The sequence below is a fragment of the Dunckerocampus dactyliophorus genome, chromosome 8 (genome assembly GCF_027744805.1).
Source record: "Dunckerocampus dactyliophorus isolate RoL2022-P2 chromosome 8, RoL_Ddac_1.1, whole genome shotgun sequence".
Lineage (NCBI taxonomy): Eukaryota > Metazoa > Chordata > Actinopteri > Syngnathiformes > Syngnathidae > Dunckerocampus > Dunckerocampus dactyliophorus.
Window position 1 is genome coordinate 22,168,934 of NC_072826.1, and position 120,647 is coordinate 22,289,580.

At 40.2% G+C, this 120,647-nt stretch overlaps 5 protein-coding genes across 6 annotated transcripts; 4 read left to right on the top strand and 1 right to left on the bottom strand.

Moving 5' to 3' along the window:
- The first annotated feature begins 16,546 nt into the window (after positions 1–16,546).
- On the top strand, positions 16,547–21,974 carry slc32a1 (solute carrier family 32 member 1). 2 transcript variants are annotated; one of them, XM_054785442.1, is made up of 4 exons: positions 16,547–16,753; positions 16,827–16,895; positions 17,007–17,494; positions 19,690–21,974. In XM_054785442.1, exons 3-4 carry the CDS (start codon positions 17,102–17,104, stop codon positions 20,875–20,877), a joined length of 1,581 nt encoding a protein of 526 aa, XP_054641417.1. In that variant the 5' UTR covers positions 16,547–16,753; positions 16,827–16,895; positions 17,007–17,101; the 3' UTR covers positions 20,878–21,974. The 2 variants fall into 2 exon arrangements, with proteins under 2 accessions (XP_054641417.1, XP_054641416.1); XM_054785441.1 differs by having other exon boundaries at positions 16,547–17,494.
- A 1,221-nt stretch (positions 21,975–23,195) lies between these two features.
- On the bottom strand, positions 23,196–35,864 carry aurka (aurora kinase A). Its single transcript, XM_054785443.1, has 9 exons — positions 35,577–35,864; positions 35,366–35,431; positions 31,499–31,859; positions 31,377–31,419; positions 31,111–31,302; positions 27,083–27,221; positions 26,825–26,973; positions 26,535–26,709; positions 23,196–23,927 (listed from the first exon to the last, which is right to left on the bottom strand). Exons 2-9 carry the CDS (start codon positions 35,426–35,428, stop codon positions 23,754–23,756), a joined length of 1,296 nt encoding a protein of 431 aa, XP_054641418.1. The 5' UTR covers positions 35,429–35,431; positions 35,577–35,864; the 3' UTR covers positions 23,196–23,753.
- Positions 35,865–38,443: 2,579 nt separating this feature from the next.
- Positions 38,444–48,713, top strand: LOC129186909 (WD repeat-containing protein 82). The gene is made up of 9 exons (XM_054785641.1): positions 38,444–38,831; positions 39,124–39,221; positions 41,555–41,621; positions 41,696–41,795; positions 41,860–41,976; positions 42,078–42,233; positions 46,044–46,113; positions 46,477–46,619; positions 48,509–48,713. Exons 1-9 carry the CDS (start codon positions 38,671–38,673, stop codon positions 48,536–48,538), a joined length of 942 nt encoding a protein of 313 aa, XP_054641616.1. The 5' UTR covers positions 38,444–38,670; the 3' UTR covers positions 48,539–48,713.
- Positions 48,714–58,010: 9,297 nt separating this feature from the next.
- cntn2 (contactin 2) lies at positions 58,011–97,183 on the top strand. Its single transcript, XM_054785253.1, has 23 exons — positions 58,011–58,232; positions 62,097–62,210; positions 64,897–65,038; positions 65,881–66,056; positions 66,153–66,248; positions 66,324–66,536; positions 67,508–67,610; positions 68,368–68,549; positions 68,623–68,759; positions 69,365–69,494; positions 69,573–69,723; positions 70,275–70,402; positions 70,675–70,850; positions 73,508–73,628; positions 76,228–76,386; positions 76,487–76,636; positions 77,471–77,541; positions 79,313–79,547; positions 80,371–80,486; positions 80,586–80,772; positions 89,644–89,756; positions 91,903–92,071; positions 93,130–97,183. Exons 2-23 carry the CDS (start codon positions 62,138–62,140, stop codon positions 93,231–93,233), a joined length of 3,132 nt encoding a protein of 1,043 aa, XP_054641228.1. The 5' UTR covers positions 58,011–58,232; positions 62,097–62,137; the 3' UTR covers positions 93,234–97,183.
- A 5,565-nt stretch (positions 97,184–102,748) lies between these two features.
- chia.1 (chitinase, acidic.1) lies at positions 102,749–111,833 on the top strand. Its single transcript, XM_054784470.1, has 12 exons — positions 102,749–102,760; positions 102,975–103,032; positions 104,264–104,293; positions 106,367–106,571; positions 106,643–106,699; positions 106,778–106,943; positions 108,345–108,469; positions 108,589–108,712; positions 109,397–109,579; positions 109,677–109,793; positions 111,221–111,347; positions 111,524–111,833. Exons 2-12 carry the CDS (start codon positions 103,014–103,016, stop codon positions 111,730–111,732), a joined length of 1,362 nt encoding a protein of 453 aa, XP_054640445.1. The 5' UTR covers positions 102,749–102,760; positions 102,975–103,013; the 3' UTR covers positions 111,733–111,833.
- The last annotated feature ends 8,814 nt before the right edge of the window (positions 111,834–120,647 follow it).

Sequence of the window (120,647 nt, forward strand, 5' to 3'; positions counted from 1 at the left end):
ATGGAACATCACTGATGACCTTCCAAACCTTCTCCTCCTTTGGCTTCCTGCACCTCATCATTTTTTCACCTGCCCTCTAGCTTGAAACTGTGTCGGATGCTCCATTGTTTTAGCACATCAGGTCATATATGTGATCAAATAATACATCAATTAAAACTTATAAATACAATGCAAGTCGGTGGAGGTATTCCGATGAGCCTTAAATTCTCGCATCTATATATAAACACGTTTCATAAATAATGTGTTGCTGCTGATCAGAGTGTTGTACAAATGAACAAAGTAGCCAAAGAGTAACAAATAAGTAGCTATTAATATTACTATTGTTAGATTTAGCAAAGAACCTCTTCTTTCTACATTACTGTAAAACCTACATTTAAAAACAAATAACTTTGCCTCCAAAATGTCACATTTTGTTTGTTCTCCTTCACTTTAGTTAGGTTTTCGCTCTCCTTTAGCGATAGAAGCCCGATATCATTCCGTCATGACATCAGGGTAAACATGAGAACACGTGACACAACCAGGAAGTGTGAGGAAGGCTTGATTCACAAGGCTGGTTCGCCGCTTGAGGAGCCTCCTAACGTCTGGCATTCGTCGACCGGGTGGGCTGCAGACCCTTAAATTAGACACAGCTATAGTCTCTCAACTGGCCTGGGAACGCTTAGGAACCACCCTGGAGCAGCTGGACGAAGTAGCCGGGGAGAGGTCTGGGCGTCTCTCTGCCCCTGTGACCCGACTCCGGATAAGTGTAAGAAGATGGATGGATGGATTTTGGTATCAAATGTAAATGTAATTATTGATATTCCTCGAGTCGTAAGTGAGAAATAGCAGTGCATGCATGCTGTGAGGAGATGCGGGGGGTGGATGGATGAAAGGTTTAGATATGGAGGTGTGTTTCATATTGTGGGCTGTTTATCTGCAGCAAACACACGATGTAGATTGTATCTGGGCTACCTTAGCGTGGAAAAAACATTTGACATAAGATACTTTCAACACTGTCAGTGCATACATACTAGTCTTGACTTGCTTTTCATTGGGAATTGACTAAAATAGCAGATTTTCACTTTAAACACTTTAAAATGTGCAAAATGCATTGTCGATTTATTATGAAAAAGTATGTCAATTTAGTTACTATTTTGTTAATAATAATAATAATAATAATAATAATAATAATAATAATAACAGAAGGACATTTTAAATGAGCCTGCCTCTTGCTTACCCGCTGGCCCGGTGTTGTATCCTTGTAGGTTGCTAACATTGGTTCTATCCAATGTATGGCCTGAAATGTGGGTTCCTAATCAAGTGGCCGTTTTCAACTTTGTTTGTCAATTACACCACCGTGGTTACACAGAATGCTACCAAATATAAATAAAGCTCTTCCACCCTTGAGACCTATCCAGTAATATAAGATGTTAGCTTTCTTTGCAGAGTATGGGCTGAAGGAAGGTACCTAATTGAGTGCCCGTTTTCAACTTTGTTGGTCAGTTACTTTGCCATGGTTACACAGAAGGTTACAAACAGCACACTTCCCCTCATCGAGATCTTTCCAGTGATATGGCATGTGTTGGGGTTCTTCACATAGTGTGGCCTGAAAGGAATGTTCCTAATCAAGGGCCTCGTTTTCAACTTTGTCAATTACGTCGTCACGGTTACACAGAATGTTCTATAGTATACATAGCGCCGTACCAACGACCTTTCCGGTGATCTAACATGTATGGCAGCTCTTTGCACAGTTTGTCCAGCATTAGTTGCGGCAGAATAATATATAATAATAAATAATAAGTACTCACAAGACGAGACAATGCACGAGATTGAGTCTACGAGAACTGACAACATGAGATTTTAACATTTGTTTTAAGAAAAGTACAATGAAAAAATATGACTGCACAAACAATCTTTTTAATTTAACCGAGTCACAAAACAATGCAGGTGCGTTTTGAAATGTTTATTGTCCCACAAATTGAGGCTAAACAATATTATTGTCAACATTTTTTGAGACCGAATAAACCACTCTTATGATAATTACAGTATATCATAATAATAATAACTAATAATACAGTACATCATAATAATGCTATAGTCCTTTAATATGCCATCTTTTACTTTGTAAAGTTGTGGAATTGCCGTTTGTTTTCACACAAGTAATTTGTATTCTCTGTCAAACAATTGCATTTGCATTTCTTGAAATGCTGGCTTGCTATGCTGGTGTCAGCATCGTTCCAGCTTGTAGCTGAACAATGCCAGCTCAATGTTTTTGTCTTATCTACTTGTCTTTGTCTATTTACATCAGGGCTGTCTGTCTGTCCTTTGATATTTATCATTTTTAAAAATCAATTTATAATAAAAAAGTATCAAAATGTAAATGTAATTTACATTTACAAAATAAATGTATATATATATATTAGTTATTAGTATCAACATTTTAGCTTTTTCTCGTCACAATATGCCTTTTTGCTCTATTTTTCCACTTTTAATGGGCTTTTGTTTATTTGCAATGAGACATGTGGACACCCATGCGTGTTTCGCCAGCAAGCAAGGTGAAGCCAGGCAATGGGAGGAGTGTGTCCGAGCTATGCCTTCTTGGCTCTGTTGTTGGTTTGCATTGTGGAGGAGGCTATGCAGCTTTCAGGCCAGCATCGCACAACAATACCTTCACTCTTAATGCGCACCCATACTTACTAAAATAGTGACCATGTCGCTAAATTGTCAACACGGATCTCTTCTACGTATGTTGTGTATTATGAAGTGGAATTAGGGTCACCAGAGTACCATTATTAATGAAGCAAGACACCAACTTAACCCTTTATGTTCCAATACATTGTCACAGATACCCCTGACTTTCATTTCTGCTACTACTTTCACCGGTGATTGCCAGTGCTTGTAAAGTTGGCGCTCTGTCAAATGTAATGTGTTTTGATCAAATGTAGCATTACTACAGCTTCTGCTTGCACATTAACACTGTGGCAGCCATTCAACTCTGATGGAAAAAAACAGCCAAAAGTCAGTCACTGAAGCTGGGAACACTGAGGTAGGTTGGATTGCAAAGTTTATAGTGTCCACTAAGAACTTAATATGCGGTTCCAATGATGCCTCACAGAACTGCCACTTTCGTATTACGTGTAATATCTATTTTTCCATAGTAGCGATGCCATAGTTCACAGTCCGATTGGCTTCTAGCTGCCAGCATTAGTGACTTACGAGGAGTAACTGACTTATAACACATATGATGGGTTGCTGCACTTTGCTTGCAGGCCCATAATAATAAAAACAAAGAAAGGAACTGAAAAATGTGAGAACAATTCTTTTTTTAATTATGTATATGCTATTTGTCGTTTCTCTCATGTAAGCGCTGCCCTAGAAAAAATGGGGGAAAAAATCATGGTTCAGATTATCGCGTGTCCCTTTGTGGGGACATTTTGGGCCAAAAAAAAAACTATTACGTTTGTGTGTGTGTGTGTGTGTGTGTGCCTGGCCGCAGGACTTGCATGTGTTCCCGTAAAGTGTATGAGAAAGCAATCAGTGTAGAATGGTGGCCATGTAGTGAAGGCAGCCTGAGGGTTAGTGTTGATCTGAGTGAAACAGCAGAGAATATTGACTGACTTGTGTAGAGGTGGGACAAGCAGCCCCCCTGAGATGCAGCTCAACACCACGATTCTACAATCCTATTGACTGTAGAGGGACAGGTCACCTTTGATCTGTCAATGAACCTTGTCAGGAAGAAGACCTAAACAAAGCGTTGGGGTTAGGGTTTGTGTTGGGGACTGGGTTAGGGTTAGCGTTCATGTTGCAGTGAGAGTTGAAGCCTGTACTCCGAAGCACGTTGAATTTATCAGGATCTCTTCTTCTTAACCAAGCCAAACATTGACATTGATAAGCGGTACTACAAAGCTGCATACTAACTCACAAATACATACTGTACATACTGTATTACTACTTTATTTTAGTGTTTATGTCATGTGTTAAGTCATGTCATACAAGTACAATGCTTCTTGCTAATGAGTGGTTTGCATCTCCTGGTGTAGCCATTGTACTTCTGATTGGTTGTTGCTGATTTCACTAACAGTTGTTTTAGGCTCTTTCTTTACAGCTCTCACCATGTTTCTGTCATCAACGGTTGATGTTTTCCTTGGTCTACCTGTTCCATGTCTGTTACTTAGTAAACCAGTGCTTTCTTTCTTTTTCACGACATTTCCTGACATCTGTGGTTATGGATAGATTTTGGGCTAGGGTTGGTGTTAGGGTTGAGATTAGAGATGGATTTGGTGTTAGGGTTAGTGTTGGGGTTGGGTTTAGTGTTTATGGTTAGGGTTTGAGTTAGGACTATGGTTAGAGTTAGGGTTGGAATTGGGGTTAGGGTTGAAGTTGGTTTTGGGAGATGAGACAAATCTACGCCAGCTTCTTTTCAAAGTTCCACATTAGTTCTTTAAAAAGTTTTTAAAGCTCCTTGTGCTCTTGAAAGCATAGTGGATTAAACAAATGGTTTGTTCTGTGCTGTATTGATCTGCTGCCTACAAATACAAGCTGTCATTGTCGGGCTGTTATAGCTCTCACAAGACAAAAACACCTTTTGTACTCTGGCTTGTGTGTTTGTGCACCGTCTCGCACATCAGCTCACAAATCAATAGCAACATCTGCTGTCCTGTATGTGTGGATTTTTATGTGTGCTGTATGTGTGTGAGTGTGAGTGTACATGCTATTTTTAAGCTCATGATGACTGCTGTCCCCCCTCTCTCTCCACTCTTGATTGGGCTGCTATTAACTGCTATTGTCAGCAGGACAAAGTGGCTGTGGGGGATGGGGGAGGGATGTAGCATTTTCAAAAGAATACATGTTTTTTCTCATGTATTTATTCATCAGCCTGGATGCATTACGGCTTTTGCTAAGATGCGAGCCCTCTCCACCAGCAAGCGTTGCAAATGAAGTCAAAGTGTTTGAAGGCCTGCCCACATCACTGGAAAACGACAAAAAGCTTTCACCAGGTTGTGAAGATTTTCAAGATGTGCATTTCAATGGAAGCAAACGTTCTATTAAAAAGCACAGGGATGCCTGAGGATAAGTGAAGCAAGGATGCATCCTTTCATATTAAAACATGCTTAATAAACAGGACACGCAAACAAATTTGAAAATGTTAACGGTAGTGTAACGGTACAATGTCTGCATTCACATTCAGCACAGTACAGAGGCGTACCGAGTTCCCACACGGAACACATCGCTAAGGAACAGGAAGTGTAACTGCCCTGTGATATAGTCATGTGTCTACTCGGTAAACAAATACAGTGCAGCCCTGCGTTTGGCTAATGATGGTGCCCAGCAGAAGAGCTTGAAAATTCATCTGTCATTAAAGTCTCCTGTCATAAAATCATATATAATGTATATCCAAGTCTGAGTCCATGGTTGTCACCCGGAAGAAGTGTGGCGTGCCATCTCCGGGTCAAGGATGAGATTCTGTCCCAAGTGGAGGAGTTTAATTACCTTGGGTCTTGTTCACAAGTGAGGGAAGGATGGAACGTGAGATCGACAGGTGGATTGGTGCGGCAGTGATGCAGACTCTGTATTGGTCCGTTGTGGTGAAGGGGCAGCTGAACCGAAATGAAAAGCTCTCAATTTACCGGTCAATCTACATTCCTACCCTCACCTATGGTCATCAGCTTTGGGTAGCGACCGAAAAGACAAAGATCGCGGACACAAGCGGCCAAAATGAGTTTCCTCCGTAGGGTGTCTGGACTTATGGGTGAGGAGCACTATCATCCAAGAGAAACTCAGGTGTTGAGGCTTGCCGGACGCCTCATTGCGGAGGGCATGTCCAACCGGTAGGAGGCCTTGGGGAAGACCCAGCATACACTGGAGAGACTACGTCTCTCAACTGGCCTGGGAACACCTCACGATACACCAGGAGGAGCTGGATGAAGCAACCGGGGAGAGGAAAGTTGAAAGACGGGTCCGCACCGTCCAGCTTCCACTCCTGCGTCACCTGCTATAACACCACGTTCGCCCGAGGGCGATCCTCCACCCGCAGCAGCTCCACGTCCAGCTGAGGGAGAGCCTTCAGGCACTGTAGCTCCACGCCTGGCCAAAGGAGAGTCTCCATCTGCTGCAGCTCCACGCTCACCGGAGGGCAAGCCTCCAGCCGCTGCAGCTCCACGCCCGGCCGAGGAAAGGTCTCCAACCACTGCTGCTCCACTTGGGGCCGAAAAGAAGTCTGCACCCACCGCCGCTACATGCACCGCCCAAGGCATGTCTTCACCTGGACCGGCGCTCCAGGATGAGGCCAGGTCTCCTCCTGCTGTGCGGTTCTGGCTGGACGTTCTCCGGCTTCGCGGACCTGACCACTCCGCCGCAAACCTGGCCATGCCGTCTGTCCGCACTTCCAACAGCAGAAGCGGCAAGTCCTCACCTGTCTTTCACGCCGGCTGCAGCGATTCTTAAACTGTCAGCGGTCTTCTTCTCGCCGGCTGCACCGTCACGTGGCCTGGCGTCACCACCAGACGCTGCCTCGCTAGCAGCAAGGACGCCGGCCTGTTTTCTGCGTTTGTCCCGTGCTGGCGGGCGTGTAAGTCCGGCGACCCACCGCCTTTCCTTCCTCCACCCACTCTGGATTTTTCAGAACTGTAGAACGTCTGGCATCCGTTCCGTTGGGGGGGGGATACCGTCAGGAAATATCACCTCCTGTTCTGCGCTCTTATTTTGGACTGCTGCACTTCCTGCTGGGGGGGAAGTTGCATTTGCTTTACCCCAGTGGAATTGTGAACAACTGGTTGCAATTGCAATTAGTGGAGTTTAAAAGCCTAGCGTCGTCGCAAAGGACGGGGCTAGTTCATTAACTCGTTTCTCCTCGCCTGTGCTGTCACCTGAATGGTTTACTTACCTGTTGCTTCTGCCAATTGTTTGTTTTCACAGAGCCTTTTTCTCTGCCACCTTTTGTTGCCTTATTCAACACTACTGTGAGTACCTGTTTTTGTTATTAAAATATTTTTATTTGCATGCTTCTGCCACTGTTTCTGCATACCGGGGGGTCAAGCATTCGACAGCTCCACAGAACCTGACAATTACTAATCCAGTTACTGTAGTTTTATTAGTACATTTACATTTTAATTTTAACTAGACAGATTAAACAGCTGACACTTTAGTGGCAGTTTATGGGACAAGAAACCATATGTGCTACCTTAAGTGACATCACATGCCATCTTTAAATCATATTACTGTATTCCTCTTTATTCACGGATCCTCAGTGTGTTTACTCCTCCAGGTCAAGGTTAAAGGTCAGAAAGTCTTTGTAGTAGTAGTAGTAGTAGTAGTAAGTAGTAGTCGTGTGAATGTATTCCGCTTCAAGCAGTCAGTCCCAGTGAGAGTTTACATGATGTCTCATAGCATTAAACTTTCATGAGAACTAAGCTGAGACAAGTCGCTTAAAGAGCCACTCAGATCTCATCATTTATTGACTTTGACACACACACACACACACTTAAGTGTCCCGTATATCGTGTGTCTCTAAAGCCTGTTTATGAGCACCAGATGTGAGAAAAAGCCATCATCTCCCTCACTTGGTTGCTCCACTTTTGAATTTGGGGAGTGTTGATTTTGAAGCTCTGAGTTCTGAAGCCTAGACATGACACTGTCTCTGACCGCCCCCGGCAAGATGAGCCCGCCCCGTGTATACATCCACCATGCCTGGAGCTCTGCCAACTATCTGTCAACGGTAAATGTGGAAGCTTGTTTTTCTTCAGCGAATAGCATGATGTAATATTAGCACTGTACCTCACATATGTTAATGTTGCTAGCGTTTGTGTCCTCCTTTCCCATTCTTTAATGTTACGTTGCTGGATGCGATATGCAGTCGTCCCTGGCAATATCGCGGTTCGATGACCGCTCCATCGTTATATTGCGTTTTTTCAGAGATTCATTAATTATGTAGTATTGATATGTATTGATATGTAGTATGCTGGTCACTAGGCGACAGTAATGCCACAAAACATTGAGACATTACCTTACATTACATTACCTTAACACTGCATGAAGTCATCCAGGGCATGTCCGACATGATAAAGTGACAAAAAGCTTTCCCATTCGATGTGGAAATGGTATGTTTTTGGTTTCTTAAGTTTACAAGGACAATTGGTTAGCTTGCTAGCTTGTTAGCTCGCAAGCTAGCGGCCGTCTCGAGTCCCTGCAGCAATAATAGGTGCAAAGGTGACTATAGGCATGTGATTTCATGTCTACAGGGCTCTAATAAGGTTAAAAACCGTATTTAGAAAGTCATGAACAGGTTTTCTATGCTCTAACTACAAAAAATATTCAATTTATTAACACTGAATATACTATACTGCAGATGTTAATTTATCGCGGTAGGGTCTGGAATCAAATAACAGCTATAAACGGGAGACTACTGTATGGCATCTATTATGTTTGACAAGTGCAGCGTTACAGTGTACTGTGGATCGTCATTTAGCGCACGTCCCAGTTAGTCTGTTTAGGTAATGACAAAAAGTTAGACCAATTTTGCCTCAGCTTGCGTACATTTTAGCGTACAATACGGAGCGCGTCCTATCGTGTTCACTGCATGAGCCCAACTCTGTTCTTAATGTATTTTTATCATATCACATAAATACACAATTGTGGTACCTCTGAATACTATAATATATACAATAATACCTCGCGCTTGAAATTTTGCGGCTTCACTCTATCACAGTTTTTCAGAAATATATTCATTAATAAATCATGTTGTTTCATTGTTGAATACGGCCTATTACTTATACAAAAATCTGCATATTTCAAGCATAGAAATGGCTAAATGAATAAAATATGAATAAAAGGCATTCAGAAGGCGCATTCAAAGACGTTGTGATGATATGTACTATTCTACACTGGTAGTCAGTGATGTTACTGTAAATGTTGGGTGAAACAAGCACCAGACTTCATCGCCAGAACTACAGGTTTTATTGCAGGTTTGAATGATCTCACAACAGGACCCCCAACATCACATCCTGTCCGCCCCCCATTCAGCTCCCTTAGCACCAGAGCACATTTAAAGCAACACACACGAGCACAAGTTATATTTATGTCTTATATGTCGCATTTTCTCTTATTATGTCTACTATATTGGGTGACTATGGAGTGTAAAGGTGACTAAAGGGGTGTCATTTCACATCGAGAGGGCTCTAATAATGTTTAAAACATATTTAGAAGGTTGTAAACAGGTTTTCTAAACTGCAGACAAGCTTGTGTGTTTGGTGTTTGGAGACTTTATCAGTAATGAAAGACTACAACATGAGGTACCACTACAACAATTATGGCAGGATACTACTTCTAAAGATAAATAGTTTTTAGTCAGGTGCAACAGTAACTGAACAGTTTGATTAATTATTATTATTTTTTTTAGGAATTTAAAGTTCCTTAGTGAAGTGTTGAATTAATAGTTCCAGCTTGTTGTCCCGTTTCCCATCTCTGCTGAGCAATGCTGGAATGCGGCTTTCATCTTATCCACTTTGTCCCGTTACAGGAAGGCCGAGTGTTCTCAAACAGAACATTTTCAAAAAGACAGAAGAGAGTTTTCCAGCTCTGGCTTCTCCTTGGCACGATCGCTAGCCATGACTCCCACTCCCCACTCGTAAAAGGCTGGACTGCACAGTATCTGTTCACCAAGTAGCACATGCTGCGAGGAACACTTCCTGTCCCTCATGCATACTGTGTGGGACATCGTTGCAAAAAATCAGATTCCGAATGTAGCGTTACAGCACTACAAATTAATTGGAGTAACTTTTGCCAAATTTTAAATCATTATCACTTTATATTAGAATATTTTATAATATTTAAATGGGGCTTTGTCATTAGTATTACTAACTTTTTTTGCTTATTGACTGAAAGACATGACACTGTTCCTTTATGTGACAACTTAAATGACTAAATATGGTTCGCAAGTAATTCATACACCCATAAAAATGTCTATTTTTAACCCCATGGCTTTAACCCCACTCCAAACCCTCCTGCCTTCTTGGTGTTGACGCTCTCCTCCCATTTCAGATCAACATTTGTCACAAAAGTGACTGCTGTAATTTTTTGATTCAGCTCTCTTTCTCTCTTTAATTACCATTGTTCACTCGTGACACAATCCAGGTTGAAGCCCTAAATATGCCTCACACGTGTATTAAACACATTTAAAGTATAAAACTTACCACTAATGAATGATAATGTAAGACGATCCATGAACACATGATATCGGAGTCATGGTGTAGAAGTTACGGAATATATAAGTTTCATTTTCGCGTCTCACGGCAACCATGGTGTTTTCAACGACCGCTGAGCAAAGTCCGCAATCTCAATGTTTGACAAAAAAAACATGAGATGTGTTTTCTGAGTAAAACACTTACTATTTGCAGACAAAAAATATGTTTGGACCAAAAAAATCTGCCAATTTTGGTGGCCATAAACACTGAATCGCGAATGTACGGGGATCCGCTGTATTCAGGGGAAAAAAACAGCCTCACGAGCGTTCAGTACGTGCCCTCCACACCTCCCTCGTACAAGAAAACATTGTGTTGATAGCTTGCAGTGTGTGTGAAAAATAGACAGCGTAGCCTTCCTGCCCCCGCCGCGGGCCCTCTCGCGGGTCCCAGTGGAGCGGCTGAGTTTATTGTGCTCAAAAAAAGGCAATTACAATGTTAATGTGTCGCAGCAGGAGAGCAAAGAAGGCGCACGTCAAACACTTGATGGAGAGAGCGCTCCGAGTCAACGTGGGTTAACAGCCAAACGCCGTCTGGGGAGCGTTTGGCATTGCAAACGACAACACGCTGAGGAATAAGCGCACGTATGGATGACGCTCTTTTATTTAGTGCAGTCAAGATACCATAAGATAAATAAGATAACATGGTATAGTAAATAAAAAATGTATAATTAATAATAATAATAATAAGAACAGATATGTTACCATTGGTTAATATAAGCTCATCCTTAATTAAGATAAGATATGGTAAGATAGGGGTGTCCAAACTTTTTCCACCTAGGGCCGCAGATTGAAAAAAAACAAAAACAAAAGATCCAGGGGGGGCACTTAGATATTTTTATGTACAGCATATGAACGCGCATTGTGTTCCGCGTCCTTGTGTTGTATTAGAGTGATCTATCTGTGCTCTGCTGCATGTTGTCTGTTATTGTATTTACTCCTGCTACCAGCAGAGGGTGTTGTATACTCATGTGAGAGTTGAAGACTGTCCAGGCTGTCCAGTTAGTCTCAGTAAATATAGAGCCACAACAGTCCTGATTATCTAAGGGAGAACCCGCCCATTGTGTTCTGCATTCTGATTGGCTGTAGACCATTGCCAATCAATCTCCTTCGGACTCCCTGTTTCCTGTTGTATGACCGCTAGCTGCTAGCGATCATATACTTGCTGGATGAAGACAGACGTTACAGTCGCCCAGAATACTGTAAATGAATCTTTTGTTCATGGCGGACAAGGAGGAGGAATATGTCTTAACAAGGATACAAAAACGCTACAGCCTAACGGCGCCACGGTGAGTCGCTTAATTTCTTGTGTCCAATCTCATAAGTTGATCATTAAAATTCAAACAAAATTTTTACTTTGAGAGTGTTTTAAAACAAGAGAGAAATGTGATAAAATGTTAATCCGTGTCTGAGAAAAGTGTATGATGAGGGGTTTTACAGCCTTAAAACATATAATAATTGTACAAAAATATAGTTGGCTACTTCACGGATTTCACTTATTGCGGGCTATTTTGGCAACCAATCCCCCGCGATAAACGAGGGAGCACTGTTTTTTAATTTTGTAAAAAGGCTAACAAAAAAATGTATATATATTTAAAGACAAAGCTTTGTGTTATTGTTAATTACGATCAACATTCTTCTCTTTACAGTTTGTCTTTGTGCTCTATTTTTCCCAGTTTTGCTACTTTTTTTGTTTCATCTTATTACTACAATATGCCGTGGACCACAAAAAAACAAGCTATGGGCCGCAAATGGACCCCGGGCCACAATTTGGTCACCTCTGTGGTAAGATATGCAAGTGCAAGGAAAGCTAAGCTAACAAAATTTGGAAGTTTGTATGTTTATGCGATAAAATAACAAGGTATTTCACAATAATATATGATAACATCAGCAAACACATACATAAATAAATAGTCTGTAAGATAAGATTTTTTAAAAATTGTACAATAATATTAAATAAGATCAGTTCAACTCAGCCAAGCTAAGGCTAGGCTAAGCTATGCTAAAGTCGAGCTACGACAGCTAAAACAAGGCTAAACTAACAAGAGTAGCATGAGATCTTTGGGACATTTTGTGCCATTCATATTTTTAATTTTCAAGCCATTTGGCCTGTGTCTTTTAATTCTTTTAATATTTTATGAAAACATTTGGAACATATGTTCCTTAAATTAGCCTGAGATAGCAACGCAAAAACTGACATTTGTTGTTCCTCGTGCCCAAAAATGCCCAATTGAAGATGGAGTTTTTCTAACCCCACATTTATCTTAACATAAACAAATGAAATCCTTACTTTAATATGTCAATCATGACTACCGGCCTTCAATGTTTTATTTTCATATTTACCATAATATTTGTATCCTAATATATTATTACTTATATTATTTACATATTTCTCATAATAACTTATTCCGGTTCAAAGCATGCAGCAAAATTTCTCAAACTTTAATTCTTTTCTGCAATGTTGCCGTAACAGCTTCTGAAATGATGTGTGTGTCTCTATTGATGTATGACAATGGTGTGTATGGAAAAAAAAATATGTATCTACTCCATCTAGCTGTCAAGATAAGCTAAGCTAAGATACTGCAGCACGTGGACAAAGCCCTCAGAGAGTCGGTCCCTTGGGAAGCCATAATAAGCCATTAAACCGGCACATTAGGAGTAATGAAAAGGCTCTTAGTGCTTTTCCTGGATTTGTCTCTCTCTCTTTACATGCTAATAAACAATGTCTGTGTTGCTTATTTTGGAATACTAGAAAGAGCTACCCACCGCAATCATTAACAAACTGCTCCATTCATGCATTCTGTTAGTGTATATAGAAAGTCAACACATACAAATACACACATTTAGAAGCTCGAGCTGCAAATCCATGTTGTTGAAAGAGTGCACGCTGACGTTACACACCACACAGCACAGCGCAACACAACACAGTGTGTTATACACTACCTGCTGCCATTGTCATGCAAATGTGAATAATGGACTGGATAGTGAGCCCATGTGATTAGCTTGATGTGGTCCCATTTCCCTCCTCCTGCACACTCCCCAGAGAGACACGAGTGCCTTTTCTGTCCTCCATCCATCCATAACAACTTTCTGCCGTTTATGCACTGATTTATAGACAAAATGCTGGATATCTTCACCTCAAAGCGGGTATTTCATAGAAAATGCTTGATTAGGGTGCTACAAAACTCCCCTCTTTCATCTCCTCATAATCTCTCGCTCTCTCTCTCACACACACACACACACACACACACACACACAGTGTAAGGGAAACTCATGGTTGCATATTTGCTATACAGTAATCCCTCATTTATCACGGTTAACTGGTTCCAGACCCATCTGTGATAAGTGAATTTCCGCCAAGTAGGATTCCTGATTTATAAATGCAATATTTTCGTATTTACAGTATAAAAAACTTGTTCACAACCTCCTAAATACAGTTTTTAACATTAGAGCCCTCTAGACATGAAAGAACACTCCTATAGTCAACTTTGCACTCGTATATAGTAGACAAAAGAAATTAGGGCATTTATCACATAAATCAGACTTGTGTGTTACTGTAAATGTGTTTCGATGCAAGGGGAGCCCAGTGGGGGGCCAAACAGGAAGTGACGTCGGGGGTTGAGAGTTGAGTTTTAGCTTGGCGTGGGTTACGACCGCAATAGTAGCCCATATTAGGGATTATTGTGCCTTCAAAGCTGCAATAAAAGCCTGTTGTCCCAGCAATCAAGTCTGGTGCTTGTGTGTCTCACCCAGCATAACAGTAACATTACGGACACCTAGTGACCAGTGTAGAACACTACATACAGTATCATCAAAATATCTTTCAATGTGTCATTGTGCCATTTTTTATGCTTGAAAATGCTTCATTTAGGCAAAGAAAAATGGTAATATTTGCTTAAATATGCAGATTTTTTTGACTAATAGTAGCCCGTATAATAGCCCGTACCAGGAAACAGCATGATTTATTGATGAATGTATTTTTGAAAAATCGTGATCTCGTGAAGCTACAAAAGTGCGATGTGGCGAGGGATTACTGTAGACAAAAGGTTCCCACAATAAAGATGTCAAAACTACCAGACACACGCGTACAAGTATCATACTTTGTAAGGAAAGCTCCAAACACACACACACACACACACACACACAGGCAGACACACTCCCTCTAATGTGGGGTGTAAGGACAGCCCATCATTGCATTTTTGTTATGTCAAAATTGTGCCAAAGATGGAAAGACAAGAGTACCAACGTACACTCACACACACAGAATATTGTAAAGAAACCTCGTGGTGTGATCTATGTGTGATATAGACCAGATCAGATATCTCAACAAAGACAAGATGGCTAATAGAATGAATATGTAACTAGGGCGACACGAAGACAGAAAGACAAACACACACACACACACACACACACACACACAAGCAGACCATTTTGTACAAAATGAACGACGCAAAAGATCCACGAACAACGGTTGCCACAATAAAAAGGTATAAAAACACACACAAACAAATTACGTAGTTGCTATAGGAACACATTATCTCGACAACACAATTTTTGGTACTGACTTTTTAGGATTCGGGGGGAAAAGACGGAGGGGGTTACACTTTAGTGTGTGTGTGTGTGTGTGATGATGAAGATGATGATGAGGGGTGGAATATATGGGGTGTAGCATCCAGCCAGCTCAGCCATGTGTGTAATGTGAAAACGGAGGGCTTTGGGGAGGGGTGAGGTGGGGGTGGGAGTGGGGTTTGGGGGGGGGCTCCTAAAAAAATGCCTCGAGTATGCACGTGAAAAGACCCAATTGAAAGAGGGTGCTTCCGTCTTCTTGCCTAAATTGGCCCTGAAGCGGATAAAGAGCTTTGATTGGTCGGATGTACATCGACTGCGACGTGAATCCCCAAGGGACTTGGCCCCGCCCCCTCCACTCACCCACACACCCTCATCATCATCATCGTCGTCGTCACGATCGTGACTGTGTGTGAAAAAAATCACTTTCTGCTCACACTGATAAGACAGCAGCTAACGTGCAGAGTGAAATGCATTTAACGCAATAAAGAATTCAAAAACAATCACTCCATTGATGATGATGACATGATGGCGGTCAGCGTGTGCCGTGAACCTCCATCCTGCAGCCTGCACGCGGCTGATAAGAGCCTCGGTCTTTAATTCCTTCATGCAGCCTTTGACCTTCCCTGCACGGCTATCAAAAAAAAAAAGTGCGGTCGTGTGCGTATGTGCAAAAAGATTAGAGAAAGATAGATTGATTTAACTGCTGCATTGAAAGGGCTTTGCATTGGGGTAAACATGTTTGAAGGTGGTGCAAAAAGGAAAAAAAAGTAAATATTTCATATTTCAGTGCTTGAACATTAACGTGTATTTTTAAACTGTTGGTAATAATAGTGTATATTTATGCACTGAGTTTAAAAAAGCAATTACAATCAAATGTCGATTCTGTGCCAACCATGCACAAAAAATGGCCGTTCTCCTTTATATAGGCAAATTCATTGCGGTAATTATATATCTATATTTCTGCAAGTACAAGGTCAAAAAAGCAAAACCAAACGGATTTATACGTACATTAAAAAGAGAGCCTTTAGTAGAGCCAGCAAGGCCGCTCTGCTGCAGCCTGTAAGAGGCATACACAGAATTTGTAACAGTTATATTCAATCATTGTATAAATCATAGGCAATTGAATCTGTAAAATAAGCCATGCAATGAAAAGCAAAAAAATAAAAACAAAACAATTCTGTAAAAAAAAAAATACAAACAGTCTCGCGTTTGTTCAATTGAAAAACAACCTTTTTCATTAACAAAATATCCTTGAAAGAGCAGTCTTTTTTTCAACGGGACACTCTCCCTGCATGCATAAATGAATGAATGAAAGACATTTCATCCTTAAAAAAAACACGCCGCCGTATTGAAACCAAAGCAAAATAAATAAATAAAAAGACCCAAAGTTACCAAAAAAATATGCATCCAAAATGTATTTTTAACGCAGCTGCGTGTGCAGTGGCAATACATCCCGGATAGAACAGTTACTAGAGAGCTACTCCATACACGTCCTGTAAAAAAATAGAAGAAAATATGCATTCTTTCTTTAAAATTGTAAACAATAAAAAGATCCAAAGAGCTTGGCTTTGTGACAAACCTCGCAGCCTCCTTTTATATGAAGTTAGGCAAGGTTTGAGGCCGCCGGAATGCCATTGGATGTCGGGCTGAAGTATTATAGATTATGAGTCTGGGAGGGGGTGGCGGGGGTACGCAAGCACCTCCCCTAGAAATGCAGCAAATCTCTCCCGTGTTCTCGTGCTGGGGTTCTACTAAAAGGAGCGAGCGAGGGTGGGTCGGAGCTAGGGTGGGTTTACTTTGCAGGCTGGAGTAGGACACGTGGCTTGTGCCATACACCCACTCAACCCCCACCCCCTTCCCCCTCGGGCTCCACGGTACCGCATTGGCATCAGTGAAGGCACCTGAGCACCACCTTCCATCTTGCATGAAAAGGATATCATAAGGCCCACACGACGGTGCTTCTTTATCCAGGTGCGTAAAAACGCTTTTACGCACAGAATCTGGAGCCAAAAGAAGTGAAGTGGGCTTTTTTTCTCTCTCGTAGAGCATCAGAGCTCAAGGAGGAGGAGGAGAAAGGGAGCAAGATGCAGAAGCGGAGCAGCGACGTCTGAAGGTGAAATGAACCTGAGGAGACGCACACTGAGAAAAAAGTGGAGATAGCAACTAAAAAGCCGTCAGTGTCTTCATTGTAATATTTTGCTTTTTTCTCATCTCTTACTTCAAGCGTGGATGCAAAGCTCACACCCAAAGTAGCCTCTCTTTTTTGGTCACCGGCGGGAGGGGAGAAGCAGAAATTAAGTTGCAACACCGCGCGCAAACATGGCGACCTTAATTAGGAGCAAGCTGTCGAATAAACTGTCGAACGCGGCGACGACCGTCACCAACAAATCGCAGGCGAAAGTCAGCGGCATGTTCGCCAGGATGGGCTTCCAGGCCGCGACCGACGAGGAGGCGCTGGGCTTCGCCGCCTGCGACGACCTGGACTACGACCACCGGCAGGGCATGCAGATGGACATCCTGGCGACCGACGACAAGCCCGGGGAGGGCGTCGGGGATGGTGACGGGCTGGAGGGGGACAGCCACTACCAGAGGGATGGCACCGGGCCGTCGCGGTCAGCATCAAAGGACGGAGGTTCGACCAACGAACTGGCGGAGGTCAGACCCAAGATCACAGCTTGGGAGGCGGGATGGAACGTCACCAACGCCATCCAGGTATGCGCCTCGAATTGGGACGCACACACCTCGCATTGATAAATACACACACTCATTGATTCTACCTATTTAGTATGCATTTTTATTTAAATCATATTACTAATAAGGATAGGAAACAAATATGTTATAGTGAAGTAAATAATGATTACAAGGGGATACCCCATGTACCCTCCCACACAAATACACGCATCTTTTGTCTGATTCATTGAAGACATTTTGGCACTATAAAAATCAATGTAATGATTTTTGCAGTCATAATACATACAACATTTAAGCGTCAAATGTGACTAAATGAAAACACTGGCAATTGCGTATGAAGCTCACAAAAAAGCATTCCGTGCGCAATTACGCACAACCATTGCGCACCCGAGCGAGATGGAAAAAGTGGGCGTGAACATTCAAATCACTCGAGCGACCACAAGGAAGTTCCAACAGTCACAATGCGGCTCAGCTCTGCGACAAAAATCTTGGTCGCAGAGCCCCTTTATTAAGGCTGCGACGATCGCCGTGACGTCACAGCCTGCTAGTGACGTTGGAAGAGGGAGCGCGGGCGGACGCGCTCAAAGCGAAGTGGAAAACCCACACACGACGTAGAAAACGGGGGAGGGGAGGGGAAAGCGGAGCACCGACAACGTCACGTTCCTAAGACAGGACGAGTCATGACAGCCACAAATGAATGAATGAGCGAAGAGCATCTCTTTATGAGACCTTTTATATGCATCAGTGTGGAATCTGGATTGAACCCAAATTTAATCTTGGTTTGATATCACATTTTTGGCAGGTTTTGATCCAATCGACTAAGATTTGACAGATATGACTGTTTAAATGTGCAATTAAATGAACCCCCCCCCCCCCCCCCCCCCAAAAAAAAACAACCAAAAAAACCCCACCGCAAACTTCCATGACAACTTTGCAATTTGGATCAGATCCAGATATGAAACACAGTTTGACAAGATAGCTTCTGACCCTGCATAGAAATAGTAAATTGTGTCAGAGATATAAGCAATATAACACGTTTAAAGTACATGATTTTTTCCATCTTAAATAGATTTCAAATGCTCAATCTGGATCAGATATGGATCAAACCAGGTTTGATGTCACACCTTGCACTGCAAGTGAATTTTATCTTCAGTGTGACAGGAATTTAACGTTAAAATCACGAGATTGTTCAAGTCGTCACATGCTCATTCTGGATTGGATCTAGATCAAACCTGGGTTTACATGACAGCTTTTGATCCTGCTTGGTGATTTTTGTTCAAATCAGAGCAGCAGAGATTATGCGCAGCAAAACATACCAAATGAAATTTCCACGATAACTTTAAATGTGTATCAGATCTGGTTTAACATCACACCCATTTAAACATGCAGTTGAATGGAGTTTCCCCAAGTAGAAAAAAACAACACATACCTCCATGTCACCTTTACAATCTGGATCAGATCCGGATGAAACTCGGTTTGACCAGACAGCTTCGGACCCTGCATAGAAATAGTACTTTGTGTCGCAATCATAGACACACAGAATATGAAAGTGATTTAAAATGTATTTAAAATGCTCAATCTGGATCAGACATGGATCAAACCAGGTTTGATGTCACAACTTGCAATCCAGGTGAATTTGGGCTACAGGAATTTAAATGTCTGAACATGTTAAAATCTTGAGACTTTGCCAAATTGCCGCATGCTCATTCTGGATTGGATCTAGATCCAAACTGGTTTTACATGATAGCTTTTGACCCTGCTTGGTGATTTTTGTTCAAATCAGCAGGTTTGATGAGTAGCAAAACATATCAAATGTGATTTTCCTAACTTTAAATATGGATGAGATCTGGATTGAATCTGGTTTGAATCACACCTTCTGACACTGCATATTCACAGTGAACTTCAAACTGGCCCTTAACATTAAACATAAACAACAAAACATTTTCTTTAATTTGCCGGCCAAAACTCTTGATTGGGATCAAATCCGGCTTGACTGTGCATAAAGCAAATGTTAAATTGTGATATTTGACATGTTTACCCCTTATTTGAAAAAGATAAGACTGTTTTGCTTTTGATGTGTGGCCTTTCACCTAAGATCACAAAAGAATGTACTGTAATTAACCAAAAAGGGGCAAATAAAAATGACTAAGATGTTTGTGGAGGTACTAAAGTATGATTGCCGTTGACGACAGTATTCATGTGGTTCTTTTTTTTAGGGGATGTTCGTGCTCGGGCTGCCCTACGCCATCCTCCATGGGGGCTACCTCGGACTCTTTCTCATCATTTTCGCCGCCGTGGTGTGCTGCTACACGGGCAAAATCCTCATCGCCTGTCTGTACGAGGAGGACGAGGACGGACGCCTGGTCCGCGTCCGGGACTCCTACGTGGACATTGCCAACGCCTGTTGCGCACCCCGGTTCCCCACGCTGGGGGGCCACGTCGTGAATGTAGCCCAGATCATCGAGTTGGTGATGACGTGCATCCTGTACGTGGTGGTGAGCGGCAACCTGATGTACAACAGCTTCCCCAACATGCCCATCTCGCAAAAGTCCTGGGCCATCATCGCCACCGCGGCCCTGCTGCCCTGCGCCTTCCTCAAGAACCTCAAGGCCGTGTCCAAGTTCAGCCTGCTGTGCACCCTGGCCCACTTCGTCATCAACATCCTGGTGATCGCCTACTGCCTGTCCAGGGCGCGGGTGTGGGCCTGGGACAAGGTCAAGTTCTACATCGACGTCAAGAAATTCCCCATCTCCATCGGCATCATCGTCTTCAGCTACACGTCGCAGATCTTCCTGCCGTCGCTGGAGGGCAACATGCAGAAGCCCAGCGAGTTCCACTGCATGATGAACTGGACGCACATCGCCGCCTGCATCCTCAAGGGCCTCTTCGCCCTGGTGGCCTACCTGACGTGGGCCGACGCCACCAAGGAAGTCATCACGGACAACCTGCCGCCGGGCATCCGCGCCGTGGTCAACATCTTCCTGGTGGCCAAAGCCTTGCTCTCCTACCCGCTGCCCTTCTTCGCCGCCGTCGAGGTCCTGGAGAAGAGCTTCTTCCAGGAAGGGGGCCGCGCCTTCTTCCCGGACTGCTACGGCGGCGATGGACGGTTGAAGTCGTGGGGGCTGACGCTGCGCTGCAGTCTGGTGGTTTTCACGCTGCTCATGGCCATCTATGTGCCGCACTTCGCTCTGCTCATGGGTCTGACAGGCAGCTTGACAGGGGCGGGTCTGTGTTTCTTGCTGCCCAGCCTCTTTCACCTAAAGCTGCTGTGGAGGAAGCTGCAGTGGCACCAGGTCTTCTTTGACGTGTCCATCTTCGTCATAGGCGGTATATGCAGCATATCCGGCTTCATCCACTCCACGGAGGGGCTCATAGAGGCTTTCAGATACAACATAGAGGAATAGAAGCGATCCGCGCGCGCGCACACACACCCACCCAAAGCCAAACATCTGCTGGCCCTCTTCTGGCTTCTTTAGTTCATGCGTAAAAATGCGCGCATGCTCGCAACCATACACGTGCAGCTTTAGGGAAACCACGCACACCTGCGAGGTCAAGATGAGGTACAACTATTATGGTAGGGATTTAAAGTGTGTGTGTGCGTGAGTGAGAGAGAAAAGGAGAGCGCGAGAGAGAGCGAGGCCTTGCATTAACATGTCAAAATATTCAAACACAGGATTATAATACTCACAAAGGTGATTGGACGTTAAGTGCAAAAAATATATGTCACTTTACCTTAATCTGTTTGAATTTCATTATTTAAAATAATTTATTGAGGGAAACATGCAATAAATTCACAAACGGTCAGCGACAATGTAAAAAAAAAAAACAGCAGTAGAAATACTCGTGGGTGCATTTTAATTATGAATAATAAATTAAAATAAATGAAAGATATTTCCGTAGGAAATTGGACCTAAGCATCTTTTCAAACTATGCATTGAATGTATGATATTTCTCGCACACACAAACAAAACAAAACACTTGGTAGTGAATATTTAAAAACTATATATATCGATTATTCTTAGTGGTAGATTGGATTCATTTTTTAGCATTTCTTAATCTTCGATTGGCAGATAAAATTAAACTCCGACTGCAACATTTCGTCATCACATTCCAAACACATGGCCTGTTCTCAACATGAATTTGATATACAACTTCTGTCTTGAAATTCGGTGTATGGGGGGAAAAAAATAAGAGAGGGGGGGATGTGCATACAGACATTTTTCATTCTGTGCAATCAAAATGGGTCCTGTGGAAATGTTATTTTAAAAAAAAAACAATACGTGTAGTGTGTTTATTGTGGTTTCAAAACAGATGGAATGTATATCTCAAAGTCGTTATCATATATCGTGGAAAATTAATAAAGAATAAAGATTAAGTGAAATTATATTGTCAAAATAAAATGTGTGTGGTCTTATGTAACACTAAAACGGTCAGAACATGTATTTTTTCTCTCCACCTCCTCGGTAATAAAGGACGGAAAATGATGTAGATGCACTCATGTATTTATTTTTAGGTGGATTGTTATATTGTGGTGCACGTTTAAATGGTGGAAAAGTCAAATACAAAAATAACAGGTGCAGTGCATGCGGAAATTCAATGCGTGCGCTCAAATTAAGAAGCAGATTTTGTCCTCCAAGCATGCACAAGCTTCCTTCTGCTGTTACCTGTTCATCCGCACTGTTGTTTCCGAAGCAACATCTGGAAAGACTGCACGCTTCTTTCTGCAGGGCGCACAAACATACATTTAACTTCAAATGGCTGCAAAAAATGAACATCAAAAAGCTGGTGAAAGTTTTCTTTTCTTCTCTTTCTGTTCAAGTCAATACTTTCACTGTAGGATAAATGACCTGCAATGCACATAAAGAAAATAGGCTAAAAATATTTACAGACATGGAAAAAAATTACAGAGGTACACAAAAACACGTACACGCTCATAGATTTAAATGTTATTGTAAAAAAACTCAGGTGTGCATGATGTCACACCTGTGCGCTTATGGAGTGAGAGAGGGGACGACGAATCACATGTTAGCAAAAAAAAGGGGCAGAGCCAATCGATGAGCTTGTAGGCGGTCTCAAGGGAAACATACTTTAGTTTGAGCGGCCGTTTTCTGCTTGGTTTGAGGACTTGACTCGTCTCCCTTTAATATAGCATATAATTGTTTTTAGACGCTAAAAAATGCAGGGAAACAAAGCTGCCTTTTGAAACAGTACAGGAGACAAATCTCCCCTGAACCCCCTCAAAATTACTTCCGTGTTTGCGGACCAAAACTCCCAAAGGATATATCAAGTACAGGCCTACATTTTACACCGGCTTGTTCACCGTTTTTGTCGTTCTACCGCCACCTAGTGGACAAGGCATAGAAGGGACTTGATGCGGTGAGCACAAATTTGACTCCGACGTGACGTCAGGTCACATTCCGTATTGCATTTTAATTCTATATATTTTCACATAGAAAACAACGCTGTTATTTCTGCTGAAAGTTTACCGGTCCGTGGGCGGGGCTGGCGCCCCCTTGCTGTCCAAACACTAAACTACGCTGGAGGACACAAAAACACCATAAAATAAATGCAACGGGTAAATGCTGCCAATAAAAAAAAAAAAAATGCAAATGCCAAAAAAAACGCACAAATTTCAAAAGCAACTGCATGAGAGAAATGCTGCAAGGTGACGGAAGAAAACAGACCTGAGGCATGTTGGTCTTTAAAGACATGAGCGAGATGCCCAGAAAAAAGTTGTCCGACTTTTGAGGCAGAATGAAAAGGCAGATTTAGTGAAATGCTTACATAGTTCTGGGTGCCCTGGCTAACTTCCGTTTTCATTTCTCATGTGCCGTATATTGTTTTTTGACATTTGCAGTATTGGTCTTTTGGTTTTGATCTTGTAGCGATGCGATTGCTGCTTTTGTTATTTGAATTTGCCAGACGCATTTCTTTTATGGGGTTTACGGTTTGGAACATCTCTTTTCGGAGCGTTTGGATGTTTCTGCGCATATGCCTATATCGGCCACTGTACTCAATCTAACACTCACTGAGCGTCACATTCAACATACAGCTTCTCTCATGAATAATTAAATTTTTATTCAACTCATGGTATTTCAGTAAAATTTGTACAACAAATGCGCCAAAAAAAAAAAAAGAACAGTCAAATATTTACAGCAAGAGTGAAGGGGTGACGGGGGTGTGTGTGCAATTGCTCAAGTTGCAGGACAAAAACACCAGCATGAAATGATTTGTTAGTGGTTGTTGCATCTACACAGCAAAAAACAGAAAACTCAAAAGATCATTGGTCTTTGTTGAGATCCGTGGTCTTCTTGGTGGAGTTTTGGCGCACCCAAGGGTGAGTGAGAACTCCATGGATGGGCATTCTGTGTGCAGGGTTGTGCTTCAGCAGCCGAGAGATGAAATCTTTGGCTGCAGCACTGATGTTGGCTTGGGCGGGGTATGTGTACTCCACCTGGCGAGCAGAGACAGGAGGAACATGCAAGAAGGTAAACAAGAGCTAAAAGGAGGCTTGTAGTTTGAAGCCCTGAGAAATGGAAAAATTCTAAATCCAGTTTCATTTTGCGCTCAATTTAAGCGTGCTAAAATGTGTTCCAGAGCATCGACTCAACTAAATGCAGGGATAAACTACAGAAGAAAGCATGAACACAAACATGTTGGAAGGGGAGGTATGTGGTCACTTAGCATTTATTTCAGGGTGGGAAAGCAATTGTTAAATCACAATAAAAGACAGGACACTTTTCCTGCAGTAAAGAGGCTAGGATAAATGTTAACTTTCATAGTTTTACATTCATTAAACTGTAAATGATGAATGAAAGGGATAAATGAACATTTAAGGTTACTTTTACATTCACTGAATAATAACAACAGATTAGTATAGATTTTATGCAGACAATGAAAATGAACCCATTCTTCATTCACACACTGGTGGTGGTAATACTGTATCTTGCTCTGCAGATTTAGCTAGCTGACTATTTGATTAAAAGGAGGGAAGTTTACCTCTTGACATCTCAATGACCTGGGTAGGCTGCTGCATTATCCAATAGTAATCAAGTTTTGGTGTCTGACCCAGAAAATATAGGAAGGACAGCTGTCATTGGCTCTGGCCATCCGCATTGCAGTAGAAAATGGACGGATTAAAAAGCAGTTTTATATTTTGAATGTTATTTTTAAGGATTTCTGTAATGTTTTACTTTAAAATGTCAGCGGGAAAAAAATGTAAATAAATTTGATCGCGTTAAAAAATGTCTGCGAGCCAGATGCAGTCAACAAATGAGCCATAGGTTCCCTACCACTGTCCTAAAGGGATTATAAATCGGTGTAATAAAACAATACAAATACCAGGGGTGTCACGATACAAGACGATACACAAGATTGGGCCTATGAGAACGAGACAAGATTAACATTTTTAAGAAAAGAACAATGGAAAAAATATAAGAAACAAAAGACAATATAGGCCACAGAGTGGCCAAGTGGTTAGCAGTCAGAAGATCTGGGTTCAAATCTCTGTTTGGGCATCTGTGTGTGGAGTTCGCATGTTCTCTCTGTGCAAGCGTGGGTTTTCCCGGGGTACTCTGGTTTCTTCCCACATTCCAAAAACAAGCATGTTGGGTTAATTGGTGACAGGTATGAATGTGAGTGTAAAAGGTTGCCTGTCTACATGTGTCCGGCGATTGGCTGGCATACCCTGCCTCTCGCCTAAAGTCATTTGAGATAGGCTGCGGCATACCCCTGTGACACTAATGAGAATTAAGCAGCATAGAAAATTAAGTAAGTATTGCAATCTACTAATTTAATTTCTATTATTCTGCAGAGTGTGTGAACCCTCTTCCTGCCTGTTTGGAGATGAGGGAAACAGACACATGCACATTGCTATTTATTGAGCCTGGCAAAAATGATCAAGTTCATATTAATTTATTGTGTGATTAATTAATTAATTACTGTCCCAAGCCTAGTGCCCATGACAGAGAAATCTGGTCATCTTTTAATCTTGCGAGATCCTGTAACACCCCTAATACATACATACAGTACATTTACTCAACTGGAGAGAGTAGTCGGCATCTATTAGACTAGGTCAATGTCATGTTGTATCTTGTTTTTAAATAAACTATTAACTATGATAAGAAATAATATAAATCATAAAATGTACAATACTTCAGCTGTGTAGATGCTTGTCCAATGTAAAGGTGGTATTAGTCATAGTAAAAGGTAATTGCGGGACCATGGGGAAGATATCCAGCCATTAATGTGAGCACGGCATGGAGGCCACCATGGTATTCAGTTAAGTCCAACGATTACAGGTAAGACAATCCTTTCAGACCTTGACATTGTTTTTTTAACTGTCAGGGGGGCATGAGAGGCAGGGAGGACTTTCAATAGTAGTGCAGACCTGCCAGCATTTATGAATTTGTCGTACTCGGCATGTAATTTAACTCTTAAATACACTTGCATGCTTCACTGCTCTCCATTTTGTTGCACTTCTCTGGTTTCAGTTTCTAGTTCAATTGTAGAGTACAGATAAAAATAGATACGTTTCTCAATCATACTTCAAATCTGGGGGGGAAGGGAGGGAGGGAACAGAAAATAATTGAGAACTACTGCTGTAGATCAAGCTGAACATAACAGTAGGGGGCGATAAAAATCCTGATAGCCAACGTGTCTTAAATGAACATTGACGTTTGATTAGTTTGAATTGGTTGAGGAGGGAATGTGGGAGGAGTTGGCTTACAAAAAAAAAAACCCAAAAAAAAAACGATTAAATGGCTGAAAAATGGCGTAGAATTGAGTGAATGCTTCTCAGCAAGTGGATTAACTAACCTTCACAGACATATATGGAGTTCAGGTAAAGAATCTATGATCTAACTCGTAGGTGTTTTGGTTTGGTTTAATTTAGTTTATTTGAACATGAAGGTTACAATGGAATACATCTCATGAATCATTTTTTTCCCCACAGTTCCACATGTCCAAAAGGAGTAGGAAGAAGAGGTGTGGTTTCAAAATAATTGAGTGCATTGTCATTGCATTGACAAATTGTCATTTGTCACTGCTATTCATGCCTTACCTTGGATATCCTGCGATAAGTGTCCTCGTGGGATTTGGTCTCAAATGGGGGTTTTCCAACCAGGAACTCGTAGCAAAGCACACCGAGACTCCACAGGTCAACCTTCTCGTCATGAGTTCTTCCTTCAATCATTTCCGGGGGCAAATAATCCAGTGTTCCACATAAAGTCGACCTCCTGCACAAAGGCAGACAGTATGTTTCCGTAACAGTATATAATAATAATAATAATAATAATAATAATAATAATAATAATAATAAAAATATATATATATATACACACAAGTAAATACCTGGAGGAGGGCGCGTGAACAGACCAGCCAAAGTCAGCAATCTTCAGCTCTCCGGTGGCCCCCAGGAGAAGGTTCTCAGGTTTGATGTCCCTGTGGATCACCTTTCTGGAGTGGCAGTAGTTGAGGGCGTCCGCCAGCTCCATGATGTACTAGTTAGTGCAACACAGGGATCACAGCAAGGGTGCCTTTCTTTATCGTTTATTCACACAAACCCACCACAACTGTTCAAAGTGTGAAACGAGGCAAAACTAGACTTACTGTTGCACTTTGCGCTTCGGGAAAATGTCCGCAGCGCTGCAGCTCACTGAAGAGTTCGCCTTTGGGTGCATACTCCAGGATGAGATACACACGGCATTCGTCGTGGAAGTAGCCATACAGGCGCAGGATGTTGGGGTGCCTGTAGTGGAGCATTCAGGAAAAGCATAGAATAATCTTGTGATAGTACACATAGCGAAAATTACATTTTCATGCAGAAAGCGACGCCCTTGGTGGACCACCTTCATGTTTTGTCCTTAAAAGGTCTTCTGCTTTAAAGACATGCTAACAAAAATGTAACATAAGATATCCTCAAAGTTGAATAATCATTAGACAAAGGCACAATGTCCTCACATTATTAAAAAAAAGATGAACCCTCAGATGCAAAACAAAAGACCAATTATAAAACTATCTTGACAAGTGTTTGGAAAAAATAGTGATCGACCAGTTGAAAAATATTTGAGACAAAAATCACTTTGACATTTGAGTATGGTTTTAGGAAATTTTAAAACAATTTTAGTCAATCATTGGATATAAAAAAAATATATATCTAGTGTTGCTCTTTTTATGGATTTTTATGATTGGAAATACCGATGATATCAATGAGGTAGGTGATAAGTTTAATAACTACTTTGTAAATACTGGACCAAAACTGGAAGAAGAGATTCCAAAATTCTGGACAGCTGAGAAAAGGAATGAAACTAAACAGGAATCCTAATTCCATTTTAATCACTGATGTAACAAAAAAGAAAATCTCTGATATTGTCAATAATTGTAAACCAAAAACAACTGATTGTTATGGATACGATAAAAAGGGTCATTAACAAGATCGTAGAACTTTCCAAACAAATTTCCAAACAAAATGAAAACAGCTTAAGTAGTTCCCAATCTGGCTGCCGAGTGGTTAGCATGTTGGCCACACAGTCGGGAGATCGGGAAAATCTGGGTTTGAATCTCCATTGGGCATCTCTGAGTCGAGTTTGCATGCTATCTTTGTGCGTGCGTGGGTTTTCTCCAGGTACTCTGGTTTCCTCCCACATTCCAAAAACATGCATGTTAGGTTAATTGGCGACTCTAAATTGTCCATACGTATGAACGTGAGTGTGAATGATTGTCTATATGTGCCCCGTGACTGGCTGGCGACTAGTCCAGGGTGTACCCTGCCTCTCGCCCGAAGTCAGCTGGGATAGGTTCCAGCATACCCGCAACCCTAATGACGATAAGCAGCATAGAAAATAGATGGAATGACAAATATAAAAATTAGCTGATTTAGTAAATTTTCAAACAGCTAAAAATTATGCATAAAAGCAAACAACCAAGGAGAAATATGATCTGAGGGGAAAAAGTCAACTTGAAACACTAGAACAGCGCTAAAAACCCCACAGCATTTCAGTATGTGGAATCAAATTATGGAACGGATTGAGTAAGGAACTCAATGCACTGAGATGAGCCATTTTAAGAATGATGTTTGCAAAATACAAGGAAGAGAAGTCTTGAACTTGTGTTATGTCTATTTGTATTTATTTATTATTATTTATTAGGATTGTGAGAAAACCCTGATAACGCTGATACGTTACTTATCACTTTTGTATGTATTAAAAAGATCACATGAAATACAGGAAGTGAATAAATGTGTGGGGGGTAGGATTAAATAAACTTTGCTTCTTCCGACATGTGGAACTGCGAATTGTACTGTATTTTTTCCATTGTACTTTTCTTAAAACTGTTAAAATCTTGTCTTGTCCCCAGGAACCCAAACTCGTGCATCGTCTCGTGACACCCCTACTTTAGTTTTTATATGACAATGACAGTTGTTCACATTCACTTAAGCCTTTGAATTCTTAGCATGCCTTTTGATCTTGTACAATCTCGTCTGCAGAAACAGCTGGTTAACGCAGAGAAAAAACAAAGCAGTACAGATGGGAGTTTTGTCGTTTCATGGTCCTGTATGCAATTCCCATAAATTTATTTAATTTTGGTTGGTAACCACGAGACTCGCTCCAGAATTATCTATCAGCAGTGTACGGTCGCGACCATAATTACGAATAAAGAGGATATTTTAATATCTATCCAGATGTTAACGAGCTGGTTGATCAACATTTTATTGAAAGAACAACCTACCGTCAGCAAACAACTGTCCTCTTCTTTCCCTCAGAGCTCGGAAACGTCTTGTAACAGAAAACTTTATAACGTTGCTTGACGTCCTGCCCATGACTACCATCAACAAAATGTCTCCAGTCATTAAATACTCTTTACCATTGTGCTTTGAAGGTTGTTACTGGCTGTGCTCGCCTTTATGCACCACTGAACTGTACACCAAAGCTGACTGGCCGTCATTGAACACTCATTTGATGACTCTGATCTACAAGGGTCTCTTTGGCCTGCTTCCATAAAAGCTCTGTCCTGTGACACGTCTGTTCCTTGGGTTCGGACTGAATTGGGGGGGGCATTCAAGTTGCTGGCCCATCTGCATGGAATACTCTCCAGTCTGAACTGAAACTTCTGGATCGTGTTTCGTTCTTAGACGTTAAACAGGAATAAATGGGTCAGGACCTGGGTTTTTTGTCATTTTTCCTGTGATATCAACTACAGTGATCCCTCGTTTGCCGCGGTTAACTGGCTCCCGACGCAACTGTGATAAGGGAATTTCCGCGAAGTACGATTCCTTCTTAAAAATGGAATACGTTCATAGCTATGGCATACAAAACCTTCAACAGTTTAACATTAGAGCCCTCTAGACATAAAACAACAATCCTATTGTCACATTTACGTTCGTATTACCCAATATAGTAGTCAGCGAATATAAGCCATTTAAGGCATAAGATTCATGCTCATGTGTTACAATAAATGTCTCCCGACCATATGGACCGGAAGTGACATCAAGGGTTCAGAGCGTTCAAAGAGAGTTGGATTTGGGGCACAACAGTAGCCCGTATTATGATAATTGCCTCTTGTGAAGATAACTGAAACCTGCAACAAAACTCTGTTCCAGCAATCAAGTCCGGTGCTTGTCTCACCGAACAATTACTCACACCTAGTGACCAATGTAGACTACTACATTCACAATTTTAATGTGGCTTCTTAATTCCTTGTATAGTATAGGTATTTGTTCATTTAGCCATTTTTATGCTTGACAATGCTTAATTTGGGCAAAAAAAAGGTAATATTTGCATCAATATGCATAATTTTTGGATTTGGCTAAAACACCCTACAGCAGCGATTATGGTGGGTAGTGACCCAACAGTGGGTCGCACAGTAGTTTTCACTTTTTAAAAAAACAAAAAAACCCTGTAAAGACTAGCGGTGTCACAAGAGCGCCTTTCTTGTTCCGAATAAAATTTATTGCATTGGTTTCAGCATCTTGGCACTAGGTCGCCTTTATACCTGCTGGAGAAGAGTACATTATATCGAGATGATTGTCTCACTGCTCCAACTCACGTGTGTGTGGGGGGAATTACGCATGAACTGTTCGATTTAATAATGCCCAGTTTAAATCTGTTTGAACTAGGCAGAGGGGTCGGGTCATCTACAGAAGAAATGGACCTCGTATTATTAAACTTACCAGAAAAAAAAAAAAAGAAAAAAGTAAAATTTGTATATATTTTTTTAATTGGACTAGCTTGATGATCTTAAAAAAAGATGTTTCCCCTCTTATCCAGGTCCAAGGTGCTATCGTTCAAGGAAGAAGGCGGGATGTAATGCTTGCAACAAATTATAAACAAAGTGCCTTCAGGTAACATAACTGTTGCAAAAAGGCCCTTTAAATAAGATATTTAAGAAGGTTTAGTTTAAAAATTTTGTGTCAGACCTATAATAGCGTAGTTTAATAGCGGCACCACTAGTTGATTTTAAGATGAAAGCCGGGACATAACCTGGTCCCGACCAGGCTATGAGATTAGCCTAAGTTACCATGGCGATAAAGCTGCTTTAAAAGAGAGCTACCTTTGCTGAACACACAAATCCGGCTTTCAACTCAACACAGCTCGCTAACCCACTAAACTCGCTTCACAGAATACCTCCTTTGTCCTTACCTGAGGTGAGACTGAATCTCCACCTCTCTCCTCAGCTGGTGCTCCACACCCGCCTTCTCCAGCTGCTTCTTGAAGAGCACCTTCAGGGCCAGGATGAACTTGGTCTCTCGCTCTCTGGCCAGGTAAACGTTGCCAAATTTACCCTTGCCTAGCGGGCGACCAATTTCAAAGTTGTCCAGGCTCCACTGCTTCCTACATGATGGCAGGCAAACAAGTGTCAACAACAGCATAGGTAGATGGGACGTGCAGGAATTGTAAAGACGTACTTTGATGAAGTCTTGTCAGCAGAATCTTTCTTGGCTGGTTTGTCTTATTAAATACAAAAGCACATATTTTAGCAATAACATCCCACAAGCACACACCAATGACACATTTAAAGCGACCATACTGTGTTGCATCTGAGGTTTGGTCGGTCCCATTGCTGGTTTAGCAGATCCCACAGCAGGTTTTGTCACTGCTGGGTTCACCTTGGGCTCATTGATCTTCTGTTGGCTGCGCTGGAAACTAGGTTTGGGCTGGGCCGCGGGATTTGTGGTCGCAGGCTTGACATTCTCATCAGCAGAAGTGTGCTTGGCGGCAACGGAGACTTGAGGGACGGACTTGTGGCGGGTCATCGGCTGCACAATGCGCTGAGGTCCATTTGACACACCCAAAACCTGTGGTGGTTGTTGGGATGGTGGTACTAAAACCTTCGGAGCTGTCTGTGACCGGTGGGACACAGGGATTCGCATAGGGCCAGCATCTCCTAGCTGTAATTACAGGAAAATACAGTGAATACGCTGAATGATCAAACAAATACATTACATAGAAATACATTAGATACATTTCTCCTGTTCTTCCTCTGCTGAAAGCTGGGCGGTCAGCACAATCAGGTCCACCTGTGGCCTCCTGCCGTGGCCACCACACAGACTGCTTCTTATCTTAGTTTGTTCTACAACACCTTTGTACTCACACAGACTTACATACAGTCAAACCTGTCTTAGCGGCCACTGACAAATCCCCCGCAGAAAATTTACGTGTTGTAGACCCTGTGTATAGCGGTCACCTGTCTAACGCGGCCAGCGGCCACCCATTTTGTATCCCATATAGCGGCCAAAATGCCGACTCAAGCAGAAGCTTCATGCACGAAAAAGTTTCATTTTTTTAAAGCAATGAAGCAGTCGTGTGTACACTTTAATTACTGAGTCCTAGCTCAGTCACAATCATTCACAAGATCCACACAAACTGCCAGTTGTTCGACATAAAAAAAGACGTCTTATTTGGAGCTTGTTGCAGACAGTGACACCGTTTATTTCCTGGTGTGAGACAATGTGCACTGGTCAATACTGTAATGCCCCTTGTTGTGGGGAAGGAGAGACTCACGTCGCAGATGCACTTTATTAACAGCGATTTATTAACCTAGTAGTGCTTTACAACTTTTATCCGCAGTCTCACAGTGCCCTTTACTGGTCAACATGTAACAGTATAATTATATGTATCTGCAAAGACAACAATCTTCTAATCACAGACATGTTAATATGTGCGCGCACAAATTCAAAATGGCCTCCAACCTGTCTATAACGGCCACCTGTCTATAGCGGACACTTTTGCCGTTTCCCTTTAGTGGCCGCTATAGACAGGTTTGACTGTATTCACATTGCAGTATACACATTACTTTTATTTGATAAACATTCTTTTTTTCCATTTTTGTGTGGACCCCCATTTTTCTTGGTAGTTATTGAGCCATTGGTAAAAAACAGTCTTGGTCGCTTTTGAAGTTAGGATATACAGTAATTCTTCACCACTTAGCACTTTGAATTTCTCAGCTTCACGATCACGTTTTTTTAAACAAATACATTAATTACTAAATCATCGTGGTTTCATAGTTGAATATGGCCTAATAGTAGCCAAAAATATGCATATTTAAGCAAATTGTCTTTTTTTTGCCTAAATGAAGCATTTTCAAGCATAAAAATGGCTAAATTAACTAAAATACAAAAGGCATTCAGAAGAATCATTAAAAGATGTTGTGATGATGTGTATGTCACTAGGTGTCACTAATGTTACACTGATGAGACAATAGCCACTGTGGTTAACAGCACAGAATGTGTGTGTGTGCGTGCGTGTGTGCGTGTGTGTGTGTGTGTGTGGGGGGGGATAAAATAAACAAGGAACGCTCCCAATGTCTTCTTTTATTGTGTCTGCTACATTGGGTAATAGGAGTGTAAAGATGACTATAGGGCAGTTATTTCTTATTTAGAGGGCTCTAATGTTTAAAATCATATTTAGAAGTTCAACAGGTTTTCTATGCTCCAGTTACAAAAATATTAGATTTAATAAAAAAAAGGAATCCTACTTCGCGGAAATTCACTTGTCAAAATCTGGTCTGGAAACAACCGCAATAAACGAGGGAGTACTGTAGTATATTATATTGTATACCCATAGTTCCCTTTTGAGCCAAAGCAGAACATTTTACAAACTAGTAATTCCCAACTTTGTGTGGGCCATTTTTTCCCTAAATTTTATTTTATAGATAAGTTTGCCACTACAAGGGCTTGCGCCTCTGCCCCGCCATCTCTGTCCCCTGCTCTGCTGTTTTCGATCGGTATAAGCCAGTGACTGAAGTGGTTAGAAGACTTACTCCTTCCTATCAAGCCTTCAGGTTCCCCCCATTTAAACAGGATTTCCCTTGCGTAGGGCAGTTGGTTAATAGATGTTTAAATCAATTATCAGACTCTAAATTTTCCATAGGTATGAATGTGAGTGTGAAAAATTGTCTGTGTCCCGCAATTGGCTGGCGACCAGTCCAGGGTGTAGCCTGCCTCTCGCCCAAAGTCAGCTGGGATAGGCTCCAGCATTCCCCTGCCATCCTCGTGAGGACAAGTGCAGTGTTTCCTCTACATGTAATTGATGGTGGTAGTGTGCCACTACAAAATCAAAGCCGCCACACCTTAAGAATTAGAGTTTGTTAAAAAAAAATTTTTAAAAAGCAGTTTTAAGTAATATATTGTATGAATGGATATACACTATATGATATATAGATAGATGCATACAGCGCTCTCACCAACTTTGCCATTAAATTAACAGTTCTGCAATGTTCTTAGTTCATGCTCTGCTAGCTGTTGAAAAAAAGTTAGTCAAAAAAATGCTTTGTCCTAAAAAAGAAAAAATGCAGACGCAGTAGCGGCACGACACAGCGGCGGCAGTCCAACCTCCCATGCAGCCGACCACCACAGCTTCAAAAAAATCCTAGGGGAACCCTGAAGCGGCATAGAAAATGGATGGATGGATAACCATCCAATTAATCGACAACTATTTTGGTATTCGATTGTTTTTTTTCTTTTAAAATGTAACTATCCTGATTTCAGCCTCTCAAATATATACTTTTTAATTTCCTTAGTCATCCATGAACGCAGACCCACTATATTTATTTTTGAAACAAGATATTCACACACATCAGCCATGACTTTGGGGAAACAGTGATTTTTGCCTCTTTTCCAATATGTTGCGGGCCAAACCACTAACTGCATTTGGTTCATACTGATTTGGGCCTAACAGATTACAGTTAATCAACCAAGAAAAGAATTGTCAGTTGCAGCCCTAGCACATTAACACCAGTCTCAGACCTACCGACCTTGAACACATTTTATTGAGTACTTCAAACTACTTCAATTTAACCCCTCCTGCATGTCTTGATGACATTAAAAGGTGGGATGGTACATTTTTTAAATTAAAACAAGACTAAAGTGATGGGTTTGGACCCAGTGGCACACCCCTGTTGACTTGGGCCACTGAGCACTGCATGGAAAGCCAGGTTAGATAGTGATTGTAAACTAGACTGTCAAATTGGCACAGTGGTGAAGCTATTTTCACTTATAGCAGCTCGCAAAGGTTAAATGGCTGCACTCGATGCATGGCTTCATCACGTTACTGTAAGATTACAGTAAGACACTTTATTTTAAAGTGAGCCAATCTTCTGTCCCCCGTCTCCGGCTACAGGAAACATCCACTTCGCCCTCACCCCACTGGCTGTCTGTGCTTTTGAGAAGTCGTTTTACATTTTTTTTTTCGTTTTTAAATGGTCTTGCCCAACACTGCCATGCAAAACTCGGCACAACATTGGGTCAGCTGCTCTTGGCGGTATCGAAATCGAAGCGCAAGCTTTTGCATTTCTGCTCCCAAAATGGTGCGATGTAAAGCACTCGGTTTTCAAAGGTGGTTGTTTACAGGACTTTCGAAATAAAGTCGGCATGGTATCGTAAATTGACTTTCTTACCTTCACGTCATGCCTCTGGGCCTTCGGCTCGCTCAGTACTCTGAGCCTAGCATCAGTCTCCATATTCTAAAAAAAAGAACACCGACTTTTATTAGCGGTTAGCATCTGTTAGCAACATTAGCTTGCGTTCAAGGCCAACTACTAGCCTTGCAGAAAACGCTACAGCACAACACAGAAATGGCTAGTTTGGCGTTTTTGTAGCGTAACTTACCTAAATACAATATTGCACGGCGATGGCGAGCAACCACTCCCGAAAAGGTCGCTGACAAGTGAGGTGACGTTAGCCTAGCCTCACTAGCTGGCAGCTATCGTTTGAAAATGTTTACGGAGGCCGTACACGAGAGAAAAGTCAGGCAGATTTTAGACGTTTCTAAATGCAGATACTACCACTACCACTGGTCCGTTTTCATTTTGGTCTATAATAAAAAACAGACTATTAGGAAGCCTAGAATGAAGAGCCAAACGTCGCCGGTAGTCGCTTGTTTAATTTCAAACGTCCCTCGCTTCACAACCTTTAAACTCATTGCGCGCTGCGATTGGCTGAGATAATGTACTAACGCCTTTCCCATTGGCTGGAAGCAGTTTGAAACGTGACGTCATGATAGCTCGAATAGGTTCATTATATCTTATATTGAATATATCTTCCGTTTGTTATATTTAGACGATGTTTTTTTAAAGATATATTACATTGAGATAAGCCGAAACGTCATGAAAACTCTTCCACAACAGCAGGGAGCAGCAACGTTGATCTGATGAGGACAACATAAACTTTATGGCTATTTCTTGTGACAACAAACATAATGAAGAGGAGACATTAGTGTCATGATGAATATGTTTATTTTTTCGGAACGATAGCCTTCCATTCCAAACCTACCCAACCCATACTGCGCATGCGTACTTCGGACGTATGGTACGCCGTTGGTGACAAAATGCACAATGGACCACTATGCGTATGTGGTTAATCAATGTACTGTACTGTACTGTACAAACACTGAACTACCTCTCCACCGTGCCCCTAGTACGTATTCCAACTCTGCTTTCCAATCATAATTATATTTATGCTGTTAGAACTTTTGATCAATGTAACACATAAATGCAAGGGAGCAGTAACTGCTTCTCAGTTCACCAGCAAAGTACTACAATGTGGTAAAATGGCCTCAACGTCACATAGGTAAATGAAAGTAGATCGAGCCACCAGGGCAGTATCGACATTTTCAGATGTCTTCTGTGTTTATTCTAAAAAATGTCTGTAAATGTTTTGTTGTGTTGTTCAAGCCAAAGGGTGTGAGTGAGAGCCAATAGGTTTTGTTTTTGGTTACTTATTTTGCACTATGGACTTTATTTTGCTCACACAATTGTATGTAATAAAATGAAATTAGTAAATGATTTTCTAATTTTGCTGACATTGTCATTGTCTTATATTGTTGTATTATATGTCCTTTTGTATATTGATACATAATAATTGAGTTTGAGAATAAAATACCTTTCAATAGTGGAATGTGACGGCCAATAAATTAATATTTATTACTAAAAATAAGTAAACTAAATAAGATACAATACAAATACAGCAAACAAAAGTAATAAACACCTTATAAATACAAAGCAGGACAAAGTAGATCCTTGTCTTATCCCACCAGTAGATAGAGACCATCCTCTGTTGAGGAGTTACAGCGCTCAAACGTTTTTGCTTAATATCAAGGACACTTGAGGTAAAATAGGAGAAACTTTTTCCTTCTTTATTTTAGTTTTTTATTCTTTACAGTGTTATCAACGCTTAACAATTAACATACAAAATAATACTAAATCCTAATAAAATGAAAAAAAAACAACAACATAAACTGCAAGTGTGGGTAGAACCACAGATGACATCATTCATTACCATTCCACAAATCCATTAATTACCATTCCAGTAATTTGATTTAAAAAAAAAAAATCAGGTTATTTTTCATGACCATAAGAAACAACAGAAATTTGATTTAAAAGCAAATGGATATTTAACTGGAAGCATTTACACAATACAACATTTATATTAAATTGATATTTAACTGGAAGTATTTACACAATGCAACATTTATTTCAGTAGTGACATTGTTCATACATTTGATAGATGTATCATATAATCATATAGTATATAATATAAATTATCATCATCACTGCCTCATCATTCATTCAACTAATCACCCACAGAAACAAATGACCTTTTAGCTATATTGTGTGGGAGTCCTCCACAATATACACTTTAAGTATTTCCAGTCCTGTTTATTTACAACAACCAGTGTTATAAATCTACAACATTTTTATGACGCATACATGTATTTGTTTATGGGTAACTTGAAACATGACAGATCTGGTCTTTTGAACCGTCTATTAGAGCAATTAATGTCCGAGGACAATGTTTATCAATGCAGTCTTTCTGGAGTCTGCACACGATGTTGGCGGCCAAACCTGTGCAGGGCATACTACGGAAGTGGGTGCGGAGTCGGTGGGTCAATTTTAACGCTAGTGTGATGTCACGTGGCTTCTGAATTGTAGTTCGTAGTGATGGAAATTACTGCACTTTTTAGAGAGTCGATTATTTTGACTCGACTCACTAAAAAGAGCCGACTATTTCGGCTGCCAAGTGGCTCCTCAGATTTTTTTGTTGTCTGATATCAATTTATTACCAAATTATGTGTATAGCGTAACATGAATTACTAATGTAAAAAATACATGATATAAAATGTTTATTATTTAAATGGACTTATTTGAAATGCAATGAGCAGCTAAAAAATACCTTATAGTGTTACATTATAAATACAATTCATAAACAAAGACCCATTTCAATAGACAAATTAAGTCAAAATAGGTCAAATCTCATCATGCAAAATTCTCACAAACTAATCTGCTCTAAAAGCACCACAGCGTGTGTTTAATCCCGCCCAGTCCCCGCTCAGTGTAGACACAGACGCTGCCACATATCTTGACCAATGACATTAGCCTTTAACAGAAAACACGAGGAAAAAAATAATCGCCTCCTAATTGTCCCCCAACGACGCGAGCCGGCTCTTATAGCCGATTCGTTGGCGACCGACACATCACTAGTTGTTCGCATTCACGCATGCGCATGGCAAACGTTCCCGGGCGTTGTAATAAGTTCCGTTGCCTTAGCTTTTTGCTGTTATTATGCTGTAATTTCAACGGTGGTTTTCAACGGATAATTGCCATTATTGTTTATAAAGATAAAAAAAGGTGATAGCCTATATTTATAAGCAGTTTGAAGGTGCACAAAGAGGGTTGGAACCCCTTCGGGGACTGAAGTGGCCACCATGAAGCTGACGGACAATGTGCTACGGAGCTTCAGGGTAGCGAAGGTTTTCCGGGAGAACTCAGACAAAATAAACTGCTTCGATTTCAGTTCAAATGGAGAATCAATCATATCAAGCAGCGACGACGATTCTCTAGTCTTGTACGACTGCCAAGAGGGAAAGTAAGAAAGGAACACCATCATATTTATGAGTCCTATAGTTAGCTACATGCTAACGCTAATGCTAGTTAGCCGGGCCTGCAGATTTGTTGGAGTATTGTTAATATGAACAAAATCAACTGACTGGTTATTTCAATTGCAACATTAATCATCATATCTAATGTCGCTGATGTACCTTTGATGGCCGGCAAATATTAAGGTAGTCTTGCAGGATTTTAAACTTTGTCATTTAACATGCTACTACGAAAAAGCATGCTTTTTGTGCTTTGATCAAATCTCTATCATATCCTACCAGACCCAAGAGGACCCTCTACAGTAAAAAGTATGGAGTGGATTTGATCAGGTACACACATGCGGCCAACACAGTGGTCTACAGTTCCAACAAAATCGATGGTATGTTGACGTTATCGTCTGTTTTTTTTTTGTTTTGCAAATTGTGATTTTTTTTTTGTTGTTGCTAATGATGGCTTAATGAGTGTTGTCTAACTTTTCCCTCAAATTGTGGCCTCAGCTGTAATAGACACAGTACCTGCATTGAGGGGTGTGTCATCCCGTTTAACATAGGTACAGCTAGAGCTCGGTGTAATTTGCGCCCGCTAGGAGTACACAAAACATGACTTACAAAGGGGAGTTTTTATCCTATAGACAAAACGAGCAATAAAAACAATGCTGAAATCAAACAACACATGTTGTAGTGAGACAAAGGACAAACAAGATAGATAGCGACATCTTAACAGCTGTGCAGAAAGTGCAAATTTGAAAAGATGTAACTTTGCAGAATGCTTGTGCTCTCCATCCATTATTTTTCTATGCCACTTGTCCTCACTAGGGTCGCGGGGGTATGCTAGCCTATCCCAGCTGCCTGTGGGCGAGAGGCAGGGTACACCCTGGACTGGTCACCAGCCAACCGCAGGGCACATATAGACAAACAACCCTTCACACTCATTCATACCTATGGGTGGCACGGCCAGGTGGTAGAGTGGACGTCACCCAACTTGAAGGTCCTCCAGTGATCACGTTGAAGTATCCTTGGGCAATATACTGAAGCCCCAGTGTTTTGAGTGTCTCGGAGGTGGAAAAGCGCTATACAAGTGAAAGACCATTTACAATTAAGAGTCTCCAGTTAACCTAACACGCATATTTTTGGAATGTGGAGGAAACCGTAGTACCCGGAGAAAACCCACATGCAAACTCCAATGCCCAAATGGAGATTCAAACCAAGGTCTTCCCGATCTCCTGACTATGTGGCCAACATGCTAGCCACAGGCCTACCACATAGGTGGCATTGTATCAGCCTTTTTTGGGGGATGGGCTGTGGACTAGGTATGAATGATTTGTGTGGTGTTGTTTTTTTACTTAAAGCGTTGCTAGTTATAAATGTGGGTGTTGTTTTCTGCTTTAATTGTAGTGTCAGATGAGGCTATCCAATTTTGGAAATCAGGTAGCTCTCGCCCAAGGATGGGCAGCTTCTTTGATTACACACAACACTTAAGCTGTACTCATTTAGTGAATTAAATGACCATTTAATAAGATTTCATTATTATATATAATTAAATTGAATTCAATTTTAAATTATAATTTTCTTCTTTGAACAGCACAAAATAATAATTCTAACATTCCTGTGCATTAAAGTTCAAAGACAGTTCCAGACCCAACCGTGATAATTGAATTTACGCCAACTATGATTCCCTATTTATAAACGGAATATTTTTGTAGTTAGAGCATAGAAAACCTGTCTACAACCGACTAAATACGTTTTTTGAACATTAGAGCCTCTAGACATGAAATAACAACCCTATAGTCACCTTTACCCTCTATTATGCAATATAGTAGTAGGTCAAGGTCAATACATTAGACATAACAAAAAATAATAAGACTCGTGCTCTTGTGTGTTGCTGTAAATGTGTTCTCGTGCTAGGGAACAGGAAGTAATGTCGGGGGTTCAGAGTTGAAGTTTAGCTTGGCGTGTTAGGGATTATTGTGCCTGATCAAGTCTGGTGCTTGTGTCTCACTCAGCATTACAGTAACATTACTGACAGACTGACCAGAGTAGAATACTACATATCACAATGTCTTTGAATGTGTTTTCTGAATGCCTCGTATTTGTTTTCTACTTCATTTAGCCATTATTATGCTTGAAAATATTTAATTTAGGGCAAAAAATACTTAAACTTTGCTTAAATATGCATTATTTTCCTAACAGGCCGTATTAAACCACAAAACAGCATGATATTTTAATATATTTTTGAAAAACCGTGATAGGGTGAAGCCCCAAAATTTGAAGCGCAAAGTGGCGAGGGATTACTGTAGTCGTATTAGACCAGTTTCTGATATTAATATGGGATACTAGGGACTCCCCTAGTTTTACAGCCGTGCAAAATGCTTAAGCGATGATTGGTTCCTCCACTTTGGGAAAATATGGTAGAGTTTTGTCACTTTTTTCGTACCTTCATGCATGAAGACCATATATCCAGCTGAGTGTGTTTGTCTTTAGAATACTCCAACTAGACACATTTGTACTGCTCACTCTGGTCTGAGGTAGTTGTTTGTACAGTTTTTGGGTCTGTGATTGTGCCCCATACAGGAGCTAACTGTACAAGTGACTGCCTTGCCCATGGTTGAGTGCTCTCATCTCCACTGCTTGCTTATTTGCTTGCCATTTATGAGATGTGCGCTGTTTGTGTACATGTCAGCTAACACTAATTGTGTTGTTGTTACTCTTGAAGATACAATCAGATACCTGTCCCTTCATGACAATAAATACATCCGCTACTTCCCTGGCCACAGTAAAAGGTGAGGAGTCGCCGTATTGCGTCGCATCAATCCCCTGTTTCTCATGTTCACGGCGTGTTTTTTGTTCTATCCAGAGTGACCTCCCTTTCCATGTCTCCTGTGGATGACACGTTTATTTCTGGTTCCTTGGATAAAACTATAAGACTGTGGGATCTACGCTCGCCTAACTGCCAGGTAACCGTCTCTTGCTTGTCCTCTCCTGGTAACGAATTCCAATAATCTCGTTACTTGTGTGCAGGGTCTCATGCACCTCCAGGGGAAACCGGTGTGCTCGTTTGATCCAGAGGGTCTCATTTTCTCAGCCGGCATTAATTCAGAAATGGTTAAACTTTATGATCTGCGCTCATTTGACAAGGCGAGTGTGGCACCACAAATGTTATATATGAACATATGGTAATGATGATGTTATACTGTGAGATGATGTAAGCAGAGCTTGACCTTTCCTTTCATCCACAGGGTCCATTTGCCACCTTCAAGCTTCAGTACGACAGAACGTGTGAGTGGACGGGACTCAAGTTCAGCAATGACGGAAAGCTCATCCTGCTCTCTACAAACGGCGGTGCGCTTCGGATCTTGGACGCCTTTAAAGGGGCTGTGCTACATTCCTTTGGGGTAAAGAGAAGACACAAGTTCACTACTGATCCCCATACTATTCCGATACCAGAGCTCTGTTTGCTTTAATTGTGTTAATGCTGAAAAGCATGCGCACATATACAATTCTACACCATTTTTCATCTATTTATCCCTCTACTACTTATTCCGCCTCATTTTTGGTCCACTTACTCCTCCCACATGTCTGAACCGATTCAAACCAAACCAACATCAAAATAAATGTTCAACTCATGCAGGACATGTTGGCTACATATCAGGACGTTTCCAAAAATGCCCACATTTACTGTAATTTTATATTTTCTGTGGCAAATTTCCTACTGAAATGAATGGGCCATTTATTTGGTGTCATTTTACGTTTTCCATGACCGTAACATTCTGCTTGCTCTGCAGCATGTGTGTACAAACTAGGGCTTATGATTTCCGCATTAATGGAATCACGGAATTGGCCAATGAAAATGGAATTTACTGTTAAACGCGGAATCTTGCGGAAAATTACAGTGTAAATGAAATTATGGCATCGTGAGGAGAAGGAATGTGTGCGGAAGTATTTCCCCGGCGGACTGCTCAATTTTGGCGGAATTTCATTAGAAACACTAACCTGCCCCCTCCCGAACTAAACATGTCAAAACGGAGGCGAAAAAACTTGGAAACTCCTCTCTTACGTACCGGGAATGGAAGCTAGTGGGGTTAGCTTAGTTTAGCAGAGCATGCTAGTATGGCTGTGTGTGTGCGACTCAGGCTGGATGAGTGTTTCCACAGTGTTGTGTTTTGCAATGCCCGCTGACGTCGTGCAGGTTCGGAGATGAAAAGATGAGAGGCACATTTATTCTTGCGCCGAGCTCGTCTTACCTAGACATTCTCAACACACACAGCACACTTCTGGCTTTGAAAATAAGAGCACTGTTTGCCACATCCTGTCAAATTGTATAAACAGAATAGGGGTGTCATAAAAAATATGTTGCATTAATAACGCGATTGGAATTGCATTGGTGACTACATCTTCCTTAACCACAAGTACGGGCATTACAGTTCATTGCATAGCTCCAGCTCCATTTCCTATTTCTTGACGTTCCCGCCTTCCATTAATGAAGAAAGTGAGACAGAATAGTGTCAAGTACTGGTGGTGGGTCAGTACCAGCACCAAAGAGCAAACAAAGGTGTTCATTATCCGCCATGCTGGTGTTGTTGTTTTTGGATACTGGAAGAAGAAGCGGAAATCACGCGCATTGCGTCATGACGTTTTCCGTGCGTCGAGACGTTGTCTGTGCGTTTTTGTTTTTTGTTCTTTTCACATTACGTATGTAAACGGGTTATTCCGAATGTTTCAGAAACCAGAATATTGACCTTAACCTGAATATTGACTGCATGTAAACGTACTGAGTAACAACGTTTATTACTAGTATGAATAAACCTTTCAGTATCTGACACATTAAAAAAAAACATTTTTAGTCTTTAATATTTAAACTTTATGCCATTGATTTCTTTTTATTATGACTTTTTTCTTCTAATATTTTGCTGTTTTTGTTTAATTGTATTTTTAGAATGTGCCAAGGGCCAATAAAAAAAATAGCTCTTTGCCGTAAATGGCCCCTGGGCTGTGCTTTGGACACCCCTGCTCTACAGGGCGACATGGCTCAGGAGTTAGATTGGTTGTCTCCCAATCCGCTGGTGGCTGGTTCGATCCTCGTGTCATTGTTCCACCTATTTTTACATTTCAACAATCATTCTTCATTTTTACATTCCAACTTTTCAAATTTTGCCATTGTTTGTCCACTAGCTCCTCCCACATTTCTCAACTGCTTCAAACCAATCCAACATCAAAATATTCCGTTCATTAAGAACACAAAGGCTATCAGTCAGCACTATCCCAAAAATTCCCCCCTTTTCCATATTTCATTTTTTTCTGTGACATTTTTCCCATTGAAAAGGAATGGCACCACACACACACACACACACACACACACACACACACACACACACGCTCAGCCTGAGGGCCCTGTCACACCTTGACGATTTAGCCAGCGCATGCCTGACTTGATGATTTTGATGGCATACGTTGCACTGTGGACGTTTTTTTCAATTTTGGGCGTATACATAGCGTATTCATAACGAGTTGGACGTATACATGACGTATTAGTAACTTATATACAACGTTTCTATAACTTATAGACAACTTATACCAACGAATGCGTAGCGTGTTGCCCACCCACAGCCTCCCCCTCCCACTCTCACTCTGATGGAGATGACACAGGTTGTAACGCCCCTTCCCCTCCTGACAGTTCCATTCCCCAAAGTTGTTTGAGTATTATTAAAGTGTTGCACTGTGCAATAACACTTGAAGGAATACTTTTATCGTTCATTGCTGCGGTGTGGTGTCATTATGACGGATGATCATGTATTTCACGGCTGTCTTTTATACTCATTTGTAAATAGTTCTATTTTTTTCAGCAAACGCTAACTTGGACAGTAACATGCTGTATCTCTCCATTCTTTTTTTAATGTAAATACTCCTATGCATTTTATGTTGACGTGATCAATAATGCTTGATTAAAACGTGCATTGTTTCTCTCAGACAAAGAGAAAAAAATAAATAAATGTTAGTTCCGTTCCCAGTGTCACAGTGCCCTCTACTGGTCAAGCATGTACAGTATACATAAGGACTGCCTACAAGGCACACCATAATGTACTGTATAATGTAATCTATGCAAAAACAGCAGCCTCCATCTCCTCTCAGCCAAAGCTTGCCAAGAAGATACAGTTTGTCTCAAGGTATGTTGACGTATTCCGACTTGTGCGTAACTTACAAATAACGTGTGTGAACGGGTGTCAACGATCGCATAACTTATTGCCCGCGGATGCGGGAAGTATGAATCATACGTTGACATACGTCAAAGTTTTGTGCATGCACAAAATTTTTGGATGACTTGGACGTACTACAACGTATGCCGGCGTGCTTCAGCGTGCTGTTAACTTATACAAAACTTACCCATAACTTATTCGACGTACGCCAGCGTATTTGCCAAATTTTTCATACGTTGGCGTAAGCTGGCTAAATCGTCAAGGTGTGACAGGGCCTTGACGTGTTGAAAGCTTCACAGACAGACAACACAACTCTTTAAACATCGCACATAACGTCCTTTTTGCTTTTGCTTTTGCTTTGCGTTCGTCCTTTTGTATATGAGGCTGTAATGAACTCCTCCTATGGGCAAGTATGATACGATAGTGGCCTGGAAATCTTATGTGCATGTGTGACGACAGCATGTTCACTGATACTCGTTTGGCTATGTTTGCTGATATTCTTCTAGCTACGTTTGCTGACACCATTAAAGCCACAGACATGGCTCATGATTGGAAAATCTCCGCAGATGGTATGAGCAATATGAAGTACGCTGGTATCGGAACCCGATACTGGATCGGATTGGCTCCATCCCAAATTCACCCTCCGAATATAAGACAACCCTGAATATAGGCCGACCCTGCTGTTTCAGACCCGTTGTTTGAGTAATGCTTCATTGATCACAATTATCTTCAAATTAGCAATAACTCCTCTGTTGTTTGTCTGTTGTTCATATTTGGGTCAATACAGTACTTCAATTGGTCACAGCTGCAAAATCAAAGAGTTCAGTATCAAAGTATTCTTTATATTGTTTAATTTAATACCTCTTTGACAATGTCAATGAAAAGTGAGCTTTATATCTTGGTAAAGGCTGACCTTTTGATACAGCTCTTTAACGGGATGTCCTGCAGTGTGTTCTTGAGTTTTGGCAAGAAGATGTGCATATTTATAAGGCTCCTGTCTTGTACCTGCAGGGATACAACAACAACAAAGGTGTTACGCTGGAGGCATCATTCACACCTGACTCTCAGTTTGTTGTTATTGGTAAGTTGTTTGCACAGCTCTTTATTTTGAAGGTGAGACGAAGATACTCAACAATGTGCACGCAGTTTTGATAGAAAATAATGTCCATTCAAACCTCTTTATCTTCAGTTAAATTGAAAAACAAATAAAAATGCTAATAAAGTAATTTGTTAAAGCGCCTCATGATGTTAACACATTTGGCAGAAGTGTTCCAATTTTATCAGATGTGGAACCTTGTAGACTTGTAAAAGAATGTGGTTCTGGACTCTAGCTGGGCCATTCCAAAAGTCACTTTGCTTTATACTGTATTTTGACATAACGCCCATATTTCACAGGGCTTTATACACCAGCAGTATGAACTCAATGTTGTGTTCCACACTGTAGGCTCCGAGGACGGAAAGATCCACGTGTGGAACGCCGAGAGCGGCATGAAGGTCGCCGTGTTAGACGGCAAGCACACAGGGCCTATCACCTGCCTGCAGTTCAACCCCAAATTCATGACGTTTGCAAGTGCCTGCTCCAACATGGTGAGTGGATTGTGTCACTATCTTCATCCATCTAGCATGGTGTATTGGTGGGATCTTACAAAGTTTAAAATCCAATACAGTAATCCCTCGTTTATTGCAGTTAATTTCTCCCAGACCCGACCGTGATAAGTTAATTTATGCAAAGTACGAGTCCTTATTTTGAAATGAAATAAAGGGACATAGAAAACCAGTTTACGACCTTCTAAATGCGCTTTTAACATTACTTGAGCTCTCTAGACATGAACTAACATCCCTATAGTCACCTTTACACTCGTATTACCCAATATACTGTAGTAGACATAAGAGAATATAAGCCATTTGAGACATAAACAACTCATTCTTGCGTGTCTTGCCATACATGTGTTGCCTTGGGGAGCTGAATGGGGGGCGGACAGGAAGTGACGTGGGTGGTTCAGAGTTGAGTTTTAGCTTCGTGTTAGCGATTATTGTGCCTGTTGTGAGATCGTTCAAACCTGCAACAAAAGCCTGCTGGTCCAGCAATTAAGTCTGGTGCTTGTGTGTCTCACCCAACAGTTCTATAACATTACTGACACCTAGTGACCAGTGTATGTCTTCACATCTTTGAATGCGTCTTCTGAATGTCTAATACAGTAGACGCCCCTACAACGTAAATAATCCGTTCCGAGAACCTTCATGTTATAGGAATTTTATGTTATACGAAGCGTAAATTACATGTAAATAGCCTAATCCGTTCCAAGATCTTCTCAAACTCACCCATTTTGGTCCTTCAAAATATTCAGTCCACCAAATATGGTGGTAAAATATAAGAAAACAGCATAAACACAGTAGAGTAACATTCCGATATAAAATAAGGTAATAAATAAGATTACTGTAAATGAATAAAACTGAAAAACAAAAACAATCTTACCGTTCACCAGATGTCTTGATCAGGAGTACGCAAGTGGAGGCAGGAGGAGGAGGGGGAGGGGAGCCTGTCTATCACACACACGGAAGTGCTGGATACGTCAGCCAATAAGATGAGAGCGTAGGCGGTGCCCTGATCATCAGCCAATGAAAGAGAGCGTAGGCGGTGTTCCGACAATCAGCCAATGAGATGAGAGCGTAGGTGGTGCTCCGATAATCAGCCAATGAGAGCATGAAGCGTCAGAATTTGTGGATAACTTCCTGCTTCGATTCGATCGACAACTTTTCCCTTTTTTCTTACCACTTACACTCGGTTTAGGGCCCATGACTACGGTAATTTTAACACAAAGAAAAGTAAAGAAATTGAGAAGAGATTTCAATGCGTGCAAACTAGTTTAAGGGCGACTACGATGAGGGAGGGAGCTCACACACAAACTGGATGCACTGGATAAGTCAGCCAATGAGATAAGAGCGTAGGAGGTGCCCCGATAATCAGCCAATGAGATGAGAGCGTCGGCGGTGCCCCGATAATAAGCCAATGAGAGCTTAAAGCGTCAGAAGGCGTTGCCAAGTTTACTCTGTTAGTGTCTTTGTCGCTTGCACCGAGTTGACGCTTTGTTATATGGAATTCCTTACGTAATACGATGCAAAAACTTTACATAAATTCTTTACGTTCAGTGGAATTTACGTAAAAGGAGGTTTACGTTATGCGAGGTACTACTGTATTTGTATTTTACTTCATTAAGCCATTTTAATGCTTGAAAATGCTTTATTTAGGCAAAAATACCCAAAATTGGCTTAAATATGCATATTTTATGACAATAGGCAGTATTCAACCACATAACAGCATGATTTATTAATATATTTTTCAAAAACTGTGATAGTCAAGCCGCAAAAGTCGAAGCGAAGTGGCAAGAGATGACTGTAAATTCTAACTCATGAAACGACACTGTTTCATTTGTGTGTTTTGTTTTGAAATTCCTTTTTTTTCCCCCCCTTTTTAGGCATTCTGGCTTCCTACCATAGATGACTGAAGTTGACCAAAAGGGGGCAGCACTGCAGAACGTCAAATTCATGTTTGTCAGATCAAACTTACAAAAATGTAAATATTGTGTGCAGGAGTTGAGTTATGTGTTGGTTTGATTATTTTTTTATATGTATTTTTATTCAACATTAAAAACATTCCTTGGAAACTATAAATGGCTTTTGTCTTGTTATAAGTTGGAGCAGAGATATTCAACTAGAATCCAAATAGGACCGCAAGAGCAGACATGGTGAAGGCAATGAAAAGCAAACTTCAGCCGTAAAAAGTGAACAAAAGGTGAAACATGCAAAATTTCAACTACCGTATACTTGTGCAAATCAGTGTTATAATAATCAGCATCATGGATTGGATTTATTTAGCCAAAAGGTAAACCAAAGGTGGCGAAATTTCAACTGTACAAATCGCAAATGGATGTGTTCTAATTGATAAATATTTTGTCATAAGGGTTGCTCATATTGCTGGTTAGATTTGTGCCAATATCGCTTTTTGTGCACAGCATGAGCTTGAAGGCACTAAAAAACCAAGCTTCACTCTCAGGTGAGTCAAAGGTGGCAAGTGCTAAACTTCACCTGTACTTTTGTCAGTTGGTTAATTGTATTTCGCAAACTTAGTGACAAGTTAATAACTCATGTGTAATGCTTGCAAGCCCCACCATTGTCAGGCAGAACACAGCAAAATACGCACAGCACAGGTGAACGTGTATATCAATCACCTTAGGTACACCTGTTATGGTGGAATGTAACTTTTTATTGCTTTAAACGCACTTTCAGCCCGCACCGAATGCATTGCATGTCAGTTGGATTGTTTGGACATGACATTAAATCAGGTGCACTAAAACTTCACATTTAGACTGAGCCTGTGAAAGAGATCCCACCAGGGCCTAATAGGACCTTGGAGAGGCCCTGAGCATCTTTTTGACACTTTCCAGATGTGGTTGATGTTTTGGGGAAGTGTCCGAGGGCTTCTAAGATGCTAGGCTGGTTGGCGCCATGGTATATTCGACGTGACAGCATTTAAGCATAAGCACAATATCGACACAGATATTTTCTTTTTTTTTTTTCTTCTTTTTGTCCTGTCCAGCCATTGGGGCAAATAGTGTTGTTGCTCCCTTACGTGTTCAACAGATTTGCTATGCCAGGGAAAAGTGTGAGATACACTTCCCCTGTTATAGAGAATTTATTTACTTTTGATGTTTTGTTGTTATGCAAATTTGGAGTGGCCGGACCGGAGCAGGAGGGGATGGAGAAGAAGAAAAGAAGAAAACAGAAGAGGGAGTGCGGGGACAAGAGGGGCACAGGACTACATCAGCACATGTCTGTGACGGCTACAAAGACCATCACGGAGAGGACAAAATAATATCAACAACCACAATGATAATACTGCATTGAAACAGTCATACATATTAGTAGTAATAGTAGTAATGAAATTATTAACTATGATAGTGATCAGAATGACAATAACTGTAATGCACACAATTGTAAAAACTATAATCATATTGCTGACATCACCGTCACTATAATAAAACCAACAACATAACACCCCCACCAGGAAGACCAGCGAGGGGCGAGAGATCCCACCCCACAAGGGCAGACGGGCACCAGGGGCCACATACAAGCAGGCCCAGAGACGCCCCCACAACCGGAAAGGAGCCCGCCGACGGTGGAAGCTCCACAAGCACCTGTGCCCCTACCGTAGCCTGTTTGCAAGGAAGTAGTTGGAGAAATTTGGAAGTTCTAAGCTCCCACATTCTTTAGACTTTTGTTACGTTCTGAGACTTATTCGTGCTGGCTTGTTTTTCCAAAGAAATGTATTTATATAGGGATCTAATGACTTGAACCGTGTCGTAGATGGTTTGGTGGGGACCATGGAAAACAGATAATTAACCCTTGGTACGATCATCATTTTCACGGTGGACACTCTGCCCATAAGTGAGATGGACAAGGTTCTCCAACGCACAAGATCATCCTCAATTGATTTCAATAGTGGAGTATAATTCAAGCGGATCAGGTCTGACAGGTTGGAGGGAATGTTAATACCCAAATACTTTATGTTCCCTGAACGCAGTGGTATAGAGGGGGTGCTCTGGAAACCAACATTAATGAGCAATACTGTGGATTTAGACCAGTTAATGGAGTAGTTTTGTCAAGGTGCTCAAATTGTTAATCGACAACAATATTTTCTACTCGGGCACTTTTTCAGGATGACTGAGTTATTTTGTGATTCTTGCCTTTACTTGATTAATTATGATTATAATCGGAATAAAGCTTGGTATAGGGATTTAGGTAAATCAGAAAAAATGTTGTACCATACATACTATATAATTTAAGTAGGTTCACGTTATGCAAGATTAAAATCGGGCCAATCTCATTGACCACACATACCAATGCTATACTGCCTAGGTTCCCAAAGTGGGGTACGCCAATTGTCATAGGTGGTACGTTAATTAAAATGAAAAACAACTAGTGCCGAACGCTCACAATTACGAGTGAGCGTGAATGCCTCACGGCGGGAGGAGATCGGAGCAGAAAGGAGACGGAGCGCGCCAAGTTGTTCATTACTCTGTGTGCATCATATAATCAAAAGCAAGTTTGACGATTATTTTGTGCATTAAGAGTGTTTCATTCTGAAGATTTCAGTTATATTGGTGTTCCAATTAATCCCCACGGCGCAGCTGTGAAAACCTGTCACTGTGAGCGTCAATTCACCAGAAAATGAGGCTTTGTCGTTGGTTGTACAGTATGTATTTTTGCATTTCGGACACTATTAAGGAGAGGGTGGTAGTTCTTTTAGAGTTGGGACACCATGGAAAGCCAAACTGCTACCAGTGTTTAGCTAGCTTGTTTCTATGAATGGTGCATTCAGGTGCATCACGTAATTCCTCGGGCATAAGTTGCTGCTGCATTAAGGGACACACTGTTTCGCTGGAAACACACCCAAATATGCACATGCAGCCCAAATCACGTTATATTTACCAAGACAACCGCTTGTTGCTTATAGCAGACATCAGTGTTAAACAGACTTTCAGACAGATACTGCTTTATCATGACTTTACCTTTCAGTTTGGCATGAAATGAATACACTAGGTCCTCAACTTACGAACATCCGACTAGTGAACACTCGCGGAAACGAACACAAGCCGACTGGTCTATATTTTATTTTATTTTGCCTTGTAGTCGCTCAATCAGTATTTATACTGCTACTGTACATGCTTGACCAGTAGAGGGTACTGTGACACTGCTTATGGGACCAACAGAGGAAGCGTTAGAGTTAATGAAACCAACAGAGGAAGAGTTAGACTGGGGAGATGAAGCTAAATGGAAAGCTAAATTATACAACCTGGACAGAGCGTGTGATTAAAGTTTATGAAGAGTTAATAGGCCTGCTTAATTCTACACCACCCACAGAACACTACCTCTTTTAGAAGAGTCTAACGACGATGACGACTTGTCCTTTTTTTCAATATCTCCTCCTCCAACTCCACAACAACGTATGCTCGACCACTCCTCTTCAAAGGTAAATAAAATTTATCATTACGTATTATTACATCATTTTATTATTTTTTTTTTCAATAATTATCCTTGTTTAATATTACTACTACATCCAAACTCATATTTACATACATACACATATACCGTATATGTATACACGTACATGTAGTACCTATATAATTGGTAATATTACCTTTTCCCCAACTTAAGAACAATTCGACATAAGAACGGTCGTCTGGAACCAATTGTGTTCGTTAATTGGGGACTTAGTGTATTCAGATTTAAACTGTGGCTCATTGGTCACTGGCCTGAGACACACGCAGAAACAAAATGAAAGCAAAAATGAACAGAAATAGAAATAGAAATGGTAGAAATAGAGCAAAAGACACAATGATAAAAAAATGAAATGTTCACACCAACAATCAATAATACCACAAATCTTTTGTCTTTAAATAAGTATCACTTTTCAAAAACTCTTTGACCAAATGAAAACTGTCTTTGAGCAAATAGTTTTTAAGTTCAACTTACAATTTTAATTTTATGACTTTATTTTCATAATATATTGACTTGTATTATTATACTATTATTGTAATAACTTTTTCCCAACCTAATTAAAAAAAAATGCAACTTTTTTCATTGTTTTGTTTCTCATATTATGTTTTTTTCTTTAAATTTTTAATGTTTGTGCTATTTATTCTCTTAATATTATGACTTTAAGCTCTTGATATATTGTCTTAATCTTATATAATTACTGGTCTTTTTTTTCCATTTTTACTGTTGTGTTTTTTAGTTTTCTTGATTAATTGTATTTTTAGAATGTGCCAAGGGCAAATAAAAAAACAGATGAGGGGTGTCAATGGCCCCGTGCCATACGTTGGACACCCCCGTGTTTGAACAGCCAACTCCTTGGTCATCACATTTTGGAGTAAACCAAAGGTCATCGCCATGAGGATACTAACATGAATGTTTGAAACATATCCCTCAGCAATAGACCTTTTCGTGTAACTGCATAACTGAAGTTCCGCCACGGTTTTGATGTTTTCCTAAGAGAAAGGACCACACAGTCGACAGCCATTACTGTATTTTGGTTAATCATCAACCCGTGCAGCTCTCACTAACTCCTCTGAAGTCAAAATGTTGTGTCTAAATTACACCATAGGCTTTGAATTGGGATGCGTTCAATGTAAAATTTTTATCATGCGTTAACCCATGAAACATGTTTTGCTTTCAACATTGGAAGCGTGTGGCACCATTCCATTTGTTGAGAGGATGACTTGAAAACACAAAGAAAGCTTTGCTTTATGACAGGGCTATCCAAAGTGTGGCCCATTGGCCATTTGCGACCTGTGGCTGTTTTTTTTATTGGCCCGCAGCGCATTCTGAAAGTATAATTTTTACGAGAATAAACTTGTAATATTATGAGGAAAGATAATGTAATTGTAGTGGCACAGAGCTGAAATATTGAAGAAAAAATGTTTTTTGAAGCTGTGCCACATTATCATGATGTCTTTTCTGCCATGGTACATGATACCAATATTGATTTGTCAGTTCAGCAAATGTACCTACAAGTTCCAGACTATGGATGACAGTGGAAAGGAGGACGGGGGTCATATATACGGTATGGGGGTGGTTGTGATGTGAGCTAATGGCTCTTTGCTGGCATCTGGCCACCGTGCATACATGCAGCTCATCAAACAGTCATGGAAGAACCCCCAAGAGGCGCAGAGGGGAGTGTTTGGGTGGGGGGATTACTGGTAAAAGCTCCAACTCAGATGACAGCAGCATCAAATTAGCTCCATTTCATTCCTCACAGGGACATTGTCTCATTGACTTTTCTCACAATGACTACACAGACTGTTAAGCACTGAATAATTTAGGCTTTTTTGTGAAGCCACTTTAGTCCCTCAAGAGATTTTACAGTTCATAAATCTCTTGCCTATTATCTACAGTATTTGTTAACGTATAACTCACACCCAGAAATATCATTAGATATTTTTCACGAAACCCTAATTGCAATTGTAGGTACATTTGTACAATTGTACAAGTGTGAATGATTATTTGATTAGTAGTAAAGTTTCTTATTTGTTGATATGTTGTAGTAAGAGTTGCACCTTGGAGTCCTGTTCCCCATCTCTACTGAACAAAGTCAGCACACTGCTTTCATCTTCTTGTCTTTGTCCCTTTACGTATTTCACCGGGAAGGCTAAGTGTTCCTAAATGACAGAATGTTAACAAAATGTTAACACAAAACACATTTTTATAGTTTTACAATTATAATTTTACATGCAAAAAATGATTCAATATACATAAATGATGAATGAAAGGGATAAATGAGCATTTAAGTTTACTTTTACCTTCATTGAAGATGTGAGAGATCAACACGGACACCACCTTCTTGTTTTGCCATGAGCTATTTCTTGAATTCAATAGTGTTTCTCACCTCAAGTCTCTGCTTTTGTTTTGATCACGGCTGCAAGATAACCCAACATGGGGCCAAAGAATGTTGCAAGTGCCAGCGTTTTGATAAAGAAGGTGAATTCAAGAAATAACTCATGGTAAAACACCATGGTGGTGTCCGTGCCGATCTTGCTGCCACATCGTGTCTTTGGCAACAATTACATCTTCAATGTAGGTAAAAGTAGCCTCAAGTGTTCATTTATCCCTTTCATTCATCATTTATGCATATTTTGAATTGTTTTCCGCATGTAAAACTAGAATTGTAAAATTATGGGGGAAAAAAACATGAAAATGTGTTTTTTGTTAACATTTTTGAGACTTGTTGTGTAACTGTGGTAGTTAGCGAAGAACTACGGCATCAACCGCTGATGACATGATAGACGGGCGACGGAGCTGACTTCCGTTCCCTGCTAACGAGGTAAAAATAACAGAGTTGGACTCATGCAGTGTATTAATAACACGACAAGACACATCTGACGCTAACCGAGGCAAAATGTTGGTAAATTTTGGTAAACACACTAACTAAACTAAGTAAACTAACTGAGGTTCAATAAAAAAGTAGGGTGCTGTTAAAAATCATTATCAACGCTTTATATATGAACATTATTAGCATTTATTTATCTATGGTATTTTTTTACTTGTACAATAATACTAAAAAAACCACAAAGGAGCACACATTAGAGCCTGCTACATAGCCAAGCACAATGCATACAATGCATACTGTAAAGCTGCACCAATTAGAGTTTAAAGTTGTATTTTTGTGTAATCTTGAAATATAAACTGTATGGTCTTTTGTTGTACTGTAATTGGATAAATGCTAGATAGCCACCAATGAGGTTGCTGTAAATATTCATTGGCTTAATAGCATGAAAAAGTGTCCAACTATTCCATGATATTTGCTGCATTATAGACATCTTCTCCACCCCCACATGAATCTCCTCATTGCCACAGGATTGGAGGACGCTTGACTCACAGTGTCCCAGCAGGGAATTGTCCCATGTCTGGATGGTCTGGCTGAGACAGGATGGACGTGGTGGAGGAGAACAGCACCCAGCAGGAAGCCGGCACATCTTTTTCTTTAATTGGCGCTTGAGCTTGAAAGCCATCTTTATGAATCATTCAATGCTATACTTGACAGTAGATGCTGTCACTTTGAATTTACTGGGACATCATCGCCAGTGTGCACACACAGAGGGAGGAAACAAAGCAGACATTTCTGCGTGCTCTTTGCTGTCATTTTAACACTAGTTTGTGTTTTTGGTCTGTGTCGTGTTCACATTTGAGCTCAAGTGAATCCAAGTGGGAGAGTTTTGCTCTCTCCTTCTGTGTGTGTGATAATGATGCTCCTCAAAAGTATATTTTAGGAGCGTTTTCTGACATCTAAGAAGGTACAAATAGCAGAATATAAAAATAACCTATGTATTTAACCAAGCAAATGGTGTTTTGATTTGGAATACAATGGAATTTTGGCACACCCCGGTGTTTTTCGGCTAACCTTGACCATTTACGCCGAAACTTTGCTTCGGTTTGCGTACATTTTCCGGTTAGTGTACAATATGGCGCGCGTCTTCTTGTGTTTTTAACAGTATTAATAGGGCTGTCAAAAATAGCATGTTAACGGCAGTTACTCATTAATTTAATTAAAATGTAAAAAAATTTAATCACAATTTTTACCGTCATTAACGCATGCGCATCATGTCAAGCCACATATCTTTGTTATGACAGCAGATGGAGCCACAATAGCATCCCCACAGTCACAAAGAGTCTGACGCTATTTAATACCTTTATTCTGACCTGTGCACATCAGCAGCAGTGCAATTCCAAAACCATATATGTATTTCCAACTCACAATAAATTTCTCTTCGAGATGAATAAAGTATCTATCTATCTACAGTATCTATCTGTCTGTCTGTCTGTCTATCCATCCATCCATCCATCCATCTATCTATCTATCTATCTGTACGTGTCAGAGAGACAATAGAACATAGCTCTATAGGAAGGAAGGAAACTTTCCTGTAACCCGGAAGAGTTTGCAGCTGTGGAATGGGTGGATTACGCGTCATGTCATGTCTCCATGTGGTTCTCCACATTGTTCCTTGTTCCTCCATTGTTTGTGATGTTGATAAACTTTGCTCTCCTCCTGTGTTCCTCCTGCAGGTCATAAAGGTGGCTCCTCCACTGGTCTTTCATCTTGTGAGGTCATTTCTTTATGATGTCTAGCATGTTAGATAGTGTGTCCAGGCCGTGTAGATACTGCACATCTTCCATGGCAGCAGTCGGGGAGGAAGAGAAAGGCTTGGCTGGAAAGGCGCTGCCTCCCCTGATCGCTGTCACTGGGGCTCTGAATATTGCACATGAAGACAAAAGCCATCTGTATACATGTCCTTATTTAATAAACACTAGGGATATCCGATAATATCGGCCCACCGACATTATCGCATAATTACTTCAAGTATTACGGTTAACATGACAGCAAACGTGGTGACGTCACTCAAAATGAGCCAATGAAATTGTTTGTTTACTTGCTGGGAGCCATCCATCCATTTTCTATGCCGCTAATCTTCGAATAGAACCATGGCTTGTTCAAAAGTAAGATGTTGATTGAGATGTATTATAAAAAACATATAAAACCACTCAGCCCCCCTAGTACCGGAACATATTTACAACAACAGACACTCATATGTCTCGCTTTCTCTTATTATGTCTACTATATTGGCAAAGAGGCGCGTAAAGGTGACGATAGAGGTGTTATTTCATGTCTAGAGAGCTGCAACAATGTTCTAAAAAACGTGTTTAGAAGGTCGCAAACAGGTTTTCTATGCTCTAAATACAAAAATATTCCATTTATTTATTGGAAATCCTACTTTAGCACCAAATTGACCACAAAAACAAGGAATTACTGTGCTATAACATTAGAACATACACCGTGTATTTTAACGAATTTACATATAGAAAACAGAAACAATATCACGCAGCTACAAAAGTTACAACCAAATAATGAGAAAGTCATTATCATCATTAATATCACCTTTGTGCTTTTGTATCAGCTGATAATGACAATATTGATTCTGCTGCAGTGTGGCTTCATTTAGTGTCTGCTCCCCTGAGAGAGAAGGAGGGAGGAGACGAGGAAGGAGGAGAGGAGGAAGGGAGGAGGGAGGCAGGGATGCAGCACCTGCCAGCTCTTTGCATCACTTCCAGGCAGACCACAACAAAAGAAGTGCTTTGACTGGAGGAAAGCTACATTTAGCAGCACCATGACAAATACAGGAAGTTATCACGCTTTGCCTTCAGTATAAAATACCTTAAGACAGCTGACCTGTGTATTCATACACATATCTTAATGGATAATGAAAAAATAGTTATGTGTACGTTTCAAAGCCCAAACACACTTTGGGAATTCTTCATAGTGCAGTTTGAGTAATAAAACATGCACGTAGTTATATTATACTCTAATAACTACAAATGAATGAGTCTGCCTTTTATTTTGTTAGACGACAACCGGAAGTTGATTGTAATATTGACGCTCGCTTCTTTTGTGCTGACATGGAGCAGACAGAACGTGAGGATACAGACGAGATGAACGTGAAGCAAAGAGAGGATGTGGACGTTGACTAATTAAAAAGGTTGGTTGGCTCCGTTGACGGGGATTTAAGCAACGTTTGGACTCCTGCGCACATTTTTCGTGGCTCCGCATTTCGGTGTTGGGAAGGGCAGCACCGTCCGCATCCCAGCAAGGTATTTGTAAATAAATACATTCATCCTTTTCATCCTATCATTCAACACATTTGTACATTTGTCATTTAAGTGTGTTAGCACATAATGAACAACAATAGCATGACTTGTATGATGTCACACACATGTTCGTCTTTCGAACTTCAACACTGCCATTTGTCTTACCTACATACCTTCTGACTACATACAGCATATACATGTATCTATATGTTATATATATATATATAATACGCTACACTATGTGTTATATATGCTGCAATTGTTATGGTAGGCTAATGTGATGGAACTTCAGCCATTTTTCTGTTCACTCACTGATTATTATTATTATTGCTAGTGCAAGTTGCACTCTGCTATACAAATAATTATAGTATTTGTTAAATATTGTTAAATATTTAGATTATATTCATATGTTATTGGCAGTAATCACACTGATAGATAAATATTTATATATTATCTGGAATAGAAATATTTATATATTAAATGTATATATTATTTGTAGTAATCACTGTGGTAGAAAAATATTTATATCTTATCAAGAAATATTTATATATTATACTTATATATTATTGGTTGTAATCACGCTAGTAGATTAAAAATGATATTAGGGCTGTCAAGAATAAGGGTGGGAACTAATTTGTTTCATTAATTACGTTAAATTTTTATTGTAATTAACGCATGCACACCACAGCAAGCATGCCTCTGTTATGACGGCATACGGAGGCACAGTGGAGCGTCCCCACACAGTCACACAGAGTCTGACACTCTTTTATAACTTCATTCTGACCTGAACACATCAACAGCAGTACAATTCCAACGCCATATACTGCATGTATCTCCAACTCACACACATCTCTAGTCCGTTCATCCCGGGAACGACACTTCCTCATTCTCATTACAAGAGCACAAGATGCATTCAGGGACACGCAGAACATCACAAAAACTAAATTGTGAAGCGTGTTTGTGTGTGTAAATTAACAGGAAGAAAAAGAAATCTCTTAATTTGGTGATGTACAATTTGCTACATTTAAGTAGGCTGGGAAGTACACTGAAAACAAGTACATTTACATTCAATTACGTGATGTCTTTGAACGCAAACCCTCATTGCCCATAATAACAGGATGAAAGTGTGATTCAAACATTCTGCTACTATTAAAGAGATTAGTGTTGGACAAATAGATTTTTTGACTTGTGTGGTATCTTTTAGCTTTATTGACATATTCAGTTCCTTTGGAGCTGTAAATACAATATAACACTGTCCTGTCATTTATCTTTTTGTTCATTAAATGCAGTAAAAATGGGCATATTTCAGACATAGTTGACATTAGTGATTAATCATAATTAATTTAAAAACTGACTAATTTGATCAAGATTTGTAAACATTTGACAGCCCTATGTATCTGGTCAATTTTTAATATATATATTTTTTATATTATTTGTAGTACAGTAATCACATTGATAGAGAAATATTTATATGTTATGCTTATATATTGGGAGTAAACACGCTAGTAGAGAAGAATTTATATATTAAATTTATATATTATTGGTAATAAACACTCTGGTAAAGAAATATTTATATATTGGGGGTATTCTGCAAAGCGAGTTTAGTATCGGGTTCGCGAGCTGTGCTAGTAATCATGCTAGGACAAAAATATTTATGTATTATATTTATATATTATTGGTGATAATCATACTAGCAGAAACATATTTATTATCTGGTAGAGAAATATTTATACTGTATATTTTCTGGTAGAGAAATGTTTTGATATTCCGTTTGCGCTATGGGGGTTTAAGGTACATTTGTGACTTTCTCTCCTTGACAATCGTGGTATCAGCAAGTAACACTAATATATATTACCATTCAATTTTAACTTTTATAGGAAGCCAGTGCAGTGTAGCTAGTACAGGAGAAAAATGATCTCTTCTGGTTCTGGTTAGAACTCAGCAATGTTTTAGACCAGCTGGAGGGATTTACTGACTTGTTTGGCCAGCCTATTAGTGGGAAGTTGCGATAGTCCAGCCTGGAGGTGACAGAAGTGTGGATATAAATGGACGTCCAAGTTGGTAGATGTTTTTTTTCATTCATTAAGCTTATAGCATTCATGTATGACGCAAACACACATGGTGTGAGATGATGATTTAAACTATTACCAAATGAAAGTGAATGAGATGTGTTTTTTGTGGGAAAAAAACATATTTATTTTATAGCTCCTATTTTTGGGGAAAAAAAATAATAATAAAATACACTTTTTTACCAAACATTTGTGAATTTGCAGAGCCGTGAACGCTGAATCATGAATTAGTTAATGAGCGATTGCTGAATGAAGTTAGAATGACAATGACTCTTTGATTCAGAGATAGTTATCTATTGTAAAAATCTGCACACTTTGCTTCTCAGCTGCCTTGTGTAATGTGCTGCAATGAACCCATCAAATAGACTCCATTGATATCTCACTTTCTGAGAGTCACTAAACACTTCAAGCTTTGTCATTCCTGCTGCTCATGTCTGACCATTTGGATGAATCGTTACTTGTTTGAGTGAGTGAGACTTCATTGTGACACATCAGAAGCAGTGTCTGCACACTGTGACCAAAGAGCCTCTCAGCTACATCGTAGATGGTACAATATGCCTGGGGAAGGATGCTGCCCTTATCAGTGAACTCATACTGGCATATAACAAATGTCAATGTCTGGCGAGCTTGTATATATAATCCTCCATCTTGGCAGTCAAATTCATTCATTCATTCAGCACAGCATAAAAATATCCTTAATGCATTTGACTTACTGCTCTCCAGCTGGTGCTGCTGCTGTAAAAAAAGGCTGGCTTTTCCTGTCTATGGAAGGACAGCGGTGACAAGCACTTTCCAGCTCACGCACGCCCCTTCACCCTCTCAGGATGAGGAGAGCACTGCAGTACTGCCGACATTTCTATGTATTTTATTGTTGGATGAGCAAGAATAATGATGTCACACTTCCATTAAAGACATTACACAGGCTGTACAAAGTCAGGGTGTAAAATAAATGTTTCTGCAACATTATATTATTGGCCACATGCTGACAAACACAAACTGGCAGGCGCCATGATCCAACCCAGTGCACTCACTGGATGCACTCAGACAGTAGGCAGGGCGTGCGCACTAAGCCGAGAAGAGACGCTTGCGGCAGCCTCATCTTAGGTTTCTGCCCTGTATTTCATCAGGAGATGTGCAAATTAGCCATTTTACTTAAGAACATGTTTAAAAAATGATTGAAATCATACAGAAAATACATCTATAATACAGTTGAATGGACAAATATTCATACTTATTTTATTGTATTATTTTTTGTTTTTTAATTTTTGTAAGTCACTGCAAATAAACACTTGTGCATCCAATTCTTGCTTGTAAAAATCATTGAAGACATATGGGTATGTTGTCCAGATCTGCCAGTGCATTTTGGTACGCATTTTGTTGCATTTCGCCTGTTTCAGTTTGGAGTTCAGTTTGTGTGGCGTGCACCTCCAAAAAAATCCTCGAGCTGCAGTGACGCAAGTCGTTCAGAGGCCGTAAAGCCCACCTCCACGAACGCCTTGTTCTCCAATTTCAGATCAACATTTGCAATAAAAATGAGTGTTGTAGTGCATCGATTAGTCCCAGGTGCAATAACACTCCCTTCTGTCTTTAATTGAATTAAAGAGCTGCAAGGGAGTGTTAATAACGACGGTAATTAAATGATTTCAGCTTTGTCTTTTAATATTTATCATGTTTTTTTAGCCTTTTTACAAACCCTAAAAAAACATCACGGTCCCATCCCATCCACCAGCACCCACACTTCTCCACACATTTAGTATTTACTGTATATTTCATTCAACTCATGTTTTTTTATGCACAGGCACAACGGGGGCACATCTTGTCAGCAGGTTTTAATGGTTGATGAGTTGGAGTGAGAAGATGGAGTGTTTGCTGCCACTACTGATCCTCAGCTCGCTGTTTCTCCAGGCTTTTGGCAAGTTCACTTCCTCACATAATGGGCATTCTGTTCACTGAAATTGTTTTCATCCCACTTCTCTTTGCGTCATACTTGTGATACAGTATACAGCAATCCCTCATTTCATCAAGGTTAATTGGTTCCAGACCTCACAGTGATAAGAATTTCTACAAAGTAAGATTTTTTATTTATAATTGAAATGTTTTTATAGTTCCAGCATAAAACACCTGTTTTCAACCTTCTAAATACTGTTTTAACATTATTAAAGCCCTCTAGACATACTGTAAATAGCACCCATTACATTTCTATTACCTAATATAGTAGATATAATCAGAGAAAATAAGACATATAAGACATAAATAAAACTTGTGCTTGTGTGTTTTCACAGTGCTAGTAGGGGAGCAGACATCGGGATTCAGAGTTGAGTTTTGGCTTGTTGGGGGCATATGGCCACAACATTAGCCTTTGTATTATTATTATTAATTATTATTATTATTACTGTTATTATTGTGCCTGTTGTGCGGTAACCTGCAATTAAAAAATAAACCTGCAATAAAAGCCTGTTGTTCCAGTGATCAAGTCTGGTGCTTGTCTCACTGAGCAATTACTGACACCTCGTGACCAGTGTAGAATACAACATTCACAATTAGTATTTTAATTTATTTAGCCATTTTTTATGGATGAAAATGCTTAATTTGGGCAAAAATATGTACAATTTCCTTAAATATGCATATTTCTTGACTAATAGGTCAAAAATGAAACAGCATGATTTATCAAAGAATATTTGTTTGACAAACCATAACAGAGTAAAGCCACGAAATGTGATGAGGGACGACTGTACTTTTAAAAATAGCCATTTTTGTTTTTAGATAATTTACATTTGGATGTAAACAACTAAACCCTGAAACTTCTGTTTAATAATAGCAGGAAGGCAGACTTCATAATAAAATAAAGACAAAAAAATAAATCAGTCCTGTTTCCCTTCAGACATTTCTGCAAATAACATGTTAAGTATGATTTGATTTATGTTCCACTTTTAGTAACAGAAATCCAACTGTTTGCAAATGAAAAAAAAATTACTTTTTAAAATATTTTGTTGATTTATTTCATACTTTTTTCCACTTACTGTACCTGTGCTGGATCAAATGGGACGGAATGAAATAAATGAAAACATCTTTAAATTATTACTTAAATATGTCATTAATTAATGACAATTGGAATTAAATAGGTAAATGTGTTATGAAATGTGTCAGTGATCAAAGAACAGTTCATGTAACGTGCAAACGTATAATTATTTCACTATTTAATTCATGATTTCACTATGTAATTAATTATTTCATGGACCTCTCTTGCAGCGTTTCAATTTATTTTAACTGTAAAACTGGGCGTATCCTAACACCTGGTTGGTTACCTGCCAGATCAAATCAAGACAGGTCAACTCTAGATATTGGATTGATGCAGAGCAAGTGAAAATATCCTGATACTCGAGGTGTACTGGGTTCAAGAAAGTGGAGGACGTATTGGGGTGAATGTACTTTATACGCAAAATGTTTTGTTAATTTGTTTCATTTTGCACCACGTTCCATTTTGTATTTATTGTATTTTGAATATTGATACAAATTATTCCTTAAAAAGGTATCAATCTGTCTAAAAAACGATTTTTCCCAAACAGAGTGTTGTACTGGAGATCATCTACGTCTGGATTATTACAGAGACACAACAATGTGTAAAGATGAAATGCATTGTTTTTTCTGTGTGTGGTTGCTCTTTGTTAATACATTTTAAAATAAAGTCACGCAACACTGCAAGAAATAAAATTATAATTAACAAAGTAATGAAATAATTCAGTGAAACGCGAAAGGATTCATTAAATATTTAAATAACTATATATAAATGTACATTAAGTGAAATGGTATTTTTAATTCATTACTGGCACATGTTAAAACACATTTATGTGTTTAATTCCAATTTTATTGACTTAATGACACAATTAAGTAATTATTGAAAGGTTATTCATTTAATTTGATCCTTCACACTTAAGCTCCTACATTAAACCTGAAGTATGCTGTAGCGTCACGGCGCTCACGTAAGCTACGCAGGCTGCTTGACGTGCCCCTCCAAAAAATTCGAACGTCACGCCAATAGCAATGCTGAACGTAAAGCTGTGATTGCTCGACATTTTAATGTTACATTATTTCTGTTTTTTTTTTTGCAAAGGCGTGAAAAGGTCCACCTGAACAAAAGAAACTGTGGTGCAAATTGAGGAGTATTTTTGAGAAAAAAAATATGTAATATGCAAATATGAGCAGTTGTATGAATATGATTGAAATATGATTGCTTTCGGGGCAGCATGTACTATAAGAGTGACTGTTGCTCCACATGGATTAGTTCCAGCGCCAACGATAATCTAGACGTTGCCGTCGCTATTGTTTGCTACCACACAAGAAGCTAAATAGCGAGTCAAAGAGAGCTGTTCTGAGCCCGTGTGGAGAATTGCAAGTGAGGCGCCAGCACTCACTGACCAAAAGAGCTAAGCTGTGATATATAACTTAGCTTTGCAGTCATTGACCTTCTTTATGTTGCCATCCATCATGAATTAGAGCCGATGTCAGCAGCAGGTAGTAGGTTTCATTCTCAAATTGCTAAACAGTATTATGGGGACTTTTGGTGGTCTATGTTGTGAAAGCATGTGTATTTTTTTCAGGTGGGGATGTGTGTGTGTCTGGTCATGACAGTGGGCCAGTCTTCGATGAGCAGCCAAACAGTGTCATTTATCCAGAAGGTCTGAGTGAGGGGAAAGTGGTTCTCAGCTGCCAGGCCAGGGCCAGTCCAGCTGCTTCCTACAGGTGGGTGGTAAGCAGACAGCAGTCACAGCAGACAACTGATTGATTTTAATCTAATCACCTGAGTACCCAATCACATGCAGAGATAACACATTGAATACCTCTTTCTATAAAATATGTATCTGCACCTGAAAAGAGATCATTCAAAGAAGAGTCTCAGAACCAAATGCATATCAAATCATCCGTCCGTCATCTATTTTCTATATCACTTGTCCTCATGAGAGGTGGCCTGGATTCTGCTTACCATTATGGCGGCCAAACATGTGCAGGGCATACTATGGAAGGGGATGTGTGAGTGGACTGTCCTATCCATGTAGTGTCCTTGTTTGGTCCAAGTACATGTGCTTTTGGTGCACAATAAGGTGTCCGGAAGGGAGTGTTATTTATTTCATTGTCTTTGTGACACACTTTTGCATGTCACAAAGTGACGATGTGCAAACAGGCTGAAATTGATCAGATTGTGTTTCATACACAACAGACACGAAGAAAATCGTTTCCCCTTTTATTCAATGTGTTTGCAATATATTTTTATATGGTTAAATCAAATCACGGTAGTCTGTGCGTCATGCACCCTCTCTGGTACCCCTTTCAAGAGAATCGAGCTTATATGTGTCCTGTCATTGGCTGGTGTTAGCCTAGTCACCTAGTCAGCTGGGATAGACTCCAGCTCATCTGCAACTTTGAACAGGATAAGCGTTAGAAAATGGATGAATGGATGTTTTTGGGATGCAGCCAAAGAGCACAGAACATGAGTGAGGCTAACCATTACGCCACTGACCTGGTGTCTAATAATATGGTAGTATCATATACTCTATATACTGGATGCTATGTTTCTCTTTATACAGGTGGTTGGTGAATGGTACCGAGGTCCCGTTGGGTTTAGACCTCCGTTACACTCTGGTCGCTGGTAACCTGGTGATCAGTAGACCAGAATGGAGTCGAGACACAGGTTCTTATCAGTGTCTGGCCATCAATCGCTGTGGAACCATCATCAGCAGAGCAGCTATCCTTAAATTTGGCTGTAAGTGAAAAGGAATGTTTTCTGTTCATATGACCACTGTCTTGTGCAGGCAAGCAGGAATAAACTCTGAACCACGGTTGTCTTTCTTTACTTTAGACCTTCACGACTTTCCTCCGGATAGCAGGAGTCCTCAGACAGCTTATGAAGGCTCTGGAACATTCCTAGCATGTCAGCCACCTCCACATTATCCAGGTATTCTGTTCACTATTGGTCATCCTTCAGCGCTTTTCTCCTCGATCGATCTGATCCAATCTTGTCTCTCTGTAGCTCTGTCCTACCGCTGGCTCCTCAATGAGTTCCCCAACTTCATCAAGAAGGATGATGGTCGCTGGTTTGTGTCCCAGGTAACAGGGAACCTGTATCTGGCCAAAGCAGAGCCCAACGACACTGGAAACTACTTCTGTTTTACCACGATCAACATGGACGTCAGCACCAAGAGCACCTTCAGCAAAGCCAACCAGCTAACCGTGCTGCCTGATGGTAAGACACAAGCTCAGCAGCCTAGCAGCAGTCACACTGCTGACACAGCAACATTACGTACATGTCATTTTAAGCCAAACATTCGTTTCAAAATGTGATTCAAACTGTTTAAATGATGAAATGAAATACAATGCTAGTTATAATTGGAATTGTAAGAAAGCATACTTTGGTGACTGCACTGTATATGATCATTGAAGTTACTTGTTTTGATCGTAGTCCATCTCAGGAAAGCACTTGTTTATTATTTTAGTCCACTTAAGGAAAGTACTTGTTTTTGATCGTAGTCCATCTAATGCCAATCTCACAACCGGTCGTACGAGCTCCTATGGCCGGTCTATATGCAAAAAAACGCAAGTGCGCGTGTGTGACGTGCTGATTTTCAAGCTGTCGACTGGCCGCAGACCGGCTGCAGAAGTACTTTGTCATGTCAAACAAACTCTACGGGCATTTTTTTCAGGTTGCAAGACAAACTTACACACTTCAAACGTCTCTGTGTGTTTTCCAGAGGCCAACGTGTGTCTTTTGTATGTTGTGCTGGTGTCTGGCTTGGGCAAAATGTCAATTTTTTTCTACGTCGCACTTGCGGACTTCTATGTGTGTCGTGCGCTAAACGTGCACCCCATATACATAATTAGTGCGGCCAATGCGCATTCAGATATTTCATACATCCTCCATATGTGTCGAGATCTGACTCCTTCATGGTCACCACAACTGCTTTCAACACAAACAAAAAAAAAAACGCAGCGATTTGGGGAACGCCAAAAATCAGAAAGGCCAAAAAAATTGTCGGGTTGTGAACTAGGCTTAAGGAAAGTACTTGTTTTTTTATTACAGTCCATCTAAGGAATTAATTGTTTTTGATTGTAGTCCATCTAAGGAAAATACATGTTTTTTTATTTTTGTCGATGTAAGAAAAGTATATTTTTTTCATTGTAGTCCATCTAAGGAAAGTACTTTCTGTTTGATTGTAGTCAATGTAAGGAAGTCAGCTCCAAGCATCAAAGTTCGCTTTCTCGCAGAGACCTACGTCCTAGCAGGAAACACTGCCCAGCTGGAGTGCTTTGCCTATGGAAAGTAAGTTTAAAAAAAAAAAAAAATACATCTTCATCCTATAGCTGTCTTACAATCAAATATCACAGAATAGAATAGAATAAAAGAAGACATTATTTGTCCCACAGTGGGGAAACTCCACTTTTACAGCCGCAAAGTGGACAGTAGCAGCACACAAGAATACGTTTCAAGAAGAAATATATCAAAATAAAATACAAATATTTATGTACATATTTACACCAGCTACAGTAATTATAATGAGCATTAGCAGTGTACATGACAACTTTACACAACTACTCTTTAAGCCGATGTAAATGCCACCTATAATTACTAAATACATACTACTATATACTATATATGTAGATCTAAATGTTACCTGTACATACATTACAGTATATACAGATGTAAATGATACTTATAGTACATTACTGAATGCATACTATGCTGTATATTTAGACGTAAATAAGACCTATACATTACTAAATACATCCCAGATATTACTACATGAATGCTATATATAAAATGTTACATCTAAACTGTACATTACTAAAATATTCTGTATATAAAGATTCAATTTACTAAATAAATACTATACAGTATACAGTACATACATATGTAAATGTCAACTATATATTGCTAAATACATACCATATACATATACTGTATACATAGTAGATACTGTATATAGATAAATGGTAATTGTAAATGAGCACATCAATAACAAGTATTGAGTACATCAATAAAACAGTAATGTAGTGATTATTGAGTTTTTCTACTCTAGCCCTGTCCCAAAAGTGCGATGGCGAAAGGTGGATGGACTCATGCCGTCGAAGGCAGGTTCTAGTGCTGAAGGTCCAACTCTCATCCTGCCAGACCTCTCCTTTGACGACGAGGGTGTCTACGAGTGTGAAGCCTATAACTCACAGGGAGTTGATGCGCACCAGGGCCGCATCAGTGTGCAAGGTCTTTTTCTTGTCTACTTTGCACTTTGTTTTTTTTTCTTTTTTTCACTATATTGTCACCTCTTTGTCTTCAGCTCAGCCAGAGTGGTTGCAGGTGATGAGTGACTCAGAAGTGGAGATCAGTTCGGAGCTTCACTGGAGTTGTGTGGCTGCTGGTAAACCACGACCTTCTGTTCGTTGGCTACGTAATGGACAGCCTCTCGCCACACAGGTGTGTTTTCACACACAGGTTTGCTCCTGTATCTCTTGTCAAATTCTTATTACAGGTTTCCATTACAACTATAACCATCAACCTTATGTGGCTCTTTCAACCTGGACAATAAGACATGAGTCCTATTTCTTTCTTAAATGGCGTACTTTCTCTTATTATGTCGACTATATTGGTTAATAGTAGTGCAAAGGTAATTATTGGGGTGTTATTTAAAGTCTAGAGGGCTCTAAATAATGTTAAAAACCGTATTTAAAAGGTCGGAAACAGGTTTGCTATGCTCTAACTATGAAAATATTCCCTTTATAAATAAGGAATCCTACTTGGCGTAAATTCACTTATCGGGTCTAGAACCAATTTACTGTGATAAACGAGGGATTACTGTCGTGGAATCTTGGGTAAATCTTTCCCATAGGAAGTTATGCAAATCCAATGAATCTATTCCAGACACCCAAAACTATGACAAAAAAAATATTTTTGATAAAAGATAATTATAGTTTTACATGCAGAAAACAATGTGAAATCATTTCAAATCAAGTATGGATGGAATTTACTAATACATCCTGGCGAGATTAAATTCAATAGTGCTTCTGACCTTCTTTTATCAGGACAGAGTACAAGTCAATGGAGCTCGTCTCAAGATCAGCAACCTTGCTTTGGAAGATTCTGGGATGTATCAATGTGTGGCTGAGAACAAGCACGGAACCATCTACTCTACTGCTGAGCTACGAGTCCAAGGCAGGATAAAGTCCGCTACAATGGAACAAGACCTCTTACCGTAGACTAACTTCATTTTACACCTTCTCCCTGCTCCAGTTCAGGCTCCAGACTTCCGGTTAAACCCCGTGCGGAAGCTGATCCCCGCAGCCAGAGGGGGACAAGTGATGATCGAGTGTCGCCCTCGAGCTGCCCCAAAGCCCAGCCTGTTCTGGAGTCGTGGGACAGAGTTGCTCACCAACAGTAGCAGGTTTTTAGCATAAGTCTTCTTAACATGAAAACAGGACAATAGGAACAAAACAAAAAGAGAATCTGCAGCATCATTCACAGTATCTCCACAGTGCTTTCTTACCGGGCTAGTCTGGGTCCCCTTGATCAGGTGAGCCAGCACCAGCTTTCCAACATATTGCCTTATATTATTGCCGTATAGTATTACCTTTATAAATAAGGAATCCTACTTTGTGGAAATTCACTTATCACGGTCAGGTCTGGACCCAAGTAACCGCGATAAACGAGGAATTACTGTATTTTGTACTACTTCAAATTCCAACGACAACTTAATGTCTTTTCATTACATAAATAATATTTGAGAAATTTTAGTTAAAACAATTTTGCATTTTGGCGTCACCACTTGTCATTAAGCGGTGATGGTGTTCCCGCAGTCAATCCAGTTGAGGACCACTGTGCTAGAGGTTAACTAAGCACCATTTTGACCCCAGAAATGTTATGTTCGAGCAAATGTACAAACTTAGAAGAAATATTGACATATCGTTCCCTTGTTCTGTCCTTTTGTTTGCACAGGGTGACGGTGACTCCAGACGGAATCTTGTGGATCACTAATATCAGCAGGGCAGATGAAGGCAAATACACTTGCTTTGCTGAGAACTACCTTGGCAAAGCAAACAGCACAGGACACCTGTCAGTCAGAGGTATAGTATATACACGCTGCAGAAAATATATTTGCACCGTATATATATACTGTATATGTAGTTACTCAGGTGGTTTTACTTGGTGATACAAAGTAATACACATCAAGCACAGTCCATTTGTAATTAAAACCATGCAACATGCTGATTTCATCAAATCATCTTCCCTAATGTTTAGGATTTTCGCATTCCTTAATTCTGTCTGTGGTGTGAAATGTTCGAAATTGTAGAGTTTCACATTAACGGTAACATTACTCATAATGTTGCCAAAACAGACGCCACCAAAATCACACTGGCTCCCTCCAATGCTGACATCAATCAGGGTGAGAATGTAACGCTACAGTGTCACGCCTCCCATGATCCTACCATGGATCTGACCTTCACCTGGGCCCTCAACGGGGCTCTGCTGGACCTGGAGGACTCGATTGGGCCCTACCATCGAGTGGAGGGCGTGAGTGCATGACTGATATCTACAGTATTATTGCAGCATTATTCACAGAATTATTCAATCACAATGTCAACTCTGTACTTAGTACACTCTTAAAACATCCATCCATCCACCCATTTTCTATAGCGCTTGTCCTCATTAGGGTCACGGGTAGCTGAAGCCTATCCCAGCTGACTTACAGTGAGAAGCGGGGTACACCCTGGACTGGTCGCCAGCCAATTGCAGGGCACATACAGGAGTATATACAACTAACCAGCCACACTCGCATTCACAAGTGTTTTTGGAAAAGCAGTCAGTGATGTTGCGAATGAGGCCGGTGATGGAGTCCAATGCGTGACCAAGAGTGCGAATGGATGGGCAAAGGATCGACTAAACCAGAAGGAGGACAATGAGAGGGCTTGTTCTGGGCACAGACAGGCGGAGACACACTCTCTGATGTCCTTGTCTATGGATTGAACTTCTGAGCACATCACATGTTTCCACTGGGACGACGGGTCTGTTGATAACCCTCTGGCACTTGAGAGTGTCTGGAAGCTCTCGCAACCCTTCTCTCCATTTAGATGACGGTAGAAGATAGCCGGGTAATAATTTAATAGCGCAATCATAGGGTCAGTGGGGCTAAAGGGATTGGGGTAAATCTTTTCTGAATAATGGCGGAGATTGTGGTATTCTTAGCGAGGTCGATCTTTTTGGGTTTAGTGTCAATGGAAAAACAGCGGTTGAGACGATGGAACGGAGACAGCAGCAATGTTGACCAAGCTCTGGCACCGGTTATACAGGGTGCAACCTGCCCGAATCAGGTGGTTCGATTACCCCATACTCCCGGAGTACCTCTCATAGGATTCCTCAAGCAACTTGGTCGAATGCCTTCTCCAAGTCCACAAAACACATGTAGGCTGGTTGGTTGGTTCAAACTCCCAAACACACTTAAGGATTTTGCCGAGAGTATAGAGCTAATCAACAGTTCCACGACCTGGAGGAAAACCACACTGCTCCTCCTGAATCTGAGGTTCAACTATTCGGCGGACCCTCCTCTCCAGTGCCCCTAATTAGAACTTACCAGGAAGGCTGATCAGTGTGGTCCCACGATAGTTGGAACACACCTTCTTAAAAGGGGCAACCAACACCCTGGTCTGCCAATCCAGAGCCACTGCCCCCATTGTCCATGCAATGTTACAGAATTGTGTCAACCAAGACGGAGAATCCCCAGGCAGTAATTCCTCATTGGAGGACATGTCAGTGGGATTGAGGAGGTCTTCAAAGTTTTCCTTCCATCGGTATTCAAAATCTCGAGTTAAGGTCAGCAGCACATTATCCCCACCATACACACTGTTGACTATTCACTACTTCCCCCTCCTTAGATGGCAGATGGTGGTCCAGAATTTTTTTTAACCTGACCGGAAGTCATTTTCCATGGCTTCCCCGAAGTCCTCCCACGTCTGAGTTTTTGCCTCTGCGACCGCCAGAGCTGCACGCCACTTGGCCTGTCGGTACAAGCTGCTTTTGAGTCCCATGGGCCAAAAAGACCCTATAGAACACATTCTTCAGCTTGACGGAATCCCTCACCACTGATGTCCACCAACGAGGTTTGGAATTACTGCCATGACAACCACCGACCACCTTATGGCCACAGCTACAATTGGCCGCCTCCACAACGGCACAGAACATGGCCCACTCGGAGTCAGTGTCCACTGCTCCCCTTGAAACATGGCCAAAGCACTCTCGGACGTGGGAATTGAAACTCCTTCTGACAGGAGAGTTCGCCAGACGTTCCCAGTAGACTCTCACAATCTCACAATGGGAAATGTAACACAGGAGAGAGTCGGCAGAAAGACAAGTGTGGCAAAAAAGGTTCATGACAATTGCTGCATTCAGGCTTTAAAGCAATCAACATTATTAGGTAGTTCATATTTCAAATGCTCACAGAATAAGAATAATATTGGCCTCCTTTTTAAGCAAAGTAACCATATCTATTTTATATTTAAGTTGAACCAGCGATACTGGTCATACTTAACTAAAATTCTTATTTCATTTTTTATATTTAGAGCATAACAAAACAAAGTCATTACAGTATTTGTTTCTTGCAAGGGTACTGAAGGGTGCATGGGAATTTGCTCAACGGTCCACATGTGTTTCTTGGACTTGGAATTGGCTGGAGCATGAGATTGACAGGCATATCGTTATAGCATCTGCAGTAATGCGGCCACTGTACCGGACTGAAATTATGTCCTTCGTAGGGTGGCTGGACTCACCCTAAGAGAAAGAGTGAGGAGCTCGGTCATCTGAGAAGAGCTCAGAGTAGAGCCGCTGCTCCTGTGCATTGAGAGGAGCCAGTTGAGGTGGCTCGGGCATCTAGTCCGGATGCCTGCCGGACACTTCCCTGGTAAGGTCATGCCCAGCCGGGAGGAGGCCCTGGGGCACACCCAGGACACACTGGCAGGATTATGTCTCACAGCTGGCCTGGGAACGCCTCGGTGTCCCCCCGGTGGAGCTGGAAGAGACTCCTACTCTCGCGACCCGGACATGGATAAGCAGAACAAAATGGATGGATGGATGATTGATGATTGTCTATCAGGTATCAATTTAATTTTTAGTATAAATTTTGTATGACTTATTAAATGTCTCTGTTGTGTGCTTTGTTTGACTTCTTTGCCTTGTAGAAAGAAAACATTGGAGACCTGTTTATTGTGAATGCTCAGCTGAGTCAGGCAGGTACTTACACCTGTAGCGCTCAGACCGTGGTAGATGGTGCTTCAGTTGTAGCCAAACTAGTAGTACGAGGTAGGTTTGGACACACATGCTCTGTATTTCAACAGTATTTCAACAATTTCAGGTTGTGTGATATTACAAATGAAGTACGGCCATTTCTCGCTATTTTGCCGTTCAAATTTTGTGGCTTCATTCTATCATGGTTTTCGAATCATATATTAATTAATAAATCATGCTTTTTTGTGGTACATTAAGTACAAGTAAATACATTAAGCCTAAGGATACAGAGTATGAAATAAGAATACAGTATATTCAAAATGTCATCTTGTGTTCAAAATACTTGATGAGGCTCTTTGTTTTTATTCTTCTCTATTAATAATAATGACTACATCATCACTATAGCCATGCTATACATTTACAAGACACAACTAACATCAGCAAAAAGCCCACTTAAATGGACACATGCCATCAACAAGCAAACAAGTAGAGATGCTCGATATTGGCTTTCCTACCAATGGTCCAGAACTTCATTACCAATACCCGAAATTGACAGCAGCACTTCCCTCAAACCAATGTCATGTAATGAACACATGTTGCTTCTTTGACTGTGATGCCCCTTGATGCATTACACAAAGAAACACTATGCAAAATAAAAAAATAAGACAAATACTGTAATATACAATATGCAATATACAATATAGTGCCATCTTTATTTGAAACATTTTGTCTCAACAAAATAGTCATTACCTACTATCAACAACAATGATACAATCCATCCAAATGAAATGATCAAAATCTACTTATTTCCCTATAGACCTATATATCCCTCACAGTATTTCTTTTTAATGGAGAATACTATGAAATTAAGCTTAGATTTATTTAGTGTAGTCTGTGTACAGCCTGTATAGCAAGTGTGATCGTGATAGTATGTCCCCTGTAGTATTTGAATTTGTTTAGTCATCTTCAGCATGAAAATCAGACAGCACTGTCAGTGTCAAAAATGCATTCAAAATCTTGGGAAGACTGAAAGACATTAGGGAAAAAAACTGCTTACTGGTGTCTTGTAAAAGCACCAATTCCATTACTTTTATACGATACTATACTATTGCTACTCTACTATTCAAAGGGTATGTAATACTATGTTATTGTAAAAGCACTGTGGGACTAATAAAGGCTTGTTGTGTTCTAACACACCTAAAGACAATTTACATTTTAGCTTTGGCAATGGCTCTTTATAAATTTGTCGTTGGAAATGTTATTCATTTGAGCATTTTACAGGTCAAGCCCTCAGAGCATTTGTAGTACAGTGAAGCCTCGGTTAGCATACGCTCTGGTTTGCGTGTTTTTTGGTTAACATCAACATTTTGGCTCAGTTTGTGTACGTTTTTCGGTTAGCGTACAATATGGCGCCCCTATTGTCGTGTTCTTAATACAGTGCGTGAGTCCAACTGTGTCCTTAATGTATTTTTATCACAAAATGTCCTTGTTAGCATTCCATTAGCTTGCTAATACATGGAAACAGGAAGCGGAAGTCAGCTCCGTCATCCATCTATGATGTCAACAGCCGTTGACTTAACACACAACACGTTTTTAGAGTTTTACAATTATAGTTTTACATACATAAAACAATTTGAAATGCATATAAATGATGAATGGAATGGATAAATCAACATTTAAGCTTACTTTTACATTCACTGAAGACCTTAATGTTGCCAAATTATTTCTGTAATATCGAAGTGGTTTGGTTTCGATCGAGCAGATGTGCAGCAAGAGACCATAATAAAGTTTGCAAGGCAACGGTGGCGGCAAAAAGTGGGAACACGACAAGTTTGTTCTACCATCTCAGACAAATAGAGTTGAGTACGAAGAGTGTGTCATGACGCGTGAGACAGCGAGCATGTCTACACTTACCCAGTCAAAAATGCAAAACGCTTAGTTTGGTAAACACTAAATGCACTTTCTGTATTGCACAGTTTGTTACCAATAAATCAATAAATGTGCTTTACAAATTCAGACAAGTGTATTTAATTATATGGGTTAAGGATTGTCGCTTTTTATACAAGCTGAATTTAATTATACGATCTTATGTTACGCCGCATAAAAAAATAATGTGACACATGCTAAGGTCCATATGGCCCAAATCTATTGTAAAACTCTAAAAACGTGTTTTGCAATAACGTTTTTGGCTTTCTTGAATGGATTCATTGGATTTACATTATTACCGCTAATATGTCAGTCAAAATAGCTACGTAATGTTCATTAGGACACGCAGTCCATGTATTACATCCAGTAAGCTTACAGATATACAACAAGTGAAAATGGTTATGCAAAAGACAATGCAGCCGAAGTCAAGGCAACATATTAAAAAACAATGGGCACATTTCCCATTTCATCATGAATTAGAGTATGTTTTGGTCAGAGTGGGGCCTTCCGGAGCAAATTAATGACGCTAACCAAGGTTCCACTGTACTGCAATACTGCATGTCGTTCACATATGTTGGTTTAACTATTGTACCCCAAAAACACAGGTTGTAGTAAGAGCTTAAGACTATACCAAAGCATCTTATATTTGCATGATCATATGCATAATTTAATGATATACTGTATAGACTTACTTTGTGTGTTACTTTGTGGACCTTGAAGTATACAGTGTTTCCTTTTGTGGCCCCAGGCCCGCCAGGACCTCCTGGAGGTTTACTGGTAAGGAACGTTGCAGCGACGTCAGTGGAACTGAAGTGGAGTCGTGGTTATGACAACCACAGTCCTATTGGCAATTATGTGATCTTGGGCCGATCGTCTCTGTCATCACAGTGGAAGCAGATGAGGACCGGTGTGTGAAGTCATCTCAATCAATCAATGATGTGACTTTGGTACTTATGTGAGGCATGTGTATTTTATGTATTATTGTGATAATTATGATTTGAATGCAGAGCCGGTGAATATAGAGGGAAATGCAGAGTCTGCTGTTGTGATGGGCTTGTTACCTTGGATGGATTATCAATTCCAGGTCATTGCCAGCAACATCCTGGGCAGTGGAGAACCGAGCATGCCGTCACACACTATCCGCACACAACAATCACGTAAGGACACGCGCTCACACGCACACACACACACACACACGACCAGCCCAAGATGCTTACTGTGATTTTTGTGTTGTCAAAATGTGTCAAATGTTCATGAATATGTACTGACCCTGTATAAATAACTGAAATCTATGTCTAAAGTTTACTATTACACTTATCCTATGCAATGATACAACAACTGTGAACCTCATATACAAAACCATTGAATATACAAAACCATTAATATTGCATGTACAGTCGTCCCTTGCCACTTTGCAGTTCGAATTTTGCGGCTTCACGTGATAATAGTTTTTCAAAATAAATTAATGTACAAATATTGGCATAATAAAATATGCATATTTAAACAATTTTTATGTATTCTTGGCCTAAATGAAGCTGTTCCTTCTTTACTTCCTCTTTCATACTTCCTGCAGTGGCTATTGTCTCAACAATGTAACATTAGTGACACCTAGTGCCCAGTGTAGAATACTACATACCATCGCAACATGTTTTTGAATGTGCCCTCTGAATGTCTTATATTTGTATTTTAGTTCATTTAACCATTTGTAAACTTTGAAAATGCTTAATTTAGGCAAAAAATATGAGTATGTAAAATTTGCTTAAATATGTATCTTTTTTGACTACTAACTGGTTGTATTCAACCATAAAACAGCAATGATTTTTAAAATTAAAATACTTTTGAAAACCATGAGAATGAAGCTGCAAAAATCCAATGGGGAAGTGGCGAGGGATGACTGTAGATCATGGTTTTATAACAGTATTTATGTTATACATCATGTTTTATAACAGTATATATGTTGTACATCATGTTTTTATACACTTGGGCCTCAGCTCCTTCGGTGGCTCCAAGTGGTCTCGGAGGAGGAGGAGGAGATGGAAATGAGCTCATCATTACGTGGACCGTAAGTAGCAGACTTAAGTTACCTTAAAGAGCGTCAACAGGCCATCAAGTAAACATTATAAGAAAGAACAAGTACACCTAGTTGACGCAGATTTCAATAGATTGCGTGTGATTGCTGAAGTTGAACTGAAATGTAGAAGGCATGTTGAAATATCCTAGAAACACGGTGAAATTATTTGCCGCCCAAGGATCGAACCATCAAAGATCAGGTTGGGAGACGACTACTGTACGACCTGAGCCATGCCACCGTGCACAGAATAAGCAGGATGTTAAATGTAATGTTGAATGCACCAATATGGGGCAACGTGCACAGTGGCCTAGTGGTTAGCATGTTGGCCACATCTCGGTTCAAATCTCCGTTTAGGCATCTCTTTGTGAAATTTCTATGTTCTTCCCATGTGTGCGTGGGTTTTCTCCGGTTTCCTCCCGCATTCCAAAAATATGCATGTTAGGTTAATTGGAGACTCTAAATTGTCCGTATGAGAGTGAAAGGTTGCTTGTCTATATATGCCCTGTGATTGGCCGGCTACCAGTCCAGGGTGTACCCCGCCTCTCGCCCATAGTCAGCAGGGATACACTCCAGCATACCCCCGCAAACCTACTGAGGACAAGCGGCGAGAATGGATGGATCGAGGGGGCGACATTGAAATTGTCCATTCATTTCCAATGGGAAAAATGTCACATTGAATTATGGAAAACGTTACTTAATTTTTAATAAAAAAAGAGTCGGCATGGAGCATCATTGCAGGAAACATAAATGCCGTTTCCACGGAGAAACGCGCCACCGCAGAGGTTAAAAAGAAGTGTTTTGACTTAAAATAGACTCAAAAAAAAGATTGGACTGCACCGGAGGGATCTGGAGGAAAGGCTGGCCATCAATCACAAACCAAACCATTTCGGAAACTCTAGAAAATATTTACAAACAATCATGATGGAAAAATAAAGTCAAAATACATAGTTTGTGTGTGACAATTTATTTTTTCTGTGGTTACATTTGATTAGACGCTGCCTAATTAATACAGCAGCCCCGTGCTCTGGCTCAAGACGTGGCTGGGGGCGCATGTCGTTATCTGGGGGTGCTACGTGCGCAATAGGCACACCACGTTTCATTGCGATGTTATTCTGATGATCCTGCACACCTGCAAGAACAGAGAGGGAAGCCTGAAGCCTGAAGCGGGACATCAAATATTCGTCGCTTTCAGTAAATAAATCTAATGGTCCCTTTACATTCTCTTTCTGTGCAGCGCACGTCCAGCCAGCCTTTTTTTTTTTTGATGAATTGGGATTTGAATATATATTTATCCATGGAGTATATTTTAGTTGTTTTGATGATAAATAATTGTTGGGATATTTTATTTGCACTACATTTTTTGGGATCAGGTTGCAAAATCCATCATGAGGGCGATTGCACATTGAAAGTGCAAGCTTTGTTTGTGCGTAAGAGTCCTCCTGAGCGTTCGTAGAATTTGTTCTTAGATCTAAGAACTGTGAGTTGAGAACAGGTTTCGTGAATGCCAAAAATCTTTGTAAGAAGGCTTTAAGGACACATTTGTGTGTAAGAACGTTTCGTGAATGAGGCCCATTGATCTTATTTGTCCCCGACACCAATATGTACAACTCAGTATTATTTGTTGTGCTTCCTTACTGTCTAAGGATGATCTACTCTCTCTAGTCTGCGCTCTAGACAGCCCAATTCTATACAAAAGCTTCTTAAAAGTTGACTAACATGTGTTTATCATTCACACACTAGCATCTTCTGCCCAACCTTTCAGCCCATGGCCAGAGAATACCAGAATGGTGATGGTTTTGGTTACACCCTGGAGTTCAAGAAGAAAGACACGTCATCATGGACAGTGGTGCGCATTCCCTTGGTGGAGTCATCCCGATACGTGTACTCCAACAACTCCCTGATGCCGTACACCCCCTTTGAGGTGAAAATTAAAGCTTATAACCGCAGGGGAGAAGGTCCATTCAGCCAGATCGCTGTTGTCCACTCTGCTGAGGAAGGTCAGTTGATCTCCAATCCTCCAAACATACAGTATGTAGACCTTGTTGCTACTTTCAAGCAGGCTAACTAACTTGTCTTTATCGTCACCGTCACACATAACAAAACGCACCTTTACTTGTTCTTTCAACACAGAATAGCGTTGCTATAGATAGATAGACAGATCAATATTTGGATGTGGATATGTTCAGAATGACCAATCAGAGAACAGTGTGACATGTCACTGATGATGGGCGGTTGAAAACATTGATTTATTTGGTGTATTGTATCTGTAAAGCATACACTTTACCTCTAGAGGGCAACACCAGCTTTGAGACAGTAGTCACAGCTTCGTTGTGTAATACAGTGGAACCTCTGTTAGCGTACACCCAAGTTAGCATGTTTTTCAGGTAACTTCAACAATTTATGGCAAAATTTTGCCTTGGAGTACAATATGGTGCGCATCTTGCCGTGTTACACTGCGCGAGTCCAACTGTGTTCTTAATGTATTTTTATCACAAAACGTCCTTGTTAGCATCCTATTAGCTTGCTATTACAGTGATACCTCGGTTAACAGTGTACATGGAAGTAAGTGCCATGGCCCGTCTACGATGTCACTTTCTTTGCTAACTAACACAGTTACATCACAAGTCTCAAAAATTTTTTATTTTTTATCGGAGTTATATCTTATGGGAAAAATGGATTTGGTTAGAGTAAGTTTCGGTTAGACTTCTGGAATGGATTAATGATGCTAACCAAGGTTCCACTGTAGTTGAATGACTCTTATCCTCTGTTATGATAAAAATATGTACAGTATGTTGGTGTTCTTTCTTTAAACCCTCACAGAACCAACAGTTGGACCTTTGAGCATCAATGTCACTGCACTGACAGCTTTTGATATCCAAGTGTCATGGGAGCCTGTCCTGCAGCCCAATACCAACGGCATCCTTAGAGGATACGAGGTGATGTCAAAACATGAAGAATTTGAAAAATAAGTCGCATGAATTGTTTGTTTTTCAGAACAGTGAAACATGACTTGGACTTATCCTGGATTCCTTTAGATCCGATATTGGCGCCAGCATGAACGGGAGGCGGCGGCAGACCGAGTGCGGACAGCAGGACTTGAAACCACAGCCCGGGTGTCTGGACTCCGGCCTAGCACGCGATACCATGTTGCAGTCGTGGCTTATAACAGTGCAGGCACGGGCCCGCCCTCGCCGCGCTCCACTGTCACCACCAGGAAACCACGTATGTATACACCACGCACGCATGCACACAGCAACATGATCTTTTTTTATGCTGCAATTTTCTTCCAATTAACTTCCAGTGTCAACCACAACGTGTTCATAGACACAGGTTTCAATCTGATCTATCATTCCAATCAATTGTAACTGATAGAATTTGTACACCTTGGTAAAAGTGTACAATAATATATTGTATACATTCCGCCGGAGTATTGGCCTTGTTCCTCTGCCATAACTTCCTCTTCATCTGACCTCACTTCCTGCTATTCAAACGTCTCATTGGAGGAACTTCCTTTTCCACTTGCCACCTAAGTGGCCTATCCATATGTACTTCCATTCGACTCACAAGTTCATCCATCTTCATGAATGTCTGTCAGTGGTCCCATTGTCCGACTCAGATGTCTTTTTCAGGGCTAGCAGTACCCAAGCCTCTACCAGCATTGTGCTATCCACATTAGCAGTTCATTACCAGTGAAAAGTTGAACATTCTTGACATAAAACACCATAAACAGACAGTGTTGGCTCTGAGTTGACGACGTTTTGGGTTTGTATCGGCAGTCTAGGCACTCTGGAAGTCTTTAAATGGGTGCTGGGTGTACCCTTACCTGTTACCTGAGAGGTCCACTGAATCCATGGAACAGAATATGGTGTGTGTGCAAATATTGAATTCTCTGCTGGGAGGCACCGTTGTGTCAAGCGGGCCTGTGGATGTCATTGATGCCAAGCTGGAGGATTGTTTGTGCTGATGGAAGCCTGGTACATAATAAGTCTGGTGATACAACTGCAATAAGTTCCATTTCCACCTTTATGGTTATCATATTATTTGTCCTCTTTGCAATCACTTGTACTCAGTGCATCACAAAAAACACTGGAAACATTTTAAACACTGTAAAATACTTTAAAGACAGTAAAAAATACTTGAAACACAGGAAAAAATGTTAAAGACTGCAAAAAATGTTAAAAACAGTAAAATTCTTGAAACAGTAAAACATTTTAAACACAATAAAATACCGTAATTTCCAGACAATAGAGCGCACCTGTCTATAAGTCGCAGGTGTCCATGCTGTAACATGAGATATTTATTACTGTTTAAACCCTAGTTACCTAGGGGGTGCAAGATCCTCGCTCCCTCATAAGAAGCAGGCGCACCTCCATGCATGACTTCGCCATTTAAAGGGTTAAATCTCCCCCCGTTGAGGGACGGAGACCTCTAAGTCAGGGACGAGGGGAACTCACCCAGGTATTCACAGCCTTTGTGGTGCACAGGCGGCCCCGCTTCATCCGGACCACGCACAACCAGAGTAACCGCTTTTGGTTGCCCACGACACCACGACATCTGCTTTTATGACTGCTCCCCCTCTAAATGGTTAGTTGCTATTGGAAAGGACCTGGGACGGTTTACTCATCTGTTCGCGATCAGAGGGACCCGTCTAAATGTACGATACTACCGGAACAACTTTAAAGGAATTAGTCTTGGTCACACTGCATACATTTTTATATCACAGAAGATACAGGGTGACAACTCTTAGATGGTTACAGGAGTAAAAGATTTATTAGGATAGATTTGCAAGGGCATTAGCAGATAAACACATCAATTAGGACTAAAACTTAAAGGACTAGCCTAGATGAGCTCCACTCACATATATCTAGACAGTAAAAAGCCTAAGGCCAAAGGCCAATACCTCAGTCCGGCCTGGATAATGACGACCGATGTTAGGGTAAAAAGTCCAGTAAGTAGTTCTCTGCTTGGGGATGTTCCCAAACCAGGTGGAACAGACGGCGAGTGATCGGGTCGTCGGCCTCCCCTGGACAGTCTGAGGCCTCTAGGTAGGTCCTGAGAGTGGCTGGGTAAAGGGCTGCTGCTGTGGCTGGCTCCGCCCTCCTCCAGGCTCGGCTCCTCTCCTCTCGGCAGTGCCGCAGAAAGTCTCTTAATCTGGTGGGTCACGTTCATCTGACAGATGGAGTAGCTCCCTTCTCATGGGCAGATAAAGTCGTGGTGGTGTCCAATCTTTGAAGCAGTCCCATAGCGTGGTTGAGAGCCTTGGAGCTCTGGTGAACTGGTTGCAGCGACACCAGCTCAGGAACCAGCCTTGTTGAATGCAGTCTCCTTTTATGCTGTGGACTCACAGGGGAGTGTCTTCCTGACCATTCTAGCTCCTCTTAGGGGCTTTCCGTCCTGAAAGTACCCTACTTCCCCTAGCCATTTGGGACTCTCTGGATGTCCTAAGAAAAACTTCTTCTAGGACAGCCATATGTGGCCATCAGCTTGTCCTTAGATGAACTCTCCCCAGATGACCCAAGACGGACTTCTCCTTGGTTGTCCTTAGATGGACCTGAGATGAACCTCTCCTTTGAATGTCCATATTTGGTCGTTCCGGACTTAGTCACTGTAACTCACAGTGACCTCTCTGGAGAACACTGCTGAACTTCTTAACCCTTTACTTCTGCTAGGAGCTCATTTTCAGCTTAGACCTTTACATATAATTTACTTTTTGTACCAATATTTTAACTCATTATACATACAGCCTTTAGCTATCAAGCAGTTGTTATACATTGACATTCTTAAGACCATAGGCCTATATACTTCTAATAAATCATGTTGCTGACTAGTGCTGATTATAAGTGTATATATCAGTGCGTAAGCTTAGCGATAGTTTATTGCAAGAGTCCCTAATGTTGTGTAGTGCAAGTATGTATGTGCGTGCGTTTCCCTACAAATGCACATGTTCTTAAAACATGAGGTACTAACTAACTTGTGTGTTGTATGGTTACTTACACTTAAAGCAATAGATATACTTTGGCACTCTCAGGCCTCTCAGACACTACGGGAAATACCACAAGGTCTTCCCTTTCCGGGTACACCTACACTTATGCTGAATGTGTTCAGTGCCGGGGAATCCTACATCTCACTGCTGTGTTCCGATCTAACACTTCTTCCACTATGTCGGCCTGCTTGTACTTGCTGTTTACTGCAGAGTTGCTGGGTGCTTCTCCTGCTTTGATCCACACTCGCTGCCCGACACTGTATGGTCCTGTAACCTTCAGATCTTCTCTTTTTGTTGGGTTCCGCCCTGCTTCTGACGTCACAAAGAGGCGTTGGTTCAACTCCTCTGAGGGGGAGGGTCTATCTTGTCTCCACCTCCCATTCAGTTGGGCTGCAATCTCTAAGGCCTTAGTGCTCCACTCTTCGCCGTTGGCGTTCTTCCCTAACCAGTTCTTGATTAAGTCGATGGTTCTCTTGGCGACCCCGTTGGCTTGTGGAGTAAAAGGGGGAGAGTAGACCCTCTCTACTCCCCACTTCTGGCACCATCTATCCACTAACGCATTTTTGAAGTGCGTTCCATTATCCGTTCTCAGCTCCTTTGGTATGCCTAGCCACATGCATCCTTCATCCAGGGTGCGCAGCACGCTGTTGGCATTGGCCCTCCTCACTGCCTTCACCCCTACGTATCCCGACATAGTGTCCACAAGCACAACAAGGTACTTTTCTCCCTTCGTACCTCTAACCCCCATGGGTCCAGCAACATCCATGCATACTGATCTCCATGGGATTGTGCTTTTAATGGTCAGGCCATCCGCTCGTTGCCCCCTGCGGCCTGTGTTATATTTCCCACACGCCTCACAGTTCCTTAGGGCAACACGGATGGCTCTATCAGAGATCCAAAGCTCCAGTCTCTCCAACTCCTTCCGTGTAGGTATTGGGCCAACATGACCAAGGGCTTTGTGTACGGCCTGCACCACTCTCCCCACAGACTCCTGTGGGACTATCCTTCCCTTAGGCGTCACATCCCACTTCTCACATCCGACAACTACAGCTCTTCTTTCTTGGACGAAACGATCCACTTGATCGTTTCCTTGCCAGTGTGCCCCACTCTTGGTATGGGCCTTCTGGTGGACAACATAAATTTCCAAACTCAGCCGCAATTCGGCTATCTTCTTCCACAGTTCACTGTGAGCGACTTGCTTCCCTTTCGCTCCTTCGTAGCTGTTCTCTTCCCAGATGGCTAGGTCTTCTTTAAGTACCTGAGCACAATAATAACTATCGGTTACCAGCTGTATCCGTTTTACGTGTCGATTCATGGCTTCCAACAGTCCTTCCAAGACTGCTGTCACTTCTCCTGCTTGTGCACTGCCGACTGTCTTCCCCCGGCGACGCACTCGTTCTTCACCGTTTTGTCGTAGAATGAAGCCCCAGTAGGCATATCGGTCGTCTCCTTTCTTGGATCCGTCCATATAGAGGGTCCACTCGATCGGTTGTTCTTTTTCCTGGCTAGGCTCCTTAGGCTTCTTGGAGGCTGTCGTTGGCTCAATCTCGAGATCTGGATCCAGTAGAATGTCTTCCCACCTTCCCCATCTCACGTTTGTGGCTTTAGTACTTTCGATGGTATTCTTCCTCAGGAATCTGTGCACATTGCTTTGCGTTGTGACTTTGATTCCTTGCCCCTGGGCCAGGTCCTTGAGAGCACTCCAATACTTAGCAAGGATGGCCAACTCCTTCTCCTCCTGTGGATATTTTTTCTCCACAGAGGACAGGGTGTAGCTCCATAGGGTCACTAGTCCTCCCCCTTCATTACTAACGGCTATCATTGCGTCGTATCCTTCGCATGACACTTCGGCGGTTAAGCGGGTAGTTAGGCTCCTTGGTTCCAGTCTTACGGCTTCCTTGATGGCTTGCTTCAGCTTCTCCAGATGCTCCTGGTCTTCCACTGACCACGGCCATGTGGCTTTGCCTTCATGCCCAGAGTCGGTCTTCTTCAACCGGGCATACAGAGGTCTTGCATGTTTCTGGTAGTGGGGGACATGGTCCCGGACATAATTGCAAAGTCCCAATATCCGTTGTAGCTCGTTCTCTGTAGTAGGAGGCAGAATCTGTTCGATCTTCTGCCTGTATCCATCTGAGAGACCCAAATCCGCGGCCACCTGGAAACCCAGGTAGTCCACTTGGAACCGGGCTAGCTGACATTTCTTGAGATTGAGTTTGAGGCCTGCCTGTGAGACCCTCTCAATGACGGCTTGCAATAAGTCCAGGTGTTCCTCTTCCGTATCGCTTGCGATGAACACATCGGCGATGTACACTGCAACTGGTAGTCCCTCCAAAACCTGCAGGACCGCTGACTGGAAGATGTTATGGGAATTCTTGTACCCCTCTGGAAGCCTCTGCCACACATAAGCCTTTCCTCTATGGGTGAACGCTGTTTTTCCTTGTGATGTCTTGTCTATTCGCAAGGAGAAGAACCCGTTAGCCAAGTCTATACAAGACTTGTATTTCTTCACTCTCAAAGTCTTCAGGGAGGCTTGGGGGTTTATCAAGCTGGCTCGGTTTGCCACCGTACGACGATTCAGGGCCTTGAAGTTGATGACAGGACGCCAACCGCCTCCCACTGACTCTGGCTTCTTTACCGCTTGTATTGGGCTGTTGGTGAGGGGGTATGGCTCCTCACGTAGTATGCCCAACGTCAGTAGCTCGTTCACGATCATGTCCATCTCGGCCACTATTCCTGGATTCAGTGGGTACTGCCTCACCGGGGGATGCACTCCTCCTTTGATCGTATGCACATACTTTGGGCCCAGATCCCCACAGTCGTTCTTAAAGTGGGCCACCGAGGCTCCCTCCAGGATCTGTGCCAGTCTTTCCTTTCCTGCCGGTGACAGGTCACTGTCTTGGACCTGCTGTATCTTGACTGCCGGCACATCCACTGGCTTGTACCATCCTCCGGACGAGGGACTAGTTGTGTCCAACTGAACCGCTCTTGCTTGTAGCTTCTGCAAACGTTCTTTGAGGGACCGGCGCTTGGTTGTCTTCTCATGCAGCTCTTCGACATCTCTCAAGGTTATCAGGTTGCTGGGTCCAATGATCCATATCAGTCCTTTCCATATTCCAAATGGCATCCTTTTAGCTGATCCGCCTGCTAATATGACATCTAAGTGTCCTTTCTGTTTGAGGCTCCTGCGGGTCATCGACACCTCAGCTCCCGTATCTACCAGATAGGCTACTCCTTCCACGTCGGAGAAGAGCATGTCCCCCTTTCGGTAGATATGGTCTGAAATGACCCGCGCCTCGGCGGTCATCATTGGCTGAGCCCTTCGGAGCCTGCCGTCTTGCGGGACTCTCGAAGGGCGTCTTTTGCATCTGGTGTTAGCTTGTTGTAGTCTTCGGACGGGCTCACTAGGTGTGTTATCGGCCCTCCTCTCCAGGAGATCAGCATCCTCTTCCACCAGTCCAACCATGTCTGGGTTTCGGCGTCTGATCTCGGTGCCCTGTCTGGATGGATGACCACCATCACCTGCTGGTTCCCCTTCCGGGCATTGGCTTAAAGCCTGGGCATAGGCTCGTCCTTCCTCCCTTAGCTGCTTTTCCACTACGGTTGGAAGTAGGAGCGGATCCACAGTCGATTTCAAGGCTTCGAACCTCATTCCAACCTGGATAATGACGACCAATGTTAGGGTAAAAAGTCCAGTAAGAAATAGTTCTCTACTTGGGGATGATCCTAATCCAGGTGGAACGGACGGCAAGTGATCAGGTTGACGGCCTCCCCTGGAAAGTCTGACGGCTCTAGGTAGCTCCCGAGAGTGGCTGGGTAAAGGGCTGCTGCTGTGGCTGGCTACGCCCTCCTCCAGGCTTGGCTCCTCTCCTCTCGGCAGCGCCGCAGAAAGTCTCTTAATCCGGTGGGTCACGTTCATCTGACAGATGGAGTAGCTCCTTTCTGCTGGGCAGATGAAGTAGTGGTGGTGTCCAATCTTTGAAGCAGTCCCAGAGCGTGGTTGAGAGCCTTGGAGCTTCAGTGAACTGGTCGCAACGACACCAGCTCAGAAACCAGCCTCGATTGTAGAATGCAGCCTCCTTTTATGCCGTGGACTCACAGGGGAGTGTCTTCCTGACCATTCTAGCTCCTCCTAGGGGCTTTCCGTCCTGAAAGTCCCGTACTTCCCCTAGCCATTTGAGACTTTCCCTCCCTGTGACTCGTTACCTCAGTTGAACTTCTTGTGTCCTTAAATGACTCAGAGCGCCATCTTGTCCTCAGATGAACTCTCTCTGGATGTCCTAAGGTGAACTTCTTTTTGGACATCCATATATGGCCATCATCCTGTCCTTAGATGACCTCTCCTTGGATGACCCAAGATGAACTTGTCCGTGGTTGTCCTTAGATGGTCCTTACATGAACTTCCCTTCGGATGTCCATATTTGGTCATTCCGGGCTTAGTCACTTTTGTGCCATCACTGTGACTCACAGTGACCTCTCTGGCGAACACTGCTGAACTTCTTAACCCTTTACTGGCCATACTTCTGCTAGGAGCTCATTTTCAGCTTAGACCTTTACATACAGGGTCAGGCAAAATGATCTGATACATTTGCTTTTATTTAACCTACAAATGTGTCAGATCATTTTGCCTGGCCCTGTATAATTTACATTTCATACCAATATTTTCACTCATTATACATACAGCCTTTAGAATCAAACAGTTGGTATACATTGACATTCTTAAGACCATAGGCCTATATACTTCTAATAAACCATGTTGCTGACTAGTGCTGATTATAAGTGCATATATCAGTGCGTAAGCGTAGCGAGACTTATTGCAAGAGTCCCTAATGTGGGTAGTGCAAGTATGTATGTGTGTGCGTTTCCCCACAAATGCACATGTTCTTAAAACATGAGGTACTAAGTAACTTGTGTATTGTATGGTTACTTATACTTAAAGCGATAGATATATATTGAGCATGTTAGACTGTTCATGCTACATGACTGTTACAAAGGCTGAATCTTTGCTATGCCTCCCTCTGGTGGACATTCCAGGTATTACTACTTTAACATATATTTGGCGACCTCTAGTGGTGTACTAGGGTGTTGTAGGTCTAGGACAGTTGACATTACTCAGAAACAATGTTGCCCCTAATTTTTCAAGCATCTCAGCATACACAACAATGACCTGAGCATTTGTAGGACCTCTGTGAGCGGCATCGGATGTGCACACTGTAGCATCGCACCTATCCAAAACCTGAACTTCCATTCTGTCGTATTTTGTGTATGACTGGTTTCAAACAGACTGCAAGTAGGCTTCTACAATGTAGCTTTCTTTCTTCTCAGCCTCAGACAAAACAAGCCATGGTTCTCATACAATTAATCATCTGAATCTTGTAGAAAACCCATAGTTTATCATTTCATTTTCCATTTATTTTCTTGTTTACCATTTATATCCTTAATTAGGTATACTTTCATTTCCTTATTTGACGTTCACATCCTGTTGTAAAGCAGCCTGTTGTGGCACTATTTTATCCTTGAAATGTACTTGAAATTGAGCCCATATATGTCGTATATGTTTACTCGTGTCTAAATAAAAAATATTCAAATGAACTCCCAACCGACCTTCCGGTCCCTTCAGCAACACAAACTCGGCGTAACACTTCCTGTATCCAGTACATCCGGCCATCAAAATAAAAGCACGGCAGTAAAACATGCACAGTTACGCCGCACTATGCATTCACTCCACACTTTTGACTTCAAAAACTCGCTTGCTACTTTGGCTTTGCAGCACGTTCTTCTCATTCGAAAATGAAAAAATCTCACCCAGTTTCACCTCTTGTTCTTCTTTTTTTCTTGTTCTTCTTTTTATTCACACTCAAATGGCCCCCCTGCTTTTCACCCATCACACGCGCGCGCACACACACGCACATACACACACACACACACTACTAATGCCAGTGATATATACTATAAGGAATTACAAGAGTATTTGAACAGTAAGTAATATTGTTTATTGATGGTTTCATGTGCTAATGTTACATGATAAGTCAAGTAGCTACAGTATCTATATTGAAATGTTCAACTAAGTCAGATCTACATGATAAATATGTACTGTATGTATGTTTTTTCAGCTCCTAATCGCCCTCCTGGAAATGTGTCGTGGAGGACGGATGGTTGGTGGGTGATTGTGAGCTGGGACCATGTGAAGGCCTTGCACAATGAGTCTGCTATCCTGGGGTACAAGGTGAGTGGTGTTGTGCATGGATTTATACGCTTTTCTCGTGTTGCTGCAAATTTAGAAAGTCCACTGGAGTCTCCAACGATTTGATTTGACTTGAATAAATATTGCATGAAACATGACACCAGAAACCTTTGAACTTCGGAGCACATCTTTGTCCTTTTTATGTACACCGATTCTCAATGAATCACTCTCATTGACTGCAACAATAAATCTTAGTACTTTGATCGTTATTAATAACCCTCATTTAGATTTCATTTTGGTGAGCCGTGAAAAAGAATATCAAACAAAAGGCAAAGTTCATGTTATACAATAACTATTAGAAAGTTAAACCAAAAAAAGAGTTGTTAGAGACATGCTTAGGTGACCTTGCGCAAGGCAAGATTATGCTACAAGTTACCACGTTGTTTGTGTTTACTCAATGATGCTGTAAAAAGAAAGGCAAATACAGTAATACAGCGCACCTTGCGCTTTGTATTTTGCGGCTTCACTTGGACATTTTTTTTCAAAAATCTACTACTAAATCTTGCTGTTTCGTGGTTGAATACGGCCTGTCATTGGTCAAAATCTAAAAAAATGTTATGTCATTTTTGCCTAAATTAAACATTTTCAAGCATAAAAATGGGCTAGATGAAGAATAATACAAATATAAGGTATTCAGAAGACGCATTTAAAGACGTTGTGAATGACTTAGTAATACTGGAATGGTGAGTGAGACACACAAGCACCAGACTTGATCACCGGAACAACAGGCTTTTATTTCAGGTGTGAATGATCTCACAACAGGCACAATAATTCCTAACAAGGGCTACTGTTGGGGCCGTAACCCACGGCAAACTAAAACTCAACTGTGAGCCCCAGGTGTCACTTCCTGTCCCCTAGCACTGGAACATGTCTACAGCAATACACACGAGTCTTATTTCTGTCTTGTATGTCTTATTTTCGTTTATTATGCCTGCTATATTGGGTAATAGGAGTGTAAAGGTAACTATAGGGGTGTTGTTTCATGTCTAGAGGGCTGTAGTAATATTAAAAAGCCTATTTAGAAGGTCGTAAACAGGTTTTCTATGCTCTAACTACGAAAATATTCCATTTACAAATAAGGAATTGTACTTCCCAGAAATTCACATATCACGGTCGGGTCTGGAAACAATTAACTGCGATAAACGAGGGATTACTGTACTCATGATTATGCTACAAGTTCCCTCCATTTGCATGTGTCCAAACATACCCATTCAACAAATAAAAAAAGTCTTTGTTTAGCGTCCCTGCAGTTGTTATGTAAAGTAAAGTAACTTTGAATGAATGTATGTGCAAACACTAACACAACTCAGCGGGATACGATTGTGTGGTCCTTTAAGTGTGCCGCACAAACACAACATACACACCTTACTCACGTCAACATTGACGTTAGCGGCCCATGCCTTATTCTTATTGTTACACTGAATTCCAAAGTATTATGCAAATAGAATTTTAGTGTCATAAATGTTCATTTTCTTGTTTTTTAATGCAACACATGGTTGGCATTGTGGCTGGTAGGCCCCCTTATGGTCCCTGAAGGTGTGAAAATGACCTCAGCAAAGTATATACAGTATAGTTTCTGACAGACCACTTTCTTCCATGGTACAAGCAAAATGTTTCCTTGACCTCAACCCAATTGAGAACTTATGGAGCATCGTTAAGCGAAAATTGACTGAAATATTGCAAAGAATTTCATGCAGAAACGCTCCAAAAACTCAGAAGTTGAATGGGTGCAAGGTTATATGAAAGAAGGGGTTTTATGTTAACCTGTAACTTGGCATGTTAAGATGTTTTTGGTTGAAATAGCTTTTGTTTTCAGTTAATAAGTCCTCCGAATGCTGCAAATTCAACAAATGACCGCTTTCGGTTCTTTACAACCAGTAACGTGTTTTGAAACTCCGCTGTGCATAATAATGTGGAACAGTGCATTTTCAATGTTTTATTTTTGCAAAAAATTGTTAACATTGGGAGGTTTGTTCAATAAAATTAGATTTTTGCTCTAACGACTGATGACTTGAAAATGATACTGGCTTCGACCATGTAGGAAAATCAGTGACAAATATTTGCAGTCATTCTGAACGCTGTGTAAATCTAAAGTTGATAAGACAAAACAATGTTTTCATGATGACAGGTTCTGTACAAGCATGAAGGCCAGACGGTTTTGAAGGTCGTGGACAAGGCCAAGACGTCAGTGAAGCTACCGCTGCCCAAAGACAACGGATACGTGGTGTTGGAAGTGCGGTCCTGGGGTGAGGGCGGCGACGGACCTGCACGTGAGATTATTGTCTCGCGCGACTCAGGTGAGTTACCAACATCCTACAGTCGTTGCTACATCACGGTTCAAACATTGCTCCCTCACTCGTGGTTTTTCTAAATTAATTAATTAAGAAATGATTGCTGTTTTGCGGTTGACTACGGCCTATTATTCGTCAGAAAATACTGAAAGACAATTTGTATGTAGTATTCTGGTCACTAGGCGTCAGTAATGTTACATTGATGAGACATGACATTAGATTACATTACCGACATGATTGCATGTCCGACATGACTTCATGAAAAGAAAGTCCTCCTCCCTTTGCGTGTGGAAGTGGTACGTTTTGGCCTTCTTATATTGTCCTTCTTCCCTACTCAGTTTGAAACACTTTCTTAAGCTGAGAACAAATAAATTGGAGGCTAACTAGTTAGCTTGGTAGCTTGTTATATGCTATGAGTGGCGGCCGTCTCTCATGTCCCTGCAGTGATGCCGTAGCCTGCGCATCAGTGTTGCGCAGTGAGGTGTAAACAAAGAATAGGAGTGTAAAGGTGACTTTTGGAGTGTGATTTCATGTCTACAGGGCTCTAATAATGGTAAAGAACATGTTTAGAAAGTCATAAACAGGTTTTCTATGCTCTGACTATGAAAATATTCCATTTATTAATATAGATATAATACTTCACAGGAATTCAACTATCACAGTAGGGTCTGGAACCAATTAATGGTGCAAACAGGCAGACAATACATCCTACAAAGCCATATTTAAATATATATTTGCCGTTTCATGAAAATATTATTCATATTTGAAAAAAAATCGTCATCTATAAACGATATTGTCTAACAACGTTTATGTAATGTCAATTCAATATTGACATTATATAACATTTCAGATTAATCATGCTATTTATAATCAAACAAAAGCGGAAATGTTGATACGAGAGAGAAGAATTATGCAGCATATGAAATGGTGTTAGGTATTGTGTTTATTTATGTATTAATAGTGTCACATGCGGCCATTGATGTCTTATTCCGCCATATGCAGCATATGAAATGTTATATATATTATATTTATTTATGTATTAATGGTCTGTGATGTCTTTGCAGGAACCAGCATGATGGTGCAGAACGCGGCCACAGTGTGTCGTCATCCAGTACATCTCCTCACTGGCTCACTTCTTCTTGTTTTTGTTTTTCTGTCAGGATTGTGAGTTCAGCCTTTTGGACTTTTTTTCTTTTCTGAATTAAAAGTTCTCTGGTCTTCAACCTGTTTGGCATTTGGGGTTTGGCAGCTGGCGTCATTTTAACCCTGCGGGAGGTAGATTTTTCATTTTTGTATTATACAAACTCAAATGTTGTTTTTTTTAATGGGCAAATGAATGTCAGTGTTTTATGAGGGACATGACGTGTGAGCAGCTATTCTTTCACCTACAGTATTTACAGCATACAAGTATTGGGATAAGAGAGTGAAAGCCACAATAAACAAAAGGAAAACAAGATGCGATATTCATCTGTCATTCACAGAAATGTGCCATAAATTATTGTAAAGTGGTTTTCGTCATTAATTTGTTCCAAAAGATCAGACAAAAACTGAAACACACAATAAAGGAGTCAATTTTTCCCCATAAGAAGGAATGTCAGTCCAGTTAATCCGTCCCAGACACCCAAAAATAAAAACAAAAACACATCTCAGACAGCAAGGGTATTCAACTATAAAATTCAAATAGGTCCAGATACAGAACATTTTCTCAGGCTAAGGTCCGGTCCAAAAATTTAAAAAATACAAGCTGGCCCCCGGCCGGGACGCATTTTGGGCACCCCGGGGTTAGGACTGAGAGCCACTGGATCAGGATCAGGATTGGGGTGGATTGTTCATATTGTGCTCTGCTTATTTTCAATTACCTCGCTTCAGACTTGAGTACGTTGTGCTTTGTCTCATAGTTTCACATTTTTCACATATTTCTATGAGTGCCACAATCCCTGCGCTAAGAACTGCTTTTGTCCTTCCAGAGGAAAGAATGAACATAAATTAGTGTGTCCCTTCTGAATTGAAAGCACCGTCCACTTTTTCTTCTTTAGAGAGCCATGTGGATCTGTTTTTTTTTGTTGCTGTCTCACTGCCAATCATACAAAAACTGGGGCGCACGGAAACCGAGATTTGACAGTATAAAAAGTACAGTAGTCCCTTGTTTATCACGGTTAATTGGTTCCACGCTCGACCGTGATACGTGAATTTCCGTGAAGTAGGATTCCTTTTTTATAACTGGAATATTTTCGTTGTTAAAACATAGAAAACCTGTTTACAACCGTTTTTAATATTATTAGAGCCCTCTAGACATCAAATAACACCCTTATAATCACCTTTACACTCCTATACCCGATATAGTAGATGTAACGAGAAAATGCCAGATATAAATACAGACTCACACGTTACCATCAAGAGTTCCTTGTTATTGTTTTTTTTTTTTGTACTTCCTGTTCTGTACAGTACTTCCTGCAGTGGCTGTTGTCTCATCAATGTAACATTAGTGACACCTAGTGACCAGTGGAGAACACTACATATCATCACAACGTCTTTGAATGAGTCTTCTGAATGCCTTATATTTGTATTTTACTTCATTTAGCCATTTTTATGCTTGAAAATGCTTCATTTAGGCAAAGAATATGTAAAGTTTTTTGACTAATAATAGGCAGTATTCAACCATGAAACATTTGTGAAAAACTGTGATAGCGAGAAGCCACAAAATTTAAAGCGTTTTCAGAGCTGACAGGTGTTTGGTAAATATGAGCATAATCGTTTTTACTTGAAGTCGGCTTGGCCTTGATGTCAGGGTTCATGTCATGTCATGTCAATGCAGAATACAACACAAGTATAACTCAGCTCGACAAAAATGCTTTTATTCCCAAAAAAACACCGATACAAAACTATTCAGGGTCAAACATACTTTTAAAATCAGAGAGCAAAGTCTGCAAATAAAAACAAAACCCACGCAAAACAAAGAACGCACAAGGAAACTAAACACTTACCACAAGCAGAGAAAACAGTTTGGGCGCCACGCTATCCATGCTAGCGTATCAAAAACAACAAGATGTGATTGTTGCCAAAGACACAATGTGGCAGTGAGATCAACAATCGACACCACCTTCCCGTTTTGCTTTGAGTGATTTTTTTTTTTATTCAGTCGTGTTTCTCACCTCAAGCCTCTGCTTTTCCTTTGGTCATGGCTGCAAAATATTTTGATAAAGAAGGTGAGAAACACTGTTGAAGTGAAGAAATAACTCACAGCAACACACCAAGGTTGTGTCTGTGTTGATCTCGCTGCCACATTGTCTTTGGCAACAATCACATCTTCAATGAAGGTAAAAGTGACCTTAAATGTTCACTTATCCCTTTCATTCATCATTTCGAATTCTTTTCTTTATGTAAAACTATAAAAACGTGTTTTGTGTTTACATTTTTCAGACTTGTGGCGTAACTGTGTTAGAAAAGAACTACAGAGTTAACCGCTGATGACATCATAGACGGGTGACGAAGCTGACTTCCGCTTCCTCTTTCCATGTAGTAGCGAGCTAATATGATGCTAATAATGATGTTTTGTGATAAAAATACATTAAGAACACAGTTGCACCCAAACAGTGTATTAATACCAACACAAGACATGCCATATTGTACGCAAACCGAGGTTAAATCTTGGAGTAAATTTTGGACTTTAACCGAAAAACACGCTAACCACTGTACTTGTGCCAAGACAAACACCATGCGCAAGATGTTTCATGGATTTTAAAGATGAAAATGAGCAGCGTCTTAGCGGAATTGACACCATATCACATTGAAGAAAACATTTTTGACCAACCTTAACTTGGTTCTTGTTCACTGATGTGTGGTCGGGGGGGGCAAGTGAGGCAGGGCCTCACTTTGTCATGATGAAACATAACATAACATAAAGTAAATATGAATTTTTGTCCATTTGAACTGTATTATAAATGTATCTTCAGTATGATTCCAATCGTTTTTAACATTTTCTCAAGTAACAGTAGCTGAATTTGGACATTTCCTGATGAAATACAGGGAAGGAACCTAAGATGACGCCACCGTGAGTGTGGCTTCATGGCTTAGCGTGCAAGACCTGCCTACGATCTGAGTGCACACTGAGTGGGATCATATGCGCCTGCCAGTTCTTGTTTGTCAGCATTGCACATGTCATCAGTTACTGAAGTGTGTAGAAAACAAGAGACAAAGTGGGAAACCTTTGGTATCAAATGTTAATTAGATGGTTCTGTTCCAAATCTGGCCAAGTGGTTAGCATGTTGGCCAGGAGATCGGGAAGACCTGGGTTTGATTCTCCGTTGGGCATCCCTGTGTGGAGTTGGCATGTTTTCTCCGGGTACTCCGGTTTCTTCCCACATAGTTTAATTGGCGACTCTAAATTGTCCATAGGTATGAATGTGAGTGGGAATGGTTGTTTGTCTATATGTGCCCTGCCATTGGCTGGCGACCAGTCCAGGTGTACCCCGCCTGTCGCCCGAAGTCAGCTGGGATAGGCTCCAGCCTACCCGCGACCCTAGTGAGGACAAGCGGCATAGAAAATGGATGGATGGATGTTACAAATCTGAAAATACTATTCTTGAATAAGTGCTCATTTCAAAAACTTGTGTGTGATTAAAAAGTGGTAACATTTTATTAGCTCTCCCTGTAAACGAGACTAAGGCTCTTCTTTTTTAGGTACCCTCTTAATGAGCAACCTGTATTAACATAAAGAAAAACTCCAAAGGAGTTTGTGCCTCGCCGCACGCCACTGCTCTTGTCAATATCTACTCTGAAATAACAAGTATCTCAACTAGAACATGTATTATCCTGTTTAGGACTCGGAAAAGTCATGGTGACAATATGAAAGTGTTTCTGCTGATATACTGGGCGTGTCACCACATGAGAACACAGTATATCCTTGTCATTGTAATCCTGTCAGCATCTATCAGCTCTTACGTAAAACTTTGTCACATTTATGACAGCAGAAAGATTACGTTTCCTTCCTTTTCGTGATAAGATCCAATGTACAAACGTATTTTTCTTCATGGTATTATTATGTTATTTTAAAAGGCTTGGTTACCGTGAAAGGCAGAAATAAAGACAAGGCATCTCTGAGTTCATTGTGGACCATCCGTCCATCCATTTTCTAGCGTGGGGTACACCGTGGGGGTCACCTGTCAGGCTCATTCAGACTCATTGGTTTCAGTCATTCACAGTATCACACACTGGGGATGAATGGAGGGCGAGTCATCCACCAGACCAGGACGACACGTCTTCACAAAGTTAAGGAGTTCTCCCTTCACTAGTATTATTATTATTATTATTTTTATTATTATTAGACATACATATGCCATAGCTTCACACGTTGACTTGGCCAGACGGCTCAAAAAGTCATAAACTTAAGAGAATAACCTCCTAATATTATGTGGTAAAATATCATCATGTTAGTAGCATAGAGCTGAAACATTAAAGAAAAAACATGTTATTTTTTAAAAGTCGTAAGATTATGAGAAAGAAACAAAGCAAAATAAAGCTTGAACCTTTGGAAAATTAGGTTACGAGAATAAAGTCAAAATATTATGGGAATCAAGTCATATCACGAAAAGACAAGAAAAAACGTCATATAGTTGGAAAATTGAAAAAGAACGACAGCAGAAATGAAAAAAACTGTAATTTTACGAGAATAAAGGCAAAATGTTCAGAGAAAAAAAGTCGTATTTTAACGAGAAAAAAAAGTCGTATTTTATGAGAATAACGTCATAATATTATGAGGAAAAGTAACATCATTTTAGTAGCATAAAGTTGAAATATGAAGAAGACAGGATTTAAAAAAAAATAATAATATGAGAAACAAACAAAACAAAATAAAGTAATTTTTGAAAAATTAGGTTGCGGAAAGAGTCGTGATCTTACGAGAAGAATTTACAAAAAGAAAGTTGAAATAGTTGGCAACTTAAAAAAAAAAAAAACAGCTGCAATTTTACAAGACTAAATAATACATTAAAGAAAAAACACGTTAATTTTTAAAAGTCATAATATTTTGAAAAACAAACAAAACAAAATAACATTTTAATTTTTGGAAAATTAGGTTGTTGAAAAAGTTATAATATTACGGAAATAAAGTCAAAGAATGATGGGAATAAAGTCATAATATTATGAAAAAAAAGTAAGTTGGAAAGTAAAAAAAACATTTTACAGTTTTACAAGAATAAAGTCAAAATATGAAGAGAAAAAAGTCATATTCTAACAACAACTTTTACGAGAATAAACTTGTAATATTATGAGGAAGATAATTGAATAATAATATAATATAATAATAATAACAATGTCATTTTTGTAGCACAGAGTTGAAATATTAAAGAAAAAAGTTTAGTTTTTTTTAAAGTTGTTTTATTATGAGGACCACACAAAACAAAATCAAGTAATTTTTGGAAATTAGGTTGGGGAAAAATGTATAATATCCTGGGAATAAAGTCATAATACTTCATTACAAAAAGGCAGTTGAAAGACAGGTGAAATATGTGGAAAATTAGAAAAACAAACAGCAAAAATAGATGAATAGGCTTTTTCACCCATATCATAAATCTGAGGTGCAGTTTTTTCTTGAAATATACAGTACATAACTTCTTAGCATGCAAAATATCAAAATGGCCCTTGCACCCTTTCATTTTTGACTATGTGGGCCTCGCTGGAAAAACACCCCTGCTCTACATGACCATTTATAGGGACCTAAATGCTAGTCAAAGATCCTTTATTTGACCATAGCACTCTACCTACTGTGCAAACTGTGGAACCGTGGTCATTAATCCGTTCCAGAACCGTGGTCATTAATCCGCTCCAGAACCATGGTCATTAATCCGTTCCAGAAGGTCTAACTCTAACCAGATCGATTTTTCCCATAAGAAATAATATAAATAAATATAATATAAATAAATCCAATTCATCCATTCCAGAAAGCCAAAAATGTTAACAAAAACAAGTGTTTATAGTTGTACAATTATAGTTTTACATGCATAAAACAATTTGAAATGCATATAAATGACAAATGAAATGGATAAATGAACATTTAAAGTGCTCATGACACCAAAACATGTTAATCTTGTTCATTTTGCTGAGCAACATATGTGCTCCAATATTTACGCTTTACGATCCTGTCGGAAACAGGCGAGGAAAGAGCAAGTGACGTACGTCACTTTGAGAGCCCCCCCCTCTCGGAACGACGCATGGAATACATTGGTCTCATATTGTTGTGGTGCATTTTTTTGTTGAATTTCTGTTGTCGTTATACTGTATATATTTTTATATTATGGGTTATATGCATATTACATGTTATGGGATGAGCCTGTTCACATTTCCAAAAGACGCCATTCGCCACGTCAGATTCTTTGGTAGTGTGTTTGGCACATTTGATACTGTGCCTCGGATAAAGGAAAGTTTGGGACTGAATGTGTATTACCGGAGGGTGCCTCTATCATCAACTCTCCCGACTATCTTTCCTCGACCCAGACTGGTGAAAACACAAGCACCGATGCAGACGGAAATAAACAAAAAGCCAAAAACCCAGAAGGTGTACTGGATGTAAATCCACATATTTTTCTACTAGATATATTCTACTGATCTAAAAATAATTATACGGGTTTTCATGCCAAATTCCAAGGCTGCCCACTAGTGTGTTATATGAACTGCTCCATGAACTGCCTTGTCCAAAACTGATATAGTGCCAACCGACAGTGCTTAATCTGTAAATGTTGAAAAACTCATGTATACTTGTACACTATGTAGTAACAATGTACTATGATGTTGTTGTGTTATTGTTGTGAATATTTCTCGGCTTCCTCTGCGTGACGTCACTGCCAAGGTGGCGGCGGCTCAGTCCGATAATCACAGCTTCATTTTGCCGGTATTTTATAGTTGTTTACCGGCGGATGACAGCGGTATTGCCAAAACGTTCTGTTGAGTGTCAGGATCTGACGAGCTGTCGAATGCTTGACCCCCGGGATGCAGAGACAGAGGCAGAAGCGTGCCAATAAAAATATTGTAGCAACAAAAAACGGTACTCACAGCAGTGCAGGGTGTAAGAAAAGGTGACAAAAAAGGCTCCGTGAAAACAAACAACTGACATAATAATAATGGGCTTTTAAATCCCGCTAATTGCAATTGCAATCAGCTGTGCACAATTCCACTGGGGTAAAGCGGCTGCAACATCCCCCCAGCAGGAAGTGCAGTCCTCCAAAATAAGAGCGCAGGACAGGAAATATCACATCCTGCTGACGGCCGTAATATTTTTACATGCAGAAATCAACACCACACGGACGCCACCTTCCTGTTTTGCCATCAGTTGTTGAATTCAACAGTATTTCTCACCCCACCAACCCAAAATGGAGCAAAAGAAAGTCACAAGTGCCAGCATTTTGATAAAGATGGTGATAAATATACTCTATACTGTCCAGCAATCGTATATACTGTATCTATACACTGCATCTGTATATCTTATCATTGGCAAGAAGGGAAGTTGTTGGAGAAATCCTTCCACATTTGCTAAATGACAACATGAATACAGTAATTTAATGGTTTGGTGTATCCAACAGTTAATACAGTGGAACCTCAGTTAACATGTTTTTCAGTTTACGCAACCATTTTGCCTTAGTTTACATACATTTTCCAGTTAGCGTACATTACAATGCTAATACACCGCGTGTTCTTTGTTTTTATCACAAAACGTCCTTAGCTTCTAACAAGGGAGCTAGCTTGCTAGCAAAATAGCAACTGGAACCGAAAGTCTGCTGTGTAGCTCGTCTGTGATGTCATCAGCGGTTGACTCTCAAAAATGACACATAACACAAAACCCGTTTTTATAGTTTTACATGCATAAAGCAATTCTAAATGCATATAAATGACAAATGAAAGGGATAAATGAACATGTAAGATTAATTTGAAGACATGATTTTTGATGTGAGTGTTGCCCAAAGACACGATGTGGCAGCGAGACACCACACAGACACCACCTGCCGGTTTTGTCATGAGTTATTTTTTTAATTCAATTCAGTGGTGTTTTTCACCTTCTTTGTCAAAATGCTGGCACTTGGAACTTTCTTTTGCTCCATTTTGGGTTGCTGAGGTGAGAAACAATGTTGAATTCAAAAAACAACTCATGGCAAAACAGGAAGGTGGCGTCCATGTGGTGTTGATTTCTGCATGTAAAAATATTACGGCTGTCAAAAATAAAACATTAATGGTGGTAACTAATTTATTTCATGAATTATATTAACATTTTTAGCATAATTAACGCATGTGCATCATGTCAAGCCATATCTCTCTGTTATGATGGCAGACGGAAGGCTGGTGTAGTGTCTCCACACAGTCACACAAAGTCTGACACTCTTTTGTAACTTTATTCTGACCTAAACACATCAACAGCAGTGCAATTCCAACACAAAATATGTAGCTCCAACTCAAAAAACACGTCTCTAGTCCTCCTCGGAACGACACTTTCTCATTGTCACGAAGGCCGTGAGATGCATTCATGAACACTCCGAAAATCACAGTAATGTCTCAATTATGGGTGTATTGTGGTCTAAATAACCAGAAAGACAAAAAAAAAACAATAAGTTGATATTATTATCACTCACTAAGTACAATTTGATTCATTTTAGTATGCTCGGAAATCCCAGAGAATACATCTACACTCAAAACGTGAATTCAACTTAAATGACTTGGTGTCTTTGAAGGCAACTCATAAAAACGTGGTTAAAATGCGATTCAAATGTTGTGTTATTGAAGAGACTAGTGTTACGCAATTAGATTTTCAGACATGTGTGCTATCTTTTAGCTTCAGTTACATTTTCAGTTCATTTGGAGCCGTTAATACATACAAATATAATATACGTAATTGTGTCCTGTCATTTATCTTTTTGTTCATAAAATACAGTAAAAATGGGTATAATTCACACATAGTTGCAAATGGTGATTAATCATGATTTATTAAGCGGAAAACTGATGAATTACATTACAAATTGTTATTGTTTGACAGCCTTAAAATCTCTAAATCTAAAACTATAATGTGTTTTGTGTTAACATTTTTGGCTTTCCGGAATGGATGAATTGGATTTACATGATTTCTTATGAGAAAAATTGATTCAGTTAGCGTCCGTTTTGGTTAGAGTCAGACCTTCTGGAACGAATTAATGACACTAACCAAGGTTCCACTTTATTTATTATTCATTCTGATTCTATTTTGCAGCGGTGAAGAATTGAAGAACACATCAACGCAAACGGATTTGATGTCAGCGCTTCCAAAAAACAAAACAAAAGAATATATTGTCATTATTGCTGTTATTATTGACGCTAATAATAGCTTCCTGATTGATGGATGTCATCCAATAGTACAGGTGTACCTGATGAAGTATGTGCAGTGTATGCAGTAGATGCAAATGACGCATTGAGTATAAAAGTTTAATGAGAATTAAGAAATGATGATGGATGATGCTGTATAAGTTACATAACAGCTACTTTATCAATACACTATTATTAGTTTCTTAACAATGGCTTTGTTGACCTTCCGTCAGTGAGGTGACATTAAATCAACAAGACGCCCACGCCTTCTTTATCAGCTGCACTTTGCCACCGTCTATTTTACATTCAAGAGAAAAATATAAAAGAGGCCCAAGTGGTGAATGTGTGCACTGGTGCCTGCGCTCCTCTCAATACAAGGTAAACATATCTACTTCTTTTTCATGCAATCAAAACTACGTCTTATTTCTATATCATTATTAGCAGTAATTATACATCATCTTTTCACATATGCACACCGATGTTATTACTATAGTACTATTACTTATACATCATCTTTTCACATACAGTACACACATACAGTACATACAGTGTCAATGTCATCCATGTTTGAAGTACTTTTCAATCTTTGCAGTCGTTTCATCGCTCCAGCTGGTTGTTCTCAAACAGCACAATGGCCAAACTGCTCACAGGTAAATATCTATTTTTACTCCATACAAAGTCATCAGTGCATATGAATGTTACGTCTACTGAATGTTTTAATTTGACATCCTTAAACATCACGTCACGTCACTTTTTTTGGTATAATTACTAGGGATGTCCGATATTATCGGCCACAGATAATGCCGATAAAAACGTGATATCGGTATCGTTCTACAACAAACGCCGATACGGAGCTTTTGTCGGCAAGGTAGCAAATTTGCAACATTGCTGATCTTACTGCACCATGAAGTTAATACTGTGCTGCTCACAAGTCTGTAAGACTATCTTTAAGCAAGCAGAGCAACAACAACGCTCACAATGAACTTACCTTGGAAATCGCAGGGGTTACCATTCCACACAGTAGTCTTACCCACTGTGTTTTTTAAAGAAAGAGCTGAAAAATACATCACACAGCAACGCAATAGGTAGGTAACAACAGACAAGACACTACCGACAAATAATGCAGAATAACCGACAACTATGTGAGCTCTAATCAGGTAACTTAGCGGCTATTTACAACAACAGTACAGCCAAGCACGCTGGGAAACGGCAAGTGCTGCGTACGCAGACGCCGCTTCGCTGAGCCGTATGTCAGCGTCGCCACCATATTGGATGTGGCAAGGCTGCGCTGCAAGTGAATACAGGAAATGTACTTCATAAAACGCCTTTCTACAAAGAAATCGAACTTAATGCCTCTCGTTTACACATTCACACACGCACTAATATATTTGGGAAACAGTTAGGCACCAAAAACAATGTATTTGATCTTCTCAGATGGCTAAGATAAAAACTTTATTGATCCAACACAGTAGTAATTCACATTACATCAGCTATAAAGCACAATGTAGTGCCAAAAAACCATACACAGTATATATGTATATATATATATATATATAGTAGTTTAAATGCAATATAATAAGAAGATAAAATAAGAACATGAAAGTTATCTATCATAATAATAATAAGCAAATTCATGCATTTTAAACGATACCCCTTTAACTAAAAATAAATTTTACTCAGGAAAAAGATATGTGATGTTAAACATATCGGTATCGGTATCGGTTGATATCGGAATCGGAAACTGAGAGTTGGACAATATGGAATTTTTGGCAAAAAAAAGCCAATATCGGACATCCCTAATAATTACTGCTTGAGTTGAAAATATCACTCTGAAATGTACCTACTATGCATCAAGTAACAATATGGAATGTATTCATACAGGTGTGGGTCTTCTTCTAATGCTGCACATAGGTAAGGCATCGCTTTCATGACTGCTTCCTGTTTGCTTCCTTCTGCTTTCATTGCAGCGTTTAGGAAGAAAAAAAAAGCTCTACAGTACTTCCCACGAGACACACATTTGTTTTCATCGCGCAGTAAAAGCTTGCTTTGCATTAGATTATCATAATACTGTACTATTATTATATATTATCATATTTGGGTAGTTGGCCAATCTTTCCTTTGTGTCTTGTACACATATAATACACATATGCTCGGGATCGGTCTATACGGTATTTGAGGCAAATGGTGGTCACAGCAAACACAAACTGCACATTTTGGAGTGGCCTTTTATTGTGGCCAACCTAAGTGCAATAATCACGCTGTCTCATCAGCATCTTGATATGCCACACCTGTGAGGTGGATGAATTATCAGTCATGAACGGCGAATGCTACCTAACACGGATTGAGACAGGTTTGTGAACAATATTTGAGAGATCGATACGATAAATTCTACATCTTTGTGTTCGGATCATACAAAATGGAAGCAAAAACAAAAGTGTTGCATTTATATTTTTACACATAATAGACATCATACACATATACAATATTAGGCACATTTACATATTATACAAATATTGTACACGTTAGACAATATTGTACAGATATGCATATTCATCCTATATTGTACAGATTATACACATATTAAGAATATTACACACATATTAGGCACACATATATATCATACACATACAGATCGTACGTATATTAAGCCCATATTATACTCTTATAGGTTAAACACACATTATCGATATTATGCATACAAATTTAGATCTTATACAGATGTAATACTGATGATGAACATCGATATTGTGGACATATTATTGGCATTATACACGTCCGACATGCTGTGTACACATGTTTTACACATATTGTTGACATTATACACATATTATTGAGATTAAAGAGATATTAGAGAAATTATACAGATATTTTAGAGATTATACGCATGCGAGTAATCCCTTATTTAATTGGTTCCAGACCCGTGCACGATGATGATGAATTTCCGTAGTAGGGTTCAATATGAATAAATGGAATATTTTTGTAGTTATGGCATAGAAAACCTGTCTATGGCCTTTTAAACAATTTTCAGTTTTTAACACTTTTAGAGCCCTCAAGACATGAAATAACACTCCTATAGCCACCTTCACATCATTGGTATTGCCCCGTATAGTAGATATAATAAGAGAGAATAAGACATTTAAGACATATTTAGGACATATTAGACATAGACTCACATGTTAGCATGCAGTTCCTTATTGTTTTTTTCTGGACAGTGTACTTTCAGCGTACTTCCTTGCGGCTTTAAATGGCTTGATAGTCGTCTTACCCATTATAGTAGACAGACTAAGAGTAAATAAGACATGTACGACGTAAATAAAACTCCTGCTCTAGCAGTGTCACAGTGAATGTGACGACTTAGTGACAGCCTGTCTAACCGAACACTGACACCTAGTGACCAATGTAGAATACAGTACTAGATTCACAATTCCAATGCTTCTTCTGCCTTGTATTTGTATTTTAGTTCATTTAGTTTGCTCATCTAACCATTTTTATGCTTGAAAATGCTTACTTTAGGCGAAGAATAAGTACAATTTGTTTAAATATCCATATTTTTAAAACTAATAATAGGCTGTATTCAACCACGAAACAGTGATTATTTCTTAATTAGTTTCTGAAAAACTGCAATATAGCGAGGGAGTGATTAATGGGCCACGATATTGCGAGGGACGACTGTGTTGTGGACAGATACAAACATACTGAATTAGTATTACTGTAATAGTCTCATATTGCAGTGTAGGTGTGGGTAAAACAACAACAAAAAGAAAAGATATTTGTACAATATAAAAGTCAATGTAGTGAAATATCAACAATAAGCAAGGAACGGAAAGAAAAAATAAAAAATGACTATCTTTAGTGCTCGTTAGCATGTTTGAATACAATCATTGTTTTTCCGTCTATGTTAGGGAATACTGTAACTACGACACATTTACGTTAAGTTAGCACAAAGGTAGCACATCAAAGACGACATGTCTGTTCTCTCTCCAGCGTCTTCCAGCAAATTGGTGTGTCACATGACCAACTGGGCCCAGTACAGGCCCGGCAGTGCCAAGTTCACCCCAGACAATATCGACCCGTTCTTGTGCACGCACGTCATCTACGCCCTGGCCACCATCAACAGCTTCAACCAAATCAGCCCCATTGAGTGGAACGACGAGGACCAGTTTATCAAACTGAACAACCTGAAAAACACGTACGTTACTCCTCGCAACTTCAACAACGTGCTTTGTTAGTAGTACTCATCGTCGATGTTCATATTGTTAGCAACCCTGCACTGAAGACTCTGCTGTCCGTTGGAGGAACAGTCAATGGAATAAGCCCGTAAGTCCTTGAACAGTCCCTGAACTACGACTATTAACTAGAACTCATATTGAACTAACTACTTTCATGTTCCTCCAGATTTATCGCCATGGTTGGCAAGCCAGAGAGTCGCGCTACCTTCATCGTGTCGGTCATCAACTACTTGAGAAACCATAACTTTGACGGACTGAACCTGGCTTGGGAATATCCCGCACACAACGGCAGCCCCCAGGAGGACCGGGGCAGATTCACACTGCTGGCCAAGGTTAGCATCTTTTCTCACGGTTTAGCAAGTATTGGCTATACACTGGAACCTCGGGTAGCATACGCCCCGGTTAGCGTGTTTTTTGGTTAAATTTTGCCTCAGTTTGTGTACATTTTTTAGTGTACAATATGTTGCGTTCTTGTTAGCATCCATTAGCTTGTTAATACACGGAAACAGGAAGTAGAAGTCAGCTCTGTCGCCCGTCTATGATGTCATCAGCGGCCGACTCTGTAGGTCTTTGCTAACTAACACAGTTACACCACAAGTCTCAAAGATCTTAACACAGAACACCTTTTTATACAAATTCAAATATTTTTTTGTTTGAAATTCGAAAATCATAGAATATCTGGATTCAACATGTAATTCACGGCTGATCAACAGGATTTGGATTAGTTTTAGATTATAAAATTAGGTGGTAGACATGTTGTCTCTGAGCTTGAATTTTGTGTGTTGGGTACTTGTGATTGTGTGAAAGTACCCAGAGAACTTTATTTTAATCCATTTATTTATTCCAATATTAAATTAAATGTACATTTGCTTTAATGTATTTATTTATTTAGTTATTTACTTGAATATGAAATGGAGTGTTTTAATTGGTGTGAACGTATTTATCATTTAAAATAATGTATTTCTGAATTTAAATGTACTTTAGCTTTAACATATTTATAAATGTATTAAAATGTACTTTAAAATGAAATGGGCATGTGTTTTAATATATTTAGTCATTTTTAAAAGATATTTATTAATTCAAATATGACATGTAATGTGCATTTGTTTTTATTTATTAATTTATAATTCATCAATTTACATATATTAAATGTACATTTGTTTTCATGTATTTACTGTATCCTTTTTTTAAAAAAGTATGTATTAATTTAAATATACATGTATTTATTTATTTCAATATGAATTTAAATGTACATTTTGAATGTATTTATTATTTTTTAAATGCACGTATACACTTAAAAATGAAATTAAATGGACAATTGTTTTAACGTATTTACTGCATAATTTGTTTTAAAAGTATTTATTAATTTATTTTTACAATTACCTTTGTATTTGTTTTAATGTATTTGTTTATTTCCCAAAAAATATGTATTAATTTAAATGTGAATGAAATGAAATTAAATGTATACTTGTTTTCATGTATTTATTAATTAATACAAATGTTGTATGAATTTATTTTAAAAAATATTAGTTTAATTTATGTAATATTAAATTAAATGTACATTGGTTTTCACGTGTACTTATTTTTAAAATGTATTAATTAATATTGAATATAAAATGAAATGTATATTTGTGTTAATGCTTAATATAATATATAATGTTTAATATAAATGAAATGTACCTGTGTTTTAATGTATTTCATTATTAAATGAAATGTACTGTACATTTGTGTAGGAGTTGTTTACAGCTTTTGAGGCAAATGCCATAACCTCCGGGAAGCCTCAACTCCTGCTGTCCGCCAACGTGGCATCCATCAAGTCCACCGTTGACCGAGCCTACGAGGTCAACAAGACTGCACAGTAAGCTTCAGTCAACTTTTTTCCAGGCATGATTAGCATGCTAAGTCGCCTCAACAGAATACCTCAGCCTACCAATGACGATGAGTACAGAAATAGAATCTTTTTGCTTTCACCCACAGATACTTCGACTTCATCAACGTCATGTCGTACGACTTCCACGGACACTGGGAGGCAGCTACCGGACACAACAGTCCTCTCTACCCCAGTTCTATTGACTCTGGATCGCACGTTCACCATAACATTGTAAGAAACACACACATTCATCTTAATATGGTTATTCAAATTCATTATTTTATTATTCTAACAATGTTATTCTATTTTTTTTTATTATTCTAACAGTCTTATTCAAATTCATTATTTTATTATTCTAACAATGTTATTCTAATTTAGGATTTGATTATTCTAATAATGTTATTCTTATTTATTACTTTATTATTCTGTCAATGTTATTCTTTTTTATTACTTTATTATTCTAACAATTTTATTCTTATTTATTATGTATGTGCTACGTTTGAAAGAGTATTAAAAAAGGACATAAATGTAAAACTAGGACAATAATATATAATATGAACTGATATTACAATAAGTCATATTTTTACAGGAATCAAGTGAGAATGCAACAAGAATAAATGATGAATGAATGAATGAATAATTCATTTCATAGTTTTAGTCCCTGCCAAAACAAAGACTGTTGGGAATAAATGAATTCGGTTTCATGGAAGAAAGAGTAGAATTTAAGTAGTAAATGAAGGTCAGTGTTTTCTGGTAGCGGTTAGGCCAGCAGAGAAGGCTTTGCTGGCCCCAAGTGTACAGTACACCACTGGGTAAATAGGTATACACTTGTATGTTAATTGTGTGGCTTCATTGTGACACTAAAAGCAGCATATAGAACGTAAGTGAAAATGTATGTTCTTTGCCAAATGTTAGAACTCTTCTGTGTCGTACTGGTTGGAGCTTGGCGCACCCGCCGAGAAGCTGCTGCTGGGTTTTCCAACGTACGGAAGAACGTACCGCCTTAGAACTGGCGCTAACGGCTTGGGAGCGCCATCTAACGGACCAGCCGACGCCGGGCCGTACACTCGCACTGCTGGGTTCTGGGCCTTTTATGAGGTGGAGTGATAGTAGCTGTTAATTAACCAACACATGGACAAAGTGAGGACTTTTGTAGGGCAAGAAAGTGATGTTGTGTGCGTTTGTTGGGTTGCAGGTGTGTACTTTCGTCTCCAGTGCTTCTGTTGGATGGATCGAGCAGCAGAAGGTTCCTTACGCCACTTATGGCAGTGCTTGGGTGGGCTATGATAACCAGCAAAGCTTCTCATCCAAGGTAACAGCATCTTCTACAGCTGGAGCCTACCCCAGTTATCTTTGGCTGATAGTTGCATGACAAGTCTAGGTAGCCTCTGTAGTCTGAGTAAAGCCTTCATATGACAAATACGATCATTAAAGTCTGCTGTTCTTATTTAACATTTTATTATTACAATTGTATTATTCTAACAATGTTATTCTTATGTATGATGTTACTATTCTAACAATATTATTATTTCTTATTTTATTATTCTAACAATGGTATTCTTATGTATGATGTTATTATTCTAACAATATTATTATTATTTCTTATTTTATTATTCTAACAATATTATTTTTTTTATTTTATTATTCTAACAATATTATACTTCTTTATTATTGTATTATTCTAACAATGCTATTATTATTATTTATTTTAACAATGTTATTCTTATTTATTATAATTCGAGAAATGTTCATCTAATTTATTATTTTATTATTCTAAAAATATTATTCTTATTCATTACTTTATTAATTTAACAATATTCTAATGTATTGATTGATGTAGTATATTATTCTAACAATGCTATTTTTATTTATTCTTGTATTATACAAACAGTGTTTTTTGTTTTATTCTAATAATGTTATTCTTATTTATTATTTTATTATTCTAGCAGTTATTCAAATTTATTATTTTAACAATATTATTCTTATTTATTGTTTTGTTATTCTTATCTACTTTCTTATTGATTTGTTTTCTTATATATTTATTTTCTTATTTATTGTTTCTAATAATGTTATTGTTATTATTATTATTATTTTGTTTTTCTAACAATGTTTTTATTATTTATTATTTTAACAATATTATTCTGATTTATGATTTTGTTACACTAACAATGTTACCTTAATTTATAATTTGATTGTTCTACTATTCATATTCTGACAGTTATTTTTATTTATTATTTTATCTTTCTAACAATGTTTTTCTAATGCATTACTTTATCATTCAAACAATGTTATTCTTGTTTATTATTTTATTATCCTAACAACGGGGGCGCATGGTGGCATCGTGGTTAGCATGTTGGCCACACAGCCAGGAGATCTGGAAGATCTGGGTTTGAATCCCTGTTTGGGTCCGGTACTCCGGTTTCCTCCCACATTCCAAAAACGTGCATGTTAGGTTAATTGGATCCTCTAAAATTGTCCGTAGGTATGAACGGGAGTGTGAATGTTTGTTTGTCTATATGTGCTCTGCGATTGGCTGGCGACCAGTCCAAATGAAACACCATTTGCCCAAAGTCAACTGGGATAGACCTCAGCAGACCACTGTGACCCTAGTGAGGACAAGCAGCATAGAAAATGGATGGAAGCATTATTCTAACAATGTTATTCTTAGTTATTATACATTGTTATTGAACTGTATTACTGTATTGTATCATGATTCTAACAATCTTATTGTTATTGTAGGTGCAGTGGATGACAGGGCTGAACCTGGGAGGCGCTCATGTGTGGACGCTTGACATGGACGACTTCAGTGGATCCTTCTGCTCATCAGGATCTTACCCTCTCATCAACCACCTCAGGATGTCAATGGGTGAATACTCTTCCTTGCCTACCATAATGCCTTATTATTCCATCTATTATAATACAGTATATATCATATTTGATCATCTTTAGTCATGCTCCAGGAAGGAACTGCAGTGAGTGTGAAGGTTTTAGTGAAAGTGAATATCCTAAAATGGATTTTAATACGTATTTGCATGTGTGCAGGTTTCCCTCCTAAGCCTATCACCACGCCAGCTCCCACCACTACCATGGACCCCATAGCCCACTTCTGCAAAGGGCGTCCTAACGGGCTGTATGAGAACCCATCTGATAAGACAACCTACTTTCAGTGCTTCCAAGGAAACACGTACTTGCACCGCTGCCAACCGGGACTCATCTACTGGGACTCCTGCAAGTGCTGCAACTGGCCTTGATACACAACAACACGCATACACACGTACTACTGGAAGTATTGACTCAACAACACAACAACACAACAGCATCTCACTCACACTGACCCTTTTAAAATAAAATACATCCGTATAAAAACCAGCAAACGTTTCATGATGTTTCATTGACTATTATATATTATTATAATGCTGGAGGAACAATTGCTAATAAAATTCAGTGGTGCGCCATCAGGGCCAGCAGAGAAGTCTTTGCTTTCTTTATTTTTGATTTTTTGTCCTGTTCAGCCATTAGGGCAGATAGTATTGTTGGTCTAAATGAAGTGCTCAACAGATTTGCTGTGCCAGGGAAAAGTGTGAGATACACTTCCCCTGTTATACAGAATTTATTTAACTTTGATGTTTTGTTGTTATACAAATTTGGAGTGGCCGGACCGGAGCAGGAAGGGATAGAGAAGAAGAGAAAAGAAAACAGAGGGGGGAGTGCGGGGACAAGAGAGAGACAAGGACAACAGCAACAACAATTGCGACAACAATAACAAAACAACAGAAACGAACAGGACTACATCAGCAATATAAAGACCCTGACGGAAAGGACAAAATAATATCAACAACCACAGTGACAATACTGCATTGAAACAGTCACACATAATAGTAGTAATAGTAGTAATGAAATTATTAGCTATGATGGTGATCAGAATGAAAATAACTGTAATGCACATCATTGTAAAAACTAGAATCATATTGCTGACATCACCGTCACTGTAATAAAACCAACAACATAATAACACCCTGGTTAACACAGTGAGTAATGTGGGGAAGTACGTATGTATTGAGAGTGTGCACATGTACGTGTGTACAGGTATCTCTGTTTGTGTGCATGTCTTCATGTATATAAATGTGCACGAATGTGTGAGTGTATAATTGTCACTGAGAATGCATGAAAGGAGAGGGACTGCCTCCCACCACCAACCAAGCTCCGCCCCACACAGCCAGGCTGAGCCCACACCACCAGAAAGCCACCGGGAACCACAGAGGCGGGCAGAACCAAGACCAGCCCCCCAACAGCCAGCCCACAAAGACCCCACCCCCCAGAAGACCATCAAGGGGCCGCAGAGAGGCAATACCAACCAGAAACAGGGCGCCGGCAGGCCGGGGGCCAGCCAACCCCCGAGACCGGCGAGAGATCACACCCCACAAGGGCAAACGGGCACCGGGGGCCACACACTAGCAGGCCCAGAGACGAGCAAGGCGGCCTACAAACGTGACTCAGCTACATCAGTTCTGTCAGGAGGAATGGGCCAGAACTCCAGCAAACTATTGTGATAAGCTTGTGGAAGGATATCCAAAACACTTCACGCCAGTCATACCCTTTTAAGGCAATGCTACCAAATACTAAGGAAATGTATATCAACTTTTCGCTTTGAAGAAAGTCATAAAAAAAAACCTTGAATATTCCGTTTCTCATAATTACAGCATTTCACAAATAGAAATAATTTGAGTAATTCTTACTGACCTGAAACAGGAAAGGTTTTTAGGTTTTTCACTTAGGTTTAGTAGATTTAATTTCAGATCCTGAGAAAAAAAATGTTTCTATGTCTTTCTGCAGTGTATGTAAAATTGAAGTTTCAACTATATTCAGTATATAACCTTGTATTAACAAATTCGGCCATTGCTCTTCTTTCATCTAGTACACTGCAAATCACTGTAACCTTAAATACTGTATTTGTGAGCTCAATACGGCTAAATATTACAATGCTGTTGTCATAGCTTATCTCCATTCCTGCTGTTACTCAACCAAGCTAGGGCGCACTGAAGTGATAATAAAATATATGAGTATGTGGTAGAATAAAATGTGCTGACATATTTACATTCAGCATTTTCGTTAACGTTGTAGTCGTGGTGATACGTTAGGTTATGAAGCAGATAAGATGAAATCTGTCATTTAGACACAAATACCACAACTTGTGCAAACAATGTCGTCATGAATGATTCATGCTGTCACGACGCAATGCACGTTCATAGCAAGAACTCGTATTCATCTTTATTATGTGTCAAAGACACCAGGCACATTGTTCTGTTATGTGTGTGTGTTCTGCCATTGAATGTTCAATTTAAATTGCCATCTTGTATTGAAGTCAAATTAAGAAATGATGTTTGTATTTCGAACCTTGGTTAGTATCATGAATCCGTTGTAGAAGGTCCAACTCTAACCAAAGTGTACTCTAACCAAACAATTTTTCCCATAAGAAATCATGTAAATCAAATTAATGCATTCCAGAAAGCCAAAATTGTTAACACACAAAATGTTTTTATAGTTTTACTTGCAGAAAACAATTTGACGTGATTGTTGACAAAGACACAAGGTGGCAGTGAGAGCAACACAGACACCAACTTCCTGTTTTGCTATGAGTTATTTCTTGAATTCAATAGTATTTCTAATCTCAAGTCTCTGCCTTTCTTTCGATCACGGCTGCAGCAAATGGAGCCAAAGAAAGGCGCAAGCGCCAGCTTTTTAATGATGAAGCAGAGAAACACGATTGAATTCAAGAAATAACTTGTAACAAAACACCAAATTGGTGTCCGTGTTGTTCTTGCTACCACGTCGTCTTTGGCAACCATCACATCCTCATTGCAGATGAAAGTAAACTTAAGTGTTCATTTTTCGCTTCCATTCATCATTCATATGCATTTAAATTGTTTTATTTTTATTTTTATTTTTAAAACTATACAGTCATCCCTCGCCAATTCACGGTTCGAACTTCGCTCTGTCACTGTATTGCGTTTTTGTGAAAATTAATTAATCAATAAATGACCGCTGTTTCGTGGTTGACTTTGATCATTAGTCTAAAATATTGAAAGACAAGTTATATGTAGTATTCTGGTCACTAGGCATCAGTAATGTTATGTGGTGTAAACAAAGAGGGCTCTAATAATGATTAAAAAAATATTTAGAAAGTCATTAACAGGTTTTCTATTCTGTAACTATGAAAATATTGCATTTATTAAAATTGAATCCTGCTTTGCGGAAATTCACTTATTGTGGTCGGGTCTGGAACCAATGAGCCGTGATAAACGAGGGAGGACTGTAATTGTAAAACTATCAAAACGTGTTTTGTGTTAACATTTTTGAGAGTCAACCGGTGATGACATCATAGACGGGCGACTTCTGGTTCCGGTTGCCATTTTGTTAACAAGCTAATAGGATGCTAACAAGGATGTTTTGTGATAAAAATACATTAAAGAGCACAGCTGGACTCACAAAGTGTATTAGTAACACAACAACATACTGGAAAACATACACAAACTGAGGCAAAATTTGGCATACATTTTCTATGTTAACCTAAAAACACACTAATCAGAGCGTACGCTAACCAAGGTTTTATTGTATTGTCTAATTAGAGAAGAGTCACATCACTTAGACTTGAGTCACAATTTAGATGATTTTGGACTCGACAATATCACAGAAGACTTGCAGCTTGACTTGGACTTTGAAATCAATGACTCCAGAGCTGACTTGGACTTTAGTCTGTTGACTTGAAAATACTTGAGATTTTCAGTCAGTAAAATGTGTCCCCATTCAAAGTGTTCAACTAATATGATTGTTATGTCATTTCCGGCAAGACTGCCTATTTTCCCTTTGAATCTGCCTCATTGAATGCATCTATTAAAGTTCAGTCAGTTTCAACAAACAACAAATGGATTACATTTCTGTGCACTGACTAAATCCTGAATGCTATGTCAGCACTTTTTTTCTATGACTTAGTTTTGCCACACTGCTCTTATATTATTTAAAAATAAAACTATTCAAAATGCATTCATTTGTCAAATTTTATGGCTTGTTACATTGTTAAAATGGCATATTATTTGGTAAACACTATACAAGCACTTGAAAATTCCAAGCCTATCACTTCGGACTTGACTCACCATGTCTTGTCATGACTTAAAACTTAAAATTTTTTACTCACTCAGACAAATTTACTTGTTTCTGTTTTTTCTGTTTTCTGTCGACCGCGTGTTCAGCACAGCTCTCAAGGCAGAGGGACTGAGGTTTACCAACGTACACTTGCGCAGCCTCACAGGCTGGCATCCGTTACACTCACCCCCTCAAACCTCAATCCCATCCGGGTCACGGCACCAATGTAACCTGCCCTGTTTCGCACTGCCTGCACTGGGGCTCGAATACAGGACCTTCGTAATGGGAGGCGAGGGCGCTGACCACACGGCCAAAAGCCCGGACTGTCGACCGCATGTTCAGCGCAGCTCTCAAGGTAGAGGGAGTGAGGTTTACCAACGTACGCTTGCGCAGCCCCATAGGCTGGCATCCGTTACACTAATATGCTCATATTCCTTGATTCTAGTCAGGACTCGAGCAGCAGCATTCTGGATGTACTGCACCTGTTTTATAGCTTGTTTAGAGAGCCCACTGGGAAGACCGTGACAGTAATCTAGCCTGCTGGAGACAAAGGCATTCAATAGTTTCTCTAAATAAGGTCTAGACACTATTCCCTTGATTTTGGCAATATTCTTTAGGTGGTAAAAAGATGCTGATGTGATTGTTTAACATCTGAGTCCATGATTACCCTTAGATTTCGACCCTGGTGATTACGTTTTAGAGAGAAAGTTTTGAGGTGACTGATAACACTGTCTCTTTATTTCTGTGAACTACAGACAATGTTTCCAGTTTTTATTTAAATATTAGTGCAGACCTGCCAACATGTATGAATTTGTCGTAGTCAGCATACAATGTGACACTTGAATACGCTTGTATGCTTCATTGATTTCCCTTTTGTTGCATTTTACTGGTTTCAGGTTTTAGTTCAGGCTTTCTAGATAGATATCAGTTTCTCAATAGTATTTCAAATTGGGGTAGTGGGGAGAAAAACATTTCTGTCCACCAGTGGGGGCATGACACAAAATAATTGAGACAATAATTGAGTGTACAGGAACATGTTCACCTGCCATCAATGACACGTAAATCTGAGTGTCACCTGCGTAGTTGTGGTAAGAGACATTGTAGCTGCGTATAAACTGGCCTAATGGAAGCTTATACAGATTGAACAGGTGTCCCAAGATTGACCCCTGGGGAACTCCACATGTCATAGTTATTTGGTCGGAGACGATTACTCGCGGTTACTGTATTAGTGACACAAATATAAGGCATTCAGAAGTTGCACTGTGAATGATGCAGTATTCTGCACTGGTCATTAGGTGTCAGTAATATTATTGTAATGTTGGGTGAGATCACCAGAACAGCAGGCTTTGATTTGTTAAAACCCTTGTTACCAGGTGGTGCAAGACTCTTACCCCTTCGTGTGTTGAGCAGGCGCACCTACCTCTCTGACTCACCCAGGTTTTCACGACATAGGCTATGTAGAGGCGGCCCCGCTACATCCAGACCAAGCACAATGGAGTAACCATGTTTAAATTGTACCCAGCACTAGACCCTCTACTTATAGCCGCTTTCCTCCGTAATGGTTTGTTGCATTTGGTATAGACCTGGGATATTTTACTAATCTGTTAGCGATCATAAGGACCTGTTTATAATAGCAAAGGTGTGACCGGAACAACTTTCTTATACAAACAGCTTACTCTTTTATCTCACAAGACGCAAAAACAACAGAAAAGATGAATAAGGGAAATTTAATAGTAAATTTGGCAAGGGCAAAAAGCAGTAAAACAAGAAAAATCATACATTACTTTGTCTTTTAAAATGTTGTTGAGCTCCAGTTACATATGAACAAATGTTGTAAAAATGTCCCAACCGGAATGTCCAAAGTGGTTAAAAATGAGAAGTGGGTCGCTACCACCCTCTCAGTCTCTTCCCAACTTGAACAATAAACATGTCACAACAGCATCCAAATAAAAAGGAATAAGACAAAAATAAAAAATTGTCAAATCCACTGCTGGTGGGAAATTCCGTATCCCAAAGGTGAGACTCGTCAATGCGTATTTGATAAATCTTCTTTGGGCTCCAACAAGGCTCTAAGTTGCATGTGGAAAAAAGGAGAGAAGGAGCTGCATCTATATGTGGCTATCTCCGATGTCCCCGGGCACTTCCCTTCCTCACTAAACTGCGCCTTGCTGGTTGCTAGGTTGGTTGCTAGGTCTGTGTTTCTTCTGACGAGAGAGCGGATTACTCTTTTCGTTTGCAGAACAAAGTCACAGTTGAAGCCAATTGGGTAGAAGCAGCTGCACGTATTCCAGGGACTCGCAAGGAGCAAAAACCACCGAAATGTCTTGGGTGCGGTTTTTATACCTTTTCCATTTTTTGGTGTCATAGCACCAACTTTTTCACACACTAACTTGTTCCAACTCTTCCTGGAACACAAAAAGTTAGCACAAAAGGTCAATTTCCGCCCAGCAACGATGTGAAACACATGTACAGCGGATGTGAAATACATGCATCGCAGCTTCCCATACCAAGCAACTTCCTCAAAATTGTGTGTGTGTGTGTGTGTGAGTGTGTCCCTATCAATGCATCACGCTAAACTAGGTGAAGGTTCAACTAACTTGTGTGTTCAAAAATCTATTTCCTCAAAATAGCTGCACATCTAGCAAGCATAAAAAAAATACGAAAGAAGTTAATGTTTCCCTCCAGTGAGAACAGCTATCTTTCAATAACCATTGCTTATACATATATGTACATATTGCTATGAACATATCCTCCTTTCACAAGGTGAGGTCGACAAAATAGTACATACTTGCATAGCCATGAGCACAATCGTACTATAGAGTGTCCCTCCTTTACGCCATGCAACCTTCTATGTCTGCCCATATCATACATGCCTTATTAATATATAATATTGGCTGGATATTTTATGGCGTCATAATCAGCAGGTATACATGTTATGGTAACAATTAGTTTCCCTTAACTCCTATCCTCGCCAGTCATCCCTGGCTGGGACCCTAAACAGGTGCTAACATTCCGGGCCAAAATGTACCTGGACGCGTGTGACAATTAAGAGGTAGCGTCACTCTCCTCAGGTCACTTGTGTGACCTCATCACCGGATGCCTTTCACGGCCATGCCATGACCCAGTCCTTTCACAATAGCCAAGAAGTCCCTTGTTACTGTAGGATTCTTGACAGATTGAATGATCTCACAACAGGTACAATAATCCCTAACATGGGCTACCGTTGCGGCCGTAACCCATGCCAACTCTGAATCCCCAACCTCACGTCTTGTCCACCCGCCACTCAGCTCCCCTAGCGCCGGACATATTTACGGCAACACACACAAGCACAAGTCTTATTTATGTCTTAAATGTGTTATTTTCTATTATTATGTCTACTATGTTGGGTAATACAAATGTAAAGGTAACTATAGGGGTGTTATTTCATGCCTAGAGGACTCTAATAATGTTAAAAACCGTATTTAGTAGGTTGTAAACAGGTTTTGTATGCTGTAACTACAAACATTTTGCATTGATGAATAAGGAATCCTACTTCACTTATCAACTACGGTCACCGATGGTGGGTGCTGAGCTGGGTGAGTTTTGGTTGGTGGAGCAGGCTGAGGAGGGAGAGGGGCCAGTTTTATTTTTTGAGGATAGAATCCTTGATCTTGCCATGTCTGGAGTGAGGCCATTTTGGTCCCTGAGTTCACCAAGCTTTCAAGATGGTCAGGAAGTCTCATGAGTGATGGTGGAGAACGGTAACGAAGCAGGTGGGTCCCAGGCCTGTGGTGAAGGTAAGAGAGAAGCTGCTGCATCTGAATCCTGTGTTCGGGAATCCTTTGCCTGAATCCTTTACTGGGTCCTCGGGGAAAGGGCGAGGCAGGAGTTCTTTTCTCGCTCCTCTTCTCTTCTCTCGATGGCAGCACAGGATCTGGTCCTGGCTCTGATGCCTGAGAGCATGGAGAAGGTTATCCGTCAGTTGTCTCACTCCACCTCTGTTCAGGTGTGGCCTTTTTTTTTACTCTCTTTGCCAGAAGAGGTTAAAATTGTCAGTGAAACGCAGCCCTCTGGACTCGCAGGCTTTGGACAGTCATGTGTTCAACCGAAGCAGCCACCTGAATTTGTTCATCCTCCTGTCGATGTTTGTGAGAGGTCCACTGACGAATGTCGGTATTGCCACTTTCTCCAGACTCTTTTTAAGGTTTCAGACTGTTCCTTTCTGACATCCTCTGCGCCTACGTGCACAATCAGCTGTTTCAACTCTTGGTGTTTTGCCAGTTCCTCAGGTAGCAGTTTTATGATGTCAGAGACAGCAGCACTTGGATAGCTGCAAGTACTGTAACTATTTTGTTTATGTTCATGTTAGATATGGCTCCGTCTCCAAGCACCAGAGTATCTTTGACCTGCCGCTTTGTGCTGACGTCACATAAAACACAAAAATTAGACAGAAAATGGCGACAACACTGCTCCCACAATTTACATTTACTTGCAACTTGAATTTTTAGATGTAAAATGACAGGTAGAGCCTTTAGTTATCAGGCTCCTCTGTTATCTCTCTGACTCAATCCTGGGAGCAGACACCCTCTCTCTATTTCAAAATAAACTCACCTTTTTGCTAAAGTATATAGTCAGAGTTGACCCCTTTCTCCTGATACGTTCCTCTCTGTTCTTTGGACTAAGATAAAGACTCTCCTGTTTCTCATTTGATCTACCTGTTTTAACCCAGCCGGTTGAGACAAACGGCCGCCCCACAGAGCCTGGGTTCTTTTCAACGTTCCCCAGAGGGAGTTTTTCCTTGCCTTTGTTGCCAGGTGCTTGCTAATGTGGGGTTTCAGTTGTTTTCTCTTTTCATTTATGAGCAGCGTGGTCATACTGTAGGCCTACTTCATGCGTGCCTTTTGTTGTGATTAGGTTGTATAAATATTACTGAATTTAATTGAAAAGTTGAACTTCATGTTGACTTATGCACAGTGATTTTATGGTTTCATCTCTGTTTGTTATACTCAATTACACTGGACTCCGAGAGTGGTAAAAATCTGCTATA

What these genes read in the sequence shown, in the direction of transcription:
- slc32a1 (XM_054785441.1), top strand. Translation starts at nt 17,102, where the DNA reads ATGGCGACCTTAATTAGGAGCAAGCTGTCGAATAAACTGTCGAACGCG. An exon ending in ACGTCACCAACGCCATCCAG is followed by an intron (nt 17,495 to 19,689) that starts GTATGCGCCTCG and finishes TCTTTTTTTTAG; the next exon opens with GGGATGTTCGTGCTCGGGCT.
- aurka (XM_054785443.1), bottom strand. Translation starts at nt 35,428, where the DNA reads ATGGAGACTGATGCTAGGCTCAGAGTACTGAGCGAGCCGAAGGCCCAG. An exon ending in CAAACCTCAGATGCAACACA is followed by an intron (nt 31,420 to 31,498) that starts GTATGGTCGCTT and finishes GTATTTAATAAG; the next exon opens with ACAAACCAGCCAAGAAAGAT. An exon ending in GTTCACGCGCCCTCCTCCAG is followed by an intron (nt 26,710 to 26,824) that starts GTATTTACTTGT and finishes GCCTTTGTGCAG; the next exon opens with GAGGTCGACTTTATGTGGAA.
- LOC129186909 (XM_054785641.1), top strand. Translation starts at nt 38,671, where the DNA reads ATGAAGCTGACGGACAATGTGCTACGGAGCTTCAGGGTAGCGAAGGTT. An exon ending in TACGCTCGCCTAACTGCCAG is followed by an intron (nt 41,796 to 41,859) that starts GTAACCGTCTCT and finishes ACTTGTGTGCAG; the next exon opens with GGTCTCATGCACCTCCAGGG. An exon ending in CAAGTGCCTGCTCCAACATG is followed by an intron (nt 46,620 to 48,508) that starts GTGAGTGGATTG and finishes CCCCCTTTTTAG; the next exon opens with GCATTCTGGCTTCCTACCAT.
- cntn2 (XM_054785253.1), top strand. Translation starts at nt 62,138, where the DNA reads ATGAGTTGGAGTGAGAAGATGGAGTGTTTGCTGCCACTACTGATCCTC. An exon ending in AGCCAAACTAGTAGTACGAG is followed by an intron (nt 73,629 to 76,227) that starts GTAGGTTTGGAC and finishes TTGTGGCCCCAG; the next exon opens with GCCCGCCAGGACCTCCTGGA. An exon ending in AGCTCATCATTACGTGGACC is followed by an intron (nt 77,542 to 79,312) that starts GTAAGTAGCAGA and finishes CCAACCTTTCAG; the next exon opens with CCCATGGCCAGAGAATACCA.
- chia.1 (XM_054784470.1), top strand. An exon ending in TCTTCTAATGCTGCACATAG is followed by an intron (nt 104,294 to 106,366) that starts GTAAGGCATCGC and finishes TTCTCTCTCCAG; the next exon opens with CGTCTTCCAGCAAATTGGTG. An exon ending in GGTTCTGGGCCTTTTATGAG is followed by an intron (nt 109,580 to 109,676) that starts GTGGAGTGATAG and finishes GTTGGGTTGCAG; the next exon opens with GTGTGTACTTTCGTCTCCAG.